At 45.0% G+C, this 144179-nt stretch overlaps 2 protein-coding genes across 2 annotated transcripts; both read right to left on the bottom strand.

Annotated features, from left to right (window-relative positions):
* Positions 1–59186: 59186 nt before the first annotated feature.
* Positions 59187–84812, bottom strand: LOC139322231 (maestro heat-like repeat family member 5). The gene is made up of 26 exons (XM_070951256.1): positions 84377–84812; positions 83501–83637; positions 82021–82116; positions 80860–80976; positions 79906–80028; positions 79223–79372; positions 78514–78633; positions 77874–77953; positions 77230–77365; positions 76776–76871; positions 75206–75310; positions 74556–74691; positions 69958–70076; positions 69474–69623; positions 69120–69274; positions 67379–67517; positions 65843–65994; positions 65345–65482; positions 64806–64920; positions 63729–63872; positions 62805–62981; positions 62117–62266; positions 61740–61865; positions 60479–60581; positions 59470–59535; positions 59187–59350 (listed from the first exon to the last, which is right to left on the bottom strand). The coding sequence occupies exons 1-26, from the start codon at positions 84777–84779 to the stop codon at positions 59187–59189; spliced, it is 3597 nt and encodes a 1198-aa protein (XP_070807357.1). The 5' UTR covers positions 84780–84812.
* A 12503-nt stretch (positions 84813–97315) lies between these two features.
* Positions 97316–106135, bottom strand: LOC139322423 (SLAM family member 5-like). Its single transcript, XM_070951522.1, has 5 exons — positions 106066–106135; positions 102004–102321; positions 100811–101074; positions 97590–97706; positions 97316–97428 (listed from the first exon to the last, which is right to left on the bottom strand). The coding sequence occupies exons 1-5, from the start codon at positions 106133–106135 to the stop codon at positions 97316–97318; spliced, it is 882 nt and encodes a 293-aa protein (XP_070807623.1).
* Between the last annotated feature and the right edge of the window lie 38044 nt (positions 106136–144179).

Raw genomic sequence — 144179 nt, 5'->3', positions numbered from 1 at the left:
TTCAGCTTGGTGTTATAGAACTCCGATGTAAGCCTTGTGGTGGAGCCCAAGCTATCACTATTAAATAGGCTATATAACAACCCCCAAATCTCACCAGCCGTGAGCCCATCTGGAATGCTGGGGTAAAATTTAGCATCCAGTGAGCTCAGTAGAGTGGTATAGGCTTTCCTGTGGTACCACTCTTCTTGAGGCCCCAAGGGAAAGGTGGGGGGTCTAAAACCATTTCTAGGGTTCCTTCTTTTAAGAGACATATCTCTTTATTCCATATGTTGAAGTTCTCACCCTCCAGATGTAATTTCTCAAAATTATTCGGGAGTGCAGAGGTAGACGAGTAAATAGGAGTAGAAAATACAGTAGTAATTTGCTGTCCGTGGTACCTTTGCTTGGGTTCCATTGAAGTAAATGGGAGAGGGATCCCTCTGCTGGTGAATATAGGTATTTTTCTCTGATTATTTTTCTCTTTTTCAGCTGGAGTGAACTGAGCATGCTCAGAGCTCATTCCAGCCCAAGAGCCGATGGGAGTGAACCTCTCTCTCGGTGCTTCAGGGCCAGGCCTGAGCCCAGGCCTGTGGAGCTCTGAAGATTCTTCTGGAAGCCCTCCCAGTACTGGAACACTTACCAGGGGGTGAAGGCTGCAGGATGGGGCCAGAAAAGCCCTGGAGGGGCCCACCGCTGGTCCTGAAGACTCCGGAGGAGGCAGCCATTGTCGGAGGTGGGAGGCTCGGCTGGAGGCCCCCTGAAGTCATCGAGGTGAGTCCTCCATTGCCTCGGTGGGGGTGTTGGGAAGGCTGGAGCCCCCAGGGGTTCTTCTGAGACTCTCTGGAGGTGCGGGTCACACTGGACTGGATGCCCCCCCTCGTTGGTCTCCTGGGGGTAGTGAGGGGGGCTGGCTACCCCTGACATCAAGGTTGTGTTGGTCGTGGTTTCCAGGGCCATGACCAGGGCTTGGATTGTGGCCCTGATGCCCGCTGCAGCAGGTGCAGCTGGGCAGACTTCGAGGCTTGCCTGTGGGGGGGCTGACCGTTTACATGCTGCTTCAGCTGGCTGCCATCAGTTGCTGGGCGTCGTGGCCTAGCTGAGGCCCACCAAGCCTCTCTGAAGTAGGTAGCCTAGGGGCCGCCATGTTGCTTCCAGTTGGCCCCGGAAGCTACAGCTTGCGATTTGGTGGGAATTTTCCCGCCAAAAGCTCCGGGGCCCCGGGGGCCTCCAGGGTGGCCGGCGCCATGTTAGGGAGCCTCCTGGGCACTGGGGAAGGACTTACCCAGTGTCCAGAGGCCCCCAGCGCTGGTGTCCCACATGGCTGGGTTCCTGGTGTCCCTTGGGTTGCTAGGAGTGTTCATAGCCTCTCTCTGCATTCCTTTGCATTTCTGCATTCATTCCAGTGAGCCGGTCTAAGCTGGGGGTGGCCCGGTCCCTGGCCACCTACCCGGTGTCCTGGCAGTCCATGGTGGACTGCTGGCCTTCCATGCTTTCCTCTGTGGCTTGCAATCGCAGGGAAGCATGCGAACGGGTCTCTGGCACTCTGCTCGCATCTCTGGGGGCATAGAGATCATCTGTACCCTCCTCTGGATCGAAGCTAGCATCTGGGACTGGATGCAAGGCTGCCATTCTTGATTGAAGACTTCTGGTCACAATCGGGGATCTCCTGCCATCCATCTCTTGGGGGTTCTTGCTGGAACCTCCAGGCATTTTGCTTCTGCTGGCTTGGAAGCATTGCCTCAAACCATCCTCTGCTACCACTTTGTGAGGGATCTCATGAGGGCGCTTCCAAGAAAAGGCAGCGTGCAAGGATGCAATCAAGCTGAATCTTTATGTAGAAGTAAAGTAGAGTAAAATGAGTTCCCTGGCATGGAGGCATCCATGCCTGGACTGAGTCCTGTAGGAAGTTAGAACAAGAGCCAAAGAGCAGCCCCTGTGCAGGGGTTCTTATAGGGGCTCCTGGCCCCTCCCTTACCAAGATGTGTGAGGGGGCTGGAGGGCCATGAATTCTCCCCAATGGGTGCCTCTTTGCTCCCATCTGGTGGCCTTTTAAGAAACTGCCATGGCTGGCACAAAACACCTAACACGAGACTTATTTGTCAGAAGTGTTTTGCCACCTCTTGGATCAATCCAGGGGCCCCCAGCCATTCCCACTCAGGAAATTCAGCTGGATGGAGCCAGGGAAGAAAGGAGGTCCCTGAGGGGCTGAGGTCCCCTGTGGAAATGGGGAAGCCCCATGACTGAAACAAAGGGTGGGTTTGAAAATAGGGAGTCGGGGCTGAGACAGAAAGATGGAGGAGAGGAAAACCAGGGTAGCAGCCCCCTCAAACACCCAGAGAGAATAGGGAAGGCTCCCTGAGGCCCCAGCATGATCTTTAGCTGTGGAAGCTCCCTCAGCTTCCCTCACAACGGTGTGGTGGGGAAAAGAACAGGGAATACTCCTGAATATTAAACAAAGAAACAAGCAGCAAAAGTGGGTTTTATTTGTGCTAGGGGGGAGGGCAGATGAGGCAGTTTCTGGGGCAATTGGGATGTGGGAAAGGAAAGAAGGGAGTGGCCACACAGAGTGACATGGACTAGCCCTGTGGCCACCTTTTGAGCCCTCCCCCCAATAGCCAAATTGGTAATCATCTTCAGTGAGTTGCCCACGGAAGCAAGCACCCTTGTCCCAAAGAACCCTCTTGACAGCCATCAAAGAAGACCACGGACATCTGAAGCGAAGGAACTGGGGAAGGTTCATTAGTCGCATCCATCAGTTGGGTTTGACATGGAGCTGGGATGTCTTGCAGGTGGTCATGGTCTCCTCTGGGAGGCTGGCAGGAATCGGACCAGCATCCTCCTTCCTCCAGCTACTAAGTAGAAAGCAAAGTAGAGGTTGAGCTTTAGTAGACAGGATGGACCAGAAGGTAGAGGTCTAGAAAGCAAAGCAAAGGGAAGGGAAGGGAAGGGAAGGGAAGGGAAGGGAAGGGAAGGGAAGGGAAGAAGGAAGGGGAGAGAGGGAGGAGGGAAAAGGAAAAGTTGGTTTTCACAGGAGGGCTTCTTTAAAATGGTACCTTTTCTGGATTTCACCACCAGAAGAAGCCCCAAACAGCCAAGAAGGAGAAGATTTCCCACTTTGCTAAGGCACAGCAGGGCCCAGAGAGGCAGCCTTGAAGGGTTCTTGGTCTGTCCTGAAAAAGAGTAACAGCCCCTGTTAATCCTTTCAGGGGGCCCCAGAGAATGGAGGTGCTTGTCTGCATTTGCAGCAGAAGAAGCACTAGGCCCAGGCAGATAAGCAGCCCCTGGAATGGGACATATCATTCTGGCTGGCTGGGATGTAGATTTTACTCCCCTTCCACGCCAAACCCTCCTTTATCAACAGGTCATCTTAATGTCTCTGGAACCATTCATCATAACAAGAGCCTTGGTGGCACAGGAGACTAAAGTAACACCAGCTGCCTGCAATTACTGCGAGTTCAAATCTCACCAGGCTCAAGGTTGACTCAGCCTTCCATCCTTTCGAGGTAGGTAAAATGAGGACCCAGATTGTGGGGGCAATAAGCTGACTTTGTATAAAAAAGAACACCGCTTTGGGGGGGGCGAAAGCCCTACTAAGCAGGTATACTACTACTTCTATACTACTAAGAGTCTCCAGAGAAGGGCGGCATCTAAATTGAACCAACAAATAAATAAATAAATAAATCTGTCCCCAAACTTCCATTTGGCTGCTCGCCCAGCCTTCCACTTGCTCCCCCAGATCACTGTGACTCCAGGGGGGACAGGTTGATCCTCTGCTTCTGCTGGGGCTCGCTGATTCTTCCGTCACTCTCTCCCTCTGGAGCACGGGCTCTTGCTCCAGCTTCTCAGCCCTCTGTTTGGGCCTTCGGCTTGGCTGCCACTGGGGTCTCTTGAGAGGAGTCTTCCCTTGGCTTCTCCCGCCCTTCCATTTCTTTGTTGGTTGCCAACATCTTGAAACTGCCAACCTCCTGGTGGGGTCCAAGTGGGCTGCTATTTGGAGAGCTGGTTTGATGTCAACTGTCCAGTGGCAGCGTGGAAGCTTTTTGGAACACTGACATCCACTTGGCAAAGCCAAAAAAAGAAATTCCCGCAACATTATTTTACCAATAATATAAAACTTTATGGAATAAACCACATTGGCACGGAAGAAGTGAAATCAGCTCTGGGCTTCCCATGCAAAAGCGAGCATAGGTCATCCCCCACTTTTCTCACCGGCCACCCACGGTCCATTACATCCACCAATAACTCCTGTGCATTTTGTTATGGGAACCAGGCAACCGCACTGGGACATCTGCTTGGGGTGGGAGCAGCGTCTCATGGGATGCCATTCCCCCTACCTTTGCATTCCATTCCACCCCCTCCCTTTTCTTTGTCAAGCTGCAAGCAAAGCAGACTATAGGTGGAAGTATAAGTCAGTCTTCACACGCACCCAGACTCCGTCAAGCAACCAGAGCAGGTGTTACCAGAGTGCACCAATCTGTACCCACAGTTACTTGTGCTGACTCCCAGTGGATCAGCTGAAGCTCTTGCACGGTCTTCAAAGGCTTGTCCCAACACAAGTTGGATCAGCATGTGTGACAGTGGCAGGAATTAGTGTGATTGTCACATGAGATGGATGTATGCTAAGCCCTCCTGGGCACAGCTGAACACAAGCCAAGAGTCCATAAGGACCCCTGAATGGCACAGAGGTTAGGGAAGTGTGACCCCATGGAAACAAGATCCCTGAATCTACTGTCACTCAGACTTGCTAGGACTGAGCGTGAGCCTGATCCTTCCCATCCAGACCTTGATAATCCTCTCCAGTTACATGTCACACAATGAGAGTTTGGAGTACTGCCTCAACCCCTTTGAGTCTCACATACATCCCTGAGATTTGGCACCCAGGTGTGTGTGTGTGTGTGTGTGTGTGTGTGTGTGTGTGTGTGTGTGTAAAAGAGTCCTCTCTATTCTTTACTACAATACATTTGCCAGGTCCATATACTGGAGGGACACTGCCATTCTGGAGGGAAGGGTGGGGCGCTAGGAGGGAAGTTCTGTGATGTGTCTTTTACCTTGCTCCTGGGAATGGGTGGGGGGAGGGATGAGCCTGGGACCATCTGTTTCATCTCAATTCCAGAGGAGCCAGACTGCTGTGCCTGAAACAACTTCTTACCACCTTCTCAGCTCGGAGTTCCCACAACATCTTCACATCTTGGGATTGGCTCCCACTGCACCAGACAATTGGGAGGGTTTTTGAAAAGTGACTTTTAACCTAATGTTTCTGCGTGGGGAGTTCAGATCCTGCAATTCTCCATGTTATCCCTCTCTACCTATATATATAAGGATGTATGTATGTATGTATGTATGTATGTATGTATGTATGTATGTATGTTCGTTCAAGCATAACTCTGGAATGCCTTGAGCAATTCCAACCAAACTTAGTACATAGATGACTTGCCCTCTGGAGACAAACACTGTGGGGGTAAGACACCCCTAAAGCCCCTCGGTGTGTGTGTGTGTGTGTGTGTGTGTGTGTGTGTGTGTGTGTGTTCTAGCATAACTCTCTGGAGACAAACACTGTTTGTTGAATGTGTGTGGCCCCTTTTCATTCCAATTCTCAGCTGCCTCTGTCCTGCTGCCAGCTCAACTGGAGATGTCCAGAAATCAAGGGGGGAATTTGGCTTGGAAGACCTTCCTGTGTCAGGCAGAGACTGACTCAGAGGCTCTGTCCAAACCCCTTTTTCCCATTGTCTCATTGAGTGCAGTTTGCAAAGCTGATACTAGCCAGGGGAAACATGTAGAATGGAGATCAGGGCAGACTCTGAATGGGGAATGGCCCCCTTTGAGAGGGGGGAGTGTGTGAACATGAAAGAGATCATATAAAAGGCTGTTTCTTCCCGGTCAGAAGACCCATGTGTGACTCTAAGATAATCACAACAATCAACACAGGAAAGGAGAAGAGGGGAAGCTTGGCCAGAAGACCCTCCAATCCCAGACTTGAACAGAGATCAATCAGTAATCTGAAGGGGAAATTTAAGAATTGCTGGAAGGAAGGGCAAAGGGGTAATTTGCAACTTCAAGATGCCCAGAGGGGACTTCTGCTGTGGTCAGGAAACACACATTTGGATCATGAGTGGTTAAATGTATAAAGCAATGGAAACAGTCCCACTCAGTGGTCAACCTGTGCCTAAGGAAGTGGACCAATCCACTAGGCTCCGGTCATAGGAGGAGGAGTGGTCGCAATGAGGCTCCTTTTGATTCAACAGTCTCTTTCATGGAGAGAAAAACTTACCAGCACAAACTTCCTTTAAGGTGACTGTCCTGGATGCTATGCTATCCTTGCTTTCTCCCTCGCAGGTGACTATTAGTTCAAGGTCTTGGGAGGTGAGCTCCATCACAGAACTCCCTAAGGTTTCATCCGTGGCATAGAAATCTGAGATCCATCTGAAGTTCACCTCGCCTTTCCAGGTCTCTTGAGAGCAAATCAGCTGCCAGGTTCCATTTCCAGCCCCCTTGGAAATGCAGGTCAGTCGTAACTCAGAGTCTGGCAACTTTCCTGAGCAGGAGATGGAGAGACACATCACATTGTGAGAGACCACAAAATCACAGTGAGGCCAGAGAGGAAGGAGAAGCAGCAACGGCATGAGTCAATCCATAGATTTGCTTAGATTAGAGCAAGGAAAATATGTCTCATCCATTTCTGTCACAAATAACAACATCACAACAATCCCCCCTCTCACATCATAATGACACATTATGGCCACCATGATACAGGAGGGCAGGCACCCCACCCCACCCTCTGCCTTCCAGCAAGCCCTCCTTACACCAAACCAGGGATTGAGGGCAAAATGATAACCTTCCAGGCTCAGGGACCCTCAGGGACCCCCTGACTCTTCCCCCAAAGTCTTTGAGGTTCCAACCAGTCCCACCAGATCCACAGACAGACTCCTAAACTGCCGTTCTGGAGATCCCAGTTTCAAAGCACACCAGCCACTCCCTGCTACCCCATCTGGGAACCCACATGGTCTGGCCAATGTATGTATTTGTTTATTGAATAGCCCAAAGGCCTTTTCAAACAAAACAGAAAAGAAAAAGGGAAAAAGATAAAACAGTTACAAAAATAACAATCTAAAAATATATGATATATGACATTAAAATTTTACAATATCAAATTTCAATAGCTAAATTGCCAAGACTAGATAACCCAAATAAGATAGCTCCTCTCTAACTCAGCTCATCTTTCTTGCAATCAATAAATTTTTTTTCGATATAACTGGCTCGTATTGCTGTCATCCTTTTAAGATAGCGAGTGATAGCTCTTACCAGGGGAGGAGAGTCAGCCCTCAACAGAAATGCTAATTTATACCTTATATTCCAGTGGGGAAATTTATTTATAATTGGGGACAGATATTGTTTTCTTACTTCCTCATACAGCCTACATTCGAATATTATATGCGCCGTGTCCTCCACGACGTTTACCCCACATATGCATGTTCTTTTGTCATACGGGATTTTCCAGTAACGGCCGAATCTAATGTTGGTATCTAGAAGTTCGAATCTAAATTTAACAAATAACTGTCTCTCCACTGATGGCATTTCTAGATGTAAATACTTTTCCAGAGTGAAAGTTGTTTTAACTGCTGTCAGCAGTTTAAGGGAATGATTAGTTGAAAGGGTTGCCATGTCCATTTGCCCATGTATATCTTTAATCCGTTGTTTAACTTGCTTCAGTGTGTCACACAACGGGAACCCTACGCCATATCGGTTCAATATTTCTGACAGCCGGGATAGCCAGGAATACCTTTGAGGATTTGAAATCTGCTGTTCCTCAAGGCAGATTTTGGGGAGTCTGCTGGCTTCCATCTGGGTCATTTTTAGCCAGTAGGCTACCGCCCTAGTGATTGTATAGGTGTACAGTGAGAAATGTCCCAATTCAGCTCTGACGGCTGTGTTTCTGCTCTGCTCGTTGCACAAGGAACAAATACTTTTTACACGCACCCTAACATTGGTTATGGGCCCAGAACGTTCTAGGGCTCTTTAATTTGTTTTTGCGGAAGTGAGAAGTGCAGGCAGTGGGTGTAGTAGTCAAGATGATGGCTTTTGAGCAAGGTACAAGTTATGCTACTATAACCCGGTTGGATGGTACAAACTATGTTACCTGGTCCACAAAATGCTGTCTACTTATGCGAAAAGAAGGACTGTGGGACATGGTTAATAATCCACCGGACATAACTGCATTGAATGCTGCTGATGAAGAAGACGCCAAAAAGATAGCGAAGTTTCACAGGGACAACGAGCGTGCTTTATGCATCATTGGCCTGACACTGGGAGATCAGCAACTTGTCCATTTCCGGGGCAAAGAGTCTGCTGCGAGGTGTTGGACAAAGCTAAAGAAGCTCTACGTTCGTGACTCTGTGGGTGTCCATACCTACCTGACATGGAAATTATTTCGCTTACATCTTCAGAAAGGAGGAGACATGATGGCTCACCTGGACTCCATGACAGGGCTTTTCCAGGAGCTACATGAGAAAGACCTTGTGTTTACTGAACTGCAACAAGTTTATATTATTCTTTCATCGTTGGATGACAGTTATGACTCTTTTGTTTCATCATTAGAAGTATTGTCTAGAGATGAACTAACATTGGCCAGTATAACTGGTAGGTTACTGGATGAGGCCAAACATAGGCAAGAACGAGACCAGTTAAGGATGCAACAGCAACCAAAAGTGGAAGCTGTATATGAGAATGTCAATATTGTTAAACGCTGTTATGCATGTGGGGCTAAGGGGCACATTGCAAAATATTGTAATAATAAGAAAGTGTCTGCTAGAAACTCTGCTAAACCCAGGAAAGGGTGTAATTTAGCAACCAGTTCATCTATTAATATAAGAGATGATTGGTGGGTGATTGATAGTGGTGCCTCTCAATCCATAACAAAAAACAGAAAACTGTTTCTAAATATGAAGAAAAGTACTAAAAAGGTCAAATTAGCTAATGGCTGGAATGTGACTGTAGCTGGGGAGGGACTTGTTCAATGTTCTATTAGTAAGCACCCTTTACCCATGCTTTATATCCCTAGTTTGAAATATAACCTTTTATCTGTAAAGTCATTACTACATTCTGGGTTTACAGTAACTTTTAAAAACAACAAATGTTTGCTGGAATGTGAAGGCACTGTAGTTACTGCAGAATTAGAAAACGACTTATTTGTCATTAGGGATAAGTCATTACTGTTAGTTCAGTCAAAAGCTAAATTTGGAAATGTAAAGCCGCATGATGAATGCGTACATTTACTACATAGAAGGCTTGGTCATCTGAATTTCAGGTTGTTGCATTCGACTGTGAAGCAGTCTAAAGGCATTAAGTTAAGGGCTTGCAGCAAATACCTGAACTGTAATACTTGTAACCAGCATAAAAGTAAAGTTACACCTGCAAACCGCTGCAATGGGTTTAAAACAACTAAACCTTTGGAGGTAGTCTTTTTAGACTTAATAGGGCCAAAGAAACCCAGTTTAGGGGGAGCATGCTATATTTTGAGTATAGTTGATCACTTTACTAGATATGGTTTTTGCTACCTTATGAAGTCCAAAAGTGATACGTTCCAATGTATCACAAACTGGCTTCATTTTGTAGAAAGGAAGCAGAGGTTTAAGGTGAAATGCATTGTTACTGACAATGGAACTGAGTTTACTAATCATCAGTTGGCTAAGTTTTTGGGATACAGCATAAACGTTCTGCCCCTTTTCGGCCGGAACATAATGCATATATAGAACGAAGAGGCCAGACCCTACAAGCTATGACTAGGACTATGCTAGCTGATGCTTGTTTACCTGATAAATTGTGGGGAGAAGCAATACTATGTGCCAATCATATTTTAAATAATGTGGTGCACTCCTCTACAGGAAAAATACCTTTTATTTTATGGCACGGGAGAAAGCCTGATTTAAGTTGTATATATACTTTTGGTGCACCAGCCTGGGTGCATATACCGGTTAGTCAGAGAAGGAAGGATCAACAGAGAGCAAAGAAAATGATTTTTGTTGGTTATGAGGCTAACCATAGGTCCTATAGGTTCTGGGAAAAAGGAACAACAAAAGTTTTGTGTAGCGCTAGTGCTAAATTCCTAGAACATGAAGGCTGGGACAGGTTAGAAAAAGCAGACTATGGTATTACAGATGTAGATGTTAAGATGGACCATATTCCTGATGATAGTTCATCTGAGATGGATGATAAACCATCTATTAAGGTTGAAGAACAGGAACAGGAATCAGGGTTAGGGGAGGATGAACCCAATATACCTGATGTTAGTCCTGTTATGCCTAGACGATCTTCCAGGGACCGGCATCCACCAGATCGCTATAAAGCCACAGTGGTTTGCCAAGTAGATATCGAACCATCCAGTTATCATGATATAAAATTATATCCAGAAAAGGAGCAAAAAGCCTGGCAAGAGGCAATGGATAGAGAAATTGATTCATTGAAGAGGCTTGGTGTCTATGAAGTTGTAAGAATACCACCAAATGAGAAACTTATAGGCTGTAGGTGGGTCTACAAGATAAAGAAAAGTGTAGATGGGGTAGTAACCCATAAAGCTCGGCTTGTTGCACAAGGGTTCTCACAGACAGATAGAGACTATGATGAGGTTTTTGCTCCAAGTTTATGAGCGAGCACTTTGAGAACGATGCTGGTTTGGGCAGCTAGAAATAAATGCTCTATTATTCATATAGATGTCGAGACAGCTTACTTGAACGCTCCGTTGAGGCATACAATATATATGAAGAAACCTCCTGGTTATGATACACAGGATAGCATTGAGTGTTGGAGGCTACAAAAAAGCCTATATGGTTTAAGGCAATCAGGTTACGAGTGGAACCAATGTATAGTGCAGGAATTACATAACATTGGGTTCTATGAGGGCGTAGCAGATAAATGTCTGTTTAAAAAAGAACAGGATGGATGTGTTTCATTCTTGTTACTCTTTACAGACGACATTGCCATAATTACCAGAACTGACGCTGAGGCTAGAGAGATTATCGGTCAGTTGCAAACAAAATTTAAACTTAGAAATCTAGGACATATACGGCATTATCTAGGACTGGATATCCTGAAAACATCTAGAGGATTTAAAATTTCACAATCTATTAAAATCTGCAAATTGTTGAAAAAATATGGGATGGAATTATGTAAACCTGCCAAGACTCCTATGACACAAGAATTCCAACAGGATAGTTTGCAGAGTCCACAGTTCAGTAAAGAACTGTATCAATCATTAATAGGCAGTTTGTCGTATTTGAGCAACTGGACACGGCCTGATATAGCTTTTAGTGTTAATCAACTAGCACAATATAGTTCAGAGCCTACTGATAGGCATTGGCAAGCTGCAAAACGTATTCTTAGATATCTTAAAAGAACGTTACATTTTGCTATGTATTTAGAACCAAATGCCAATATGGTGTTAAAGGCATATGCTGATGCCAGTTTTGCCAGAAAATCTACGTCTGGAATAGCAATCATGTTGGATAACTGCCTAATTGGATGGAGATCAATTCGCCAGAAACACATCAGTTTGTCTACCATGGAAGCGGAGTTTTCTTGTCTATCACTTACATGTACTGAACTGATTTATTATAAACAGTTGATGGAAGATATTGGATTCAAAATGGACTATCCTATTACGGTTTATGAAGATAACCAGGCAGCCATTACAATGGCAACGAATCTTGCTGTAAAGACAAGGACTAAATACACTGATATACGTTATCTGAATGTTCGGCAATGTGTTAAGGATAACATGATTACATTGGAATATTGCGCATCAGAGGACAATATTGCCGATAATTTTACCAAAGCGCAAGGTGCCATTAAACACACCAATTGTTGTGAAAGATTTGGATTAAGAATCTGAAATGTAACTGATACCACTGTACAATGTATGTTTGGATGTGTATTTTTGTTTCTGTATCTATTGTGTATATTGTCCTGCCCAATGGGGAGAATGTTAGGTTCAGCTTGTAGCTTACTCCTAACTTGTTGGTCAGGCAATATATCTGTTTCTTTAAGAAACAACTGAGCCACGTAATCTGGGTTTGCTGAACCCTGTAATTAGGCTACAGTGCATAAATAAGCAGTGCAGAGAAGCGTTCCTTGTTCCTGATTGATCCTGTTCCTGTTGCTTCCTGCGTCTTTCTGCTGATTGGTGTTAGACTGGATTGTTATATGGTACTATATACCGAGAGTTACTAAAGTCTGTTTGCTTTGGTAAGGGACGATACTTACTAGACTGATATTACTGTTTATGACCTTGGACTGTTTTACTTAAACCGAGACTGCTTATTATCTTGTATATAAAGTATTTTTCTCACACGAGCTGCACGTTTATCTCCTTCCCTGTGTGTTTCTGCTCTGCTCGTTGCACAAGCAACAAATACTTTTTACACGCACCCTAACAGAGTCAATGGGGAAGCTGGATTTGCTTAACGACGGTGTGTCTAATTTAACAAGTGCAGTGATTCAGTGGCCGGAAAGTTTGTAAAATGAGGCAAAACTCACATAACAAATATCTCACTTAGCCACAGAAATGTTTGGCTCCATTGTGGTCGTAAGTTGAGGACCACCTGGGTTACATATCAGGCCGTACTCGACTTGCAACCATTCATTTAGTGATGCTTTGAAGTGAAGACAGTAAAAACAGTGGGGATGACCATTTTGAAATATCCCCACGGTCAGAGGATCAAAACTCAAGATGCTTGGCAACTGGCATGTACCTATGAGGATTGAAGTCACCACATCCGGTTGCATGTATTGCGCGCAGCAGCCTAGGCACGTAAAAAGAAAACGTTGGTGGGGTTAACAGAGACGGCTAAATTGACTGAAAAAATGCGCAATTCATTGGTTTCCACTTGGAAGAGTCGCTTTGGGACTTTACGGGATGGTTCCAGGGATTGGGTCTGTCTAATAATAAGAAGGACTAGGGGTAGCCGTTCTTCCTTTTGTTTTTGTCTCCAGGTCTCACTGGAGGCTTTCAAGAAGAGATTAAAGAAGAGATTGGACAGCCACTGGTCTGAAATGGAATCAGGTCTCCTGCTTTAGCAGGGGGTTGGACTAGAAGACCTCTAAGGTCCCTTCCAACTCTATTACTTTATGTTCTAGGACTGTGCAAACAACCATCATCTTGGAAAAAAATCTAAGCAGCCTTGAATCCAGTTAATACTAGAATAGGAGGCCAGCTGGAAATATTTCCATACAAAAAACCACGGCTGTGGGTTTGCCTATACAAGAGAGAGGGATACAGGTCAGGTAGTCCTCAACTTCTAACAGTTCATTTAGTGACCATTCAAAGTTACAATGGCACTGAAAAAAGGAACTTACGACTGCTTTTCACACTTAGAAGCGTTGCCACATCAAGATCAAAATCTGGATGCTTGGCAAACCGACTCGTATTTATGACGCTTACAGTGTCTTGGGGGTCAAAGATCACTTTTTGCGATCTTCGGATGAGCAAAATCCGAACTAACTTAAGTGACTAACTTAACAACGGCAGCGATACCCTTAAGAAAGAGGGCCGGAACTGCCGGAAAAACTGTTGTGCATGGAACCTCTGCTGGTACTGAGAGAGCAAAAACCCAAGAAGAATCCCCCTTGTCAGTTTAGTCTAGTAGTTAAGGCAACAGGCAACAAACCAGGAGCTGGTGAGTTCTAGTCCCGCCTCAGGCATGAAAGCCAGCTGGGTGACTTTGGGAGTTCTAGTCCCTCCTTAGTCACGATGGCCAGCTGGGTGACTTTGGTGCAGTCCCTCTCTCTCTCAGGGCAACCCACCTCACAGGGCTGTTGTGAAGAAAAGAAGAAGTATTAGGGATGCCCACCGTCTTGAACTATTTATAAAAATAAGAAAGGCAGGACAAAATAAAGAAATAAACGGTTAGTATACTCTAATCTGGAAGAAAACAGGCCAGCTTGGCTCCTACTTACAACCACGTAGCAGATGTTGGAGTACATGCTATGAAGACTGGTGTACATTTCATAGTCAAACAAGTTGCTGGGAAAGCCCCCCCAGTTCATAAAGGACACGCAGGAGTCGAGGGTCTTCCTGGAGACCTGGCCGAGGGAGGAAAGAGGGAGATCCTGTCACCTAGTTGGGTCATGAACGGTCTTCAAGGAAACAACCAAGTTCAGGGAGCACCAAGGACCCCACAGCTTCAGGATTGTCTACAATGTCTTTGCATTCTCCAGAGTGTCCACGTGGTACAACCATGTTGCTCTGAGTGAAGATGGGGGTACAGAGTGGTCTCTGTGAAGGTAGCATGATAAGAGCAGGAGTTCAGGTTAGCTAGCCCTTCAACTCACCTCTTTTGTCCGATCATTTGATAGTTGTATGACTAGAGGAATAAGGCTGTTCAGGATGGCCATATTACTGTTCCGTAACTCCTTCAGTCCTTTCAGGAGCATGCCAAAAATGGTGATGGAGGTATTCCTCAGTTCGATGTCGTCCTACGAAGGAAGAGAGACAGGTTAGTCCCTCCAATAGCAGAATAGCCATGCAGAAGTTTCTTGAAGTTTGCAGGAGAACACACAAATTCAGAGCACAACTATTCCCAGTTCAATGTCCATGGAGATGGTCAATCATCCAGGTCATGGTTGCCCCAAAGATGGGGACCCCAACTCCAGTATGCTGGCTGGAGAGTTCTGGGAGTTGAAGTCCTCACCTCTTAAAGTTGCCAAGGTTGAGAAATCCTGATCTAGACCAGAGTTGTTCAATCTTAGCAGCTCCTTCTGGACTTTCTCCCATCTTTATGGGAGAAAGAGAGAGATAGAGGGAGAGGGAGAATGAAAGGGAGTGCAGGAGGGAGGGAGGGAGGGAAGGAGGGAGGAAGGAAGGAGAGAGAGAGAGAGAAAGAGAGAGAGAGAGAGGGAGGAAGGGAGTGAGGAGGGGGAGAAAGAGAGGGAGAGAGTGAGGGAAGAGGGGGAGAGAGGTGGAAAACCAGTTTGTTATGATTTGGTTGACTTACATCATGAAAATGTTTTAGAAGGAGTGGAATGAGGTTGACTGCCTTCACTGCATGGGTTTTTATATCAATGTTCCTGAGGAGGAAATGCAGGGTTCTTATAGCTTCCTTTGCCACAGTCTTCTGTTCGTGACAAGCGCAGTTGATGACCGGCATGAAAACTGGCCCTGAGATGTTCTTCTGGAGGAAGCAGGGAAAGAAACGAGCAATTAAACGGTCACTGGAGTTCTCTGAGTCTCACAGCGATCATGACAAACGCAAGAGAAGGCCACAGAGCATAGAAGAAGAGGGTTGAAAAGGAACTTGGAGGTCTTCTAGTCCAACCCCCTGCTCAAGCAGGAGACCCTAGACTCTGCTGGACAAATGGTTATCTAAACTCTTCTTGAAAAGCTCCAGTGATGGAGCACCCATAACTTCTGGAGGGAAGTCGTTCCAAGGATGAATTGTTCTCAGGGTCAGGAAATTTCTCCTTAGTTCCAGGTTGTTTCTCTCCTTCATTAGTTCCCATCCGCTGCTTCTCGTTCTGCTTTCAGGGGCTTTGGAGAATAAGTTGACCCCCTCTTCTTTGGGGCAGCCCTTCAAATACTGGAAGATTGCTCTCAGGTCCCCCCTGGTCCTTAACAGAATACCAGAGATGGAAGGGACCTGCTACTACCTTGGAAGCCACTCCCTTCCTGCCCCCCATCTCTTACCTCAAACGGGTGTTGGATGAGGTTCCCCAGTCCTCTAACGCTGAAAGTCTGTATCAGCGGATATGGCTGTGTCATCCATTCCTTCAGCACCTGGAGGATGTCTTGGATGACAAAGAATTGGCAAATTTCCGGGTGAAACAGCAGCTGAAGAAGAAGAGTGGAGATATGGAGCATTAGCCAAGCCAAGGAAGAGAACTTCCCTGAGAGCCTTGACTAAAGATGCCACTTTCAGCCATTACGGGGAGAGAAAAAGAAAATAAACACAGTCCTTGGTTAGTGACCGCTGAAAGTCACAACGGCATTGACAAAAGAGATACGTCCATTTTTCAGAATTATGACCATGGTAGCATCCTCATGGTCATGTGATCAAAATTTGGGTACTTGCCGGTCCATATTTGAGTTGAAGATGTGGCTCTTTCGTCAACTTAACTGATCCGTTATGGGTGTACATTGTTATAATTTTAAATTGTTTTAATTGGGTTGTTGATTTTAATTTATTGTAATTTGTATTGGATATTGTTTTTGTAAGCCGCCCTGAGTCCCTCGGGAGAATGGCGGCATATAAATATATATATATATGACGGTCGCAGTGTTTCGAGGTTACGTCATCCCTTTTGTGACTGTCTGATAGGTAGTGTAAATGATAGTTGCAAGAATACAAAAAATAATGCAAAAAGTAAAAGGAATTTGGGGTCATTGAGTTTTCCTTCCTCCCTTTCTCCCATCCTCCCTCCCTCAATCTCCTTCCTTCCTTCCTTCCTCCCTCCCTCCCTCCCTCCCTCCCTCCCTCCCTCCCTCCCTCCCACAACTTCTGGAGGGAAGCCATTCCACTGATTAACAGAATACCAGGAGACCTTGGAGGTCTTCTAGCCCAACCCCCTGGTGAAGCAGGAGACCCTCTACCATGTCAGACAAATGGCTGTCTGGTTTCTTCTTCAAGACCTCCAGTGATGGAGAACCCACAACTTCTAGTTTCTAACCATAAAGTTCTGTTGAACCCTGGGCAACTTTCCTTGAGCTCCAGAAGGTTGGGGTGCATCTCAAGGTCTCCTCACCTCCGAAAAGAAAACCATCCCAATGGTTTTGTGTCTTAAATCGGGGTGGTGCACGTAGGTCTCGGCCTGTCGGAACATGACCTTCAGCTCATGTTTCGAGTAGTTGAACAAGATCCTAAGAGAATAAATATGGAGAGATCAGACAAGATCTGCTGGTTAGGGAGAAGAAAATCACCAAGCTAGAGAAATCATGAGCTGAATGATCGATAAATGAATTACTCAATGAATTACTCCATTTAGAGAATTTCTCACCCTCCCTCTCTCCCTCTCCCCTTCCTCTCTCTCTCACCCTCCCTCTCTCTCTCTCACCCTCCCTCTCTCTCTCACCCTCCCTCTCTCTCTCTCACCCTCCCTCCCTCTTTCACCCTCCCTCTCTCTTTCTCCCTCTCCCTCTCCCATCCCTCCCCTCCCCTCTAATCTTTCCTCTCTCACACTTTTGCCTTCTGTGTGTCTCTCTCCCTCTTTCTCTCCCTCTCCCCTCTCCCTCTTCCCTTCCCTCTCTCTCCCCTTCCCCCTATCTCTCTGCCTCCTCTTCTTCCTCCTCTCCCTCTGCCTCCCCTCCCTCTCTCACCCACTGCCCCTCGTAGCCAAGCTCTTTTGACTTTTAATTTCTTACCGGACCAGGTGGAAAATGCCTTCAAACACACTTTCAGGACTCATCAGCATCGCCCAACATTGAACCATATCTAAGTCCTTGAACTCCTCCTGATAGCCGGTGCGCAAGATGAGGTGTTTGACGGCTTTGACTGCGTTGCTAAATGAAACAAAGGCAGAAGAGTTGGTGCCAATCATTCAGCTGATCCCCCTGCACTTCCGACCGTTACAGTATCCCTATGGTCATGTGGTCAGAATTCAGACTCTCGGCAACTGACCCATATTTATGACGGTCGCAGTGTCTCAGACTCACGCGATCCCCTTTTGGGACCTTCTGACAAGCAAAGTCAACGGGGAAGCCAGATTCACTTAACGACCATGGGACTTAACCAGTGCAATGATTCACTTAACCACTCTGGCAAGAAAGGTTGCAAAATGGGACAAAGTTCACTTAACGACTGTTTCCTGAGCTTTGCAGAAATGGAGAAAGGATCCAGATTGGGCCCAGGAGATTCCTTACCCCAGATGGTAGGTCTGTTCTGACCCGCTCTTGCCTGCTCCCAGCAGAAAATAGATGTGTGTCACGAGCGCCAGGAGCAGGCTGGAGAACTTATGCTGGACAATGGTTGCTGCCTCAGGAAGCGAGAGGAAGAAGGAGAGCGCATTGGTGGCCTAGAAACAGGAGGAGAGGAGAGTCAGCTCGGGCTCATCAGGTTACTTAGATTCATCCTCATCTATTTCTTCTTTTAACGACCCCCTAATCCCTTGCGGGGTGGAGTCTGGGCAACTGAATGGAGCTGAGGCTTTCCTGGCTGGATGCCCTTCTTGTCGCCAATGCAGAGTTTTGTTCGGCAGATACATTCTCATTGTGCCCAGAGAAAGAAAAAAATCCTCATGTCCATGAAACCTGAGCCAGGAAAGTCCATGTCTGAGACACGGAGCCAAAGGTTGCTAGAAGTGGGACTTCTGAAACTCCCATTCTACACCCCCTCCAGACTTTGAGAGGCCAGTGAGGTGTAGATACAGGACAAAAGGGAGACAACGAGTAGCGCAAGTGAGACAGAACTGGGGACAAAGAGATCGGTAACCTCACGTTTCTCTGTTTGTCTTCATTCCTAAGTGGGCTCTTGACTCTCCACCTCTTAGGGGTCCTTGGAGGGGCCCTGGGTGCTGTCTGAGCGTGTGTTTTTTGGTTGCAGATGTTTCATGACCCAGCTAGGTAACATCATCAGTGCTGGAAGAGTTAGGCTTAGAGGTAGGGTTAGACTGGTTGGGTCGGGAAACATCTGCAAGAAAACCACCAAGCTCAGTAAGCACCAAGGACCCCACAGTTCAAACCTGGACTACAAATCTATTGGTCTTAATTAATTAAATTTCTCCACCGGCCATCTGAGCAATCTGACACTGGGAAGTTTACAACAATGTAATAAAACAATATAACACATAATAAAAATACAGATTAAGAATATTTAAAATAAGATATGACACAAAGTACTCCGTTGGGTGTTTGCCTTTGTTGGTTCCTATCATGTATTTTCTTAAATCAAACTCTTTTTTAGTTATTTCTGTAAATCACTTCCGGTTTCTCTGCCTTCGGCGACGGCGGTGCCTTTCGGAGCTCCGCCAGCCCCGCCGCCCGTAGAGCCGCTTCGCTACTCAGAAGCGGCTTGAAAGCTTCAAAATCCCAAGGATTGAAGAAGTAGAGATCGCAGGGTACAGGTTGAGCCCCCCGTTGTCCCCCAGGGAATTGTTTCTGGGGTGAGAACGGGTGTGGCTCCCTCCCAACCTGCGGAAACTCCGGGCGACGTGGGACGATTTTGCTTTCGCAAAACAAGCCGGCTGCAGGAAACGTAATTTGAAAAGAATAAGCTTTAACAAACAGCGAACCTATCGGAACCCTCAAATTTGGAGACGCAAGTATCAGCACTTTGTTGATTTTCAAACTGAGACATTTGAGTGAGTGAAAGTGCTTTGAAAAAATCATGGCGCTTAGCCTTAAAGTTAACGAGCCAATGAGTGTGGATTGGTGAAGTTATTTTGTGTTACAAGTTTTCAAGTTGTTGCAAAGTTGCCTTGTTTGCTAGAGAAGCAAGTGAAAAATTTCTCCCTTTCTAATATTGGACTTTGTTTTACCTTAGCTTTTAATTGAACAAATCTGGGGGATTTTTTTAGAAGTCTTTGTGCTGGAGGGAAAGGAAAAGGAACTTCCCTTTTTAGAAAATCCAGACTACGTAGCAGGATGGCTTCAAAGAAGCAGGAAGGGAAGGCAGCAGGGGGGGGATCCCCCACACATAAACAAGAAACGCAACTTCCCTCTGCACAGCAGTTACAGACCCAGAAAAAAGAATTTGATGTGGGAGATTTAAAAGAATTTATTTCTAAAACTCTGGATGATAAATTTCTAAAATCTCAACAGGAGATAGATGATAAACTTCAAAAATCACATCAGGAATTCATGCAGGAAATTAATGAAGTTAAAGATATGGTGAAACAGAATCAAAATAAGGTGACCAAAAAAATATCAGAAGTGGCGTCTGGCCTTGCAGAATTTATTGGGAAAGTTGATTTTAAAGTTGAAGAATTTAAATCAGAAGTTAATGTTAAGATGAAAGACAATGATTATAAAATTGATGAAGTTGACAATAAAATGCAGAGAATTGAAGATGAGATTGTTATGATACAATTCCGGGCGATGGAATTCGCCATACGGCTTCGGGGAATTCGAGAGGAGGAGAGACAGGATTTGAGACAAGTTTGCTCTGAAGCCTTGGCCAAGTTTTTACAAGTTAATCCTGATCTGGTATCTCACAAAATAGATAAAATTTACAGAGTGAACTCTTGGGTGGCCAGACAAAGACAACTGCCCAGAGATGTGGTCATATATTTTACAGATAGAGAAATTAGAAATGATATCCTGCAAAAATCTTTTCATACTTCTGTACAAGTGGGGGGTTCACGACTTGAAATCTTTAAAGAATTACCTCCTAAAATGCTGAAAGCCAGAAAAGAATTTGGTTTTCTTGTTAAGGAATTGAAAAATTTACAGATACCCTTCCGGTGGGACGCATCAGCTGGGATAATTTTTAGATATAAGGGAGAAGGATATCGGTTGAATACCGTGGAGAAGGCACAACACTTTTACACTACTATTCTTAAGGAAAGAACACCATCTCCACGTACATCCACAGTTTTGGAGATTAAAGAGAGTGAAGAGAGGCAATTGAAAGAACAGTCTAAGCAGGAATTAGAAGTAGTGCAAGGTGCAGAAGGAGGTTTTCTGAGTGAGCCCTTGTTTGACTCTTCTCCAATTTTGGACTTGATTCAGTTGACTGAAGTTAAAGATCAACGTATAACTAGAGCTCAATCTAAGTTACTTAAACAAAAGCAACAACAACAACAGGAAAGACAAGACAAGAAGGCAGTTAAGAGTACCGTACAAGAGAGTGGAGCTATGGGAGGAGCGAGATCGAAGCTCTCGGATGAACTTCAAACATTTTGCTCTGTGCTCCAGAAAGAGGCTGATGACCTTTAAGTGTTTATCTTGGAATGTCAATGGGTTGAATTCAGCACAGAAAAGGAAGAAACTATTTACATATTTGAAACAATTTAATAATGATATAATATGTTTACAAGAAACGCATATCACAACTCAAGATCAAAAATATTTGATAAACTCAAAACTAGGAGCGCATTTTATATCTTCAACTTCGCAGAAAAAGAATGGTGTGGTTATTTATGTAAATAAAAAGTTAACAGCGAAAGTTATAGAAGCAGATCAAGATGGTAGGTTTGTAGCAATTGAATTGTTTACAGCAAATGGCCAAATCCTTTTGATTGGAATTTATGCTCCCAGTCAACAACAGGACTATTTTTATAAGATGTTACATACTAAAATATTGCAATGGGACTATAGATCTATTTTAATTATGGGAGACTGGAACGGAGTAATTGATTCTAAACTAGATAAAAAGAGTTTGGCAAAGTCTAGAATTAGACTACCACAGACTTTTTTTGATATGAAAGAAGATATGGAACTAAAAGATGTTTGGAGAATACATAACCCAAATGAATTGGATTACACTTTCTTTTCTGATAGACATAGATCCTTTTCTAGGATTGATTTTATCCTGTTGTCAAATGATCTACTTGTTAAGACAAAAAGAACAAAGATTTTTCCAAGAACTTTGACTGACCATAGCCCTGTATGGATAGAAATTGAGATGGATAAGGTTGAGAGACGTTCTTGGAGATTAAATGAGAACTTGTTTAGATATGAAAAAAATACAATAGAACTTAAAAAGCATTTGAAAGAATTTTTTGAAATAAATTTGAATAAAGGTACCCCAATTGAAATTGTTTGGGACGCAAGTAAAGTTTATATGAGAGGGGTACTTATCTACATGAACTCTAAACATAGACTGTTCCGACAAAAGAAAAGATCTGAGTTGGAAATGGAAATAAAGAATAAAGAACAGTTACTTATTAAAAACCCAACAGATGAAAGAATACGAAGTGCTATAAAACTTTTGAAAGACCAATTTCAAATGCTTATGGCGGAACAAGTTGCAACAAACCTACAATATGCGAAGCATAATACATTTTGCAACGCTAACAAACCGGGCAGATGGTTGGCTTACACATTGAGGAAAAAACAAAGTATATGGACTATTGATAGTATTGATATTGGAGGGAAAGAAATTTTTCAACAAAAATTAATTAAAGAAGCTTTTGTGGACTATTATACTAAACTATATGCCAAAGAGGAGGTGCAGAATGGACTTATAGAAAAATATTTAAATGATAAGAGAGTTACAAAAATTACTGATCAACAAAAGGAAAGAATGAATTATCCTATAACAGAGGAGGAGATAACAGCAGCAATTAAACAGTTAAAAACAGCCAAAGCTCCTGGCACGGATGGTTTGACCGCAGTGTATTACAAAACTTTACAAGCCGAAATGGTGGGACAACTTAGAGATTTATTTTGCAATATTCAACAAGGGGGTAAAATACCCCCATCATGGACAACTGCTTATATATCTTTGATACCAAAAGAACAAGTTGGTCCTAAAAAACCAGAGAATTATAGACCAATATCTCTTTTGAATACAGACTATAAAATCTATGCGAAGGTATTAGCCAACAGGTTGATGCCAGTAATCCAAAAGGTGATTCATGAGGATCAAGCGGGATTTATTGAGGGCAGATATATGAAGGACAATGTAAGGCAAGTAATAGATTTATTGGAATATCTTGATAAGAATAAACAGATTCCTGCAGTGCTGGTTTTTTTGGATGCAGAGAAGGCCTTTGATAGAGTGGATTGGAATTTTCTACTAAAGACTTTAAAAAAGATGGACTTTGGGGACCAATTTATACAGGCGATCTCAGCAATTTATCAAGAGCAAAAAGCACAGATTATTATTAATGGAAGTCTGACGACAGAGTTTAAAATTGAAAAAGGAACAAGACAGGGATGTCCGTTGTCCCCACTTTTATTTATTTTAACATTGGAAGTCTTGCTAAATACAATACGGGACTCTAAAATTTTGAAAGGCATAATGATAAGGCAAGAGGATTATAGAATAAAGGCATTTGCAGATGATCTGGTTGTTACCCTATTACAACCAATGGAATCAATAATCCTGATGAAGGACATTATACAAGACTATGGTAGAGTTTCAGGTTTTAGATTGAATTCAAAAAAGACTAAAATGATAGTTAAAAATATGACACAAGATCGTAAACATGAGCTTGAAAGGAGGGCAGGTTTTGAAATTGTACCTAAGGTAAAATATCTTGGAGTTCAGGTTGCAGAATTAAATATGAAATTGTTTCAAAATAACTATGAGGTGTTGTGGCGAGAGGTTCAGAAAGACATGGAGACTTGGAAAAAGCTGCAACTGTCTTTACTTGGAAGAATAGCAGCAGTTAAGATGAACATTTTGCCAAGATTTCTGTTTTTGTTTCAAATGATTCCGGTGCTTAAAAGTGATAAACAACTGAAAGTTTGGCAGTCTGGTGTGAATAAGTTTGTCTGGAACGAGAAGAAGCCGAGAGTGAAATTGAAAATTATGCAAGATGTTCCAGAAAGAGGAGGCCTTAAACTCCCAAACCTACAGTTATATTATGATGCAGCAGCTTTAACTTTAACAAGTGATTGGTTTGGAAGTAAAAAGACTGGAATATTGAATGCAGAAAGTTTTGATCTTGAATTTGGATGGCACGCTTATTTATTTTATGACGACAAAGTAGATAAAGTATTTAAAAGTCATATACTTAGAGACTCTTTGATGAGAGTTTGGAAGAAGCACCGACTCAAATGGGATTATAAAATACCGTTATGGCTGGATCTTGGTCATACTTTGTGGAATACAAATATAATGTCACTCGGGGGGTTTTTATATAAAGAGGTTCTTTTCACAGATGCGGGCAGATGGCAGCTGAAGACATTACAGACACTGTTGGATGAAGGGGTTAATTTAACTTGGTTACAATATAATCAATTACAACTGAGATGGAAAGAGGACCAAAAAACTGGCATTATGTTGCATGAGGAAGAATTGGTTAGACATATAAGAGAGAAAGGTCCAATGCATATTAAAAGGCTTTATAATGTTTTGTTAGAAAGAGATTCAGAAACGGAATTAGTTAAAGATTGTATGATTAAGTGGGCACAGAATTTTGAAGAACCAGTGATGCTGGAAACTTGGGAAAAAATTTGGGTTCAGAATGTTAAATTTACACAGTCGCAAAACCTGAGAGAAAATTTCTATAAAATGTTTTATAGATGGCATTTAGATCCTAAAAAGTTGTCATGTATGTACCCTAATGTTCAGCCAAAATGCTGGAGATGTGAATGTCTAGACGCTACGTATTATCATGTTTGGTGGACCTGTAGGAAAGTTAAGGCTTTTTGGATAAAAATTTGGTGGGTCATGCAGAATGTTTTGAGGAAAAAAATTCAATTTTCTCCACAGTTGTTTTTATTGGGTATAGTTAAGGGTTTTACACGGGGTGAAATAAAACTGATATTGTATATGATAACAGCAGCAAGATTGTTGATAGGTAAATATTGGAAGAATGAAGCTTTGCCTACTATCGAGGAATGGACTTTGAAGATGGCTAGTTTTGCAGAGATGGCGAAGATTTCAGCATATTTAAAAGACTGTTCACAAGAGACTTATGAATGGGAATGGAAAAGGTGGATAGAATATGTTCAGAACAAATACCAAACTAGAAAGTATCAAATAGCTTTTATTTGAAAATAATGTATTAGAAATATCTTAATGTAAAGAGACAAAGAGGAAAAATTATACAGGGGGAGGGATGGGTTCAAGCTTATATATCAGTGTTATTAGTTATGAGTACATAATAGGGAAGTCTGGGGGGGGAGGGTTAAGGAGGGTTAGGGAGGATGGGAAGTTTGGGGAGGGAGGTGGGGGGGGGGGTGAAAAAAGGGGTGAAAATGTAATTGTAAAACTTTTGCAATAAATAAAATAAAAAAAAAAGAAATAACGTAAGAAATGAATAAAGGAATCAATTGAATTATGAATGATTGGATGAGTAAAGGAATGAATAAATGAAGGAATGTATGAATAAACGAATAAATCAATGAACGGATACATGAATGAATGGATTAATGAAAAGATGAACCGATGGATGGATGGGTGGATAGATGATAGAGCTGGCTGGCTGGCTGGATGGATGAATGGGTGGATGGATGGATGAATATCAAAGCTGTTCTGGTGAGGAAGCCCACAGATGCCTCTACTTTCAATGGGGCATTTTTGGGGGAAGGGGGGCTTACATCAAATTTTGCTCTGATTTCAGCCCCCACCAGTTTGCCCTCTGCCTCCCTCCAGCCAGGGCGTGCCTGCTCCTGATGAGGAGACCCCCGAGGGTGACTCTTCTGCTCAGCCCCTTCCCCCTTTCCTCAGGCCTGGCCCACCTGCAGATCTAAGGAAAGGAGAGCCACCGGTTGAGGGCTTACCGCAATGGGCATGATGCATCTCCTCCCAATAGCTTCGGTGCTGGGGCCTTGGTCATCAAGCCTTTTGAGGAGGGGCTTCATGATCTTCAGGTTAGCATAGGGGTCTGCAGCCAGCGCCCTCCACAGCTCCCTAGCACTTCTGTGCAGGTGGAAAAATGGATTGGGGAAAAAAATCAGATTCTTTCCCCATTTTCAAAGAGACGGCCATTCCAGATAGATTAACCCCCACAACGGAAGAAAGGGTTAGAGAACCGATGGCCAAATCAACTGCTTTAAGGCGTGGAAAAAAATATAGCTACAGGCAGTCCTCGACTTACGGCCACAATTGAGTCCTAAGCAAGACAGTTATGAAGCGAGTTTTGCCTCATGTTGCGATTTTTTTTTCTTGCCAACGTGGTTAAGTGAATTGCCGCAGCAGTTAAGTTAGCAACCCGGTTGTTAAGTGAATCCATCTTCTCCATTGACTTTGTTTGGCAGAAGGTCACAAAAGGGATCACATGACCCTGGGACACTGCGACCGTCATAAATTGGAGTCAGTGGCCAAGTGTCCAGATTTTGATCCCGTGAGCATGGGGATGCTGCAACGGTCGTAAGTGTGAAAGACAATCACAAGTCACTCTTTTTCAGTGCCGGTTAAACTTTGAATGGTCACTAAATGAATTGTTGTAAGTCAAGGACTACCTGTATCCCCTTTTCTAGGTTAACACAATAGATGGGACTGTAAATGGAGGGGAAATATAGGGCTACATAAGAGACAAATTACATAAATGAAGGAATGAAGGAATGAACCAACAAACGAATGAACAAAGGAATGAATGAATCAAACCGGATTTAACCCAGACTACCTTGGTCTGATGTGCAAATGAAGCATTAGGTTGTGAATTGATTGTGTGCTGCCTGGGGAATTCTGGGCATTGAAATCCACATGGCTTAAAGTTGCCACTGGGTTAAGCTTTTAACTAGCCAAATTTAACCGATCCTTTTCTTTAGGTAAACCATTGATATAAGTGCCTGTCTTTCAACCGATTGTGGACGGCTCCCAATTAAAAATTAGAAGACACGTAAAATGGGGTTGAAACTATAAAATTAACAAATAATGTATTGCAATTATAAACCCTCTTTAGCTCTTTCCTTAACAATGCCCACTCAACCCGTAACTTGGTTAACCCGTTTTCTGGCTTCCTGCAATACATGCAGCCATCCAATGACTAAAAGGTGGCTTTGCAAAACACGCTAAGACCCAATCCATGTGCCAAGACTCACAAGCCCAGGCTGGCTGATGGCAGATGCCTAGCCTAACTCTGTGGTCGGCAAACTGCAGCTCGCGAGCCACATGCGGCTCTTTGGCCCCTTGAGTGTGGCTCTTCCACAAAATACCACCTGCGGGCGCGCACGCACAGTGTGATTGAAACTTCGTGGCCCATGCGCAGAAGTCGGTTTTCGGCCTATTCTGAAGAAGTGGCGTTAGAAGAAGTGGGGGTGTCTTGCGGGCGAGAGACGGGAGACGGGAGACGCGGCGCAGGTGGGCCATGGGATACGCAGCGTGGGAGAGGCGCACGCGATTCATGCACGAGTTGAGTGAGCCAGTCAGTCAGCAATCTCCTTGTGCTTTGGTTAGTGCTAGTCGCATCCGCAAATCACGCGCGGGTGACAAAAGTAACTACTCGGAGCATAAAGTTACCTGTATTTTTCCAACCAGCTGCAAATCCTACAGGTATTTTTGTCATCAATTTAAGAATTGTAATTATTTTGTGTTGGTGGCTTTATTATTATAAAATGAAACATTTTTTTAGGTGCCCTGTTTGACATGGCTACAAAGAAGAAGCAAAGAAAAACGGAAGACGAAAACCAGGAATTTAAAGTTGAATGGACCGAGACTTTCGCGTTTGTTCAAAACTTAAATGGCCTTCCGACCTGTCTTATTTGTCAGGAAAAATTGGTGCATAACAAGAAATCAAATTTGGAGAGACACTTTAAAACTAAACACGTGTCATTTAGTAGTAAATATCCTGTCGGTGATGCAAGGAAGAAAGCAGTTGAGGAACTTCAGAAGAGTCAAGAAAAATCAAGTTCTGTATTTAATTACTGGATTCAATCTTCCAACAATGTTAATATTGCAAGTTTTGTGGTTAGTCAAAAGATTGCTAAGAGAGGAAAACCATATACAGACGGCGAATACATAAAAAGTTGTTTTATAAATGCATCCGAAGAGCTATTTCGGGATTTTAAGAACAAAGCCGATATTCTAAAAAAAATTAAAGAGTTACCATTGTCTGCTAAAACAGTGAAAGACAGAACAGTCAAAATGTCTTCGAATATAACCAACCAGCAAGTCGAAGATCTTAAATTGGTTTCAGCTTTATCAATAGCAGTTGACGAGTCTTGTGACATAAATGATACAGCGCAAGTTTCACTTTTTGTACGATTTATTTCATCTACAGGTCCTAAAGAAGAAATTTTAGGATTATTGCCACTCAAAGGTCAAACACGTGGAGAGGACATGGCAATGCTGTAATTGAGTACATTGAAAAACATCATATTCCACTCAATAAAATTGTCTTAATTTCAACAGACGGGGCGAAAAGTATGACCGGCGTAAGAAACGGGTTTGTTGCTATTTTGAAAGAAAAAATTAATCACGAGGTACTTACTTACCATTGCATCATTCATCAAGAAGCGCTTTGTGCTCAGACATTTCCAGAAGAAATTTGCAAAGTTATGGAATTGGTGATTAAGATTATCAACTCCATTATAACTAAACCTCTTAATCATCGCCAATTTAAAGGATTTTTAGTTGAAATGGAGAGCGAGTACGCCGATCTTCTGCTGCATAACAAGGTACGTTGGTTATCAAGAGGAAACGTTTTGAAACGTTTCGCTTCCTTATTAACAGAAATTAAAGCATTTCTCCATGAGAAGGGGATTCGCTATCCAGAACTAACGAACGATCAGTGGATCCAAAAATTTTATTTCATGGTAGACATTACATCTCATCTAAATCAGCTTAATCGTAAACTACAGGGGAAAGGAAACACCATTTTTTCGATGTTAGAAGAAGTTATTTCATTCGAAAACCAATGATCTCTTTTTGCTCAAGATTTTGAAAGAGAAACTTTGATTCACTTTCCAAGCCTGTTGAAACATCGCCAAGAAAATAATTCTGACATTGACATTTGCTATTTCAAAACAACACTTTTAAATATGAGGGAAGCTTTTCTCAACAGGTTTCAGGAATTCAGAAACAGCAAAGCGACGTTAGCCTTTGTTAAAAAGCCTCTTAATGCTACTGTAACAGAATTAAATTTTTCTCCCTTTAATATTGACATTGGCAACTTTGAAATGCAATTGCTGGATTTCAAAAACAAAGAATTGTGGAGCTCGAAATTTGAACGTCTTTGTGCTGATACAGAAATATTGGAGAAAAATAAATGTGAACTTAGTTCACAGCACAAGTGGTCTGCTTTGAAAGACCCGGAGAAGGAAGATATGATGATTTTTAACACCTGGAATAGTATTCCTGACTCATATCATCAACTGAAAAAAATAGCGTTTGCTGTTTTTTCCTTATTCGGGTCTACATAGTTATGCGAACAATCATTTTCAAGCATGAACCTTATCAAGAGTAAATTGAGAAGTTGTCTTATTGATGAGAACCTGGAATCGTGCCTAAATTTAAAAACAGCATACAAACCTGACTTACTCAAACTTTCCAAGGAGATGCAAGGCCATTGTTCACATTAGTGTTTGTCAGTCATTGTCATGATTTAATTTTATGGATATTGTCAATTGTAAGAAATTTAATTTTATCAATAAATAATATCGTTATTAAGTATGAGATCAAGTTTGATTCAACGTACCTATAGTTTAACTAAGACTTAAAACTTTAAGTAAAGTTTATTAAGTTAATTTTAGGGAACGTTGTGGAGTGAAAGAAGATGTAGTGTCGAGGAGATGGTTTGGACATATAAAGAGGATGAACGAAAGGAGATAGACGAAAGAAGTATACAGGACGAGTGTGAATGGGAGAGATGGAAGGGGTCGACCTCAGCGAACGTACCTCCATCAGATTGAGGATGTTCTTAGCAAAGGCCAGTTTAGGAGTACCCTAATTAAGTTAATAACAATGTACCTACCTATCTAGTTTAAGTTTAACCAATTTGGCTCTCCAAAGAAATTTCAATCGTTGTACTGTTGATATTTGGCTCTGTTGACTAATGAGTTTGCTGACCACTGGCCTAACGGATCCACTTAACGTGAGAAACTCAGTCTTCAAATGACCCCTGGCCCTGAGAGGTGCCAATACCAACGGCCAATTCCAGGCATCTCTGCCCAGGCAAACGACCGGGGTCTTGGTCACGCCACAAGCTGTGCCACCCCAGTGCTCTCCTGGGCAGTGCGCATCCCTGGGCTCCTGGCAGCCCTTGGAGTCCAACTTTCTCACCCATTTTGCTCATGATGAGGTGATGGAGGTGGTAGGCGGCCTCTGCGGACGTCTGGCCAACTTCTTTGCTGGTGTCGCCAACGTGCAGGCCCAGCAAAGCCACCAGCTGTCCCAGCAAAGAAAAGTCACCTGTGGTCTAATGAAAGGAAGCAAAAAGGAGGGGAAAGATGAGAAGGGGGGCTCATGAAGGTTTCAGTCAGCTGAAATCAGAGCATAGGAAGCATAGCACCATAGAATCCTAGAATCCTACCTTTTAGAATTCTACAATCACAGAATCTTAGAAACATAAAATCTTAGAATTTTAGAATTATCCAATATTTGAATCTTAGAAGACTAGAATCATAGTCATAGATTCATAAAATCAGGGAATCCTAGAATCTTTGAATAATAGAATAATAGAATCATAGAATCATAGAATCTTTGAATTTCTAAATCATACAATCTCTGAATCTTAGAATCTTTGAATCACAGAATCATAGAACCTTAGAATCCCAGAACCTCAATTGCTGGAAGGGACTGTGGAGGTTTTCTCCTCCAACCCCTTCATCAAGCGGGACTCCTTCTATCCTCCTGGTCACATCCCAAAGATGCTTTTTCCAAAAGGCAGCAGGACTTTCTTCTTTTTCTTCCTTTCTTTGAAAACATCTCACTTCGCATCCCAAACGGTGACTTACGTCGAAATTGACGTTTTCAGAAACGAACTTCAGGAGGTGTCTGATGCTCTTGATGGCCCTCTCTCTCTCGTGTCCCTTGGGAGATTCAATCCAGGGATTAATGTGCTGCCAGGAAAAACAAAGGAGGAGGAGGAAAGGAAGAATTTGTGATTCACAGTTGGAAGAGCCACAGAAGTTGCCAGGACTGGGGAGAAAATCTAAGGAACTCAACAAATTTGAGACATTGGTCAATTGAGGTCTATTTTAGACTGAAAACTAGAGTAGCAATTGAAGATTTCTGGAATACAACTAGTCTTACAACAGTTCATTTAGAGCCGTGGTGGCACAGTGGTTAGAACGCAGTATTGCAGGCTAATTCTGCCAACTGCCAGAAGTTCAGCAGTTCCATCCTGATCGGCTCCAGGTTGACTCGGCTTTCCGTCCTTACCAGGTCGGTAAAATGAGGACCCAGATAGGAGAAGAACCTGGGTCCTCATTTAGAGAGGGCTGTAAACCACGGTGAAGCGGTATGTAAGTCTAAGTGCTATTAGTATTTAGTCACTGTTCAAACTTACAATGGCACTGAAAAAGGGACTTACGACCATTCTTCACACTTATGACCATTGCAGCATCCCTATGGTCACGTGATCAAAATTTGAACACTTGGCCAATGACTCATCTTTATGATGGTTGCAGCATCCCAGCTCGGTCACTAAATGAATGGCTGTATGTCGAGGACTTCCTGTATAAGTAGTCCTTGACTTACGACCAGAATTTGAGGTGCTTACCAAGGTGGATGTTAGGTGAGTTGTGACTGACTTTATGACCTTTTTTTGCCAGGGTTGAACGAATCCCTGTGGTCCTTAAGTGAATAATGCAGTCATTAGCCGAATCTCGCTTTCCCCGTAGACTTTGGCTTGTCGGAAGCCAGTTGGGCAGTTCGCCAATGGTGTTCAGGTGACACCCCCCCCCCCCCAGGATGCTGCAACCATCACAAATACAGGTAGTCCTCGACTTATGACCACAATGAGTCCAAAATTTCTGTTGCTAAAATGAATCCCATCGGCATCGACATAATCTGCATCGGTCAATTGCAGAAGGCAGCTTTACTCGGAAAAGCTGCGAGGCTCTATGACAGGGGTGTCAAACTCGATTTCATGGAGGGCCGAATCAAGGTTGTGTTTGACCTCGAGGGGGGCGTGGCCGAGGTGGGAGTGGCCAGCTCAACGTCTCTCGTGTCAGGGGCACCTGTGGGCTTCCCTGAGACCCTCCCTCACTCTTATTATAATCTCCTCCCTCCCTTCCTCCCTTCCTCCTTGCCGTGGGACAAGAGAGACACGAATATCAGAGAAATAGTGGAATAGAATCATTAGTGAAAAGATGCCAGAGGAGGGACAAAACAAATGTAAATGACAAAAATGACCATCATTTTTTAACTATTGAAATGAGTTAAATTGAATGGTTGAATTGTCCCATGGGACGAGTTGTCCATCCAACAGCCACATTTGCTATCCCGGGTCCTTGGGAGGGACTCGACAGCTGGACAGAATCGCCAAATCCAGCCTAAACATCTGGCTGACCAACCCCGAGAAAGAATCACTCTTTACCGTCAAGACATCCTGCAGGGAATCCAAATTGGGAGCCTCGGACAGCAAGGCGGTGAGCATGGTGTTGCAGGTGGTCACCATCTGGTCATAAAAATCCTAGAAGGAGAAAAAGAATATCTAAAGGAAGAAGTGGTGTAAAGGAAGAAAGAGGAAGAAATCCAGGGCTGGGGAACTTATGGCCCTTTTAGGACGACTGGTGGACTGCAACTCCCAACAATCCTCAGCCAGCCACGGACTTCTGGGAGTTGAAGTCCACCCTTCTGCAATCAACGGAGCGGCCCGTCTTGCAGGGCTGGTTTTTCTTCCAGAGTTGGAGGAAATGCTTTCTCGGCTGAACACAAGGAACAAAAGGACATTGGGCTCGATGGATGGATCCAGAGTTTTGGAGGAGATTTTGAATCATGCTTATTTCCAGGTGGATCTCAGATGGCTTGGCTCCATCTGGACTGCTCACCTGAGTTTGAGCTGGTTGTCCTGGGCTGTTCACATTCAGTTTTGTCACCAGGTAAGCCGGCAAGGAAAACACCTTCTGGATGCTTTTTCTTACCACTTTAGACCTCATCTCGGAGTTCAAGGGGGGCTTCATACGGCTGATGAAAGACAAGAAAAGAGGAGGAGGGTGAGAAGATCATAGACTCATTAGGCTAAAAGGGACCTCGGAGGTCTTCTACTCCAACCCTTGCTTGATGGTCCTTAAACCATCCCAGTCATATGGTTGTCCACTCTTTTCTTGAAAACCTCGAGGGATGGAGCACCCCCAACTTCTGGAGGCAAACTGTTCCACTGATGGATTGTTCTCGGTGTCAGGAAATTTCTCCTGGATCTCTCTTTGATAAGCTTCCATACATCGCTTTTCATCATGCTCTCAGCTACTTTGGAGAGGAAGTTGACCCCCTCCTCTCTGTGAGAGCCCCTCAAATATCAGAACTCCCCTCATCATCCTGGTTGCTCTTCCCTGCACTCTTTCTAGAGTCTCAACATCTTTTTTATATTGTGGTGACCAAAACAGGATGCAGGATTTCTCTCTCTCTCCCTCCCTCCTTCCTCTGTCTCTCTCTCTGTCTCTCTCTCTCTCTCTCGGCAGGTACATACCTCATGCAGGTGATGGTGATGATCGCTTGATGGAGATTTTCGATGGACAAGGGTTTCGCGGGCTCATCTTCAATGACTTCCTGAAAAGAGAAGGAAACCCATCTAAGAAAGAACCTGAGATATGGCCACCATCCAGCTGGCCCTCTTCCCAGCCGTACGCTTTTTCTGGTTGACACAGGAAGTCCCCAGTTTACAACTGGTCACTTAGCCACCAATTAAAGTTTTGAGGGATCTCTTCAGGACTACTTATGACCCAGATGCCAAGTTCCGAGAGGCGCCCCTTCCTCAGCGATCCTGTGACCCCATTTCGGTCACTTGGCCACCAGCTTGCATTGATGGCAGTTTGCAGCGTCCCGTGACCATGATTTAAGTCAGGGGTGGGTAACTGTGGCCTCTTGATGACCTATATAAAATTGGGAAGCCAGATTCCCTTAACAGCCTTGCGATTAACTGAACGAAAAGGATTCGGCTAACAACGGTGGCAAGACAGGTCGTACAATGGGCAGAATTCCCTTAACAAATGTCCCACTTAGCAACAAAACCTTTCAGGCTCAATTGATTGGCATTCAATTCGGTTCAAATTCACTTCCAAAAAGAAAGACGCCCAGGAGCACCTGCCTCCCTCCCTCTCCCCACTTACAACGATGTTTGTGACCAGTTCCTGTTTCTGGGGCAAATCGAGGTCTTGCCTCCTGCTGTTGGCAACAGCTTTGGTGATCATGATGATGGACCTCATGAAGGCTTTCTTCAGCCCTTCGTCCTGGAAAACCCCAGTGGGAATGAAAAGAAACCAGAAGGAAGAGGATGTATTTATTTATTGAAACCTTTACGTAGCCGATTGTCTTTGGTTGAACTCTGGGGGCCCCCAATCAAAGCATCCCTGGACACTCTCGGTTCTAGTCCCACTTTAGGATGAAAGGCAGCTGAGAGACTTTGGGCCAATCACCAGGAGATGGTGAGTTCTAGTCCTCCTTAGGGAAAAAGGCCAACTGTCTTTGGGCCAATCACCAGGAGACTGTGAGTTCAAGTCCCGCCCTAGGCACGAGAGCCAGCTAGGTGAGTTGGGGCCAGTCTCAATCCAAACACGTCACAGAGTTGTTGTGTGGAAAGGAAGAAAGAGTGTAATGCACGAGCGCTGCCTTGAGGATAATAAATGCAACAAGACCATAGATTCTCCTCCTCCTCCTCCTCCTCCTCCTCCTCCTCCTCGTCCTCCTCCTCCTCCTCCTCCTCCTCCTCCTCCTCCTCCTCCTCTCTGCAAACCCCAGGCCCTTCTAGCACTGATGAAATTACCTAGCTGGCTAATGAAATGTCTGCAACAAAACAACCAAGCACAGAGAGCACCAAGGACCCCACAGTCCTCCTCCTCCTCCTCCTCCTCCTCCTCCTCCTCCTCCTCCTCCTCCTCTCCCACAACATGCTAGTTGGGTCATGAAATGTCTTTAAGAAATCAAACAAGCTAAGGACTCCGGATTATAATTGTTCTTGTGATTAAACTCAGCATTAAGAGAAGTAGAGGGTGGAAACCTGCCTACCTTTTTCATGCTGGAATACTGATAGAGTATTTCTGAGACAATGTTGTCCAGGAAAGGCATCATGTCCTCTACCTGCGCTCCCAGGACTGCCTGGCCATAGCAGAGTATTAATGTGGTCCGAATCCATCTCTCGGAGAGAGTCTGTGAGTCCTGTCAGTCCAAACACGAGGGGGTCAAACTCTTTCCCAAAGCACCAGAAGACAAGACAAGAAGCAATGGATGGAAACTGATGGAGCTTCTTAGTCATCCAGGTCACGGTTGCCCCAAAGGGGCTTTTTCCAAAGGCAACTGGACTTTGTTTTTCCTTGAAGAGGTTTCACTTCTCATCCCAGAAGCTTCTTCAGGTCTGACTTTGGTCAAAAGAGAAGAAGCTTTTTGGATGAGAAGCGAAATGTCTTCAGGAAAAAACCAAGCCCAGGCCTTTGGAAAAAGCACCTTTGGGTCTACTCGAGGTGTTTGTTGGGGCAGCTCCTAATCTTCTCTAGCCTTATAAAATAGTTCTCCAGGAGATGGAGATGGAGAATTTCAGCACCACCTACATCTACGAGATCTATGACCAATCTGAGGAGACCTGACAGCCTGGAGCCTAAGTCCTTCTAAGCACATTGGACTTTCCTTCCCAGAATCCCCCAGCCTCCTTCTGTACTGAGTTTCAGACCTTGCAACCCCATCCCTGGTCTTACCTCAATGGGGGCTTCTACTGCAAACGGTCCTCTTGTCTGCCTGAACTGGCCAGCCTCCTCCAGGGCCACCAGAATCTCAGGCAGGTGGCAAAAGGATGCCATTCGAATGGATTCCGAGATTCCCTAGGCAAAGCGATGTTTGTGAATTAGGACATTTATTGATTTATTGGTTCGATTTATATGCCGCCCTTCTCCGGAGACTCAGGGTGGCTTACAATGCGTTAAGCAATAGCCTTCATACTTTTGTATAGACCTGCTTAGTAGGGCTTTCGCCCCCCCCCCCCCCCCAGCGGTGTTCTTTTTTATACAAAGTCAGCTTATTGCCCCCACAATCCGGGTCCCCATTTTACCTACCTCGGAAGGATGGAAGGTTGAGTCAACCTTGAGCCTGGTGAGATTTGAACTCACAGTAATTGCCGGCAGCTGGCAGCTAAGTGCTACTTAACAGCACTTTAGTCCGCTGCACCACCAAGGCTCTTATTTGCACCTAACCCTTTGTCTTTACCTTCCGCTTATTCCTCCCCTTCTCCACCTCCTGCTCCTCCTCCTCTCTGCAAACCCCAGGCCCTTCTAGCACTGATGAAATTACCTAGCTGGGTAATGAAATGTCTGCAACAAAACAACCAAGCACAGAGAGCACCAAGGACCCCACAGTCCTCCTCCTCCTCCTCCTCCTCTCTGTAACCCCCATTCTCTTCTAGCACTGATGATGTTACCTAGCTGGGTAATAAAACATCTACAGGAAAACAACCAAGTTAAGAGAGCACCAAGGACCCCACAATTCTCCTCCTCCTCCTCCTCCTCCCTTCACCTCTATTCTGCAAAACCTGTTCTCTTCTGGCACTAATGAGGTGACCTAGTTGGGTCACTAAACGTCTGCAAGAAAACATCCAAGCTCAGAGAGCCCCAAGGACCCCACAAAGATGGAGGTCTCAGCCCCCGCAGGCATCCCACTGCCACTCACCTCTCGGTCTGTTTCTTCCTGGAGTGAAAAACTTAGAAGGCTTTGGAGCTGTTCCGTCACCAGGTGCTTCTGTGTTGAGTTTCGCAGTTTAACGCCATAATATTTGTAGAGGCTAATCTGAAGGTGGGAAAAAGAGTCCGTGAGTCCTAGGGAGCTCCACCAAACGGCCAGGAAAAGGAAATATAGGAGAAATTATGATCAAAAAAGGACTCCGTGTGGTCAAGCACACGGAAACTGGTCCTGGGTGACCTGATCGGGGAGATGGGCAGCATACGAATCTAATAAGTCAATAATTGCCATTTTGACTTTCTTCTTCTTCTTGAAAAGCTACTTTAACCCCCCTTCCCCCATCCCCATAGGTGCCCTTTGCTGATTCTCTGTTTGGCCGTCCTGAGATCCTTAATGGTTTCTGTGGAGATCTGGCAGCTTCATCTTTTTACATGCATTAGCTCTCCGTGGTGGATTGGGACAACTTGCCATGGCCCTCTTGGCTTGGCCAACTAACCATGGCCAACTAGCCATGGCCTACTTGCCGTGGCCAACTCACCAGGGAACAAGAGTTACACTAATAGCAGGGTTCCAATACCTCCAGGGTTGCCAAAAAGAGGAGGGGGTCAGCCTATTCTCCAAAGCACCCGAAGGCAAGACAAGAAACAATGGATGGAAACTTATCAAGGAGAGAACCAATCTAGAACCAAGGAGAAACTTCCAAACAGTGAGAACAATTAACCAGTGGAACAGTTTGCCTCCAGAAGTTGTGGGTGTTGCATCACTGGAAGCTTTTAAGAAGAGATTGTACAACCATTTGCCTGAAATGGGAAAGGGTTTCCTCCTTCAGTAGGGGGTTGGACTAGAAGACCTCCAAGGCCCCCTTCCAAGTCTGTAGTTCTATTAATCATTGTCTGTCTAATATTGAGGAAATGGTGGAACAGAAGCGTCAAAGAAAGGAGGCCTCAAAGGAGGGACAAATGAAACATAAATGACAAATGTTAAAATGATTTTTAACATTATTGGAGAGAACGGAATGGTTGAATTAACCCGCGGTGAGTCTGCTGTGGCTCGTGGGCAGCCACGGTGAGTTGGCCATGGCAAGCTGTCCTCTTCTGATGTTGCATCTAAGATAACTGCGGCCCTAAAAGTGTAAAACCTCCGCATATTTACCTTGTCTTTAGACAAGACCTGGGACGTGCTTTGCTTCTGGTCGATGGGCGGCAATGCGCTTGTTTTCCTCCTGGGCAGTTTGTGGTCTGAAGGAATCTGCTTTGCCAACAACAACAAGAACAACAAAAAAGAAGTTGTGAGAAAGTGAAGGAGCAGAGGAAGGAACAGCTTTCTGTGTGTTTCCAAGGAGAGGATTGGTTTCCTTTCTGCGTCTGGATGCATATTATAAGTAACTTGACTTTTCTAGCTGGGACAGACACGAAGCACGTAACAAGGACCATCCGGATTGTATCAGCTGGAGCTGAGGCAGCTTTTGAGATGAACGGTTGGAAAATCTCTGCCACAAATTTTGAGAACTTGATTTATCACCATTTATTGTTGTGGCCTTCCAGCAGCCGAATCAGAGGAGGAGGAGGAGGAGGAGGCGTGGGAGTCAGGGCCAGCATCAAGGCAACCTGAGAGCTCCGAGGGGGAAGAGGGAATGGGGCTGGCAGAGAGAGAGACAGAGGAGGAGCCTGGGCCATCCGTCAGCCCTCAGATGGTGAGTCAACAGACCACAGGTCTGGAGGTGGATGAGGAAGAGGAGGAACATCTGGGTCCAGTGCCTGACGCGCGGATACACAGAAGGCAGAGGAGAGGAGAGCAGTGGAAATCTATGGGCCGGTCCTTGGGACAGACGAGCCACCACTGCTAGCGAAGCCCCTCCCTAGCTCTGGGGATAAAAGGCAGGGGGCGGAGATGAATAGATGTGGCAGACAATGATTCTTCTCCCTGCCGGATGGACTTGTTAGCCTGCGGTGAGAGAGAAACTTTTTGTCGGGGCTGCTGGCTCTCCTCATAAAGGAATCTTTGAGTTCACTTCAGAGGGTTTGTCGTGTTTGGGTCAGAACATTTATTTACTGACTGTTCGAAGTTATAACGGGTAGTTTACAACTGAAAAAAAAGGACTGTTTCTCACACTCAGGACCATTTCGCATTTCCGTGGCATGCAGAGAGCTTCCGGTCCCTGTTGTTGCTGCCCAGCATTTAGTGCCAGACAGTGCAACAGGGCGGATGGTTGTCTTGTAGGTCTTAGATTTAAGATGGGTGGCCATTCGTCTGTCCAGTAACACACTGGTGAGTTCTCGCCAACGTATCCAGGCTGCATTCTCCTTTGCTCTCACCTCGCCATTGATGTCACCATTGACATTGGAGGTGGGATCCCAGATACCAAAAAATGTCCACCTTCTTTAGGTTTTCTCCATTGATTTGAAGCATTCCAGGGGTGGTGACAGTCCCTAAGTACCCAGTCTTGATGTTGAGGTGAATCCAAAATGGTTGAGGCGATCATTCCATGGTCGTTCCATGATCCTTCCAGCAAGGACCCCATAGTTCAGCAAATTCTCCATAACTACATTTGTCTACTTTTGGGATAAATGATCTCCACCGAGGCAGCCCTGGCTTCTGGACCCTCTCCACGATGGACCTCAGGGCCCACCGTGACACAAACCCAGCTGCTTACCTGGAAAGGACGAAGATGGTCCAAGATGGTCTCTAATATTTCTCTCTCGTCCATCAGATCCAAGATTTCTTTGACGGGTCTGCCTTTCAATGGCTTCCTGCTCTCCCATAAGTTTCTGAAGCACTCGTCAGAGAGTTCTGAGAAGAAGAGACAGACAGAGATTGATGGGCAATTCGACAGGACAAGCCTTCTCAAAGCAGAGAGAGACAAGGAGTGCGTAGTGGATCACCAGGCTGAGCCTGAGGGAGGGGTCAAATATGTCAAAAGTCTCAAGGCCCTGATCTTCCTGTCCTTAGACAACCATCTTATATATGGAATTGGAATTTTTTATTGCTTTGAAATTTCATGATGTTGTAATCTTATAATTTAGATCTAGCCTTTGAAAAAGGCTAAGAGGGAGGGGTCTTTCCTCACCTCTGAGGGTAAGATGTTCCCTAATACAGTGGCAGCGGTAGAGAAGACCCTCTTCCTAGACCCCACAGTCGAAACTCTTTGACTGATGGAGTCTGCACCATAACGTCCCTACCTGATGAAGGATGATTGCAGGATTTGGATTTGGGTAGTCTAGGAAAAGGAAGGAAGGGTGTACTAGTGACATGAGAGCAGTCTTCCAGTATTTGAGGGGCTGGCACACAGAGGAGGGGGTCAATTTATTTTCCAAAGCACTAGAAGGTAGGAAGAGAAACTTATTGCTTAATGCAATTGGTCTCTGGAGAAGGAAGACCTCTAAGGTCCCTTCTGGCTCTGTCCTGATGGATTGATTGATGGATGGATGGATTGATTGATTGTGTGTGGTGGGCTGATGTGATAGGACAAGGCTGGTTCCATAGGTAGCCCAGCCCTGTAGCATCTATACCTGGATAGGAAGGCAGGACAGCGTCTGGAGAGCGTTTTCTCCCCGGAGCCCTTTCCCTCTCGGGCCTCCTTGGCAAGGGAGGGGGCTCTTTCAGGCCAGGCTTCATCTCCCCCTGAGAAGCCTTCAGAGGGGTCCTGGCAATTGTCCTGTGCACCAAGTCAGGGAGCAGCAGTGCTGGAGGCTGCACCTTCTTCCTCATGTCCACTGGAGCTGGGGAACCCTTTACAAGAAGGGGCAAGACCTGCGTGGTTCTTTCAGTGGCCGAAGAAGTGGATGGGTGGGAACCAGAGAAGTGGGCTTCCTGATTGTTCCACTGCCATGGGTCATTACTGCTGATTTGTGGATGGGACTCCTTGCTGTCCTCCTTCTTCAAGAAGGGCAACTTTTTTAGCATGTGGTCCATTCTCTCGTGAAGAGGGAGTTCTTGAACTGGAGGGAGATCCTGTCAATAAAGGAGAAGTTTTGTAACTCCAGGTTGAAAGGAGGGGTCCTTGGTGCTCCTATCTATCTATCTATCTATCTATCTATCTATCTATCTATCTATCTATCATCTATCTAGTTGTCTATCTATCTATCTCTATTTATCACATGTTCTTCCTGGGTCAACAAGCTCAGACTGCCCAAGGAGCTGCTGATCTACACAGGAATTTGGGAGTCTCTCCTTTGTACCCCTACAACTGTCTGGTTTGACAGGGGATTGGATTAGGAGACCTCCAAGGTTCCTTCCAACTGTCTAATTCTATTCTATTCTATTCTATTCTATTCTATTCTATTCTATTCTATTCTATTCTATTCTATTCTATTCTATTCTATTCTTATGGAGTCCTTGTCTTATAACAGTTCTTTTACTGATGGTTCAAATTACAACAGCACTGAACAAATTATTTTTCACACTTATGACCATTCTGGCATCTCTACGGTCATATGATCAGAATTCAGACCTTTGGCAAGTGACTCACATTTATGACAAGTCACGTGATCCCCTTTTACGACCTTCTGGCAAGCAAAGTCAAGGGGGAAACTCGATTCACTTAACAACCATGTAACTAATGTAATGTTGGGCTCAGTTGTGGTTGCAAATCGAGGACTACTTGTATATATGATTTTTTGGGGGGTCCAGTTTCTGCACTGCCCATCATCGCTGGGGTGTTGTGGTAGTTTTGGTAAATCTCTCCAACGATATAAAAGCTGCAGTTGAAAACAAAGTTTTTGTGAAAAAACCAAAGAGTTTTTTTTAAAAAAAAAAAAACCGTAAAAGGGACAATTGCAGAGTCGAAAGGAGAGGAAGCTCCTTCGGCCCACCAACCCCTCCATGGCTTGCAGGGCCCCCTTGGGCCCCCAGACAGCTGGCAGAGTTGAGTCTTCATGCTTTTGGGGAAGGTCAGGAGGTTGGGGGCTGCCTCGTCTCTGGGGCTGGGCTACCTAGACGTACAGCCACAATTCAGCTCAAGAGGCTTGGCAACTAGCATGTACTTATGACGGTTGCAGTGTCCCGAGGTCTGACTTTCTGAACAGCAAAGACGATGAGGAAGCCAGATTCAGTTCCCAACCATGTGACTAACTTGGATAGGATAGGATAGGATAGGATAGGATAGGATAGGATAGGATAGGATAGGATAGGATAGGATAGGGTAGGGTAGGGTAGGGTAGGATAGGGTAGGAAAGAACAGAACAGAACAGAACAGAACAGAACAGAACAGAATAGAATGAGCTGGAAGGGATCTTGGAGGTCTTCTAGTCCAGTCCCCTGCTCAAGCAGGAGAACCTATAGATTTCAGATAAGTGGCTATCTAGTTTCCACTCTAGGGATTCACTTAACAACGGTGGCAAGAAAGGTTGTAAAATGGGGCAAAACTCACTTAACGACCGTCTCGCTTAGTAACCTCAATTTTGGCCTAGATTGTGATGGCAAGTCAAGGGTTGCCTGTGTTTCCGTTTTCTTGCAGACCATCCAGAATCTCTTCCTTTGTGAGATGGACAATCCTTTCACTTAGATGAAGAAAGAAAGAAAGTTTGTTTTGAAGGGGGCGATTTTGGTGATTCAATGCAGCTTCTGGTTTCAGAGCTGAGTTTGCTTCAGTTGCTTTAAACACCGGCAGCTCTTTAAATTTCGAGTTTCTTGGCCTCTTCAGCTTTGAACAACCTTCATGGCATCAGATCTCCCTACCGTCAGTTTTGCACCTAACCATTCCTTCTTTCTCACGGGGTTACACAGCACATCAAGGTGTCTGCTCTTTCTCCAGAGATTTGAGCTGCCATTCACTTGCCGTACATTTCTGGATTGGACACAAATAGTTTCTTTACTGGAAGAGACTATAGACATGAAGTAAACGCTAATAAGTCAAACAACAATATGAGCGCATGTTACGTTCAGGGTCCCAGCGTCTGTGAGAAATATACCCTATTAATAATGTCTTTGTGTATTTTGAATGCCTTCACTGAACATAATTTCTGCTGTTTCCACGAGTCACGGCTATTGTCTTAATCAGTTAAACTTTGAACTGAGTAGAATTCTCCAATTATTTCAGAATAAGAGAGTTGGAAGCGTCCCTTCCAGTCAATTGGAGGGCTGATTTACCACCAGCTTATCAGGTACTTAGGAGCCGAGGGCTTGGCAACAGCCAATTGCCGGCCATCATCACACCACTCAATAGGCAGGCACCACATCAAAATGAAGCGTAGAATTGCCCATATTCCGGTAGAGAGAAGTTACTGAAGATGGATTCCAGCACAGGTCCAAAAACTCAGAAGACGGAACCAGATCAGACCTTGCAACATTATCCTGGGACTCCCAAAGGGTTTTTTTCCAGAGGCAACCGGACTTCTGATTTTCCTTTGAAGACATTTCGCTTCTTATCCAAGAAGCTTCTTCAGCTCTCTTGGATGAGAAGCAAAACGCCTTCCAAGAAAAACCGAGAGTGTCCAGTTGCCTCTTGAAAAGGCACCTTTGGGACAACCGTGACTTGGATGACTGAGAGTCTCCATAGACATTATCCTGGGACGCATAGATTTGCCTTCATTCAATCAACATTAACCTTTCACTTCCTTCTCTTCGTCTTTCCTTAGCACCGACAGAGAAGGAATTAGGGAGAAATTGAAGGCACGCTTCCTATTATGTCTCCTAAACTGATGTCGGAATTCTCCTAGGAGGCACTCCCAACATTCCTCTTCCGAGCAGTTTTTCTGAAATATAATTTGGTTTCCAAGTAGTCTCTTTTTCAGCAGATGGCAGCACCCATCTGCCTTTTTCTGGCCTTCTAAAATCACAGCCTGGTCAGGAAGTCTTCAGGGGCTGAGAGACCGACAACCAGGAAGTAGGGAAAGAGGTCAATTTTAAAAAAGAAAGAAAGAAATCTGGAAGGAGGCAAAGAAAAACCAATCATGCTGAGAAACTGACCAGGACATGTTCAGAAAGTCCAAACAAGGTATGCCGTATATATCGGGAAATTCCAAAATTGCAAAATCAAATTCTGGTTAGTATTTTTTTACAGAACTTGGCTGAGGGAAGACTCGTAAGATTATGCCACCATCTGCTGGAAGAATTTGGAAAGACTTGGCAGAAAGTGGAGAACGAAAAGAAAGGAAACGGAAAGTGGAGAACGAAAAGTAAGGAAACGGAAAGTGGAGAAGGAAAAGAAAGGAAAGCCTTGGGGTAGTCCTCGACTTACAACAGTTCATTTAGTGACCATTCAAAGTTACAACGGCACGGAAAAAAGTGACTTACGACCGTTTTCCACAGCATTTCCCACGGTCACGCGATCCAGATCTAGACACTTGGCCACTGATTCACATTTACGATGGTCGCAGTGTCCCTGGGTCATGCTATCAACTTTCGTCACTTTCTGATAAGCCGAGTCTGTTAGGTTCAGCTTGTAGCTTACTCTTAACTTGTTGGTCAGGCAATATATCTGTTTCTTTAAGAAACAACTGAGCCACATAATCAGGGTTTGCTGAACCCTGTAATTAGGCTACAGTGCATAAATAAGCAGCGCAGAGAAGCGTTCCTTGTTCCTGATTGATCCTGTTCCTGTTGCTTCCTGCGTCTTTCTGCTGATTGGTGTTAGACTGGATTGTTATATGGTACTATATACCGAGAGTTACTAAAGTCTGTTTGCTTTGGTAAGGGACGATACTTACTGGACTGATATTACTGTTTATGACCTTGGACTGTTTTACTTACACCGAGACTGTTTATTATCTTGTATATAAAGTATTTTTCTCACACGAGCTGCACGTTTATCTCCTTCCCTGTGTGTTTCTGCTCTGCTCGTTGCACAAGGAACAAATACTTTTTACACGCACCCTAACATTGGTTATGGGCCCAGAACGTTCTAGGGCTCTTTAATTTGTTTTTGCGGAAGTGAGAAGTGCAGGCAGTGGGTGTAGTAGTCAAGATGATGGCTTTTGAGCAAGGTACAAGTTATGCTACTATAACCCGGTTGGATGGTACAAACTATGTTACCTGGTCCACAAAATGCTGTCTACTTATGCGAAAAGAAGGACTGTGGGACATGGTTAATAATCCACCGGACATAACTGCATTGAATGCTGCTGACGAAGAAGACGCCAAAAAGATAGCGAAGTTTCACAGGGACAACGAGCGTGCTTTATGCATCATTGGCCTGACACTGGGAGACCAGCAACTTGTCCATTTCCGGGGCGAAGAGTTTGCTGCGAGGTGTTGGACAAAGCTAAAGAAGCTCTACGTTCGTGACTCTGTGGGTGTCCATATCTACCTGACATGGAAATTATTTCGCTTACATCTTCAGAAAGGAGGAGACATGATGGCTCACCTGGACTCCATGACAGGGCTTTTCCAGGAGCTACATGAGAAAGACCTTGTGTTTACTGAACTGCAACAAGTTTATATTATTCTTTCATCGTTGGATGACAGTTATGACTCTTTTGTTTCATCATTAGAAGTATTGTCTAGAGATGAACTAACATTGGCCAGTATAACTGGTAGGTTACTGGATGAGGCCAAACGTAGGCAAGAACAAGACCAGTTAAGGATGCAACAGCAACCAAAAGTGGAAGCTGTATATGAGAATGTCAATATTGTTAAACGCTGTTATGCATGTGGGGCTAAGGGGCACATTGCAAAATATTGTAATAATAAGAAAGTGTCTGCTAGAAACTCTGCTAAACCCAGGAAAGGGTGTAATTTAGCAACCAGTTCATCTATTAATATAAGAGATGATTGGTGGGTGATTGATAGTGGTGCCTCTCAATCCATAACAAAAAACAGAAAACTGTTTCTAAATATGAAGAAAAGTACTAAAAAGGTCAAATTAGCTAATGGCTGGAATGTGACTGTAGCTGGGGAGGGACTTGTTCAATGTTCTATTAGTAAGCACCCTTTACCCATGCTTTATATCCCTAGTTTGAAATATAACCTTTTATCTATAAAGTCATTACTACATTCTGGGTTTACAGTAACTTTTAAAAACAACAAATGTTTGCTGGAATGTGAAGGCACTGTAGTTACTGCAGAATTAGAAAACGACTTATTTGTCATTAGGGATAAGTCATTACTGTTAGTTCAGTCAAAAGCTAAATTTGGAAATGTAAAGCCGCATGATGAATGCGTACATTTACTACATAGAAGGCTTGGTCATCTGAATTTCAGGTTGTTGCATTTGACTGTGAAGCAGTCTAAAGGCATTAAGTTAAGGGCTTGCAGCAAATACCTGAACTGTAATACTTGTAACCAGCATAAAAGTAAAGTTACACCTGCAAACCGCTGCAATGGGTTTAAAACAACTAAACCTTTGGAGGTAGTCTTTTTAGACTTAATAGGGCCAAAGAAACCTAGTTTAGGGGGAGCATGCTATATTTTGAGTATAGTTGATCACTTTACTAGATATGGTTTTTGCTACCTTATGAAGTCCAAAAGTGATACGTTCCAATGTATCACAAACTGGCTTCATTTTGTAGAAAGGAAGCAGAGGTTTAAGGTGAAATGCATTGTTACTGACAATGGAACTGAGTTTACTAATCATCAGTTGGCTAAGTTTTTGGGATACAGCATAAACGTTCTGCCCCTTTTCGGCCGGAACATAATGCATATATAGAACGAAGAGGCCAGACCCTACAAGCTATGACTAGGACTATGCTAGCTGATGCTTGTTTACCTGATAAATTGTGGGGAGAAGCAATACTATGTGCCAATCATATTTTAAATAATGTGGTGCACTCCTCTACAGGAAAAATACCTTTTATTTTATGGCACGGGAGAAAGCCTGATTTAAGTTATATACATACTTTTGGTGCACCAGCCTGGGTGCATATACCGGTTAGTCAGAGAAGGAAGGATCAACAGAGAGCAAAGAAAATGATTTTTGTTGGTTATGAGGCTAACCATAGGTCCTATAGGTTCTGGGAAAAAGGAACAACAAAAGTTTTGTGTAGCGCTAGTGCTAAATTCCTAGAACATGAAGGCTGGGACAGGTTAGAAAAAGCAGACTATGGTATTACAGATGTAGATGTTAAGATGGACCATATTCCTGATGATAGTTCATCTGAGATGGATGATAAACCATCTATTAAGGTTGAAGAACAGGAACAGGAATCAGGGTTAGGGGAGGATGAACCCAATATACCTGATATTAGTCCTGTTATGCCTAGACGATCTTCCAGGGACCGGCATCCACCAGATCGCTATAAAGCCACAGTGGTTTGCCAAGTAGATATCGAACCATCCAGTTATCATGATATAAAATTATATCCAGAAAAGGAGCAAAAAGCCTGGCAAGAGGCAATGGATAGAGAAATTGATTCATTGAAGAGGCTTGGTGTCTATGAAGTTGTAAGAATACCACCAAATGAGAAACTTATAGGCTGTAGGTGGGTCTACAAGATAAAGAAAAGTGTAGATGGGGTAGTAACCCATAAAGCTCGGCTTGTTGCACAAGGGTTCTCACAGACAGATAGAGACTATGATGAGGTTTTTGCTCCAAGTTTACGAGCGAGCACTTTGAGAACGATGCTGGTTTGGGCAGCTAGAAATAAATGCTCTATTACTCATATAGATGTCGAGACAGCTTACTTGAACGCTCCGTTGAGGCATACAATATATATGAAGAAACCTCCTGGTTATGATACACAGGATAGCATTGAGTGTTGGAGGCTACAAAAAAGCCTATATGGTTTAAGGCAATCAGGTTACGAGTGGAACCAATGTATAGTGCAGGAATTACATAACATTGGGTTCTATGAGGGCGTAGCAGATAAATGTCTGTTTAAAAAAGAACAGGATGGATGTGTTTCATTCTTGTTACTCTTTACAGACGACATTGCCATAATTACCAGAACCGACGCTGAGGCTAGAGAGATTATCGGTCAGTTGCAAACAAAATTTAAACTTAGAAATCTAGGACATATACGGCATTATCTAGGACTGGATATCCTGAAAACATTTAGAGGATTTAAAATTTCACAATCTATTAAAATCTGCAAATTGTTGAAAAAATATGGGATGGAATTATGTAAACCTGCCAAGACTCCTATGACACAAGAATTCCAACAGGATAGTTTGCAGAGTCCACAGTTCAGTAAAGAACTGCATCAATCATTAATAGGCAGTTTGTCGTATTTGAGCAACTGGACACGGCCTGATATAGCTTTTAGTGTTAATCAACTAGCACAATATAGTTCAGAGCCTACTGATAGGCATTGGCAAGCTGCAAAACGTATTCTTAGATATCTTAAAAGAACGTTACATTTTGCTATGTATTTAGAACCAAATGCCAATATGGTGTTAAAGGCATATGCTGATGCCAGTTTTGCCAGAAAATCTACGTCTGGAATAGCAATCATGTTGGATAACTGCCTAATTGGATGGAGATCAATTCGCCAGAAACACATCAGTTTGTCTACCATGGAAGCGGAGTTTTCTTGTCTATCACTTACATGTACTGAACTGATTTATTATAAACAGTTGATATTGGATTCAAAATGGACTATCCTATTACGGTTTATGAAGATAACCAGGCAGCCATTACAATGGCAACGAATCTTGCTGTAAAGACAAGGACTAAATACACTGATATACGTTATCTGAATGTTCGGCAATGTGTTAAGGATAACATGATTACATTGGAATATTGCACATCAGAGGACAATATTGCCGATAATTTTACCAAAGCGCAAGGTGCCATTAAACACACCAATTGTTGTGAAAGATTTGGATTAAGAATCTGAAATGTAACTGATACCACTGTACAATGTATGTTTGGATGTGTATTTTTGTTTCTGTATCTATTGTGTATATTGTCCTGCCCAATGGGGAGAATGTTAGGTTCAGCTTGTAGCTTACTCCTAACTTGTTGGTCAGGCAATATATCTGTTTCTTTAAGAAACAACTGAGCCACGTAATCAGGGTTTGCTGAACCCTGTAATTAGGCTACAGTGCATAAATAAGCAGCGCAGAGAAGCGTTCCTTGTTCCTGATTGATCCTGTTCCTGTTGCTTTCTGCGTCTTTCTGCTGATTGGTGTTAGACTGGATTGTTATATGGTACTATATACCGAGAGTTACTAAAGTCTGTTTGCTTTGGTAAGGGATGATACTTACTGGACTGATATTACCGTTTATGACCTTGGACTGTTTTACTTACACCGAGACTGCTTATTATCTTGTATATAAAGTATTTTTCTCACACGAGCTGCACGTTTATCTCGTTCCCTGTGTGTTTCTGCTCTGCTCGTTGCACAAGGAACAAATACTTTTTACACGCACCCTAACAGAGTCAATGGGGAAGCTGGATTCGCTTAACGACGGTGTGTCTAATTTAACAAGTGCAGTGATTCAGTGGCCGGAAAGGTCGTAAAATGAGGCAAAACTCTCATAACAAATATCTCACTTAGCCACAGAAATGTTTGGCTCCATTGTGGTCGTAACTTGAGGACCACCTGGGTTACATATCAGGCCGTACTCGACTTGCAACCATTCATTTAATGATGCTTTAAAGTGAAGACAGTAAAAACAGTGGGGATGACCATTTTGAAATATCCCCACGGTCAGAGGATCAAAACTCAAGATGCTTGGCAACTGGCATGTACCTATGAGGATTGAAGTCACCACATCCGGTTGCATGTATTGCGCGCAGCAGCCTGGGCACGTAAAAAGAAAACGTTGGTGGGGTTAACAGAGACGGCTAAATCGACTGATTCAGGGAAAAAACGCGCAATTCATTGGTTTCCACTTGGAAGAGTCGCTTTGGGACTTTACGGGATGGTTCCAGGGATTGTGTCTGTCTAATAATAAGAAGGACTAGGGGTAGCCGATCTTCCTATGTTTTTGTCTCCATGTCTCACTGGAGGCTTTCAAGAAGAGATTAACGAAGAGATTGGACAGCCACTGGTCTGAAATGGAATCGGGTCTCCTGCTTTAGCAGGGGGTTGGACTAGAAGACCTCTAAGGTCCCTTCCAACTCTATTACTTTATGTTCTAGGACTGTGCAAACAACCATCATCTTGGAAAAAAATCTAAGCAGCCTTGAATCCAGTTAATACTAGAATGGGAGGCCAGCTGGAAATATTTCCAGACAAAAAAACACGGCTGTGGGTTTGCCTATACAAGAGAGAGGGATACAGGTCACGTAGTCCTCAACTTCTAACAGTTCATTTAGTGGCCATTCAAAGTTACAATGGCACTGAAAAAAGGAACTTACGACTGCTTTTCACACTTAGAAGCGTTGCCACATCAAGATCAAAATCTGGATGCTTGGCAAACCGACTCGTATTTATGACGCTTACAGTGTCTTGGGGGTCAAAGATCACTTTTTGCGATCTTCGGATGAGCAAAATCCGAACTAACTTAAGTGACTAACTTAACAACGGCAGCCATACCCTTAAGAAAGAGGGCCGGAACTGCCGGAAAAACTGTTGTGCATGGAACCTCTGCTGGTACTGAGAGAGCAAAAACCCAAGAAGAATCCCCCTTGTCAGTTTAGTCTAGTAGTTAAGGCAACAGGCAACAAACCAGGAGCTGGTGAGTTCTAGTCCCGCCTCAGGCATGAAAGCCAGCTGGGTGACTTTGGGAGTTCTAGTCCCTCCTTAGTCATGATGGCCAGCTGGGTGACTTTGGTGCAGTCCCTCTCTCTCTCAGGACAACCCACCTCAGAGGGTTGTTGTGAAGAAAAGAAGAAGTATTAGGGATGCCCACCGTCTTGAACTATTTATAAAAATAAGAAAGGCAGGGCAAAATAAAGAAATAAACGGTTAGTATACTCTAATCTGGAAGAAAACAGGCCAGCTTGGCTCCTACTTACAACCACGTAGCAGATGTTGGAGTACATGCTATGGAGACTGGTGTACATTTCATAGTCAAACAAGTTGCTGGGAAAGCCCCCCCAGTTCATAAAGGACACGCAGGAGTCGAGGGTCTTCCTGGAGACCTGGCCGAGGGAGGAAAGAGGGAGATCCTGTCACCTAGTTGGGTCATGAAAGGTCTTCAAGGAAACAACCAAGTTCAGGGAGCACCAAGGACTCCACAACTTCAGGATTGTCTACAATGTCTTTGCATTCTCCAGAGTGTCCATGTGGTACAACCACGTTGCTCTGAGTGAAGATGGGGGTACAGAGTGGTCTCTGTGAAGGTAGCATGATCAGAGCAGGAGCTCAGGTTAGCCAGCCCTTCAACTCACCTCTTTTGTCCGATCATTTGACAGTTGTATGACTAGAGGAATAAGGCTGGTCAGGATGTTTTCGGCCATATTACTGTTCCGTAACTCCTTCAGTCCTTTCAGGAGCATGCCAAAAATGGTGATGGAGGTATTCCTCAGTTCGATGTCGTCCTACGAAGGAAGAGAGACAGGTTAGTCCCTCCAATAGCAGAATAGCCATGCAGAAGTTTCTTGAAGTTTGCAGGAGAACACACAAGTTCAGAGCACACCTATTCCCAGTTCAATGTCCATGGAGATGGTCAATCATCCAGGTCATGGTTGCCCCAAAGATGGGGAGCCCAACTCCAGTATGCTGGCTGGAGAGTTCTGGGAGTTGAAGTCCTCACCTCTTAAAGTTGCCAAGGTTGAGAAATCCTGATCTAGACCAAAGTTGTTCAATCTCAGCAGTTCCTTCTGGACTTCTCAGGCCAGCAGAGTTGACGTCCACACATCTTAAAGTGTCTGAGATCAAGCAACACCAATCTAGATGACCAATCTAGGGCATTTTGCTAGATAGGCTGTGTGGTGGTTTAGATTTTCTAGGCGGACACCTGGTTTGGTGAAGCTGAAGAGAGGAGCAACCTTCCTTCTCTTCCACCTCCTCTGGCACTTCTCCAGCTCTCTAGAAGGGCTCAAGGATCATCTGCAAGCTTACACACTGTTTCAGATCTTTCTAAGCATTTTTGATAAAATCAGAATTCTGCAGATGGTACCCAGGCCATCCTTATGGGAGAAAGAGAGAGGGGGGGGGGAGAAGAGAGAGAAATAGAGAGAGGGAGGGAGAGAGAGAGGGAGGGAGGAGGGGAGAGAGAGAGAGAGAGAGAGAGAAGGTGTGTGTGAGAGAGAGGTGAGAGAGAGAGGAGAGGGAGGGGAGAGGGAGAGAAAGAAGGAGGTAGGGAGACACAGAAGGCGAAAGTGAGGGAGAGGAAAGGTTAGAGGGGAAGAAAGGGAGGGAAGGGAAGAGTGAAAAAGAGAGAGGGAAGGTGAGAGAGAGTGGGAGGTGAGAGGGAGGTTGAGAAATTCTCTAAATGGAGTAATTCATTGAGTAATTGAATTCACATCATGATTTCTCTAGCTTGTTTTTTTCTCCCTAACCAGCAGATCTCGTCTGAGCTCTCCATATTTGCTCTTTTGGGAATTTAGTCAGCTTCTCTAAACTGGAGCTGAAGGTGATGTTCAAAGAGGCCAACACCTACCTGCCCCGTCCCGATCTAAGAGAGAAGACCATCGGGAAGGTTTTCTTCTCGGGAGTGAGGAGACCTTGGGATGCACCCCAATATTCTGGACAGCCATTTGCCTGAGGTTGTAGAGCAGGGGTCCTCCAACGTTTTAAACAGGGGGCCGATTCATTTTTTTTGTCTTTCTCCTTCCTAAGCCCCCGTTTAAATTGTTTTTAAAGACTTTTAATTTAAAGGAGTTCTTTACAAGCCCAGAGCTGCTTTTCAAGGCTACACCGGCGAGATCACCCCTCAGCTGACCTCAGCTGGCCTTACAGCTGGCTCGCTGGGAGATAAGGCAGTTAGGGGTGGGGCAAGGGGCGGGGCTTAATCACACCACTCCGCGAGCCGTATTCTTTGCCCGTGGGCCATAGTTTGAGAGTGCCTGTTGTAGAGGGTCTACTGCTTGAGCAGGGGGTCTCCAAGGTCTTCTGCTAGTCTGTTAATCGGTGGAAGGGCTTCCCTCCAGAAGTTGTTGGTGGGGAAGGTGGGATGAAGGGAAAAGAAGGGAGGGAGGGAGGAAGGAAGGAAGGAAGGAAGACTCAATGACCACAATTTCCTTTTACTCTTTGCATTATAGGCAGTTTTGTATTCTTACAACTATCATTTACATTACCTTTTGCCATACTGTAGTCCTCGACATATGACTGTCATAGAACCTCCAGTGGTCACTAAGTGATTTCAGCAGTCCTTAAGCCAATGCCGTGGTCAAATACTTAGGATAAACCAGATCTTTCAGTGATTTCCGTCTAAAAGTTGTCCTCGATATACGACCACAACTGAGCCCCAAATTTCTGTTGCTAAGCGAAAGTTCTTAAGCAAGTTTTGCCTCATTGTTTGACCTTCCTTGCCACAGTTGTTAAGTGAATCGCTGCAGTGCAGTTCTTACGGTGGTCAATCGGATGAATTAGTGAATCTGGTTTCCCCATTGACTTGGCCTATCAGACGGTCACAAAAGGGATCACGTAACCTCGAAACACTGCGACCGTCATAAATATGGACCGGCAAGTACCCAAATTTTGATCACATGACCATGAGGATGCTACAATGGTCTGAAAGTCTGAAAAATGGGCATGTCCCTTTTGTCAGTGCCGTTGTGACTTTCAGTGGTCACTAACCGAGGACTGTGTTTATTTTCTTTTTCTCTCCCCGTAATGGCTGAAAGTGGCATCTTTAGTCGAGGCTCTCAGGGCAGTTCCCGTCCTTGGCTTGGCTAATGCTCCATATCTCCACTCTTCTCCCTCAGCTGCTGTATCACCCGGAGGTTGGAGACTTCTTTATGACGCCAGACATTCTCGAGGTTCTCCTGGAATAGATGATTAAGCCGTATCCTCTTATCCAGATCTTTAGCGTGAGAGGACTGGGATATGTTCTTCAGCACCCCTTCGAGGTAAGAGATGGGGGGCAGGAAGGGAGTGGCTTCCAAGGTAGTAGCAGGTATGGCCTCACTCTCTGGGAAGTCTTCAAGGCTGGGAAGGGCAGAAGAAGGAGAAGAAGACAATCATCAGGAACAGGATGGACTCAGCTAGAGTGGTGTCTCTTCTACAAAGATGGGTGCACCCCTGGAAGATCTGAAGGATCAAGCAGATCTCAAAGCAGAACAAGAGGAAACAGATGGGAACTGATGAAGGAGAGAAACAACCTGGAACTAAGGAGAAATTTCCTGACTGTGAGAACAATTCATCCTTGGAACGACTTGCCTCCAGAAGTTGTGGCTGCTCCATCACTGGAGCTTTCCAAGAAGTGACCAGGCAGCCATTTGTGCAGCATAGTCTAGGGTCTTCTGCTTGAGCAGGGGGTTGGACTGGAAGACCTCCAAGTTCCTTTTCAACCCTCTTCTTCTATGCTCTGTGGGCTTCTCTTGTGTTTGTCATGATCGCTGCGAGACTCAGAGAACTCCAGTGACCGTGTTTAATTGCTCGTTCCTTTCCCTGCTTCCTCCAGAAGAACATCTCAGGGCCAGTTTTCATGCCGGTCATCAACTGCGCTTGTCACCCAGAGAAGAGTGTAGCGAAGGAAACTCTCCAGACCCTCCATTTCCTCCTTAGGCACCTTGCTGCGGACATCCATGCATTGAGGCGGTCCATCTAATTCCTCTCCTGTTGAAATATTTTCCTGACGAAAGTCAACCAAATCACGACAAACTGGTTTCCCCTCCTCTTTTTTAATTATTTCTGTAAGAAATAAGAAATGAATGAAGGAATCAATAAATACATGAGTGAATGGATGAATAAAGGAACGAATAAACAAAGGAATAGATGGATAAATGAATAAATAAATGAATGGATTAATGAATAGATGAACCGATGGATGGATGAATGACTGGATGGATAGATGGAAGGATGGAAGGATGGATGGATGAATATCAAAGCTGTTCTGGCGAGGAAGCCCACAGATGCCTCTACTTTCAGTGGTGCATTTTGGGGGGTGGGGGCTTATGCCAAATTTTGCTCCAATTTTTTTTTTTTAATTAAATTTCTATACCGCCCTTCTCCCGAAGGACTCAGAGCGGTGAACAGCCACAAGATAAAACACATAAATACAAAAAATTTAAAATGAATTAAAAACGAATTAAATAATTTCAGCCCCCACCAGTTTGCCCACTGCCTCCCACCAACCAGGGCATGCCTGCTCTCGATGAGGAGACCCCCCGAGGCTGACTCTTCTGCTCAGCCCCTTCCCCCTTCCCTCAGGCCTGGCCCACCTCTAGATTTAAGGAAAGCAGAGCCGCGGGCTGAGGGCTTACTGCAATGGGCATGGTAGACTTGCTGTTTCTTCTCCCGATGGCTTTGGTGCTGGGGTCTTGATCCTGAAGCCTTTTGAGGAGGGGCTTCGTGATCTTCAGGTTAGCATAGGGGTCTGCGGCCAGCGCCTTCCATAACTCTCTGGTGCTTCTGTGCAGGTGGAAAAATGGATTGGGGGAAAAATCAGATTCTTTCCCCATTTTCGAAGAGACGGCCAATCCAGATAGATTAAATCCCCCCCACCAACGGAAGAAAGGATTAGAAAACAGATGGCCAAATGAACCGTTTTAATACAAACAGGGTGTGTCTAACTGATGAGGACTTATAAGTCCAAAATAGATCTATCTTAGTCTCCTTAGTCTCCCAATGGGCAGCAGAGTGTTTGCTGGCTGCCAGAAAAAAAAAAGCCTAAAACTAGTGGATTGTGATTTCACTGAATTAGGGTTCCATAAAAATCTTGGTTTATGTAGGAAGAACCTGGCTAAAGAGAAATATACATAAAGCCTATGAAAAGGAAAGGAAAAAAACAAAACAAATACTGTACCTTTACAGGGAGGATACATGGGATGAGGGTGTGGCTAACTGATGAGGACTTATAAGTCCGAGATAGATCTATCATAGTCTCCTTAGTCTCCCAATGGGCAGCAGAGTGTTTGCTGGCTGCCAGAAAAAAAAAAGCGTAGAAACTAGTGGATTGTGATTTCACTGAATTAGGGTTCCATAAAAATCTTGGTTTATGTAGGAAGAACCTGGCTAAAGAGAAATATACATAAAGCCTATGAAAAGGAAAGGAAAAAAACAAAACAAATACTGTACCTTTACAGGGAGGATACATGGGATGAGGGTGTGTCTAACTGATGAGGACTTATAAGTCCGAGATAGATCTATCATAGTCTCCTTAGTCTCCCAATGGGCAGCAGAGTGTTTGCTGGCTGCCAGAAAAAAAAAGCCCAGCATCAGACGCTTGGCCACTGCTTCAGATTTATGACCGTTGCTGTGTCCCAAAGTCAAGCGATCACAGTTTGCGACCTTCTGACAAGGAAAGTCAGTGGGGAAACCAGATTCACTTAACAACCATGTTTCTAACTTGAGAGCTGCAGTGATTCACTTAACAGATGTGACAAGAAAAGTCCTAAAATATCTTTAAAAGGTCATTCCCATATCCTCTTCCCCCTCCCTCTCCCCTCCTTCCCTCCTTCCCTTCTTCCCTCCATCCCAACCTCCCTTCCTTCCCTCCTTCCCTCCTTCCCTTTCCCTCCCTCCCTCCCTTAATTCCTCCTTCCTTCCTTCCTTCCTTCCTTCCTTCCTTCCTTCCTTCCTTCCTTCCTCAACAACTGTTTCTAACCCAACAACTGCAGTGGTTCACTTAACAACCATGGCAAGAAAGTTCGTAAAATGGGGGGGAAATCCACTTAACAACTGTCTTGCTTCAGAACAGCAATGTTGGGCTCACTTGTGTCGTAAGTCGAGGACCGCCCATATATTCCTCTGGGTTGGTATCTCCCTGTGAAGGAGCAAGGGTTGCCAACTGATCTGATTGCAGGAAGCTTACGTTGCTCCTGGGCCTTTGCTGCTTTTTCTCTGCAGCAATGAAAGCCTTCCGAAGCACGGAAACCCTGGTCCACTCCCGAAGTTTGCTTTTCAAGGAAGCCCAGGCAGGTAAAACGTTGGCCATTTCCCTGCCACATCTGCTGAGGAGTTGGCAAGCCACACCACACCCTCCGTGGCTGAGAGTTCAGTGGGCCGTCCCTCACGGAGGGCCTCTGTGCCACCGGAAGTGCCAGGGACCCCAAAACTGGTCAAGGGAGGGGAGGTTTCCAGGAGCAGCGTGTCTCCAAAATTAACCCAAAGGTGCTTTTCCCAGAATGACCCAGTTGGAAGTTGGAGCAGTGGTGAAATTCAAAAATTTTCCCTACCGGTTCTGTGGGCGTGGCTTGGTGGGCAGTTGACCGGGTGGGCGTGGCTTGGTGGTTATGTGACTGGGTGGGCGTGGCTGTACAATTGACTCACACACAATGCAAAAGCTGCTTGACTTCACACAAAATGGCCCCTGCAACAAACAGGAACCTCACAGAATCACAGAGAGCTCAAAAAGAAATTATTACACTTTGCACAAAAATAACACAAAAGCTGCACAACTGACTCACACGCAATGCAAAAGCGGCTGAACTTCACACAAAATGGCCCCTGCAACAAGCAGGAACCTCATAGACAATCAGGCACAGCTGATTTCTCACAGCTGATTGGTAGTAAAAAAATGCTTAAAAAAAAGTTTTAAAAAAGCTCCGATATTGCCTGGTTCAGCTGATTGTCGTACTTTTTAAAGCATTTTTAAACTATCGGTTTGGGCAAAAGGTAGCAATTATTACTATCGGTTCGGGCTCACCTGCCCAAACTGGTAGCATTTCACCCCTGCCTTGGAGGCCTTCTACTCCAAACCACTTCTTTTTTTTTATTAAAAATTTTTTTTTAATTTTACACATATTTTCTCTTCCCTCCTCCCCCCTCCTGCCCAACCCTCCCACCCCCACCCCCCCGACTTCCCAGAGCAAATACAGGCTATAGCATTTAACAAACATATAAAAAAACATAAGCTAACTATCTATAGATTTATCTCCCTTTTACACTTTAACTCCCCTTGTTCATATCTGAATATAACTATTTAAACCAATTATTATTTGAAAATAATGAATCCAACTTCATTCTTGTCCGTTCTTCAATAATATGCAAGTCTTCTTTCTTCCAACATTGCACAATCAGCACCCAATTACAATTAACCATCACATCTCCAACCCTTACATATATGAACCCATTGACAAAATATTTTAACCAATCTTAAATAAACTATATTGTAAAAACCTTATTTGTACTTTTTACCCCATAAACTCATATTAATTCTTCCTGGGAACATGCCTTACTTAATAACTTTGCATAAACTTATTCATCTTATTCTCTACAAATACACTGCTTATAATCAAATAACATCTTCACTATTTGATATCTATTAAAAATATTGTAAAAGACCTTCCCTCAACCCTTGCACCACTTATATTTTCCTTATACCCCACAAGTTTATATTTATTCTTCAACAAAACATTCTTTATAAGCTTATATAAATTTTCAGCAAAGCATTCCTTAAAATTAACTTTAGTGTTAATATACTTCAGGACAAAAGTGAAAGTTTGGTCAGTAGCCCATAACAATTCAAACGTAAGATTACTTAATATAACTTTTCAAAACAAATCATGTCCCTAAATAAAAGTCTAGTCATTCATTTTCACTACTACTATCCTCCCCAGGCAAAAAGATTGTAATTTTTCCATCTCGATTTTTTCCTGACTTTTTTGCGAACCTTCTTCTTCAGTCTTATTCCTCCATCTCATCATGTTGAGAAACTGACCGGGACATGTTCAGAAAGTTCAAACAAGGTATGCCGTATATATCGGGAAATTCCAACATTCCAAAATCAAATTCTGATTATTATTTTTTTACAGAACTTGGCTGAGGAAAGACTCGTAAGATTATGCCACCATCTGCTGGAAGAATTTGGAAAGACTTGGCAGAAAGTGGAGAACGAAAAGAAAGGAAACGGAAAGTGGAGAACGAAAAGAAAGGAAAGCCTTGGGGTAAGGTAGTCCTCGACTTACAACAGTTCATTTAGTGACCATTCAAAGTTACAACGGCACAGAAAAAGTGACTTAGGGCTGTTTTCCACAGCATTTCCCAGGGTCACACAATCCAGATCCAGACACTAGGCCACTGATTCACATTTACGACTGTTGCAGTGTCCCAGGGTGACGTGATCCCCTTTTGCGACCGTCTGACCAGCAAAGCCAATTCACTTAACAACCTTGTTGCTGATTTAACAACTGCAGAGATTCACCTAACAATGGTGCAAGAATGGTTCGTAAAATGGGACAAAACTCACTTAAAAATGTCTCACTTAGCAACAGAAACTTTGGGCTCAATTGTGGTCGTACGTTGAGGACCAACCATGTTTCAACGGTCATCAGTGTGAAAAAGGGACGTAAAACACTTTCTTCAGTGCTATTGTAGCTTCGAACGGACACTAAATGACCAGTTATAAGTTGAGAACTACCTGTCCTGATATTTCTATGCCTTTTTGGTCTGCCTTTCTCCATTTTGGGGCATCTACCATAATTAGACGCTATTCTTTTCTAAAGAAAAGAAGAATTAGGGGCGACATGATAGCAGTTTCCCAGTATTTGAGGGGCTACCCCAAAGAAGACGGGGTCCAATTATTCTCCAAAGCACCAGAAGGCAGGAGAAGAAACCACGGAAACTCATCAAGGAGAGAAGCAACCTGGAATTAAGGAGAAACTTCTTAACAAAGAAGACAATTAACCAGTGGAACAGCCTGCCACCAGAAGTTGTGGGTGCTTCCCACTTTGGAAGAGCTTTATAGCTCCCGCTGGCTTTAGAAAGTTCAAAGCATCCTTAAGGATCCATTTCATCCTGGGCCCCCCTCTTTTTGAACTATTACCATCTGGCAGACGGTACAGGACAATAAAAACAAGGACAAATAGGCTGAAAAACAGCTTCTATCCCAGAGCAGTAACTATACAATTCTACGTACAGTGCAATATTAATACAATACCAGGGTTTTTTAATTCAATTGCATACAATGTGAAGGAAGTGTGTTTTTGTTTTATTTTTATAGGGTTTTTAAAAAGTATAATATACAGTGAGGATGGCACTTAATTTCATTCTATGAGGTGCCATGACAATAATGAAAACTATGAAACTATGAAACTATTATTGCTTGGTATCGGAGATCCTCCTGATGACTTTGGAGGGGAGTTGACTACTAACAAGACCCGGCTTGATCAGATGGCCACACTGCCGAAAGATTTCTTGCATTGAGTCAGCTGCAGCCTGAGCCACTGAGGCTTCGGAATCGCCTTGCAGATCCTGGAGACCTGAAACGAATCCAAAAAACAAAGGATTTCCGGGATCAACCCTGAGAACCAGCCCTGATCAGCGAAAGAGCTTCTGGAGAAAAACTCCTTGTTTCAAGCGAGGGAACTTTGAAACTCACCCAGGAAAACTTCTTTCATTTGTTTTGAAGTCACCACTTCCGGTTGCATGTATTGCGCGCAGCAGCCTGGGCACGTAAAAAGAAAACGTTGGTGGGGTTAACAGAGACGGCTAAATCGACTGATTCAGGAAAAAAACGCGCAATTCACTGGTTTCCACTTGGAAGAGTCGCTTTGGGACTTTACGGGATGGTTCCAGGGATTGGGTCTGTCTAATAATAAGAAGGACTAGGGGTAGCCGATCTTCCTATGTTTTTGTCTCCAGGTCTCACTGGAGGCTTTCAAGAAGAGATTAACGAAGAGATTGGACAGCCACTGGTCTGAAATGGAATCGGGTCTCCTGCTTTAGCAGGGGGTTGGACTAGAAGACCTCTAAGGTCCCTTCCAACTCTATTACTTTATGTTCTAGGACTGTGCAAACAACCATCATCTTGGAAAAAAATCTAAGCAGCCTTGAATCCAGTTAATACTAGAATGGGAGGCCAGCTGGAAATATTTCCAGAGAAAAAAACACGGCTGTGGGTTTGCCTATACAAGAGAGAGGGATACAGGTCAGGTAGTCCTCAACTTCTAACAGTTCATTTAGTGACCATTCAAAGTTACAATGGCACTGAAAAAAGTGACTTACGACTGCTTTTCACACTTAGAAGTGTTGCCACATCAAGATCAAAATCCGGATGCTTGGCAAACCGACTCGTATTTATGACGCTTACAGTGTCTTGGGGGTCAAAGATCACTTCGGATGAGCCAAATCCGGGAGGAAGCCAGATTCACTTAACAACCATGTGACTAACTTAACAACGGCAGCGATACCCTTAAGAAAGAGGGCAGGAACTGCCTGAGAAACTGTTGCGCGATCGTAGCAGTTCCGGAGAAGCCACCCGGTATAAGAGCAGCTTCCAGTCTGATTAAGCGACATGGCTTAATTCGGCATAGATTCTTTTGGTGATAAGGCCGCCCGCCTGTCTTGGGTTTTCCTGCCCTCCTTCCAGAGTTGGCATTGGTGATTACCAATTAAGAGGGCAGCTGCCTCGCGATGGGAAGAGTTCCGGCTCCTCAGGAATCCCAGCATCTGATCCAACATCGCAGGAAGGTTTTGCTTGCATTTATTCATCTGGGGAAAACAAGGCAACAAACAAGCCAATGAACTAGAGAGCTTCCTTTTTTAAATTTTTTTTTTTAACCAAGGGGCTGCTTTCTTGGTCAAAGCCAGCTGGGTGACTTTGGGAGTTCTAGTCCCTCCTTAGTCATGATGGCCAGCTGGGTGACTTTGGTGCAGTCCCTCTCTCTCAGGGCAACCCACCTCACAGGGCTGAAGTATAGAGCTTCCTTTTTTAATTTTTTTTTTTTTTTTACCAAGGGGCTGCTTTCTTGGTTAGGTTTCTAGTCCTCGTGTCCTCAACAACTTACTGTACTGTACTAAACTGTGACATTATTATACTATGCTATACTTTACTATACTAATTGATATTTATGTTATTAGAGACAGTTTTATCCAAATTAAAAGCATAAAGGAAAATAAAGAAAAATAGCAGATAGTGAAAAAAGAAAATAGAAAAAGAAAAGGGAAAGAAAAATGATAAGGAAATGGCTTCTAAACTTATAAATGCATTAATATTTTGCCCCCCCCACGTCCTAATTTCCTTTTCCCACAAACTGCCATTTCCAAGCCTCAAACCCACAAACCAGCAAGGTTTCTAGTCCTCATGGTTGCATGGAACCTCTGCTGTTCCCGAGAGAGCAAAAACCCAAGAAGAATCCCTGTAGTCAGTTGAGTCTAGTGCTTAACGCCTCAGGCAAGAAACCAGGAACCGGTGAGTTCTAGTCCCGCCTTCATCATGATAGTGAGCTGGGTGACTTTGAGAGTTCTAGTCCCGCCTTTGGCATGAAAGCTGGATGGGTGATTTTGGCTAATTACCAGGAGACGGTGAGTTCTAGTCCCCCCTTGGGCAAGCAAGCGGACTGGGTGACTTTGGGCCAATGAGCAGGGAATGGTGAGTTTTGGTCCTGCCTTAGGCATGAAAGCCAGCTGGGTGACTTTGGGAGTTCTAGTCCCTCCTTAGTCACGATGGCCAGCTGGGTGACTTTGGTGCAGTCCCTCTCTCTCAGGGCAACCCACCTCACAGGGTTGTTGTGAAGAAAAGAAGAAGTATTAGGGATGCCCACCATCTTGAACTATTTATAAAAATAAGAAAGGCAGGGCAAAATAAAGAAATAAACGGTTAGTATACTCTAATCTGGAAGAAAACAGGCCAGCTTGGCTCCTACTTACAACCACGTAGCAGATGTTGGAGTACATGCTATGGAGACTGGTGTACATTTCATAGTCAAACAAGTTGCTGGGAAAGCCCCCCCAGTTCATAAAGGACACGCAGGAGTCGAGGGTCTTCCTGGAGACCTGGCCGAGGGAGGAAAGAGGGAGATCCTGTCACCTAGTTGGGTCATGAAACAAGTCTTCAAGGAAACAACCAAGTTCAGGGAGCACCAAGGACCCCACAACTTCAGGATTGTCCAGAATCTCTTTGCATTCTCCAGAGTGTCCACGTGGTACAACCACGTTGCTCTGAGTGAAGATGGGGGTACAGAGTGGTCTCTGTGAAGGTAGCATGATCAGAGCAGGAGCTCAGGTTAGCCAGCCCTTCAACTCACCTCTTTCGTCCGATCATTTGACAGTTGTATGAATAGGGGAATAAGGCTGTTCAGGATGTTTTCGGCCATATTACTGTTCCGTATCTCCTTCAGTCCTTTCAGGAGCATGCCAAAAATGGTGATGGAGGTATTCCTCAGTTCGATGTCGTCCTACGAAGGAAGAGAGACAGGTTAGTCCCTCCAATAGCAGAATAGCCATGCAGAAGTTTCTTGAAGTTTGCAGGAGAACACACAAGTTCAGAGCACACCTATTCCCAGTTCAATGTCCATGGAGATGGTCAATCATCCAGGTCATGGTTGCCCCAAAGATGGGGAGCCCAACTCCAGTATGCTGGCTGGAGAGTTCTGGGAGTTGAAGTCCTCACCTCTTAAAGTTGCCAAGGTTGAGAAATCCTGATCTAGACCAGAGTTGTTCAATCTTAGCAGCTCCTTCTGGACTTTCTCCCATCTTTATGGGAGAAAGAGAGAGATAGAGGGAGAGGGAGAATGAAAGGGAGTGCAGGAGGGAGGGAGGGAAGGAGGGAGGGAGGAGGGAGAGAGAGAGAGAGAAAGAGAGAGAGAGAGAGAGGGAGGAAGGGAGTGACGAGGGGGAGAAAGAGAGGGAGAGAGGGAGGGAAGAGGGGGAGAGAGGGAGGAAGGAAGGGAGGGAGTGGTGGAAAACCAGTTTGTTATGATTTGGTTGACTTACATCATGAAAATGTTTTAGAAGGAGCGGAATGAGGTTGACTGCCTTCACCGCATGGGTTTTGATATCGAGGTTCCTGAGGAGGAAATGCAGGGTCCTTATAGCTTCTTTTGCCAAGGTCTTCTCTTCGTGACAAGCGCAGTTTAGCACTGGCATCAAGAGGGGTTCCAAGATGTTCTTCTGGAGGAAGCAGGGAAAGAAACGAGCAATTAAACATGGTCACTGGAGTTCTCTGAGTCTCACAGCGATCATGACAAACGCAAGAGAAGGCCACAGAGCATAGAAGAAGAGGGTTGAAAAGGAACTTGGAGGTCTTCTAGTCCAACCCCCTGCTCAAGCAGGAGACCCTAGACTCTGCTGGACAAATGGTTATCTAAACTCTTCTTGAAAAGCTCCAGTGATGGAGCACCCATAACTTCTGGAGGGAAGTCGTTCCAAGGATGAATTGTTCTCAGGGTCAGGAAATTTCTCCTTAGTTCCAGGTTGATTCTCTCCTTCATTAGTTCCCATCTGCTGCTTCTCGTTCTCCTTTCAGGGGTTTGGATAATAGGTTGACCCCCTCTTCTTTGGGGCAGCCCTTCAAATATTGGAAGACTGCTCTCAGGTCTCCCCTGGTCCTTAACAGAATCACAAAGATGGAAGGGATCTTGGAGATCTTCTAGTCCAACTCCCGGCTCAAGCCAGAACCCCTATACCATTTCAGACAAATGTCCTCCAAGAGGATCTGGCCTCTACTTGCACCTTCAGATCTTCCAGGGTTGCAGCCATCTTTGGAGAAGAGACACCACTCTAGCTGTCCTCTTTCTGCTGGTTGCCTTCTTCTTCTCCTTCTTCTATCCTTCCCAGCCTTGTAGACTTCCCAGAGAGCGAGGTCACACACCTGCTACTACCTTGGAAGCCACTCCCTTCCTGCCCCCCATCTCTTACCTCAAACGGGTGTTGGATGAGGTTCCCCAGTCCTCTAACGCTGAAAGTCTGTATCAGCGGATATGGCTGTGTCATCCATTCCTTCAGCACCTTGAGGATGTCTTGGATGACAAAGAATTGGCAAATTTCCGGGTGAAACAGCAGCTGAAGAAAAAGAGTGGAGATATGGAGCATTAGCCAAGCCAAGGAAGGGAACTTCCCTGAGAGCCTCTACTAAAGATGCCACTTTCAGCCATTATGGGGAGAGAAAAAGAAAATAAACACAGTCCTCGGTTAGTAACCGCTGAAAGTCACAACGGCATTGACAAAAGAGATACGTCTATTTTTCAGAATTATGACCATGGTAGCATCCTCATGGTCATGTGATCAAAATTTGGGTACTTGCCGGTCCATATTTGAGTTGAAGATGTGGCTCTTTCGTCAACTTAACTGATCCGTTATGGGTGTACATTGTTATAATTTTAAATTGTTTTAATTGGGTTGTTGATTTTAATTTATTGTGATTTGTATTGGATATTGTTTTTGTAAGCCGCCCTGAGTCCCTCGGGAGAATGGCAGCATATAAATATATATATATAGATGACGGTCGCAGTGTTTCGAGGTTACGTCATCCCTTTTGTGACTGTCTGATAGGTAGTGTAAATGATAGTTGCAAGAATACAAAAAATAATGCAGAAAGTAAAAGGAATTTGGGGTCATTGAGTCTTCCTTCCTCCCTTTCTCCCATCCTCCCTCCCTCAATCTCCTTCCTTCCTTCCTTCCTTCCTTCCTTCCTTCCTTCCTTCCTTCCTCCCTCCCTCCCTCCCTCCCTCCCTCCCTCCCTCCCACAACTTCTGGAGGGAAGCCATTCCACTGATTAACAGAATACCAGGAGACCTTGGAGGTCTTCTAGCCCAACCCCCTGGTGAAGCAGGAGACCCTCTACCATGTCAGACAAATGGCTGTCTGGTTTCTTCTTCAAGACCTCCAGTGATGGAGAACCCACAACTTCTAGTTTCTAACCATAAAGTTCTGTTGAACCCTGGGCAACTTTCCTTGAGCTCCAGAAGGTTGGGGTGCATCTCAAGGTCTCCTCACCTCCGAAAAGAAAACCATCCCAATGGTTTTGTGTCTTAAATCGGGGTGGCGCACGTAGGTCTCGGCCTGTCGGAACATGACCTTCAGCTCATGTTTTGAGTAGTTGAACAAGATCCTAAGAGAATAAATATGGAGAGATCAGACAAGATTTGCTGGTTAGGGAGAAGAAAATCACCAAGCTAGAGAAATCATGAGCTGAATGATCGATAAATGAATTACTCAATGAATTACTCCATTTAGAGAATTTCTCACCCTCCCTCTCTCCCTCTCCCCTTCCTCTCTCTCTCACCCTCCCTCTCTCTTTCTCCCTCTCCCTCTCCCCTCCCTCTCCTCCCCTCTAATCTTTCCTCTCTCACACTTTTGCCTTCTGTGTGTCTCTCTCCCTCTTTCTCTCCCTCTTTCTCTCCCTCTCCCCTTCCCTCTCTCTCCCCTTCCCCCTATCTCTCTGCCTCCTCTTCTTCCTCCTCTCCCTCTGCCTCCCCTCCCTCTCTCACCCACTGCCCCTCGTAGCCAAGCTCTTTTGACTTTTAATTTCTTACCGGACCAGGTGGAAAATGCCTTCAAACACACTTTCAGGACTCATCAGCATCGCCCAACATTGAACCATATCTAAGTCCTTGAACTCCTCCTGATAGCCGGTGCGCAAGATGAGGTGTTTGACGGCTTTGACTGCGTTGCTAAATGAAACAAAGGCAGAAGAGTTGGTGCCAATCATTCAGCTGATCCCCCTGCACTTCCAACCGTTACAGTAGCCCTATGGTCATGTGGTCAGAATTCAGACTCTCGGCAACTGACCCATATTTATGACGGTCGCAGTGTCTCAGAGTCACGCGATCCCCTTTTGGGACCTTCTGACAAGCAAAGTCAACGGGGAAGCCAGATTCACTTAACGACCATGGGACTTAACCAGTGCAATGATTCACTTAACCACTCTGGCAAGAAAGGTTGCAAAATGGGACAAAGTTCACTTAACGACTGTTTCCTGAGCTTTGCAGAAATGGAGAAAGGATCCAGATTGGGCCCAGGAGATTCCTTACCCCAGATGGTAGGTCAGTTCTGACCCACCCTTGCCTGCTCCCAGCAGAAAATAGATGTGCGTCACGAGCGCCAGGAGCAGGCTGGAGAACTTATGCTGGACAATGGTTGCTGCCTCAGGAAGCGAGAGGAGGAAGGAGAGCGCATTGGTGGCCTAGAAACAGGAGGAGAGGAGAGTCAGCTCGGGCTCATCAGGTTACTTAGATTCATCATCATCATCTATTTCTTCTTTTAACGACCCCCTAATCCCTTGCGGGGTGGAGTCTGGGCAACTGAATGGAGCTGAGGCTTTCCTGGCTGGATGCCCTTCTTGTCGCCAATGCAGAGTTTTGTTCGGCAGATACATTCTCATTGTACCCAGAGAAAGAAAAAAATCCTCATGTCCATGAAACCTGGGCCAGGAATGTCCATGTCTGAGACACAGAGCCAAAGGTTGCTAGAAGTGGGACTGCTGAAACTCCCATTCTACACCCCCTCCAGACTTTGAGAGGCCAGTGGGGTGTAGATACAGGACAAAAGGGAGACAACGAGTAGCGCAAGTGAGACAGAACTGGGGACAAAGAGATCGGTAACCTCACGTTTCTCTGTTTGTCTTCATTCCTAAGTGGGCTCTTGACTCTCCACCTCTTAGGGGTCCTTGGAGGGGCCCTGGGTGCTGTCTGAGCATGTGTTTTTTGGTTGCAGATGTTTCATGACCCAGCTAGGTAACATCATCAGTGCTGGAAGAGTTAGGCTTAGAGGTAGGGTTAGACTGGTTGGGTCGGGAAACATCTGCAAGAAAACCACCAAGCTCAGTAAGCACCAAGGACCCCACAGTTCAAACCTGGACTACAAATCTATTGGTCTTAATTAATTAAATTTCTCCACCGGCCATCTGAGCAATCTGACACTGGGAAGTTTACAACAATGTAATAAAACAATATAACACATAATAAAAATACAGATTAAGAATATTTAAAATAAGATATGACACAAAGTACTCCGTTGGGTGTTTGCCTTTGTTGGTTCCTATCATGTATTTTCTTAAATCAAACTCTTTTTTAGTTATTTCTGTAAGAAATAACGTAAGAAATGAATAAAGGAATCAATTGAATTATGAATGATTGGATGAGTAAAGGAATGAATAAATGAAGGAATGTATGAATAAACGAATAAATCAATGAACGGATACATGAATGAATGGATTAATGAAAAGATGAACCGATGGATGGATGGGTGGATAGATGATAGAGCTGGCTGGCTGGCTGGATGGATGAATGGGTGGATGGATGGATGAATATCAAAGCTGTTCTGGTGAGGAAGCCCACAGATGCCTCTACTTTCAATGGGGCATTTTGGGGGGAAGGGGGGCTTACATCAAATTTTGCTCCGATTTCAGCCCCCACCAGTTTGCCCTCTGCCTCCCTCCAGCCAGGGCGTGCCTGCTCCTGATGAGGAGACCCCCGAGGGTGACTCTTCTGCTCAGCCCCTTCCCCCTTTCCTCAGGCCTGGCCCACCTGCAGATCTATGGAAAGGAGAGCCACCGGTTGAGGGCTTACCGCAATGGGCATGATGCATCTCCTCCCAATAGCTTCGGTGCTGGGGCCTTGGTCATCAAGCCTTTTGAGGAGGGGCTTCATGATCTTCAGGTTAGCATAGGGGTCTGCAGCCAGCGCCCTCCACAGCTCCCTAGCACTTCTGTGCAGGTGGAAAAATGGATTGGGGAAAAAAATCAGATTCTTTCCCCATTTTCAAAGAGACGGCCATTCCAGATAGATTAACCCCCACAACGGAAGAAAGGGTTAGAGAACCGATGGCCAAATCAACTGCTTTAAGGCGTGGACAAAAATATAGCTACAGGTAGTTCTCGACTTGCAACCGTTTGTCTAGTAGCCATTCAAAGGAGGGCCTCTGCGCCACCGGAAGTGCCAGAGAACCCAGAACTGGTCAAGGGAGGGGATGTTTCTAGGAGCAGTGTGTCTACAGAATTAACCCAAAGGTGCTTTTCACAGAATGACCGAGTTGGAAGGGACCTTGGAGCAGTGGTGAAATTCAAAAATGTTCCCAACCGGTTCTGTGGGCGTTGGTTGGTGGGCATGTGACCGGGTGGCCGTTTCTTGGTGGTCATATGACCAGGCGGCCGTGGCTTGGTGGTTATGTGTCCGGGTGGGCGTGGCTGCACAACTGATTCACACACAATGCAGAACCTCACTGAATCACAGAGAGCTCAAAAGCAAACGATCACACTTTACACAAAAGTAACACAAAAGCTACACAACTGACTCACATACAATGCAGAAGCAGCTGGACTTTACACAAAATGGCCCCTGCAACAAACAGGAACCTCACAGACAATCAGGCACAGCTGATTTTCTCACAGCTGACTGGTAGTAAAAAAAATGCTGAAATTAGAAATTACAAAAAGGTTCCGACATTGCCCGGCACAGCTGATTGTCGTATTTTTTAAAGCGTTTTTTTTACTACCAGTTCGGGCAAACAGTAGCAATTATTCCTATCGGTTCGGGCGAACCAGACCAAACCAGAGGATTTCACCCCTGCCTTGGAGGTCTTGTACTCCAAACCGCTTCTCAGGCAGGAAATCTTATCCCATTTCAGACAAATGGCTGTCCAATCTCTTCTTGAAAACCTCCAGTGATGGTGCACCCACAACTTCTGGAGGCAAGTTGTTCCACTGGTTAATTGTTTGCGCTGCTAGGAAAGTTCTGCACATTGTAGGTTGCTTCTCTCTTTGATTCGTCTCCATCCTTTGCTTCTTGCCTGCCCTCAGGTGGTTTGGAAAATAGGTTGACCCCCTCCTCTTTGTGGCAGCCCCTCAGATATCAGAACATTGCTATCCTGTCCCCCCTCAATCCTTCCTTTCATTGAACTAGAGAGACCCAATTCCTGCAACTCTTCTTCATATGTTTTAGGCTCCGGTTCACTAATCATCTTCGTTGCTCTTCTCTGCACTCTTTCAGAGTCTCTGCATTGTTTCTACAGTTGGCGACCAAGAAAGTTAAAAAACCAAGGAGGTCCAGCTGCCTTTTGGAAAAGCACCTTTGGGACAATCATGACCTGGATGGTGGAGACAACCAGCCTAGGAAGCTCTCAGAATTCAGATCGACTGCACAGCCAACCAGCGACTGCACTGGCCCTCAACCAACCCAATGCAACCTCCCCCCCAATCAGCACATGACCTGCCCACCCCAAGCTACAGATATTCACCCCTATCGCAAATGGTTGAGAATCTCTGTAGAGTACAAGAAAACAGGAGGCACATCTCCTTGAGGTTCTTCTTACCCATCGCACGCCACCGAGCACTCGAGGAGAATATCCACGACTTTGTTCACCCGTTTGGACGCCAGGTGACACACTGCCTTTAGCATTTGTTGTTTGGTGGCAGGGTCCAAGATCTTCGGGAGACGTCGGTAGATCTCCTTGAGGATCATGGGCAGCTATGGCAAAAGAGAAATCCAAGGGATGACCAACTTTCTCAACAGCCCTAAGATTACCTGGTGGTCTCCATCCAACCCTAGCCTTCTTAAATCCAGCCGAAGTGTTGTCACCAAGTCAACAAGGTCTCACCCATTCTCATCTTTCTTTTCTACAAAATCTCCTCTATCCCTTTTGCTCCAAACCCTGCCATTTTCTTACCTCCTCCATTTCCATCCCACATTCTTCCAAGAACGAATTGAGCAGGAGTCCCGCAGTGTGTGAAATGTTTTTGTCCAGGTGTGTCAGAGCTGCCAAGGCTTTTAAGATCAGGTCGTTTATTTGTGACGGGCTCAGATGCTCGCCAAAGGCCTATCGGAAAGAAGAAAAGGAGACCATGAAGAGATGCATCAGGGTTTTGACAAGCCAGAGACTTTGACCCGTATCTGGGGACAGCACCCCATGTAGAGAGGCAGGCCGTATTCCATGACATCCACCACGTGATATTAGGATGTGGGTGAAAGAAGCCAACATGGCAGCCGAGATTGCCTGCTCCTAGACATTGTGGGGATGGATATCCACCCTCTGGCCTTTGGAGCCTGCCGTCCCCACTGTGATATTGACTTTTTTGAGTATCTCCAGGTCAAGAGGAGGAGAGAAAGGAAGGTCAATAAGAAGCCAGGCAAAATGCTGAACGAAAACGTACCGTAGCCATTTTGGAGACGTTATTATAAAATATTGTTGGGCCCGAAAAGGAGAAGTCTTCCCTCAGCCAACTGACGACCTTCCCCTTCTTGTTTCTAGGTTTCTCATCCATTTCTTTGGCTTTGGAGGGAGGAAAACAAGAGAAGGTCAGATTTTGGCATTCGGAACTTCTGAAGATCCTTCGTCTGACGGCCGGTTTAGTCGTTCCAACAGAAGAGAAGCTCTGTAGCTCAGGGCTGACCTGAGGGGTCCCTGGTGCTCTCTGGGCTCGGTGGTTTTCTCGTTACCTAGTTGGGTCATGAAACCTTCACAAGAAAACAACAAAGCTCAGAGACACCAGTCCTCCTCCTCCCCCCTCGCTCCCTCTTTCTCTGCCCCCCCTTTCTCTTATCTCACTGATCAGGAACGAAACAGGTACAATGACCTCTTTAGTGGTCCAATTACAGGCAGTCCTCGACTTACGGCCACCATTGAGTCCTAAGCAAGACAGTTATGAAGCGAGTTTTGCCTCATGTTGCGATTTTTTTTCTTGCCAACGTGGTTAAGTGAATTGCCGCAGCAGTTAAGTTAGCAACCCGGTTGTTAAGTGAATCCGTCTTCCCCATTGACTTTGTTTGGCAGAAGGTCACAAAAGGGATCACATGACCCTGGGACACTGCGACCGTCATAAATCGGAGTCAATGGCCAAGTGTCCAGATTTTGATCCCGTGAGCATGGGGATGCTGCAACGGTCGTAAGTGTGAAAGACAATCACAAGTCACTTTTTTTCAGTGCCGGTTAAACTTTGAATGGTCACTAAATGAATTGTTGTAAGTCAAGGACTACCTGTAACCCCTTTTCTAGGTTAACACAATAGATGGGACTGTAAATGGAGGGGAAATATAGGGCTACATAAGAGACAAATTACATAAATGAAGGAATGAAGGAATGAACCAACAAACGAATGAACAAAGGAATGAATGAATCAAACCGGATTTAATCCAGACTACCTTGGTCTGATGTGCAAATGAAGCATTAGGTTGTGAATTGATTGTGTGCTGCCTGGGGAATTCTGGGCATTGAAATCCACATGGCTTAAAGTTGCCACTGGGTTAAGCTTTTAACTAGCCAAATTTAACCGATCCTTTTCTTTAGGTAAACCATTGATATAAGTGCCTGTCTTTCAACCGATTGTGGACGGCTCCCAATTAAAAATTAGAAGACACGTAAAATGGGGTTGAAACTATAAAATTAACAAATAATGTATTGCAATTATAAACCCTCTTTAGCTCTTTCCTTAACAATGCCCACTCAACCTGTAACTTGGTTAACCCGTTTTCTGGCTTCCTGCAATACATGCAGCCATCCAATGACTAAAAGGTGGCTTTGCAAAACACGCTAAGACCCAATCCATGTGCCAAGACTCACAAGCCCAGGCTGGCTGATGGCAGATGCCTAGCCTAACTCTGTGGTCGGCAAACTGCAGCTCGCGAGCCACATGCGGCTCTTTGGCCCCTTGAGTGTGGCTCTTCCACAAAATACCACCTGCGGGCGCGCACACACAGTGTGATTGAAACTTCGTGGCCCATGCGCAGAAGTCGGTTTTCGGCCTGGGCGAGTCTATTCTGAAGAAGTGGCGTTAGAAGAAGTGGGGGTGTCTTGCGGGCGAGAAACGGGAGATGGGAGACGCGGCGCAGGTGGGCCATGGGATACGCAGCGTGGGAGAGGCGCACGCGATTCATGCACGAGTTGAGTGAGCCAGTCAGTCAGCAATCTCCTTGTGCAGTGGTTAGTGCTAGTCGCATCCGCAAATCACGCACGGGTGACAAAAGTAACTACTCGGAGCATAAAGTTACCTGTATTTTTCCAACCAGCTGCAAATCCTACAGGTATTTTTGTCATCAATTTAAGAATTGTAATTATTTTGTGTTGGTGGCTTTATTATTATAAAATGAAACATTTTTTTAGGTGCCCTGTTTGACATGGCTACAAAGAAGAAGCAAAGAAAAACGGAAGACGAAAACCAGGAATTTAAAGTTGAATGGACCGAGACTTTCGCGTTTGTTCAAAACTTAAATGGCCTTCCGACCTGTCTTATTTGTCAGGAAAAATTGGTGCATAACAAGAAATCAAATTTGGAGAGACACTTTAAAACTAAACACGTGTCATTTAGTAGTAAATATCCTGTCGGTGATGCAAGGAAGAAAGCAGTTGAGGAACTTCAGAAGAGTCAAGAAAAATCAAGTTCTGTATTTAATTACTGGATTCAATCTTCCAACAATGTTAATATTGCAAGTTTTGTGGTTAGTCAAAAGATTGCTAAGAGAGGAAAACCATATACAGATGGCGAATACATAAAAAGTTGTTTTATAAATGCATCCGAAGAGCTATTTCGGGATTTTAAGAACAAAGCCGATATTCTAAAAAAAATTAAAGAGTTACCATTGTCTGCTAAAACAGTGAAAGACAGAACAGTCAAAATGTCTTCGAATATAACCAACCAGCAAGTCGAAGATCTTAAATTGGTTTCAGCTTTATCAATAGCAGTTGACGAGTCTTGTGACATAAATGATACAGCGCAAGTTTCACTTTTTGTACGATTTATTTCATCTACAGGTCCTAAAGAAGAAATTTTAGGATTATTGCCACTCAAAGGTCAAACACGTGGAGAGGACATGGCAATGCTGTAATTGAGTACATTGAAAAATATCATATTCCACTCAATAAAATTGTCTTAATTTCAACAGACGGGGCGAAAAGTATGACCGGCGTAAGAAACGGGTTTGTTGCTATTTTGAAAGAAAAAATTAATCACGAGGTACTTACTTACCATTGCATCATTCATCAAGTAGCGCTTTGTGCTCAGACATTTCCAGAAGAAATTTGCAAAGTTATGGAATTGGTGATTAAGATTATCAACTCCATTATAACTAAACCTCTTAATCATCGCCAATTTAAAGGATTTTTAGTTGAAATGGAGAGCGAGTACGCCGATCTTCTGCTGCATAACAAGGTACGTTGGTTATCAAGAGGAAACGTTTTGAAACGTTTCGCTTCCTTATTAACAGAAATTAAAGCATTTCTCCATGAGAAGGGGATTCGCTATCCAGAACTAACGAACGATCAGTGGATCCAAAAATTTTATTTCATGGTAGACATTACATCTCATCTAAATCAGCTTAATCGTAAACTACAGGGGAAAGGAAACACCATTTTTTCGATGTTAGAAGAAGTTATTTCATTCGAAAACCAATGATCTCTTTTTGCTCAAGATTTTGAAAGAGAAACTTTGATTCACTTTCCAAGCCTGTTGAAACATCGCCAAGAAAATAATTCTGACATTGACATTTGCTATTTCAAAACAACACTTTTAAATATGAGGGAAGCTTTTCTCAACAGGTTTCAGGAATTCAGAAACAGCAAAGCGACGTTAGCCTTTGTTAAAAAGCCTCTTAATGCTACTGTAACAGAATTAAATTTTTCTCCCTTTAATATTGACATTGGCAACTTTGAAATGCAATTGCTGGATTTCAAAAACAAAGAATTGTGGAGCACGAAATTTGAAGGTCTTTGTGCTGATACAGAAATATTGGAGAAAAATAAATGTGAACTTAGTTCACAGCACAAGTGGTCTGCTTTGAAAGACCCGGAGAAGGAAGATATGATGATTTTTAACACCTGGAATAGTATTCCTGACTCATATCATCAACTGAAAAAAATAGCGTTTGCTGTTTTTTCCTTATTCGGGTCTACATAGTTATGCGAACAATCATTTTCAAGCATGAACCTTATCAAGAGTAAATTGAGAAGTTGTCTTATTGATGAGAACCTGGAATCGTGCCTAAAATTAAAAACAACATACAAACCTGACTTACTCAAACTTTCCAAGGAGATGCAAGGCCATTGTTCACATTAGTGTTTGTCAGTCATTGTCATGATTTAATTTTATGGATATTGTAAGGTCAATTGTAAGAAATTTAATTTTATCAATAAATAATATCGTTATTAAGTATGAGATCAAGTTTTATTCAACGTACCTATAGTTTAACTAAGACTTAAAACTTTAAGTAAAGTTTATTAAGTTAATTTTAGGGAACGTTGTGGAGTGAAAGAAGATGTAGTGTCGAGGTGATGGTTTGGACATATAAAGAGGATGAACGAAAGGAGATAGACAAAAGAAGTATAAAGGACGAGTGTGGATGGGAGAGATGGAAGGGGTCGACCTCAGCGAACGTACCTCCATCAGATTGAGGACGTTCTTAGCAAAGGCCAGTTTAGGAGTACCCTAATTAAGTTAATAACAATGTACCTACCTATCTAGTTTAAGTTTAACCAATTTGGCTCTCCAAAGAAATTTCAATCGTTGTACTGTTGATATTTGGCTCTGTTGACGAATGAGTTTGCCGACCACTGGCCTAACGGATCCACTTAACGTGAGAAACTCAGTCTTCAAATGACCCCTGGCCTTGAGAGGTGCCAATACCAACGGCCAATTCCAGGCATCTCTGCCCAGGCAAACGACCGGGGTCTTGGTCACGCCACAAGCTGTGCCACCCAGTGCTCTCATGGGCAGTGCGCATCCCTGGGCTCCTGGCAGCCCTTGGAGTCCAACTTTCTCACCCATTTTGCTCATGATGAGGTGGTGGAGGTGGTAGGCGGCCTCTGCGGATGTCTGGCCAACTTCTTTGCTGGTGTCGCCAACGTGCAGGCCCAGCAAAGCCACCAGCTGTCCCAGCAAAGAAAAGTCACCTGTGGTCTAATGAAAGGAAGCAAAAAGGAGGGGAAAGATGAGAAGGGGGGCTCATGAAGGTTTCAGCCAGCTGAAATCAGAGCATAGGAAGCATAGCACCATAGAATCCTAGAATCCTACCTTTTAGAATTCTAGAATCACAGAATTTTAGAAACATAAAATCTTAGAATTTTAGAATTATCCAATATTTGAATCTTAGAAGACTAGAATCATAGTCATAGATTCATAAAATCAGGGAATCCTAGAATCTTTGAATAATAGAATCTTAGAATCATAGAATCTTTGAATTTCTAAATCATACAATCTTTGAATCTCTGAATCTTAGAATCTTTGAATCCCAGAACCTCAATTGCTGGAAGGGACTGTGGAGGTTTTCTCCTCCAACCCCTTCATCAAGCGGGACTCCTTGTATCCTCCTGGTCACATCCCAAAGATGCTTTTTCCAAAAGGCAGCAGGACTTTCTTCTTTTTCTTCCTTTCTTTGAAAACATCTCACTTCGCATCCCAAACGGTGACTTACGTCGAAATTGACGTTTTCAGAAACGAACTTCAGGAGGTGTCTGATGCTCTTGATGGCCCTCTCTCTCTCGTGTCCCTTGGGAGATTCAATCCAGGGATTAATGTGCTGCCCGGAAAAACAAAGGAGGAGGAGGAAAGGAAGAATTTGTGATTCACAGTTGAAAGAGCCACAGAAGTTGCCAGGACTGGGGAGAAAATCTAAGGAACTCAACAAATTTGAAACATTGGTCAATTGAGGTCTATTTTAGACTGAAAACTAGAGTAGCAATTGAAGATTTCTGGAATACAACTAGTCTTACAACAGTTCATTTAGAGCCGTGGTGGCACAGTGGTTAGAACGCAGTATTGCAGGCTAATTCTGCCAACTGCCAGAAGTTCAGCAGTTCCATCCTGATCGGCTCCAGGTTGACTCAGCTTTCCATCCTTACCAGGTCGGTAAAATGAGGACCCAGATAGGAGAAGATTTAGAGAGGGCTGTAAACCACGGTGAAGCGGTATGTAAGTCTAAGTGCTATTAGTATTTAGTCACTATTCAAAGTTACAATGGCACTGAAAAAGGGACTTACGACCATTCTTCACACTTATGACCATTGCAGCATCCCTATGGTCACGTGATCAAAATTTGAAGACTTGGCCAATGACTCATCTTTATGACGGTTGCAGCATCCCAGCTCGGTCCCTAAATGAATGGCTGTATGTCGAGGACTTCCTGTATAAGTAGTCCTTGACTTACGACCAGAATTTGGGGTGCTTACCAAGGTGGATGTTAGGCGAGTTGTGACTGGCTTTATGACCTTTTTTTGCCAGGGTTGAACGAATCCCTGTGGTCCTTAAGTGAATAATGCAGTCATTAGCCGAATCTCGCTTTCCCCGTAGACTTTGGCTTGTCGGAAGCCAGTTGGGCAGTTCGCCAATGGTGTTCAGGTGACACCCCCCCCCAGGATGCTGCAACCATCACAAATACAGGTAGTCCTCGACTTATGACCACAATGAGTCCAAAATTTCTGTTGCTAAAATGAATCCCATCGGCATCGACATAATCTGCATCGGTCAATTGCAGAAGGCAGCTTTACTTGGAACAGCTGCGAGACTCTATGACAGGGGTGTCAAACTCGATTTCATGGAGAGCCGAATCAAGGTTGTGTTTGACCTCGAGGGGGGCGTGGCCGAGGTGGGAGTGGCCAGCTCAACGTCTCTCGTGTCAGGGGCACCTGTGGACTTCCCTGAGACCCTCCCTCACTCTTATTATAATCTCCTCCCTCCCTTCCTCCCTTCCTCCTTGCCGTGGGACAAGAGAGACACGAATATCAGAGAAATAGTGGAATAGAATCATTAGTGAAAAGATGCCAGAGGAGGGACAAAACAAATGTAAATGACAAAAATGACCATCATTTTTTAACTATTGAAATGAGTTAAATTGAATGGTTGAATTGTCCCATGGGACGAATTGTCCATCCAACAGCCACATTTGCCTATCCCGGGTCCTTGGGAGGGACTCGACAGCTGGACAGAATCGCCAAATCCAGCCTAAACATCTGGCTGACCAACCCCGAGAAAGAATCACTCTTTACCGTCAAGACATCCTGCAGGGAATCCAAATTGGGAGCCTCGGACAGCAAGGCGGTGAGCATGGTGTTGCAGGTGGTCACCATCTGGTCATAAAAATCCTAGAAGGAGAAAAAGAATATCTAAAGGAAGAAGTGGTGTAAAGGAAGAAAGAGGAAGAAATCCAGGGCTGGGGAACTTATGGCCCTTTTAGGACGACTGGTGGACTGCAACTCCCAACAATCCTGAGCCAGCCACAGACTTCTGGGAGTTGAAGTCCACCCTTCTGCAATCAACGGAGCGGCCCGTCTTGCAGGGCTGGTTTTTCTTCCAGAGTTGGAGGAAATGCTTTCTCGGCTGAACACGAGGAACAAAAGGACATTGGGCTCGATGGATGGATCCAGAGTTTTGGAGGAGATTTTGAATCATGCTTATTTCCAGGTGGATCTCAGGTGGCTTGGCTCCATCTGGACTGCTCACCTGAGTTTGAGCTGGTTGTCCTGGGCTGTTCACGTTCAGTTTTGTCACCAGGTAAGCCGGCAAGGAAAACACCTTCTGGATGCTTTTTCTCACCACTTTAGACCTCATCTCGGAGTTCAAGGAGGGCTTCATACGGCTGATGAAAGACGAGAAAAGAGGAGGAGGGTGAGAAGATCATAGACTCATTAGGCTAAAAGGGACCTCGGAGGTCTTCTACTCCAACCCTTGCTTGATGGTCCTTAAACCATCCCAGTCATATGGTTGTCCACTCTTTTCTTGAAAACCTCGAGGGATGGAGCACCCCCAACTTCTGGAGGCAAACTGTTCCACTGATGGATTGTTCTCGGTGTCAGGAAATTTCTCCTGGATCTCTCTTTGATAAGCTTCCATACATCGCTTCTCATCATGCTCTCAGCTACTTTGGAGAGGAAGGTGACCCCCTCCTCTCTGTGAGAGCCCCTCAAATATCAGAAGTCCCCTCATCATCCTGGTTGCTCTTCCCTGCACTCTTTCTAGAGTCTCAACATCTTTTTTATATTGTGGTGACCAAAACAGGATGCAGGATTTCTCTCTCTCTCCCTCCCTCCTTCCTCTGTCTCTCTCTCTGTCTCTCTCTCTCTCTCTCTCTCTCGGCAGGTACATACCTCATGCAGGTGATGGTGATGATCGCTTGATGGAGATTTTCGATGGACAAGGGTTTCGTGGGCTCATCTTCAATGACTTCCTGAAAAGAGAAGGAAACCCATCTAAGAAAGAACCTGAGATATGGCCACCATCCAGCTGGCCCTCTTCCCAGCCCTACGCTTTTTCTGGTTGACACAGGAAGTCCCCAGCTTACAACTGGTCACTTAGCCACCATTTAAAGTTTTGAGGGATCTCTTCAGGACTACTTATGACCCAGATGCCAAGTTCCGAGAGGCGCCCCTTCCTCAGCGATCCTGTGACCCCATTTCAGTCACTTGGCCACCAGCTTGCATTGATGGCAGTTTGCAGTGTCCTGTGACCATGATTTAAGTCAGGGGTGGGTAACTGTGGCCTCTTGATGACCTATATAAAATTGGGAAGCCAGATTCCCTTAACAGCCGTGCGATTAACTGAACGAAAATGATTCGGCTAACAACGGTGGCAAGACAGGTCGTACAATGGGCAGAATTCCCTTAACAAATGTCCCACTTAGCAACAAAACCTTTCAGGCTCAATTGATTGGCATTCAATTCGGTTCAAATTCACTTCCAAAAAGAAAGACGCCCAGGAGCACCTGCCTCCCTCCCTCTCCCCACTTACAACAATGTTTGTGACCAGTTCCTGTTTCTGGGGCAAATCGAGGTCTTGCCTCCTGCTGTTGGCAACAGCTTTGGTGATCATGATGATGGACCTCATGAAGGCTTTCTTCAGCCCTTCGTCCTGGAAAACCCCAGTGGGAATGAAAAGAAACCAGAAGGAAGAGGATGTATTTATTTATTGAAACCTTTACGTAGCCGATTGTCTTTGGTTGAACTCTGGGGGCCCCCAATCAAAGCATCACTGGACACTCTGGGTTCTAGTCCCACTTTAGGATGAAAGGCAGCTGAGAGACTTTGGGCCAATCACCAGGAGATGGTGAGTTCTAGTCCTCCTTAGGGAAAAAGGCCAACTGTCTTTGGGCCAATCACCAGGAGACTGTGAGTTCAAGTCCCGCCCTAGGCACGAGAGCCAGCTAGGTGAGTTGGGGCCAGTCTCAATCCAAAACACGTCACAGAGTTGTTGTGTGGAAAGGAAGAAAGAGTGTAATGCACGAGCGCTGCCTTGAGGATAATAAATGCAACAAGACCATAGATTCTCCTCCTCCTCCTCCTCCTTCTCCTCCTCCTCCTCCTCCTCCTCCTCTCCCACAACATGCTAGTTGGGTCATGAAATGTCTTTAAGAAATCAAACAAGCTAAGGACTCCAGATTATAATTGTTCTTGTGATTAAACTCAGCATTAAGAGAAGTAGAGGGTGGAAACCTGCCTACCTTTTTCATGCTGGAATACTGATAGAGTATTTCTGAGACAATGTTGTCCAGGAAAGGCATCATGTCCTCTACTTGCGCTCCCAGGACTGCCTGGCCATAGCAGAGTATTAATGTGGTCCGAATCCATCTCTCGGAGAGAGTCTGTGAGTCCTGTCAGTCCAAAGACGAGGGGGTCAAACTCTTTCCCAAAGCACCAGAAGACAAGACAAGAAGCAATGGATGGAAACTGATGGAGCTTCTTAGTCATCCAGGTCACGGTTGCCCCAAAGGGGCTTTTTCCAAAGGCAACTGGACTTTGTTTTTCCTTGAAGAGGTTTCGCTTCTCATCCCAGAAGCTTCTTCAGGTCTGACTTTGGTCAAAAGAGAAGAAGCTTTTTGGATGAGAAGCGAAATGTCTTCAGGAAAAAACCAAGCCCAGGCCTTTGGAAAAAGCACCTTTGGGTCTACTCGAGGTGTTTGTTGGGGCAGCTCCTAATCTTCTCTAGCCTTATAAAATAGTTCTCCAGGAGATGGAGATGGAGAATTTCAGCACCACCTACATCTACGAGATCTATGACCAATCTGAGGAGACCTGACAGCCTGGAGCCTAAGTCCTTCTAAGCACATTGGACTTTCCTTCCCAGAATCCCCCAGCCTCCTTCTGTACTGAGTTTCAGACCTTGCAACCCCATCCCTGGTCTTACCTCAATGGGGGCTTCTACTGCAAGCGGTCCTCTTGTCTGCCTGAACTGGCCAGCCTCCTCCAGGGCCACCAGAATCTCAGGCAGGTGGCAAAAGGATGCCATTCGAATGGATTCCGAGATTCCCTAGGCAAAGTGATGTTTGTGAATTAGGACATTTATTGATTTATTGGTTCGATTTATATGCCGCCCTTCTCCGGAGACTCAGGGTGGCTTACAATGCGTTAAGCAATAGCCTTCATACTTTTGTATAGACCTGCTTAGTAGGGCTTTCGCCCCCCCCAAGCGGTGTTCTTTTTTATACAAAGTCAGCTTATTGCCCCCACAATCCGGGTCCCCATTTTACCTACCTCGGAAGGATGGAAGGTTGAGTCAACCTTGAGCCTGGTGAGATTTGAACTCACAGTAATTGCCGGCAGCTGGCAGCTAAGTGCTACTTAACAGCACTTTAGTCCGCTGCACCACCAAGGCTCTTATTTGCACCTAACCCTTTGTCTTTACCTTCCGCTTTCTCCTCCCCTTCTCCACCTCCTGCTCCTCCTCCTCTCTGCAAACCCCAGGCCCTTCTAGCACTGATGAAATTACCTAGCTGGGTAATGAAATGTCTGCAACAAAACAACCAAGCACAGAGAGCACCAAGGACCCCACAGTCCTCCTCCTCCTCCTCCTCTCTGTAACCCCCATTCTCTTCTAGCACTGATGATGTTACCTAGCTGGGTCATAAAACATCTACAGGAAAACAACCAAGTTAAGAGAGCACCAAGGACCCCACAATTCTCCTCCTCCTCCTCCTCCTCCCTTCACCTCTATTCTGCAAAACCTGTTCTCTTCTGGCACTGATGAGGTGACCTAGTTGGGTCACTAAACGTCTGCAAGAAAACATCCAAGCTCAGAGAGCCCCAAGGACCCCACAAAGATGGAGGTCTCAGCCCCCGCAGGCATCCCACTGCCACTCACCTCTCGGTCTATTTCTTCCTGGAGTGAAAAACTTAGAAGGCTTTGGAGCTGTTCCGTCACCAGGTCCTTCTGTGTTGAGTTTCGCAGTTTAACGCCATAATATTTGTAGAGGCTAATCTGAAGGTGGGAAAAAGAGTCCGTGAGTCCTAGGGAGCTCCACCAAACGGCCAGGAAAAGGAAATATAGGAGAAATTATGATCAAAAAAGGACTCCGTGTGGTCAAGCACACGGAAACTGGTCCTGGGTGACCTGATCGGGGAGATGGGCAGCATACGAATCTAATAAGTCAATAATTGCCATTTTGACTTTCTTCTTCTTCTTGAAAAGCTACTTTAACCCCCCTTCCCCCATCCCCATAGGTGCCCTTTGCTGATTCTCTGTTTGGCCGTCCTGAGATCCTTTATGGTTTCTGTGGAGATCTGGCAGCTTCATCTTTTTACATGCATTAGCTCTCCGTGGTGGATTGGGACAACTTGCCATGGCCCTCTTGGCTTGGCCAACTAACCATGGCCAACTAGCCATGGCCTACTTGCCGTGGCCAACTCACCAGGGAACAAGAGTTACACTAATAGCAGGGTTCCAATACCTCCAGGGTTGCCAAAAAGAGGAGGGGGTCAGCCTATTCTCCAAAGCACCCGAAGGCAAGACAAGAAACAATGGATGGAAACTTATCAAGGAGAGAACCAATCTAGAACCAAGGAGAAACTTCCAAACAGTGAGAACAATTAACCAGTGGAACAGTTTGCCTCCAGAAGTTGTGGGTGTTGCATCACTGGAAGCTTTTAAGAAGAGATTGTACAACCATTTGCCTGAAATGGGAAAGGGTTTCCTCCTTCAGTAGGGGGTTGGACTAGAAGACCTCCAAGGCCCCCTTCCAAGTCTGTAGTTCTATTAATCATTGTCTGTCTAATATTGAGGAAATGGTGGAACAGAAGCGTCAAAGAAAGGAGGCCTCAAAGGAGGGACAAATGAAACATAAATGACAAATGTTAAAATGATTTTTAACATTATTGGAGAGAACGGAATGGTTGAATTAACCCGCGGTGAGTCTGCTGTGGCTCGTGGGCAGCCACGGTGAGTTGGCCATGGCAAGCTGTCCTCTTCTGATGTTGCATCTAAGATAACTGCGGCCCTAAAAGTGTAAAACCTCCGCATATTTACCTTGTCTTTAGACAAGACCTGGGACGTGCTTTGCTTCTGGTCGATGGGCGGCAATGCGCTTGTTTTCCTCCTGGGCAGTTTGTGGTCTGAAGGAATCTGCTTTGCCAACAACAACAAGAACAACAAAAAAGAAGTTGTGAGAAAGTGAAGGAGCAGAGGAAGGAACAGCTTTCTGTGTGTTTCCAAGGGGAGGATTGGTTGCCCTTCTGTGTCTGGATGCATATTATAAGTAACTTGACTTTTCTAGCTGGGACAGACACGAAGCACGTAACAAGGACTATCCGGATTGTATCAGCTGGAGCTGAGGCAGGTTTTGAGATGAACGGTTGGAAAATCTCTGCCACAAATTGTGAGAACTTGATTTATCACCATTTATTGTTGTGGCCCTCCAGCAGCCGAATCAGAGGAGGAGGAGGAGGAGGAGGAGGCGTGGGAGTCAGGGCCAGCATCAAGGCAACCTGAGAGCTCCGAGGGGGAAGAGGGAATGGGGCTGGCAGAGAGAGAGAGACAGAGGAGGAGCCTGGGCCATCCGTCAGCCCTCAGATGGTGAGTCAACAGACTGCAGGTCTGGAGGTGGATGAGGAAGAGGAGGAGCAGCTGGGTCCAGTGCCTGACGTGCAGATACACAGAAGGCAGAGGAGAGGAGAGCAGTGGAAATCTATGGGCCGGTCCTTGGGACAGACGAGCCACCATGGCTAGCGAAGCAGGGGGCGGAGATGAATAGATGTGGCAGACAACGATTCTTCTCCCTGCCGGATGGACTTGTTAGCCTGCGGTGAGAGAGAAACTTTTTGTCGGGGCTGCTGGCTCTCCTCATAAAGGAATCTTTGAGTTCACTTCAGAGGGTTTGTCGTGTTTGGGTCAGAACATTTATTTACTGACTGTTCGAAGTTATAACGGGTAGTTTACAACTGAAAAAAAAGGACTGTTTCTCACACTCAGGACCATTTCGCATTTCCGTGGCATGCAGAGAGCTTCCGGTCCCTGTTGTTGCTGCCCAGCATTCAGTGCCAGACAGTGCAACAGGGCGGATGGTTGTCTTGTAGGTCTTAGATTTAAGATGGGTGGCCATTCGTCTGTCCAGTAACACACTGGTGAGTTCTCGCCAACGTATCCAGGCTGCATTCTCCTTTGCTCTCACCTCGCCATTGATGTCACCATTGACATTGGAGGTGGGATCCCAGATACCAAAAAATGTCCACCTTCTTTAGGTTTTCTCCATTGATTTGAAGCATTCCAGGGGTGGTGACAGTCCCTAAGTACCCAGTCTTGATGTTGAGGTGGAGTCCAAAATGGTTGAGGCGATCATTCCATGGTCGTTCCATGATCCTTCCAGCAAGGACCCCATAGTTCAGCAAATTCTCCATAACTACATTTGTCTACTTTTGGGATAAATGATCTCCACCGAGGCAGCCCTGGCTTCTGGACCCTCTCCACGATGGACCTCAGGGCCCACCGCGACACAAACCCAGCTGCTTACCTGGAAAGGACGAAGATGGTCCAAGATGGTCTCTAATATTTCTCTCTCGTCCATCAGATCCAAGATTTCTTTGACGGGTCTGCCTTTCAATGGCTTCCTGCTCTCCCATAAGTTTCTGAAGCACTCGTCCGAGAGTTCTGAGAAGAAGAGACAGACAGAGATTGATGGGCAATTCGACAGGACAAGCCTTCTCAAAGCAGAGAGAGACAAGGAGTGCGTAGTGGATCACCAGGCTGAGCCTGAGGGAGGGGTCAAATATGTCAAAAGTCTCGAGGCCCTGATCTTCCTGTCCTTAGACAACCATCTTATATATGGAATTGGAATTTTTTATTGCTTTGAAATTTCATGATGTTGTAATCTTATAATTTAAATCTAGCCTTTGAAAAAGGCTAAGAGGGAGGGGTCTTTCCTCACCTCTGAGGGTAAGATGTTCCCTAATACAGTGGCAACGGTAGAGAAGACCCTCTTCCTAGACCCCACAGTCGAAACTCTTTGACTGATGGAGTCTGCACCATAACGTCCCTACCTGATGAAGGATGATTGCAGGATTTGGATTTGGGTAGTCTAGGAAAAGGAAGGAAGGGTGTACTAGTGACATGAGAGCAGTCTTCCAGTATTTGAGGGGCTGGCACACAGAGGAGGGGGTCAACTTATTTTCCAAAGCACTAGAAGGTAGGAAGAGAAACTTATTGCTTAATGCAATTGGTCTCTGGAGAAGGAAGATCTCTAAGGTCCCTTCTGGCTCTGTCCTGATGGATTGATTGATGGATGGATGGATGGATGGATGGATGGATGGATGGATGGATTGTGTGGGGTGGGCTGATGTGATAGGACAAGGCTGGTTCCATAGGTAGCCCAGCCCTGTAGCGTCTATACCTGGATACGAAGGCAGGAGGGCGACTGGAGAGCGTTTTCTCCCCGGAGCCCTTTCCCTCTCGGGCCTCCTTGGCAAGGGAGGGGGCTCCTTCAGGCCAGCCTTGATCTCCCCCTGAGGAGCCCTCGGAGGGGTCCTGGCAGTTGTCCTGCGCAGTAAATCGGGCAGCACCAGTGCTGGAGGCTGCACCTTGTTCCTCATGTCTACTGGAGCTGGCGAACCCTTTACAAGAAGGGGCAAGACCTGCGTGGTTCTTTGAGTGGCCGAAGAAGTGGATGGGTGGGAGCCAGAGAAGTCAGCTTCCTGACTCTTCCACTGCCGTGGGTCATTATTCGTAATTTGTGGATGGGACTCCTTGCTGTCCTCCTTCTTCAAGAAGGGCAACTTTTTTAGCATGTGGTCCATCCTCTCGTGAAGAGGGAGTTCTTGAACTGGATGGAGATCCTGTCAATAAAGGAGAAGTTTTGTAACTCCAGATTGAAAGGAGGGGTCCTTGGTGCTCCTATCTATCTATCTATCTATCTATCTATCTATCTATCTATCATCTATCTATCTATCTATCTATCTATCTATCTATCATCTATCTATCTATCTATCTATCTATCTATCTATCTATCATCTATCTATCTATCTATCTATCTATCTATCTATCATCTATCATCTATCATCTATCTATCTATCTATCTATCTATCTATCATCTATCTATCTATCTATCTATCTATCTATCTATCATCTATCTATCTATCTATCTATCTATCTATCATCTATCATCTATCATCTATCTATCTATCTATCTATCTATCTATCATCTATCTATCTATCTATCATCTATCATCTATCTATCTATCATCTATCTATCTATCATCTATCATCTATCATTTATCATCTATCATCTATCATCTATCTATCTATCTATCTATCTATCTATCTATCTATCTATCTATCTAGTTGTCTATCTATCTATCTCTATTTATCACATGTTCTTCCTGGGTCAACAAGCTCAGGCTGCCCAAGGAGCTGCTGATGTACAGAGGAATTTGGGAGTCTCTCCTTTGTACCTCTACAACTGTCTGGTTTGGCACAGCAACCAAACTAAAAGTCCCCTAAAGAGAGAAGACGGCAAGGAAATTACAGGCAGCAGAGAGAAAGCAGAGTTGCTTAACTCGTTCTTTGCATCGGTCTTCATGCAAAAAGAAACTATAGCCCAACCTACCAACAACGTAACTGTGAAAGACAGACTAGAAATAAAAGTTGAAAGGCTTCAGCGAGGTATTTGACAAAGTAGAACACTCCCCTCCGCTCTGCTCTGTTCTACTCTGCTCAACACAACTCAACTGAACTCAACTATCCCCTACTCTCCTCAACTCTCCACAGCTCCCCTCTCATCCCTTCTGCCTTTATATCTCTGCCCCAGGGGCTGTGACATCACCGCATTATGTTCTCATGGGGGACAGCTGGTGTCATGACCCAAGGGGCCTCTTACTCCCCAAGATAATAGGGATGGGATATGGAGGGTCCCCTGGATAACCCCCTTGATAACATTAGCGACATTATGGGGAGCAAAGCTAGGGGTCACTATGGAATGACCCACTGTGATGGTGTCCCTCAACGTGCTAGATCTCAAAAGAACCTAACCAAGATTAAGGCTGATCAACTTTGTTCTTTGATTGGCTAAGTCTGCCACTGAGCATAGGACTAAAACATTCCAAATTAGTAAGGGAGTAAGGCAAGGTTGCCCCCTATCCCCATTATTGTTTATTTGGGCCTTAGAAGTTCTTTTACGGAAAATTAGAATTAATGAGGAAATAAAAGGACTGAAGATCAGGAAGGAAATTTATAAGACGCAAGCATTTGCAGACGATGTAGCCTTAATCCTTGAAGACCCCATAGAATCAGGACCAAAAGTGCTAGAGGAATTAAGTAAATATGGAGAGGTGGCAGGCTTCACATTGAACAAAACCAAAACCAAAGTATTGATTAAGAATACAACTGAGAGACAGAAAAACAAGTATTAGGACTACAGGTTGCCAAAAAAATTAAATACCTAGGAATTTGGATTATATCAAGATGTTCGACCTTAAAAGACGACAATTATACTCCCCTAATTAGGAAGATGAAACAAGACCTTGACAGATGGAAGAAATAAGATGATCACTTTTGGGCAAGATAGCCACAATTAAGATGAATATTCTCCCCAGAATACTATTTTTATTACAAAACATACCGGTAAATTTAGAGAAAAAGTTTTTTTTAGAATTAGACAAAATCATCAGAGAATTTATATGGGAGGGGAAAAAACCGAGGTTTTCTATTAAAATTTTAAGGGGCAAAAGAGATATAGGTGGATTTGGACTCCCCAATTGGGAAATATATTACAGGGCAGCTAAGCTAGTCTGGATAAGAGATTGGATCACCCTGGAAAATGAGAGGATTCTTACCCTAGAAGGCCACGATTTGCAAAAAGGGTGGCATGCCCACATTTGGGATGTAGAGAAGAAAAGGAAGACATATTTCCATAGACATAAAATTAGAGACTCATTGATACAAACATGGACCCCGATTAGGCAAAGATATTACAAAAAAATTCCAAGTTGGCTCTCAACGATGGAGGCCCTGATCCACCCCAATAGATGGAGGATGGAGAAAATGGGCAGATACAAAGATATCTTAGACAAAGGAGGGAATCTTAAATCAAATGATACTTTACGAGAGCAAGGAATAACTTTAGATTGGTGGACCTATTCACCAATAAAATCTAGATATCAGAAAGACAAAGAACAATACGGTTTAGAACTTGGATCAAATGGATTGGATAAAGTCCTGATGGGAACAAATAAAAAGATTCTGGCCAAACTATACAACTATTTATTAGGTGATGACAAGTCCGAAGATATCACAAAGAATCAAATAAATGCATGGGAGAAAAATATAGGGCGTGATATAAATTTTGGGGAATGGGAGGAGGCATGGAATAGGAATCTTAAATTGACTACAGCTGCGACATACAAGGAAAACCATTATAAAATGCTACATAGATGGTATTTAGCCCCGGCCAGACTAGCAAAGATATACCCTAATATACATCCTAATTGTTGGCAATGTGGCCACGGTCAAGGCACCTTCTTTCACATGTGGTGGACATGCCCGGAAGCGAAAGGATATTGGAACAAGATCAGGAGATGGTTATATGAAATAATTGGCGAAGATATTGAATTAACACCAGAGATATTTCTCCTGGGAATAGTAAAAAAGCCATATGGAAAGGAAAAGATACATGTAATGATCCACATAATTAGAGCCGCCAGATTGGCATACGCACAGTACTGGAAAGAGAAAACCCAACCACCAGAAGAGCTCACAATTAGGAAAATATTGGAGTGAGCAGAGATGACTAAATTAACTCATGAATTAAACGATGATGAGAAGTCAGTTTATTATATTGTGTGGGAAAGGTGGTACAAGTGGATGCATGATAAAATGAAAGAAAGACCTAAAGGTGTGTTAAATAACGGTAAAAAGTGATTTGAAATATCACCAAGTATTATTTATGTATATAGTTAAAACACTGCACATCTGATACTAACTGAAAATGTCAGTACACTTATGTTTTTTTTCTTTTTTGTAAAAAATCTCAATAAAGTTTCTCAAAAAAAACACAAAAAACATTAGCGACATTATGGGGAGCAAAACTAGGGGTCACTATGGAATGACTCAGTGTGATGGTGTCCCTCAACGTGCTAGATCTCAAAAGAACCTAACCAAGATTAAGGCTGATCAACTTTGTTCTTTGATTGGCTAAGTCTGCTACCGAGCTTAGTTTTTTAATTTTTCTTATTATGAGATATGAGATATATGAGATATGATATACTGATGTAGGGTTTCCTGCATGGGCAGGGGTTGGATTAGGAGACCTCCAAGGTTCCTTCCAACTCTCTAATTCTATTCTATTCTATTCTATTCTATTCTATTCTATTCTATTCTATTCTATTCTATTCTATTCTATTCTATTCTATTCTTATGGAGTCCTTGGCTTACAACCATTCTTTTAGTGCTGGTTCAAATTACAACAGCACTGAACAAAGTATTTTTCACACTTATGACCATTCTGGCATCTCCACGGTCATATGATCAGAATTTGGACCTTTGGCAAGTGACTCACATTTATGACAGTCGCCGTGTCCCAGGAGTCACGTGATCCCCTTTTGCGGCCTTCTGACAAGCAAAGCCAAGGGGGAAACCTGATTCACTTAACAACCATGTTACTAATTTAGGAATTGCAGTGATTCACTTAACAACTGGCAACAAAAATGTTGGGCTCAGTTGTGGTCGTAAATCGAGGACTACTTGTATATATGATTTTTTGGGGGCTCCAGTTTCTGCACTGCCCATCATCACTGAAGTGTTGTAGTAGTTTTGGTAAAACTCTCCAACGATACAAAAGCTGCAGTTGAAAACAAAGTCTTTTTAAAAAAAAGCCAAACAGGTTTGTTTTTTTAAAAAAGGCAAAAGGGACAATTGCAGAGTTGAAAGGAGAGGAAGCTCTTTCTTCCCCAACCCCCCCCCATGGCTTGCAGGGCCCCCTTGGGCCCCCAGACAGCTGGCAGAGTTGAGTCTTCATGCTCTTGGGGAAGGTCAGGAGGTTGGGGGCTGCCTCGTCTTTGGGGCTGGGCTACCTAGACGTACAGCCACAATTCAGCTCAAGAGGCTTGGCAACTGGCATGTACTTATGACAGTTGCAATGTCCCGAGGTCCCATGACCCCTTTTCTGACTTTCTGACCAGCAAAGATGATGGGGATGTGAGGGATCTCACAAAGATCGATGGTTCGTTGAGGCCACTTCCAAGAAAAGGCAGCACGCAAGGATGCAATCACGTTGAATCTTTATGTAGAAGTAAAGTAGAGTAAAATGAGTTCCCTGGCATGGAGGCATCCATGCCTGGACTGAGTCCTGTAGGAAGTTAGAACAAGAGCCAAAGAGCAGCCCCTGTGCAGGGGTTCTTATAGGGGCCCCTGGCCTCTCCCTTACCAAAGTGTGAGGGGGCCGGAGGGCCATTAACTCTCCCCAATGGGGCTGCAGGGGCCGGAGCCCTTTGGCCCAGCAGTGGGATCAAAGGTGCCTCTTTGCTCCCATCTGGTGGCCTTTTAAGAAACTGCCATGGCTGGCACAAAACACCTAACAATTCCCCTTCTTGCCAGCCAATGACAGGTGCCAGTGAGTATGAGTGAGGGGGTGAGCAGGTGTCATAGACATGCAGATGCATCGTTTACAGGAGCAAACACAAACGCTTACACAGAAGGTTGTGTCGGTCAATGGGCACAGGTTTTGTGAACAGATCAGCTAACTGGTCGGTTGTATTACAATGTTTGATGTGTACAAACCCCATTCTGGCAAGCTACCTGACATTCTTGTAGCGGATGTCTATGTGGCGTGACCTAGAGCCCACCGTGTACGCCTCCGAGATTCCAATTGCGGCCGTGTTATCTTCCTGAATTTGGATGGGCAGAGTAGGAGGTGCCCAGATGCTCGTTACCAGAGCATTGAACCAAATCAAGTCATTTGTTGTGTCCGATAGGCTGGCATATTCTGCCTCGGCCGTGGAGCAAGAATCAATTTTTTGCTGCCTAACATGCCAAAGGATAGGACAGCCATTTAGCAGTATGAGGAAACCAGAGGTGCTCCGTCTACTCTTGGTGTCACCAGCCCAGTCTACGTCCGAGTAAGCGGAGAGCTGGGCCGGCTTCCCCTTCTCTGGTTCCAGCATAAAGAGGGCATTGGCCGTGCCCCTGAGGTACCTAAGTACCCTCTTGACAGCATTCCAGTGGAATTCCTTTGGGTTTTCCACATGCCTGGACAATAGATTTACAGCTAAAGCTATGTCAGGCCTGCTCCAATTGCTAATGTATAGCAAGGAGCCAATCACAGATCTATATAATTTATTATCTGTGAACTCAGGGCTGTCCTTGTCATTATGGCCATAGTAGTCACTTTGCATGGGGCTATGCGTTGAGTTAGACTCCGCCATTTTGCATTTGGCCAACAACTCCTCAATTTTTTTTTGGGGGGGGATAATGCAAATCCCTTTTTAGTGGCCAAGATATGTACGCCCAGGTACCTATCAACCCGCCCCAAGGACTTCAGGGTAAACTTTTCACCCAGGGCCTTGGCAAATTCGTCACACCTTTCCTTGCCAGGCCCTACATATAGGAGGTCGTCCATGTAGACCAAAACCCATTCTGTATCACCTTTGGTGTCACGTGTGAAAACGCACTCATCTGCATGAGATGCCCTGAAGCCAATTTGCTCTAAACCCTTTTTAAGGCAATCGTACCAGAGTTTCCCCGACTGCTTGAGGCCATATAGTCCCTTTTGGAGCAACCAAGTCTTTCCCCCCTCCTGCTGGTAACCAGGAGGGGCCCTCACGTAGATCTGCCGGTCCAAGTTGGCGTGGAGGTAGGACGTCTGGATGTCGAATTGGTAGACTTTCTTCCCCACAGCAGCTGCAGTTACGAGGGCGGCCTTGACACTTTCTGCCCGGACAGTCGGAGAATAGGTTTCTATGTAGTCCTCCATGTAGCGTTGGGCGAACCCCTGTGCTACCAAGCAGGCCTTGTACAGGTAGTGGCCACTGGCAAGTGGTTGGCCTTGAAAACCCACCTTGTGCCAATGACCTTCTTCTCTTTTGGTGGTTGCCTGGGGGTGAAGATCTTGAGCTTTCTCAGGCTCTCCATCTCCTGTTCCATCGCGAGCTGCCACTTCTCCTGTTCTTCGATGGGCAGCTCCGGGATGTCAGAGAAAGTCTTTGGGATGACCACGACGCTGTTGACAGACACAATGTGACCAATGTCAATTCTCTTCGGTGGGACCCCCTTGTTGGACCTCTTTGACCTTCTGACCTCCTGTCAGTCACCACCCTTTTCTTCTGCAGGTTTCTCGCCGACTGCTGTTCACGACCAGGATGTGGAGGCCCTCGGTCCCAGGTGTTGGGCATCATGGGCCTCTAAAGCATTGCTGGACCTGACCTCTTCATCCTGTTCCTTGATCTCGTTGGTGGCAGGGTTATCTCGGGCGGTGTCGTGGTTGGTGCGGCCTTACTGTGCCGGTTGATGTATGGGCCCAGATCATTTGAGTGGATCTGGGTCCAATTGGAGTCTTCTTCGAAGGAGGCAGATTGGGAGGTCACAGTCCTGCCCCCTTCTCCCAGGAATTGGTAGGCCTTGGAGCCAAGGGCATAGCCCAAGAACCTCAGTCTCTGGGAGACGGATCTCCCCTTCTTCCACAGCTGCTTGGGGATGTGCACCCAAGCGTAGGAGCCAAATACACGCAAATGCCCCAAACATGGCTTCCTACCGTGGACCAGAAAGTATGGGGTCTGGTTCACAACGCTGCTCCAGGTGTGGTTCAGGGTGTAATTGGCCTAGTGTAGTGTACTGCTTCCGCCCAGTATGATTCTGCAACCCCAGCATCTGCAATCAGACTACGCACCATAGTCTGCAGGACACCATTTCATTTTTCAACCACACCATTCTGCGCAGGAGTAAAAGGCACTGTATGAAAATGGTGTATGCCCTTATGCTTTACCCAGTCCTGGAACTTTCAGGACATAAACTCGGCCCCATGGTCGCTCTGCAGCTGTGCGATCTTGGTCTTGTACTGAGTTTCCACGTAGTTGTACAGTGATTTTATGGCATCAAAGGCTTCAGACTTTTCTGTGAGGGTATACACATGGCCGTACCTCGAGAAGTCGTCGACAGCAGTGAGGAAATACTGCCTTTTCCCTAGGGATGATGTAAATGGCCCAACCAAATCAACATGTACTAATTGATATGGGTATTGGATTTTACGTAGTCACACCTTAGGTATTGGGGCTGCCTTCCTCTTTGCCCTCTTACAGATGGTAAGCGGCTTTTGATACCATCGACCATGGTATCATGTTGCACCGGTTGGCGGGGTTGGGGGTGGGGGGCACCGTTCTGCGGTGGTTCTCCTCCTACCTCTCTGACCGGTCGCAATCTGTGTTGACAGGGGGGCAGCGGTCGACCCCGAGGCACCTTGTTTGTGGGGTGCCACAAGGGTCGGTCCTCTCGCCCCTTCTGTTCAACATTTATGTAAAGCCGCTGGGTGAGATCATCCGTGGCTTCGGGGTGGAGTTCCATCAGTACGCTGATGACACCCAGCTGTACATCTCCACCCCAGGCCACCCCAACGATGCCCTTGAAGTGATGTCCCAGTGCCTGGAGGCCGTGCGGGCCTGGATGGGGAGAAACAGGCTCCGACTCAACCCCTCCAAGACCGAGTGGCTGTGGCTTCCGGCGTCCCGATATAGCCAGCTGACGCCATCGCTGGCTATTGGGGGCGAATCACTCGCCCCCACGGAGAGGGCTCGTAACTTGGGCGTCCTCCTGGATGCACGGCTGTCGTTAGAAGATCATTTGACGGCCGTGGCCAGGGGAGCTTTTTATCAGGTCCGCCTGATACGCCAGTTGCGCCCCTTTCTAGATCGGGACTCCCTACGCACAGTCACTCAGGCACTCGTCACTTCCCGCCTGGACTACTGCAACGCTCTCTACATGGGGCTCCCCCTGGGGTGCACCCGGAGGCTCCAGCTGGTCCAGAACGCGGCCGCGCGGGGGATTATGGGGGCGACGAGGCGCTCCCACATAACACCTCTCCTGCGCGAGCTGCACTGGCTCCCAGTGGTCTTCCGGGTGCGCTTCAAGGTGTTGGTGACCACCTTTAAAGCGCTCCATGGCTTAGGGCCGGGGTATTTACGAGACCGCCTTCTGCCACCAATAGCCTCCCACCGGCCAGTACGCTCGCACAGAGTGGGCCTCCTCAGGGTGCCGTCCGCCAGACAATGTCGGCTGACGACCCCCAGGGGGAGAGCCTTCTCTGTGGCGGCGCCCACCCTCTGGAACAACCTCCCCCCAGAGATACGTACAATAACAGACCTCCGGATTTTTCGTCGGGCCCTGAAAACCCATTTATTTCAATTAGCAGGGCTGGCCTGAGTTAATTTTAAATTGATTTTAAATTGGGTTATTTTAATTTTCGGCCAATAATATTTAATTATTTTAAATTGTTTTTAAATTTTGTATGTATCGTTTTTACTTTGGCTGTTCACCGCCCTGAGTCCTATTCTGGAGAAGGGCGGTATAGAAATTTAAATAAATAAATAAATAAATAAAATAATGGTGCAGTCCAGAAATACCTCACAATTCTGGAGGTGAATCCCCTCAGCAAATTCCCCCATCTTTTTGATCACTGGGAAGCTGGCATGGCCTAACCTCCGATGTAAGAGGTGGGCACATTTGGTATGAAGTGGCTTCCCCACTGACACCCCCTTGGCTCCGGTTGTCTTGGGAGGTGCTGACACCTTAGGCCCTTCTTTGGGCTTACCTGCCTTAGGTGCCTGCTGAGGCTCGGGTTTCTTGCCCGCATTGGCCTTGGAAGGCCGTGGGGCTGGCTGAGGCGGTATGGGCACAACTGCTTCAGCCTTGCGCCCCTTTGACAGCCTGGGGGCTGGCTGTGGGGCCTCTCTCTCTCTCTGCGCACAGGACCCTTCTGGAGTGGCACCCTGTGAGCTGTCTCCTGTAGCTGGGTACTTGGGGGAGAAATATGGCAAACCATTTATAATGGTAACACTCCCTATGACCTTTTTGTCTCCAGTGACATGACCTCCCCCTTTGCAAAACAATACCTCCACCCTGCCATCATCACATAACCTGGCCTAAATCTTCCCCCTTTTAAATGTGGAAATTTTAAATTTGTTTAATTATAGGGTTATGGGTAAGGCGTTTTAAATTAGGGAGCCATTTTGGATTTAATTTTGAGTCCTTTGGGAGAGGGGGCGGTTTAAAAATTTAATAAATAAATAAATAAATAAATAAATAAAACTTGGTTATACTCAGTAGGTTATTGGCGATAGAGGGAGCATGCAACACACCTTCAACATTGCCCAGCCCTGGTAAAGAGACAGTGCCTTCCCCAACAACCAAAGCATTGTTACCATTAGCAACCTTGATGGAAGAGTTAATTCTCCTTAACCTCTTAAAGCCTTGCTTCATGTTAGCAATGTAAGATGAAGCCCCAGCGTCCAGTAACCAGAGGCAAATAGGGCCATCAGCCCTTGTGGCGGGGGTTAGGTAAGTAGTACACACAAAATTGCCCTTAGCACCACCTTTGCCCCTGCCAGGCCCCCTTCTCTGCCCCCTTCCCCTTCCTTGATTGAAACCATGCTTAGGTCCTTGCTGGTAATGGGGGCAGTCCTTCTTCAGATGCTCCTCAGAGCCACAGATGAAACACTTGGGTAGAGCGTTAACCTGCTCTGAACTCTGGTGCCTCCTATTGATGCACTGAGTTGCGGCCCTGGTGTATTCTCCTGCATCTTTACACCTCCTGTCTTCCTCATTGAACCTCCCTGTGAGGTAGGACAGAGTCATGGCTTTCTTCCTGGTTCCCTCTAGTGAGACAATAAAATTGCCCCAACTTTTGTCCAGGGATGCCAGAATAACAGCAATCATGTTGGCCTCAGTCATGGGGTAGTCCCTGAGCACCAGTTCTGCCCTGAGTGCCTTCAACTTTCCCAGGTGTTCAACCATGCTAGCTCCAGATTTCAGCTTGGTGTTATAGAACTCCGATGTAAGCCTTGTGGTGGAGCCCAAGCTATCACTATTAAATAGGCTATATAACAACCCCCAAATCTCACCAGCCGTGAGCCCATCTGGAATGCTGGGGTAAAATTTAGCATCCAGTGAGCTCAGTAGAGTGGTATAGGCTTTCCTGTTGTACCACTCTTCTTGAGGCCCCAAGGGAAAGGTGGGGGGTATAAAACCATTTCTAGGGTTCCTTCTTTTAAGAGACATATCTCTTTATTCCATATGTTGAAGTTCTCACCCTCCAGATGTAATTTCTCAAAATTATTCGGGAGTGCAGAGGTAGACGAGTAAATAGGAGTAGAAAATACAGTAGTATTTTGCTGTCCGTGGTACCTTTGCTTGGGTTCCATTGAAGTAAATGGGAGAGGGATCCCTCTGCTGGTGAATATAGGTATTTTTCTCTGATTATTTTTCTCTTTTTCAGCTGGAGTGAACTGAGCATGCTCAGAGCTCATTCCAGCCCAAGAGCCGACGGGAGTGAACCTCTCTCTCGGTGCTTCAGGGCCAGGCCTGAGCCCAGGCCTGTGGAGCTCTGAAGATTCTTCTGGAAGCCCTCCCAGTACTGGAACACTTACCAGGGGGTGAAGGCTGCAGGATGGGGCCAGAAAAGCCCCTGGAGGGGCCCACCGCTGGTCCTGAAGACTCCGGAGGAGGCAGCCATCGTCGGAGGTGGGAGGCTCGGCTGGAGGCCCCCTGAAGTCATCGAGGTGAGTCCTCCATTGCCTCGGTGGGGGTGTTGGGAAGGCTGGAGCCCCCAGGGGTTCTTCTGAGACTCTCTGGAGGTGCGGGTCACACTGGACTGGATGCCCCCCCTCATTGGTCTCCTGGGGGTAGTGAGGGGGGCTGGCTACCCCTGACATCAAGGTTGTGTTGGTCGTGGTTTCCAGGGCCATGACCAGGGCTTGGATTGTGGCCCTGATGCCCGCTGCAGCAGGTGCAGCTGGGCAGACTTCGAGGCTTGCCTGTGGGGGGGCTGACCGTTTACATGCTGCTTCAGCTGGCTGCCATCGGTTGCTGGGCGTCGTGGCCTAGCTGAGGCCCACCAAGCCTCTCTGAAGTAGGTAGCCTAGGGGCCGCCATGTTGCTTCCAGTTGGCCCCGGAAGCTACAGCTTGCGATTTGGTGGGAATTTTCCCGCCAAAAGCTCCGGGACCCCGGGGGCCCCCAGGGTGGCCGGCACCATGTTAGGGAGCCTCCTGGGCACTGGGGAAGGACTTACCCAGTGTCCAGAGGCCCCCAGCGCTGGAACATGGCTGGGTTCCTGGTGTCCCTTGGGTTGCTAGGAGTGTTCAAAGCCTCTCTCTGCATTCCTCACCAGTGAGCCGGTCTAAGCTGGGGGTGGCCCGGTCCCTGGCCACCTACCCGGTGTCCTGGCAGTCCATGGTGGACTGCTGGCCTTCCATGCTTTCCTCTGTGGCTTGCAATCGCAGGGAAGCATGCGAACGGGTCTCTGGCGCTCTGCTCGGATCTCTGGGGGCATAGAGATCATCTGTACCCTCCTCTGGATCGAAGCTAGCGTCTGGGACTGGATGCAAGGCTGCCATTCTTGATTGAAGACTTCTGGTCACAATCGGGGATCTCCTGCCATCCATCTCTTGGGGGTTCTTGCTGGAACCTCCAGGCATCTTGCTTCTGCTGGTTTGGAAGCATTGCCTCAAACCATCCTCTGCTACCACTTTGTGAGGGATCTCATGAAGATCAATGGTTCGTTGAGGGTGCTTCCAAGAAAAGGCAGCGTGCAAGGATGCAATCAAGTTGAATCTTTATGTAGAAGTAAAGTAGAGTAAAATGACTGAAACAAAGGGTGGGTTTGAAAATAGGGAGTCGGGGCTGAGACGGAAAGATGGAGGGGAGGAAAACCAGGGTAGCAGCCCCCTCAAACACCCAGAGAGAATAGGGAAGGCTCTCTGAGGCCCCAGCATGATCTTTAGCTGTGGAAGCTCCCTCAGCTTCCCTCACAACAGTGTGGTGGAGAAAAGAACAGGGAATACTCCTGAATATTATACAAAGAATCAAGCAGCAAAAGTGGGTTTTATTTGTGATGGGGGGGGAGGGCAGATGAGGCAGTTTCTGGGGCAATTGGGATGTGGGAAAGGAAAGAAGGGAGTGGCCACACAGAGTGACATGGACTAGCCCTGTGGCCACCTTTTGAGCCCTCCCCCCAATAGCCAAACTGGTAATCATCTTCAGTGAGTAGAAGCAAGCACCCTTGTCCCAAAGAACCCTCTTGAAAGCCATCAAAGAAGACCACGGACATCTGAAGCGAAGGAACTGGGGAAGGTTCATCAGTCGCATCCATCAGTTGGGTTTGACATGGAGCTGGGATGTCTTGCAGGTGGTCGTGGTCTCCTCTGGGAGGCTGGCAGGAATCGGACCAGCATCCTCCTTCCTCCAGCTGCTAAGTAGAAAGCAAAGTAGAGGTTGAGCTTTAGTAGACAGGATGGACCAGAAGGTAGAGGTCTAGAAAGCAAAGGGAAGGGAAGGGAAGAAGGAAGGGGAGAGAGGGAGGAGGGAAAAGGAAAAGTTGGTTTTCACAGGAGGGCTTCCTTAAAATGGTACCTTTTCTGGATTTCACCACCAGAAGAAGCCCCAAACAGCCAAGAAGGAGAAGATTTCCCACTTTGCTAAGGCACAGCAGGGCCCAGAGAGGCAGCCTTGAAAGGTTCTTGGTCTGTCCTGAAAAAGAGTAACAGCCCCTGTTAATCCTTTCAGGAGGCCCCAGAGAATGGAGGTGCTTGTCTGCATTTGCAGCAGAAGAAGCACTAGGCCCAGGCAGATAAGCAGCCCCTGGAATGGGACATATCATTCTGGCTGGCTGGGATGTAGATTTTACTCCCCTTCCACGCCAAACCCTCCTTTATCAACAGGTCATCTTAATGTCTCTGGAACCATTCATCATAACAAGAGCCTTGGTGGCACAGCAGACTAAAGTGCTGTTAAGTAACACCAGCTGCCTGCAATTACTGCGAGTTCAAATCTCACCAGGCTCAAGGTTGACTCAGCCTTCCATCCTTTCGAGGTAGTTAAAATGAGGACCCGGATTGTGGGGGCAATAAGCTGACTTTGTATAAAAAAGAACACTGCTTTGGGGGGGGGGCAAAAGCCCTACTAAGCAGGTATATACAAAAGTATGAAGGCTATTGCTTAACGCATTGTAAGCCGCCCTGAGTCTCCAGAGAAGGGCGGCATCTAAATCGAACCAACAAATAAATAAATAAATAAATCTGTCTCCAAACTTCCATTTGGCTGCTCGCCCAGCCTTCCACTTGCTCCCCCAGATCACTGTGACTCCAGGGGGGACAGGTTGATCCTCTGCTTCTGCTGGGGCTCGCTGATTCTTCCGTCACTCTCTCCCTCTGGAGCACGGGCTCTTGCTCCAGCTTCTCAGCCCTCTGTTTGGGCCTTCGGCTTGGCTGCCACTGGGGTCTCTTGAGAGGAGTCTTCCCTTGGCTTCTCCCGCCCTTCCATTTCTTTGTTGGTGCCAAAATCTTGAAACTGCCAACCTCCTGGTGGGGTCCAAGTGGGCTGCTATTTGGAGAGCTGGTTTGATGTCAACTGTCCAGTGGCAGCGTGGAAGCTTTCTGGAACACTGACATCCACTTGGCAAAGCCAAAAAAAGAAATTCCCGCAACATTATTTTACCAAGAATATAAAACTTTATGGAATAAACCACATTGGCACGGAAGAAGTGAAATCAGCTCTGGGCTTCCCATGCAAAAGCGAGCATAGGTCATCCCCCACTTTTCCCACCGGCCACTCACGGTCCATTACATCCACCAATAACTCCTGTGCATTTTGTTATGGGAACCAGGCAACCGCACTGGGACATCTGCTTGGGGTGGGAGCAGCATCTCATGGGATGCCATTCCCCCTACCTTTGCATTCCATTCCACCCCCTCCCTTTTCTTTGTCAAGCTGCAAGCAAAGCAGACTATAGGTGGAAGTATAAGTCAGTCTTGACACGCACCCAGACTCCGTCAAGCAACCAGAGCAGGTGTTACCAGGGTGCACCAATCTGTACCCACAGTTACTTGTGCTGACCCCCAGTGGATCAGCTGAAGCTCTTGCACGGTCTTCAAAGGCTTGTCCCAACACAAGTTGGATCAGCATGTGTGACAGTGGCAGGAATTAGTGTGATTGTCACATGAGATGGATGTATGCTAAGCCCTCCTGGGCACAGCTCAACACAAGCCAAGAGTCCATAAGGACCCCTGAATGGCACAGAGGTTAGGGAAGTGTGACCCCATGGAAACAAGATCCCTGAATCTACTGTCTCTCAGACTTGCTAGGACTGAGCCTGAGCCTGATCCTTCCCATCCAGACCTTGATAATCCTCTCCAGTTACATGTCACACAATGAGAGTTTGGAGTACTGCCTCAACCCCTTTGAGTCTCACATACATCCCTGAGATTTGGCACCCAGATGTGTGTGTGTGTGTGTGTGTGTGTGTGTGTGTGTGTGTGTGTGTGTAAAAGAGTCCTCTCTATTCTTTACTACAATACATTTGTCCATATACTGGAGGGACACTGCCATTCTGGAGGGAAGGGTGGGGCGCTTGGAGGGAAGTTCTGTGATGTGTCTTTTACCTTGCTCCTGGGAATGGGTGGGGGGAGGGATGAGCCTGGGACCATCTGTTTCATCTCAATTCCAGAGGAGCCAGACTGCTGTGCCTGAAACAACTTCTTACCACCTTCTCAGCTCGGAGTTCCCACAACATCTTCACATCTTGGGATTGGCTCCCACTGCACCTGACAATTGGGAGGGTTTTTGAAAAGTGACTTTTAACCTAATGTTTCTGTGTGGGGAGTTCAGATCCTGCAATTCTCCATGTTATCCCTCTCTACCTATATATATAAGGATGTATGTATGTATGTATGTATGTATGTATGTATGTATGTATGTATGTTCAAGCATAACTCTGGAATGCCTTGAGCAATTCCAACCAAACTTAGTACATAGATGACTTGCCCTCTGGAGACAAACACTGTGGGAGTAAGACACCCTTAAAGCCCCTCGGTGTGTGTGTGTGTGTGTGTGTTCTAGCATAACTCTCTGGAGACAAACACTGTTTGTTGAATGTGTGTGGCCCCTTTTCATCCCAATTCTCAGCTGCCTCTGTCCTGCTGCCAGCTCAACTGGAGATGTCCAGAAATCAAGGGGGGAATTTGGCTTGGAAGACCTTCCTGTGTCAGGCAGAGACTGACCCAGAGGCTCTGTCCAAACCCCTTTTTCCCATTGTCTCATTGAGTGCAGTTTGCAAAGCTGATACTAGCCAGGGGAAACATGTAGAATGGAGATCAGGGCAGACTCTGAATGGGGAATGGCCCCCTTTGAGAGGGGGGAGTGTGTGAACATGAAAGAGATCATATAAAAGGCTGTTCCTTCCCGGTCAGAAGACCCATGTGTGAATCTAAGATAATCACAACAATCAACACAGGAAAGGAGAAGAGGGGAAGCTTGGCCAGAAGACCCTCCAATCCCAGACATGAACAGAGATCAATCAGTAATCTGAAGGGGAAATTTAAGAATTGCTGGAAGGAAGGGCAAAGGGGTAATTTGCAACTTCAAGATGCCCAGAGGGGACTTCTGCTGTGGTCAGGAAACACAAATTTGGATCATGAGTGGTTAAATGTATAAAGCAATGGAAACAGTCCCACTCAGTGGTCAACCTGTGCCTAAGGAAGTGGACCAATCCACTAGGCTCCGGTCATAGGAGGAGAAGTGGTCACAATGAGGCTCCTTTTGATTCAAAAGTCTCTTTCATGGAGAGAAAAACTTACCAGCACAAACTTCCTTTAAGGTGACTGTCCTGGATGCTATGCTATCCTTGCTTTCTCCCTCGCAGGTGACTATTAGTTCAAGGTCTTGGGAGGTGAGCTCCATCACAGAACTCCCTAAGGTTTCATCCGTGGCATAGAAATCTGAGATCCATCTGAAGTTCACCTCACCTTTCCAGGTCTCTTGAGAGCAAATCAGCTGCCAGGTTCCATTTCCAGCCCCCTTGGAAATGCAGGTCAGTCGTAACTCAGAGTCTGGCAACTTTCCTGAGCAGGAGATGGAGAGACACATCACATTGTGAGAGACCACAAAATCACAGTGAGGCCAGAGAGGAAGGGGAAGCAGCAACGGCATAAGTCAATCCATAGATTTGCTTAGATTAGAGCAAGGAAAATACGTCTCATCCATTTCTGTCACAAGTAACAACATCACAACAATCCCCCCTCTCACATCATAATGACACATTATGGCCACCATGATACAGGAGGGCAGGCACCCCACACCCCACCCTCTGCCTTCCAGCAAGCCCTCCTTACACCAAACCAGGGATTGAGGGCACGAGGATAACCTTCCAGGCTCAGGGACCCTCAGGGACCCCCTGACTCTTCCCCCAAAGTCTTTGAGGTTCCAACCAGTCCCACCAGATCCACAGACAGACTCCAAAACTGCCTCTCTGGAGATCCCAGTTTCAAAGCACACCAGCCACTCCCTGCTACCCCGTCTGGGAACCCACATGGTCTGGCCAATGCAGCCTATGCCCCTGTGGGAGGGAAGCCTGGAGGGAGCTGTGACGGATCCCCATGGTCCCACTTCCAGAGGGAAGAGCATGCAGGACACGGCTTGAACTCCATTTCTGACCCATCGTAGAAATACAAGTCCTCAGCTGAACCAAATCTCCTGGTGTGGAAGATGGTGGGCAGGGTGGGACAGGGAGCAAAATGGTAGATTTGTGGAGGGGCGGGGGTGGAATATAAGCAAGGCTCGGCCTGATCAAAACACCTTGAACTAATTTGCATTGCAAAAAATGGACAAAGAGCTATCCAAAAATCAGCTCTGGGCTCCCTCCAAAAAGTTCATCTCTGCAGAAACTGGATACCTAAAGATCACCCCTCAAAAGAAAAGCCCCCCACCCTTCCACATCAGCCTGGGCAAAGGAGGGAGGCCAAGAATTTGCTGCCATGGCTAGGATACTTACTACGCACCCGCAGGTCAAAGGACTCCTTTGCAGTTGTGTTTTGTAAAACAATGTCTGCCGTGTATGTGCCAGCATCCTCTTTCTTTAGATTCATGAGAACTAGTTTTTGGCAGTCCTTAGAGACCCACAATCGTTTTTTATAGGCTGCGTGGGAGCGCTGGAGACGACATGGTTCCCGAAAGTCCACCACAGCAATATTTATGGAGTTTTTGCCGATACCTTTACTCCAGTAAATATTTTGATAGGGTGGAGGTTTCATCAATCGGAAAGTGACAGAGTACCCCAGATCACTATACAGTTCTTCTCTTCCACAAACTCCTGCAGGGCCACAGAAAACGTTCAAAGTTGGACCACGTGACTTTCCAAGAATCTCATTTCTGACCCTCAGACTCCCAGAAAACCTTTGTGAAGAAAGACTAAATGGCTCCAGGATAGAGGACTGTTGATGCATTGCCCCCCATCTTCACTCATATCTTTAATAAATCGCTAGAGATGTGTTGTGCTCTTTCTTGCTTCAAATGCTCTACTATCATCCCAGTACCGAAGAAACCCTCCATCAAGGAACTGAATGACTTCAGACCAGTTGCTCTGACATCCATAATTATGAAAACGTTTGAAAGGCTCGTGCTGGCCCACTTGAAGACCATCAGAGATCTTCTGTTAGACCGCTTGCAATTTGCCTATCGAGCAAATCCTACAACATCTTGAATCTCCAAAGACCTATGCAAGGGTCCTCTTTGTAGACTTCAGCTCAGCATTCAGCACCACCATTCCAGATATTCTTCTAATTAAACTGATTCAGCTAGGTGTGTCTGACCTTGTAAGTGGATCACAAGCTTTCTATCAGACAGGAAGCAGCAGGTGAAGCTAAATCACATCAACAATCACCTGTACAATTAGCACAGGAATTGAACTCCTGACAGTGTTAACAGAGTTAGCCTGCAATACTGGTTTGAAAGCAGTATTGCAGGCTAACTCTGTTAACCACCACCATGGCTTGGTGGATCCCACACTTCAGTCCTGACTTATGAATATTCTCTATATCTCTGTACAATTATTGAAATACTCATTGCCTGTCTTTATAAATCAGCAGGATTTTGCTTTGAAAAACAGTGACAGAAGTATTGTTTCATTCACTGCAACAAAAAATTACATCAACAGAAAATTATAGCAGAGATTGATATTTTTATTTACATGCTCTGGATTTGCATTATTACTACAGCTTGGTCTGACATTGGGTTTTTAGTCCTATTAATTGAGGGTGTACTGTATCCCCACCCCCACCCCCACCTCCAAATAAGAGACATTGTTTATAAAATGACAAAAAATGAACCCATGTTTTATAAAGGCAAAGAAATAATTACGCTAAAGCAAGTACCTAAGAGAATAAGAGAACTAAGAAAAGAATATTGGTTCCTAGCCACATTATTAAATAAACGGCATATACCATTTAGATGGATAATACCGGAAGGAATGGTGGTGTCGTGGCAAGGGAAAAAAATAAAAGTGGATTCACAGCACACAGCACAGAACCTGCATGACCAAATGATGGGCATAGAAGGAGCAAATAGTAACAGGGAGGAACCGGAACGGAGGACTAAAAGGACACAAAAACAGGAAGAGCGAGAAAAACTACTAGAGGAAAGAGATAAAGAGGAAGAAGGGGAACCTCAAGAGGAAGAAGGAGTGAAAACAAGAGCTAAGAGAAAGGACAGGAAGTAATAGGAAATATCGCATAGTAGAACCACAAAGGAATGGAACAAAATTTAAAAATCTTATCATTAAATGTAAATGCTCTCAATTCTCCGGCTAAACAACATCAAATTTTTAGAAAAGTGATAAAACAAAAAATGGATATTGTGTGCCTTCAAGAGGTACACATAAGAAAACAAGATGAAAAATACTTATTACGTAAAAAAATAGGGGAATCATTTGTAACACTAGCGGAAGAAAAGAAAAGAGGAATAGTGGTGTACATTAGAGAAGGAATAGAGTGTAAATTGAGATATGCAGATTCAGTAGGAAGAATATTGATGATATGAGTAAAATTTAAATATAAAAGTATGTTATTGGTGGTTATCTATGCGCCGAACAGTGGACAATTAGAATTTTACCAAAAAAAGTACATCAAAAGATAATAGAAGAAAAAATAGGGAATATATGTTTGATCGGCGATTTCAACGCAATTGTAGATGTAAAAAGGATTATAGCAGTGATCAGAGTAATAAAAAAAAGAAAAATGTACTGCCTAGAACTTTTATGGATTTAGTACAAGAAGTGAATTTAATAGATGGTTGCAGATTTTATAATTCCGAGGTAAAGAAATTCACATATTATTCTAACCCCCATAAGTCCTGGTCCAGAATAGACATGGTTTGGGTAACCAAGACACTTATGCAAGAAATAGAAACAGTAGAAATAATGGCAAATAACTGGGCAGATCATAACCCTGTAATGTTGATATGGAAAGGACAACCAAGGAAAAAGAGTAGATGGACGTTGAGCCCACAGATACTGAAGGAAAAGGGATATATAGAGCAAATGAAAAAGGAATTAGAATGATTTTTTAGAGATAATACAAAAGATCACACCTCTCTTCAGAACCTGTGGGACACAATGAAAGCATATGCAAGAGCATTAACTATAGCTTACAATGCAAAAGGGAAAAAGAATATAGGAAAAAGGAAGAGATCCAAAATTGGGAAGAAAAATTACAAGACAAACCAGGAGATGAGCAAATTAAAGGTAAATTGATAGCAGCTAAACATAAATTGAATATATTGGAACAGGAAAATTATGCAAAGACATTGAAATTTATGAAACAGAATCATTTTGAAGGCTTTTGTTTACGGGACTGGGAGGTTTTCCAAAATTGTTCCAAAGACATGACAAGAAGCAAGGAAGAAATTGACATCAGGAAATATATTTAAATTGAATGAGCCACTGGAGTCTCCTTTGTTGGTGTTTAATTGAAGAGAATCAATTTTGTTAATCTGAGAAGTGTCATTACTCATTCAAGTAACTTCATCAGTCAAAATAAAAAAAAATAGTTAGGCAGAGAGAATCGTTGGAATGTACCAAAATTTTATATCTCCACAGACCTCACTATAAAGCCAAATTCATTTGTCCCAGTTCTCATGTCAGTCAATCATCCCAAAAGAGGAGAAGCCCACCAACACTGACGTAACTACTCTTCTCTGTATCCTCCCTCCCTCCCTTGACTATTTTCTTGCTCTGCTCTGCTTGATATTCCCTAGTTTGGTCATAAAATGTCTGCAAAAAACCCCACCAAACTCAGAGCACCAAGAACCCCACAGCTGCCCTTCCTCTTACTCCTCCTTTTCCTCCGTTCCACAAACCCCACTTCCTTCCAGCACTGATGATGTTACTTAGTTGGGTCATAAAATATCTGCAAGAAAATTACCAAACTCAGAGCACCAGGTTCAGCTCTCACTTATGAATATTCTCTATATCCCCTTTGTGTAATTATTAATAAATTTATCACCTGTCCTTATAAATCAGCAGATTTATAAATCAGTTTGAAAAACAGTGAAAGAAATATCATTTCATCACAAGAAATTGAATCAACAGAAAATTATACTGGAGTTTGACATTTTTATTTACATGCTATGGAGTTGCATTATTATTAGAGTTTGGTCTGAAATTGGGTCTTTAGCCCTGTTGATTTTTAGGCTGTACTATTGAGTAACATATGAAATCCACCTGTAACATATAATTGTCTTTATATGACTCAGGTTTTGTAAAGAAAAACAGGAAATTACAGAGTTTGTAGGTAATTTTCAATCTTAGCTGCCTTTTTTTTTTTTTTTTTAAGTTCTTCTCTAATTCAGCTCTTTTGGGTGGAAAGCAAAATTCCTCCAGAGTTTTATATCTATTCCAGTAAAGATCCTGACTGGACTCAAGGAAGCAAACTATGTTTTGAGCCCCAATTTCAGTCCTGGTTTGAAATTCCTTCTAAAATTTCTTCTGAAATTCCTTCTAAAGCTAGAAATACAATTCAGTATTCTATAAATTCTATAAAGCTAGAGAAACACAACTTACCAGATCTTAAGATAATGACTGATAACCACAAGCTGATAATGCTTTTGGATGACATGTCAGCAACTTGCATTTCAAGAAGAAGTATAGTGAGGCAAAGTCTAATTTCTGCAAAATATAAATAGTCTGGTTAATTTGCATAATATTCTAATGAAGGTCAAAGCGCTACAGCCTCTCTTTGACACTTTCATGGTGGTAGTATCGAGGACTGCCTCTTCGGTGGAAGAGAAATTGCAACTGCAAAATTGTGTAAAAGAACTCTTGCAACAGTTTATTGATTGAGTGATTTTAACAACTGATAAACAGTTGGAAGGGACCTTGTAGGTCATCTAGTCCAACCCCACACCCAAGCAGGAGACCCTATACCATTTCTGACAAATGGCAGTCCAGTCTCTTCTTGAAAGCCTCCAGTGATGAAGCTCCCACAACTTCTGTTCCATGGGTTGAATGTTCTCACGGTCAGAAAATTTCTCCTTTTTTCTATGTTGAATCTCTCCTTGTTCAGTTTCCATCCATTATTCCTTGTCTGGCCTTCGGGTGCTTTGGGAAATAGCTTGACCCCCTTCCTCCTCTCTGTGGCAGCCCCTCAAATATTGGAAGATGCTATCATGTCTAGCCTGGTCCTTCACTTCACTAGACTAGCCAGGCCCAGTTCCTGCAACCGTTCATCATATATTTTAGCCTCCAGTCCCCAAATCATCCTGGTTGCTCTTCTCTGCACTTTTTAAAGAATCTCAATATCCTTTACAGATTAACAGAGTTAGAAGGAACCTTGTAGGTCATCTAGTCCAACCCCCACCCAAGCAGGAGACTTTACACAGTTTCTGACAGGTGGCAGTCCAGTCTCTTCTTAAAAGCTTCCAGTGATGAAGCTTGCACAACTTCCGAAGGCAACTTCTGTTCCATGGGTTGATTGTTCATCTCAGCAACTCAGCAATGGTGGCAAGAAAAGTGGTAAAATGAAGCAAAATTCACTTAACAACTCTCGTTTAGCAACAAAAATTTGGGGCATAATTATGGTTGTAAGTTGAGGACTACCTGTATATATTTCGAATAGTACAGCAGGTAGCATGAATGGGAAACACAGTCTCCTTCTCCCTACAAGATTGCAATTCATGAAGGGTCTTGCTTATTAAATAGATTAATGTTTCACATCTATCAATAAACATGTTATTGATGTTATTGTATTAGACTACTAAACATTAATGTTATATGTTCCCATCAAAGATTTCTCCCAGGTTTGTCATATCAATATGCAATTATCTCATAGTATCTTGAATTCCGTCTGGATTGGAATATCAGTAACTTTGGAGAAAAATATAATTTTTATTTCTCTAATTATGCTGAATTAATGAAAACTTCAAAGTGGCTGGTAGTAAATCAATAACAGTGACTGCAGCATTTCAGCCATTAAATGCCTCCTAAGGACAGAAACCTAGATTTTCCATCATTGTCCCTTTAACAACCAAATCAAAATTGCCTTATTCCCCAGTAACTACTGACACTGATTGATTTTATAGTTTATGAGCTATATTTATTATAGCTGTTTTAGTACAGTGTTCATTTTATAATCATTATGTGAATATATATTTATAATTTTACTTTAAGCTACATTGTGAACATCCAAAACTTCTCAAATAATACAAAAAGTACCACTGCAAAACTAATTGCATTAAGTTATTCTGTAAAAAGTAAGATATACTTTGTATTATTGCAATAATACTTTAATAGCATGTGTGATTGCTAACTTGGAATAATTCACACCAACTTTTTATATCAACAGGAAATATTAAACATTTGTATTGTACAGGTAGTCCTTGTTTAGAGATCACAATTGGGACTGCAACTCACTAAGTGATGTAGGCACTAACTGGAAATTCAGTGATTGTGACAATAGTTATGATTTTGATTCAGCTTTCTCTCCGTCCTCCTCCCGCAATAAACTGCATGTGTGTACACAACCTATACCCCCACCCTCTCGTGAAGGACATGCTAGCTCACCTAGCCAAAGGAAAAGTCTTTACCAAATTAGATCTCAGGGAAGCATATTACCGAGTACGCATCAGGGAGGGAGATGAATGGAAAAAAGCATTCAACTGCCCCCTCGGGAGCTTCCAATTCAAAGTGATGCCTTACGGACTGCAGGGGGGCCCAGCGGTGTTCATGCAGTTAATATAACGAGGTGCTACACAAGCACCTCTATACAGGGGTCCTATACAAATGATAGCCTCATCTACACCGAGACCATGAATAGTCTTGGTGTAGACTATTACCCCTAGACCCGTGATGGTGAACCTATGGCACGCATGCCACAGGTGGCACGCGGAGCCATATTAGTGGGCACGCCAACTCAGCTCTGGGGTGCATGCGTGCACCAGCCAGCTGATTTTCGGGCCTTCTGGGCCCACCAGAAGTAGGGAAACAAGCTGTTTCCTGCCTCTGGAAGGCCTGGGGGGGTGGGGAAGGCCCGTTTTTCTTTCTTACCTGGCTCCAGATCCTCTCTATTTATCTGGGAAGGGCAAAAACAGCCTTTCCCACCCCCTTGGAGGCCCTACAGAGGCTGAAAGGGCCCATTTCCAACTCCCGGTGGGACAGGAAATGACGTTTTTTCCTGTCCCCAGCCTCCAGAGACTCCTAGAGAGGCTCCTACAGACTCCTAGAGAGGCTCCTACAGACTCCTAGAGAGGTTCTGGAGGCTGGGGACAGCAAAAAATGTCACTTCCTGTCCCACCGGGAGTTGGGAAATGGGCCCTTTCAGCCTCCGTAGGGCCTCCAAGGGAGTGGGAAAGGCTTTTTTCGCCGTTCCCAGATACACAGAGAGGATCTGGAACCAGGTAAGAAAGAAAAACTGGCCTACCAGGCCATCATGTGCCAGGAGCGGGGGGGGAGGGGATTGCACACGCATGCGCATGGGCACGTGCGACCCTCCCCTGCCCCCCCCCTCCTGGCATGCGATGGCAAAAAGGTTAGCCATCACTGCCCTAGACACATACCCCTAGTCCGTCAGGTACTGGAAAAACTTCTGGCAGCCAACTGGTATGTCAAGCTGTCAAAATGCAAATTTCACCATGCATGGCTAGACTACCTGGGCAACTGAGTGTCAAATGAGGGCATAGAGATGGACCCAGCCAAAGTACAAGCCATCCTAGGCTGGCAATCCCCTCGCACCCACAAACAGCTACAAAGCTTCCTAGGGTTTGCAAATTTCTACAGGCAATTCATCCCCTCCTCCACGAAGATTGACAAACCCATGATGGGCCTCCTTAAGACAGGGGGCCAAGCAGGAGTGAAATGCCCCCAGTTCGAACTGGCTTGGGCGAGTAGATAGCGATGGCGGTGGGCAGTTCGGAGAACCGGTAGCAAAAATCCCTGCCCCCGCCCCCCATGCCCAGCTGACCCACGCGATCATCAAAGGCTTTTTTTCTTTTAAATGCCTCTGACGATCCAAGCTCTGACGATTCCAGCTGAGTTGCCTGCTAATCAAGCAACTCAGCTTGGATCATCAGAGCCATTTAAAATGGCTCTGATGATCCAAGCTCTGACGATCCCAGCTGAGTTGCCTGATTGGCAGAGGGTCTCTGACGATCAAGCACCTCAGCTGGGATCATCAGAGCCTTTTGAAAGCATTTTTTACATGGTTTACATGTAAAAAATGGTTTTAAAAGTAAAAAAAATTGGCCACGCCCACCCAGTCACATTACCCCCCCCACCAAGCCACGCCCACAGAACTGGTAGTAACAAATTTTAGATTTCACCACTGGGGCCAAGGGATGAAACCCCTACAGTGGGACCTTACCTGCCAAAATTGGGGGTGTTTTAATTGTCGTGGGCCAATACTATTTAATTCGTTTGAAACTATTTTTAAATTTTGTATTCTAGGTATTTTTATCTTCGGTTGTTCACTGCCCTGAGTCCTTCGGGAAAAGGGCGGTATATAAATTTGAACAATAAATAAATAAAATAAATAAATAAAAGGCTTATGAAACACTGAAAGAAAACTGTTTGCAAAGGAACCGGTCAGAATCCTGACCCCGACCAACCCTTCATTATCCAAGCAGACGCCAGCAACGTGGTGCTTCTCCAAAGAAATAGCCAAGGAAACCTACAGTCCTGTGCCTACACCTCCTGCAAGCTCACGGACACAGAGAGGTGATGGGCTGCACAGGAAAAAGTGAGATGGGCACTGCCAACCTGGCGCCACCTGCTGGAAGGCAGGCAGAAACATACTATTTTTTTAAAAGCATTAAAAAAAAGCCCACTTACATACCCAATTGAAGGCACAAGGCAGGCAGGCAGATTCAGTTGCTCACTGGTGAGATGGATGCAGATGCAGCCGTGGGATTGCAGGTGAAGCAAGGCAGGCGGGCCTGCAACCAGCTGCTCGGGATTTGGTTTGAGAGTGAACTGGGTAAGCAAGCTGAAGGCTGGCGGGAAAGTTGGTTAGCTAGGACCTCCTGGAATGGAGCTGGGGCGGCTTAGCCAGCCAGGCGAGCCCAGGGATGGGGATGGGCAGCACGCTAGGCCGCAGTAATGCTGAAGTGAACTTTACAAAGCCATGTCACCTCCAAATTCCTCACCGTGACTTTGCGAATAGTCTGAATGTCTCCAAGGACTGCAGGGAATTACATTTCAGCCGTGTAGGGAAAGAGAATGCTGGCAGATATACTGCACATATTGTTTATTTATTTGTTCAACTTGTATGCTGCCTTTCTCCGAAGACTCAAGGCAGCTTACAATGCATTTAAAAACCATATATAAAACATTAAAAGTTAAACCATTAAAACAATTAAAACCCGGAACTTCCGGTGGCACCACAGGCGCTGACAGACGCTCCTTTCAGACCGTCAGCCCCGCGATTTCATTAAAACCGCCAATATAGCACAAATCAGCTGTCTGGCAGCTTGGAAACCTTCCCCTCGGGAGAAGAGAGGAAGGCGAGCAGCTGGACAAAGGTAGTGCTCCCCAAAAGCCCTAGGAGTAATTCTGGGGCTTGGAGGGTGAGAGCTCCCTGGTAGTTCGACTGAGCTCCGAATCTGAGGCTTTTCTGCTTTAAGCAGAACAAGACGCCGCAACCACCCCTGCAATCAACATTGATTCAAAATAAGCTTAAAGCAGGCAGAACAAAAACAGGAGTCCTAGCAACTGCAAGTACTGAACTTTAACTCTGTGTCTATACTTCTTCCTTCTAAGACTTTTAAAACGAAAGCAAAAATGGCGCCTGAACTGTAACTGGGCGTGAAAGTGAAAGTGATAGTGAAAATGATAGTTAACATCATTAGCGCTTCTGAGGCTGTTTAAGATTACTGGGTTCTACAACAAAGAAAGAAAGATTTAAAGTGGAAAGACTACAGTTTGGACTTTAAATAAACTATAATACTTAAAAAAGATTTTAAAATATTTGGACTTATTGATTTGGTTGCTGTAGGAAGTATAAATTGAAAGCTAAAAATGGTTTCTAAGCAAATAAAATCTGGCTTTAAAAGTGCTGGAGGATCGCCAGCACAACCATCAAAACTACAATCTTTGTCTACTTTAAACCCACAAATATTGACTTTAGAAGTTCTACAGGAATCTCTGCAGGACGCTTTGAAGCAACAAACTTCTTTTTTAGAGGGGAAAATTAAGGGAGTGTCTGAAGAAATGGTTGAAATTAAAGAAGTTATACAAATACAGAATAAAGAAATAAGAGAAGACATAGTAATGGCATTTCAGGGTCTGGCAAAACACATTGAATTGTTGGATGAAAGAGTAGAAGAAATTCAATCAGTTGAATTTGGAAAATAAAATGGATGAAGTTCAGACCAAGGTGGATAGGGCAGACGATGAAGTGGTGATGTTACAGTATAGAGCGATGGAATTTGCCCTGAGAGTAAGAGGTTTGAGAGAACACAATCGAGAGAATTTGAGAGAGATCTTTGCAGAGGCTTTTGCAAAGATAACTGGGGAGCAACAAGCAGATCTCTCATTGCAAATTGATAAAATATATCGTGTTAATTCCTGGTTTGCCAGACAGAATCAATTGCCAAGAGACATTGTGATTTACTTTACAACGAGGAGGACCCGGAATGAAATTTTACAAGTTTTCTATAAAAATAAACTTCAAATTGCAGGACAAGAGGTTTTAGTGCTGAAAGAAATTCCCCCAAAAATGTTGAGAAGCAGAAAGGAGTTTGCTTTCTTGGTGGATGAACTTAGAAATTGACAGATTCAGTTTAGATGGGATGTTCCAGCTGGACTGGTGGTGAATTATATGGGAGGTATCGCCTTAACACAATTTGGAAGGCAAGAGATTTTTATACTAATGTATTAAAGGCTGGATGCCAACCATCTCAGGAAATGAGGAGAAGAAAAGAAGAGCTGGCGATACAGGGACAGAAGGAAAGTAAACAGCCACAAGCTGCAGGAGAGACCTCGCTTATTGAAGAAGATTTATTGCAACTGTTCAACCTTTGGAAGTAGCAGAAAAAAGAGAAGAACCACAAGAACAAAGGCAAACCTGTGCAGCAGCAAAGCGAAAAGAACAAGATTTAAAGTTACAGTAAACTCAAATGAAAGCTCAAGAAGCTACAAAAACAGAAGCAGTGGGGGGGGGCAAGGCCGAAGAGAAAGGTGCAGGAGGATCTTCATCTGGCCCTTTTAAAGCTTCAAGGTGCCAAGAATGGCAACTAAATTTTTGACTTGGAATGTCAATGGTTTAAATTCACCACAAAAGAGAAAGAAAATATTTCATTATCTGAAACAGTTTAAAAATGATGTAATTTGTCTGCAAGAAACACATATTAGAGTGACAGATCAAAAATACTTGATAAATTCAAGATTGCCCCAGAGAAGAAAAATGGTATAGTTATATACCTAAGGACAGATTTAACAGCCAAATTAATTGAGGCAGATACTCAAGGAAGATATATTGCAATTGAACTTTTAATAGAGGGGAAGAAAACACTTTTAATTGGAGTATATGCTCCCAATCAACAGCAAGAAAAATTCTACAAGTTTTTGCATACCAAAATAATACAATGGGATTATAAATCGTGTATATTAATGGGTGATTGGAATGGAGTACTGGACACTTAAAAGGACAAAAAAGGATTACTTCAAAATATCCAAAAACATGTAAGACTGCCCAAATCATTTTTTTTATTTTTTTTTTATTTTTATTTTTTTTTGATATGATGGATGATATGCAGTTGAGAGATATTTGGCGAGAACAAAATCCAGAAGAAAAGGATTTTACTTTTTTTTCTGACAGACATCAATCCCTTTCCAGGATTGATTTCATATTAATTACTAACGATTTCTTTTCTAGGGTAAAGAAGACGAAGATATGTTCAAGAATTTTATCTGATCATAGTCCGGTGTGGATGGAATTAGAGCAGGAAAAGGGACCTAGAAGGTCTTGGAGGTTAAATGAAAATTTGTTTAGATATAAGGAAAATGTGAAAGAATGTAAAAAACAAATGAAAGAATTTTTTGTTATGAATATGAACAAAGGTACACCTATGGAAATCGTCTGGGATGCAAGTAAAGCATATATGAGAGGAACCTTAATACATATTAGGGCAATACATCAGAGACAAACAGCACAAATAATAATTAATGGTGGTTTAACAGAAACTTTTAAAATTGAAAAAAGAACAAGACAAGGATGCCCTTTATCACCATTATTGTTTATTTTAACTTTGGAACTCTTATTGAATAAAATACGAGGGTCAAATAAAATAAAGGGAATTAAAATTAGACATCATGATTATAGATTAAGAGTATTTGCGGATGACTTGGTTGTTACTTTAACCCAACCAGTAGAATCAGTTATAGGTTTAATGGACATAATTACCCAATATGGTCAAATGTCTGGATTTAAAATAAATAAACAAAAAACAAAGATAATAGCTAAAAATATGACGGTAAAGCAAAAAGAAGAACTAGAAAGACTAACAGGATTTGAAATAGTAAAAAAGGTTAAATATTTAGGGGTATATATTACAGCCTCATGTGTAAAATTATATAAAAATAATTATGAATTGCTATGGCAAAAAAAAAGAAAGAAAGAGATGGAGAATTGGGGGAAATTACAATTATCTCTGTTGGGGAGAATAGCAGCAATAAAAATGAATGTTTTACCTAGGTTTTTATTTTTGTTTCAAATGATACCAATACTCAAGAAAGATGAACATTTGAGGGAATGGCAGAAGGGTATTAATAATTTTGTTTGGGCAGGAAAAAGACTGAGAATAAAGTTAAAAATAATGCAAGATATACATGAAAGAGGAGGTCTTAAAATGCCTAATCTAAGATTATACTATGAAGCAGCTGTCCTAACAATAATTAGTGACTGGATTAATTCAACAGAAGAAAGAATATTGAATATTGAAGGATATGATTTGTTATATGGCTGGCATGCTTACTTATTATATGACAAAAAGGTGGATAAGACCTTTAAAAGCCATATACTAAGGAATGCCTTGTTACGAGTTTGGAAGAAGTATCAATATAAGTTAAATTATAAGATACCTATATGGGCAATACCCAGACATGTGATAGAGAATATAAGTGTAGAACAAAAGCAAGAGGTGATTACCTATAAAGAGCTTCTTAAAATGGAAGGGGGTATATTGCAGTTAAAATCTATAAAGGCATTAAAAGAAGAAAAAATAATTCAAACTTGGTTTCAGTATGGACAGTTGCAAGCTAGATGGAAAGAAGACCAGAGAATTGGTATCGTGCAGAAGGAGGAAAATTTGGTAAAACAAATTAGAGATCAAGGTCAAATGCATATAAAAAGATGATATAATATATTGATAGAAATAGACTCAGAAACGGAATTAGTTAAGGATTGCATGATAAAATGGGCACAAAACATTCAGGAACCAATAATGATGGAAACTTGGGAAAAAATATGGGTTAGAAATGTAAAATTTATGCAAGCACAAAATTTAAGAGAAAATTTTTATATAATGTTTTACAGATGGCATTTAGATCCTAAAAAGTTGGCTTGTATGTATCCGAATTTGCAATCTAAGTGTTGGAGATGTGATTGTGATTATCATATATGGTGGACTTGTAAAAAAGTTAAAGCATTTTGGATTAAAATATGGTGGATTATCCAAAATATTCTTAAAAAGAAGATAAAGTTTACCCCACAATTGTTTTTCTTGGGTATAATTGTACGGTTATAGAGACTAAATTGATTTTAAATTTAATAACTGCAGCTAGACTTTTGGTGGCGCAATACTGGAAGAAGGAAGAATTGCCTACTATTGAAGAGTGGACATTAAAAGTGGCAAATTTGGCAGAAATGGCGAAAATTTCAGCATATTTGAAAGATCACTCACAAGAAAAATATATATTGGAATGGAGAAGATGGATTGATTATATTCAAAACAAATATCGGACTAAAAAGTATCAAATAGCTTATGAATGAATAGAAAAGTTAAGAGTATGTATATTTAGTTATGTAAAAGGTGAGTTAAAGTGTCGAGGGGGGGATAGGAATCTATAGTTAGTTAGCTTAGCTTAGCATATGACTGTTAATTGTTTTACCCTGTATTTTGTTCTGGGAAGTCCGGGGGGGAGGGAGGGGAAGGAACGGGGGGAGGGGAAATATTTGAAAAAAAAAATTATTGTTTGTAAAACTTTTCAATTAAAAAAAAACAATTAAAACCCATTCACACCATTCATGGCCAGATCTTGCCAAATCGCAACAAAAATGTGGTGGAAGAGTCCTTTGACGTGAGTGTTTCTAGTAGGTATCCCAATCATATCAGGAAGTTCCTGGCCTCCTTCCTTTGCCCAGGATGATGTTGTTAGGCTTGCCAAAAGTAGGTCGTTAGGAAAGAAAGACTCTCGACTCCATTTGGTTGAAGTGATAGGTTTTTAAAAGAGGAATTAGTGGTTGCAGCAAAAGCAGGCTAGAACTAAAGCTCCTGGTCAAAAATTTGCAAATTTCTCCCCTTCTCACCATCCCATCCACCCACCCCGACTGGTTCGTCTTCAACCAATGGTGTGCCGAGGAGGTGTTTTGGGAACCGCTCAGATGTTTGGTGCCTCTTGGTGGAGTTTGCATTCTTTTCTCAGGCTTTGTGGACTTGAAGACTGGAACAGGCTGGTTCTCACACCTGTGGTTTCTTTGAAGCCTGTTACACGCCCTCCCTGTAGGCCAACTCTACCCTGTCCGTGACAATTGCCTCCATCCTTGGTAGTACAAGGGTTTAAGAGCCTTGGTAGTACAAGGGTTTAAGGCACCCTGTTATTAAGCTGCTTAAGACCAGCTGCCTGCAATTACTGCAGGGTTCGAATCTCGCCAAGGCTCAAGGTTGACTCAGCCTTCCATCCTTTCTAAGGTAGGTGAAATGAGGACCCAGTTTGTGGGGGCAATAAGCTGACTTTGTATAAATATACAAAAGGATGAAGGCTATTGCTGAGCACATTGTAAGCCGCCCTGAGTCTTCGGAGAAGGGCGGCATATAAATCAAAATTAAAATAAAATAAAATTAAAAATAAAATAAAATCCTCTCCCCTAACAATTGGTGGCAGGACGCCAGTGAAGTGCCAAGTTGAAGATTGCAGTTCTGACATTCTGCCCCCTTTTTCAGAGATGTTAGTCCTGCAAAAACGCTTAAAACGTTTTTCTTTCATCAAGCTGGCCTGGCCTAAATCTTCTCCCCTTTTAAATATAAATTTTAAATACAAATTTTAATCTGTTTAAATTATGGGGTATTTTAAATTCAGCCAAATTATTTAATTCGTTTTTAATCTATCTTAAATTTTTGTATCTCTGTGTTTTATCTTCTGGCTGTTCACCGCCCTGAGTCCTTCGGGAGAAGGGCGGTATAGAAATTTAATAAAATAAATCAATAAGGAAACACAAATGGGAGGGGAGATAAAGACAAATACGAATGCAGAGTTAACTGATGTTCAATGAGGTTTCAGGGCTTTGAAGACTGGCATAGGCTGGTTCACACACATCTGGTTTCTGTCAAACCTATCACACCAGCCCCTTTAAGATCGTCTCTGCCCTCTATATAAGTGGTTCCCAATCTTTCTGGCTTGGTGGACTGGTGGCAGGGGGGAAAGAGGGGATGGTTTCACACGTGCATGCACCCTTTCCACAAATGCAGCTTTGTGTATGTGCATGCTTTCCCACCACTTGTGCAACCCAGTTCCCAATGGGCTACAGTCCATCTCTGGGCCATTGACTGGGGGTTTGGGGACCCCTGTTTTAGATCTTCAAAATCTGTTTCTGCAAGCTTAGGGAGGGGAAAGCACTTTTTAGGGGGAAGTTTGTGGACATAGGCTGTGCTTTTTTGTCTCCCCCAGTGTACCAGTTTTATACTGTTTTGTGTATATTATTGTCTTTTAATCATGTGAAGCTCTCCAGAGTCATTTGGAGTTGGATGATTTAGAAACTTGACAAATAAAATATATGTGACATATATATGCTTGGTTAGTGTTAAGTTGGGCGAATGAAGAGGCAGAAGCAAAGTCTTCAGTAACAACAGCTCTTTAATTCACAGTGTGAATCCAGCAAATGATACAGTAGAACAGTTCCCTTTATATACGATTCAGCCTAGGGAGTTAGCCAATCATCACGTTTATTTTTCCCACCAAAACTTCCCACCAAAACTATATACATTACACCCCTCCCTTCCCAGAGAACATTTAGGCTCGATATTTACATTTTTACATACAAAATCACGCAGGTGACTAGGACATTCCCTACGCCTAGTTGACCTGCGCAGTTCAGTCTGAGGCATGGCGTCGAGCTGTTTCTCCCAGCTCCGTCAATGGAACCTCCTGGATTACTTTGGGGGCATTGGTTTCTTCGGGTGTGACTGGCGTTTCGCTAGGGCGGCGCTGGACACTGAAGTCCTCAGATAAGTCTTCCGACCTTCTCGGGCTTGAGCTAGCTGTCATGGGAAAGGGTTGGTAGTTAGGGATTGGAATTTCTGATTGGGGTTCTGGTTCTGGGGCTAACCTTTTCCAGAGTTGATCAATGTGCCTTCACCAGATTCTCCCATCTCCCATGTCCACTGTGTATGACTTGGGACTGGTTATATCAGAAATAGTCCCAGCTAACCATAGGGGCCAGTTTGCATAATTCCTGGCAAACACTGGTGTCCCTAACTGGAATTCCCTTAGCTTTCTATTGGCTCCCTTGAACCCATCCAGGGAATAGTTGGGGTGTAACCGGTCCACCTAAGTTTTCTGCCCATTAGAAGTTCGGCCGGGCTGTGCCCTATGGCAGTACATGGTGTGGCATGTTGGGCAGCCAGAAACTTGTCTACTCTGGCCTGCCAGTCCCCAGCGTCTAACCGTGAGAGTGCCTCCTTGGCCGTTCTCCTGAACCTCTCAACCAGTCCGTTACTGGCTGGATGAAAAGGTGCAGAAACTACATGCCTGATCCCCAATTTAGCCAGGTACCCCTCGAACAGGGTAGCAGTAAACTGGGGGCTGTTGTCTGATATGAGGGCATCAGGTAGCCCATGAGTGGTGAAGAGTTTTTGAAGCACTTTGATTACTACTTCGGAGGTCATGGATTGCATTAAAATGATTTCGAGCTATTTGGAATAGGTGTCGACAATGACCAGAAATGTTTGGCCGTGAAAGGGGCCTGCGAAATTGATATGGATTCTAGACTAGGGGCCTTCGGGTCATTCCCATTCCCTCACTGGTGCTGTGGGGGAATCTGGCCTGCATTCTTGGCAGGGTTGACACTTCCCCACCCACTCGATAATGTCGTTGTCCATTTGTGGCCACCAGACATAACTTCTGGCTAGCCCTTTCATTCTCACAATTCCAGGGTCCCCATCATGTAAGATATGCAAGACCTTTCCCCTTAATCGTAAGGGTACAACGACACCATCACCCCACAATAGACAACCCCCTTGCATCGACAATTCGTTTCGCTTGGGTACAAACGACTTAAATTCCCTGCCTTCAGTCCTCGCCGGCCACCCCCTCGTGACCCAGCTCATGACAGTCTTCAGTACATGGTCTTTAACTGAGGCTCTCGCCACTTCGGCAGAAGTGAGTGGCCCTGAGTCCAAAGCGTCAATTAGTAGAACGCGTACTCCAGAGGTTGGATCTTCTAGGATGTCCAGTAGCAGGTATCGGCTGAGGGCATCGGCATGCCCTGAACTCAGTCTGGGTCGGTGTACAAGGCGGTTTTTCCCGCCAAAACTATATACATTACACCTAGCAATAGCACTTAGACTTATATACCGCTTCATAGTGCTTTTACAGCCCTCTCTAAGCGGTTTTACAGAGTCAGCCACTTGTCCCCAACAATCTGGGTCCTCATTTTACCTACCTCAGAAGGATGGAAGGCTGAGTCAACCTGAGATTTGAATTGCCAAACTGCAGCTAGCAATCAGCACTCTAGCCACTGCACCACCTCGCCTCCCTTATAGTACATTGTTTAAATACGTAGATATTCCTAGTAAATTTGATTTCTGTCAGAATAGTATAAATATCAGCATAGATCGGCAGTCCCCAACTTTTCCAGCTTTGTGGACTGGTGGTGGCGGGGTGGGGCGGGAGGCCCATGGCTCTGCATAAGCAGCAGGTGTGCCCAGTACTGGGCCATGATCTGGGGGTTGGGGACCCTGCTCTATATGCCAATTGATATTCCCCCTCCCCTAATAATTGGTGGCAGGATGCCAGTGAGGTGCCAAGCTGAAGATGGCAGCTCTGACAGATGTGGAGAGATGGGAGCCTTTTCCGTGGCCTTTTCTGTGGTCGGGGCCTTTGGGTGTCCAGTTTCTGAAGAGATGCAGCTTCTGAGTACAGCCCAGAGCAAATGCTCCCTCCTTTTGAATTTCTGATGCTCTCTGCACATCAATGTTGGGTCCATTTTTGTCCATTTCAGCAATGCAAACTGGTTCAATTTGTCTACTCCTGCTTAACTTTGCCGCCCCCACCCCCAAATGCCCCCGTTTTCCTCCCTGTTCCACCCTGCCCATCATCTTCCATATCAGGAGCTTTGACACACTTGAGGACTTGCATTTCTATGTAGGGTTAGAAGCAGAGATCAAGCTATGTCCTCTGTACTCTTCCCCATGCATGGGCCTCAGACTGGCTCCCTCCAGGCTTCCATCTCCTTGGCTCACAGACTGGACTGGGCCAGGCGAAAAGGGGGTTCCTGGATGGGGTGGCAGGAATAGAGATATGGGTTTGCTATGAGGCTGGAGATATGGGTTTGCTATGAGGCTGGAATCTCCAGAGAAGCACCTCAGTATCTTCTCTGTGGATCTGATGGATCTAACAGGACACAAAACACTTTGGGGAAGAGTTAAAGGGTCCTTGAGGGGGTGAGCCTGGAGGGTCATCGTTTTTCCCTCATTCCGTGGGTAAAGAGGGCTTTGTGGAAAGTAGAGGATGGTGGGAGGCTGCCCTCCTCCACTATGGTGGGTCTCTCCCTTCACAATGAGTGTCACACATGAGAGGAGGGGTCAATGTGGGATTGCTATTTGTGGCCAAAATGGGTGACACATATTTTCACTGCTCCAATCTAAGCAAAACCATTCATTGAGCCTCAGCCGTTGCTGCTTCTCCTTCCTCTTTGATTATTTTTGTGATTTTGTGGTCTTTCGCAATTGGTGTCTCTCCATCTCCTGCTAAGGAATTTTGCTGGTGTCTCATCTGAAAGTCACCTGCACTTATGATGACAGTGGACATGGAGCTTGGCAGCTGCATTGCTCAACAGGGATCTGGGAAGACGGGGTGAAATTCAGCTGGAGATCCGAGGTCAATAGCACTTATCCCACTCCTGGGGCTTCGACCATCAAGTTCATCTCCCGAAATGTTGATCTCAGTGCCACCTGCATTGCAGAAAATCTGCTTGGCATGGCATATAGGACGGTTTCCTTAAAGCAAGTTTGTGGTAGTAAGTATTTTCTTTGCTTGGGACTGAAACTAAAGCTGACATGAAGATGGGTGAGAAAAAGGGGAGAAGATAGAAAGTAAGGTAGAAATTCCCAGTGTTATACATACTCATTTAATCTGTTATTGTTACTGCTGCAGCGCTTGTGAAGCTGCTTAAGCTCTCTAGTTTCAGAGAGATCTTGCTCTCTGAAATGATCACTAGATCATGCTCTCAAATTGATGGGGTCTGAGCAGGCCAGGTCTGCCAGATCTGATGAGATGGAGAGACATTTGATGATACAATTGGCAGAAAAGATATGAATGTGCTCTACAACCCAGAACCACTGATAACATTCTTAGAATCTTTTTTATCTCATGTTGATAAAAAAAAAACAGTAGAATTTCATGTTGATCTTTAGATCTTTAGTTCCCAGGAGGACTTCCTGTCACATAATAATGAATAAATAGTGGCTGAATCTAGACACCAAATCAACACCCATGGAATAAAACCCATCAGTAAAGCATTTTTCCCTGGGCATGTCTTGTCTCTGGGTTGGAAGGAGCACCACACAGAACATTTAATTAAAATCTAGGTATCTGAGAGAAAATGTGGAAGAAAAATGACCAAATGGCCAATAAAACCTGGAAAAGAATTCTGGCCATCTGATCATTAATTTGGGAGAAATCAGCCAACCTCCCTCATTAATATATGAATATTATACATACAAATTTAATTGTTATTGTAGCAGCACTCGTGAAGCTGCTTCAGCTCTCTGAAGTGGGCAGTTCAGTTGCATTTGATGAGTACTTACACATTTCATTTTAAAACCTTAGAAATCTGTCGATGGTCTGATTGCACAAATCTCCTTCCCTGCTTTTGATACTATTTCTCTTGTATTAACTGCAATTCTTTAATGTGTTGTAGTAATGAATAGAGAAGGAACTTTTTACCCTCTCTGTAAATCTATGTGCCAAATAACAGGAAGATATTTGAGCCTCAGGAAGGTTGACAAATGCTTCAAAGTCTCCAGATGTGTCTTATAACTCCAGTTGAAGTTATAACTCCATCTGAAGATGATGATCAGGGCCTGGGTGGGAAGGACCAGAGTCAGACTCAGACCTAGCAAGGCTGAGTGATAGTGGATTCCAGACTCTTTTTTCCAGGCTCCTCACAACTGGGGTTCTCCGTGGGGGTCACACTTCCCTAGATGGGGACTGGCTGGGAGTTTGGGCCTTTTGTGAGAAAGTGCATGTCGGGATTGGTTTTGCAGTCCCATGCCATCGATTTGAACATGATCTTGTCTTTAGTGTGCAAAATCACTTGGACTTTGTTTGATTGGCCCAGTTGGACAATTGTTCACCATTTCCATCAGTGGAACAGTATTTCCAATTAATGTTTATTGCTTAGAGCATTGTAAGCCGCCCTGAGTCTCCGGAGAAGGGCGGCGTATAAATCAATTTTTTTAAAAAAAATGTGATGGCTATTGAAATCGCCTTCACATCAGTAGGGTGTTGGGTGTGGCTGTGGCCATTCTGTTAGAGGAGGTTTATAGATGTTCATTATTGTTAGGTCACCCAGGAAGCCCCCCCTGGCCCTTGCACAACATCTGCCCAACAACTTCAACGTCAGTTCCCAATGAAAAACCGAAGGGGTCACTGAACGTCCAGTTACAGGAAGAGATATTTATACTCCACAGAAAAGGTGTCAGGCTTTGAACTACCATGTCAGCAACAGACAATCCTGCAAAGGATTCGCACCAGAAAAAGTTCAGGGAAGAGCAACTAGGATGATTAAAAGGCCTGGAGACTAAAACATACAAAGAACGGCTGCAGGAATTGGGTTTGGCTAGTCTAGAGAAAAGAAGAATTAGGGGTGACATGATAGCAGTCTTCCAGTATTTGAGGGGCTGCCCCAAAGAAGAGGAGGGGGTCCAATTATTCTCCAAAGCACCAGAAGGCAGGACAAGAAACAATGGATGGAAACTAATCAAAGAGAGATTCAACCTGGAATTAAGGAGAAACTTCCTAACAGTGAGGACAATTAACCAGTGGAACAGCTTGCCACCAGAAGTTGTGGATGCTCCATCACTGGAGGTTTTCAAGAAGAGACTAGAGCAACACTCAGAGCCATTTGGACCCATTTCCCACAGAAAAGAAAACACCGGGAGCCACAAAACCTGGGTAGGTGTGGCCAACTCGATGTCACTCACTCCCACCCAGTCACATGACCCCCCCCCCCCACACACCATGCCTACCCAAGTTTTGTTGCTTTCTTTTCTGTGGGAAACAGGTATCTCTCTCTCTCCCTCTCTCTCTCTCTCTTTCTCTCTCTCTCTTTCTCTTTGTCTCTCCCATTCTCTCTCTCTTTCTTTCTCTCTTTCTCTCTTTCTCCCTCTCTCTCTTTCTTTCTCTCTTTCTTTCTCTCTCTCTCTCTCTTTGTCCCTCCCACTCTCTTTCTTTCTTTCTTTCTTTCTTTCTTTCTTTCTTTCTTTCTTTCTCTCTTTCTCCCTCTCTCTCTCTTTCTTTCTCTCTCTCTTTGTCCCTCCCACGCTCTCGCTCTCTCTCTTTCTCTCTCTCTCTCTCTTTGTCTCTCCCATTCTCTCTCTCTTTCTTTCTTTCTCTCTCTCTTTCTCTCTCTCTTTCTCTTTGTCTCTCCCACTCTCTCTCTCTCTTTCTTTCTCTCTTTCTCCCTCTCTCTCTTTTTCTTTCTCTCTCTCTTTGTCCCACTCTTTCTTTCTTTCTTTCTTTCTTTCTTTCTTTCTTTCTTTCTTTCTTTCTTTCTTTCTCTCTTTCTCCCTCTCTCTCTCTTTCTTTCTCTCTCTCTTTGTCCCTCCCATGCTCTCTCTCTCTTTTTTTTCTCTCTCTCTCTTTGTCTCTCCCATTCTCTCTCTCTCTCTTTCTTTCTCTCTCTCTTTCTCCCTCTCTCTCTTTCTTTCTCTCTTTCTTTCTCTCTCTCTCTCTTTGTCCCTCCCACTCTCTCTTTCTTTCTTTCTTTCTCTCTTTCTCCCACGCTCTCTCTCTTTCTCTCTCTCTCTCTCTCTTTTTGTCTCTCCCATTCTCTCTCTCTTTCTTTCTTTTTCTCTTTCTCTCCCCTATGTGTGTGTGTGTGTTTTTTGTTTTGTTTTGTTTGGTGTTTTGTTTTGTTTTTGGCTGATGCTGGTCTTTCTTCTTCTTTGGCTGCTTTTTACCATATGATTTAAATCAAGAGTCATTTCAGGTTCTCAGATAAATGAAGCTCTTTGGGGCCCCTGCTGTGGCTCCCTGTCGGCTGAACCCACCACTGGCTGGCCCCGCCACCCTCCCCTCCCCTCCCCGTCACTCCTCGCCTGGCCTGAGAAGGTAAGGGTGACGGCGGGGGATGGAGACTCACTCCATATTCCAGAGCGGGCGCTTCTTCTGGCCCTTGTTGGTGCATGAACCTCGGTCACTTGGGGAGATGCGCAACTTACTGTCAGGGTTACTGTCAGTGTCAGTGAGACACTCACTAGGCTGGCTGCAGCCGACATTGCTCCACATTGTAATGGGCTCCAGGAGGAGAGGAGTGGGCGCTGTCTCCCCCATTGTGAAGGACGCTAAATTTAACTGTGCTGCGCAAGGGGCTGCAAGAGCAGTAGGCAGGCTATGGAGGTGGTGACAGCAGCAGTGTCAGCCGCAGCCAGGCTGGGCCAGTGTAAGTTGCGTGTCTCCCTGAGCAACCGAGGTGCGTGCAGCACCAACAAGGGCAGGAGTGGATGGATAATTTGCAAAACACGTGGCCGGTGGTTAGATTAGCCTTACAGGAAGCTAGAGAAGCTTTTAAAATTCAAGCTGACAAGAAAAGGATGGAACCCAAACCTTTTCATATTGGAGACAGAGTACACTTATCTACAAAATTCCTGAAATCATTACAACCATCAAAGAAACTAGGGCCAAAGTTCATTGGACCTTTCCCCATCACTAGAATCATCAATCCAGGAGCAGTTGAGCTACTCCTTCCAAAGACACTCAGGCAAGTCCGCCCAGTATTCCCTATCAGTTTACTCAAGTGAAAAAGTAATCACATCCCTCAGACCACCTGCATCTACACCACCTGTTCCCATCATGATTGAAGGTGAAAACACTTTGAAATCAAGGAAATCCTTGACTCTAGGATCCACAGAGGGGAAAAAAAATACTTAGTCACTTGGAAACATTTACCATCAGCACACAATGAATGGGTCGCTAAACACCACGTTAGGGCTCCAATCTTACTGAGAAAATTTCACTCCCAATACCCTAACAAACCTTGTTAATGTACTATCGTGAAATTTTGTGTATATTTGTTTTTTTTTACAGGTGGACCCTTTCGTTTTCTAAGGAGGGTAGCATGTCAGATCCCAAAAAGTGATACTGCCATTCAATTGGAGGATGGGGGAGACTTGGATTCTATTTAATAGCATTGCCTGTGTCAACAGATATTTTACAACCTATATCCTGGCGCCAAAGAGCCCTGAGATCCTCTTAACGTGGAGGAATGTTTATGATAGCCATGTGGGTTGTTTCACTTTAAAGGATAATGGAGTGAATGTGTGGTTGTTCAGGTTCTCAGGGAAACTAGTAAAAAAACATCTTCACACTTGTGTATTGGCTAAAATCTGCATTCTGACTTAAAGGGAGGGGTCTTTACTGCTTTAATCCTACTTGTCTTGCCTAAGGGTATTCAGCTCGTGCTTTATCTGGATGGCTGTCACTTCTGCTTAATAAAAGGTCTCTTTTGAACAACCACGTTTCAAGAGTTTTTACTTTCTTAAGTTGGAAGGAGAGGCAATCCTTACACTGCCTCTCTGTTGGCCCAAACTTCAGGATGACCAAGGCAAGCTGGCTGTTTTATCACTACTATTCTATGTTCTGTGTTCTAGATCCTTATCAATCTGAAGTTAATGATGAGTGAGCTGCGTGATGCAGGTACCCCAAATGCCAAAGTTATCTTCTGGTGAATTAATTGGGCTCTAGAAGGTCATCGTTCCCCTCTGCTCAGTTCTGGTTGGCGTGGTACGGCTTGCCTGCCTAAGCTGCCTTCCCACATGGTGCCTGCCCTGCGCCCCAACTGAGCTGCCTCCTCCTGCCTACAGGTAAGTCACGCTAGCCCCCCCAGAGCATGCTGCGCCACCCCCACCACCCTCACCGGGCTCGCGGCCTTACCTTCCCTGCCCCTTAGAGCAGTCCCCCCCCCCACGCCCTGTTTTGGCTCCCAGGGGCTGCAGGGAGGCTTGCTAAGGCCAAAATGGGGTGTGTGGGGTGCTTAGGAAGACTCCCTGCAGCCCCCTGGAAGCAAAAATGGGCTGTGGGGGGGGGGGGGGGCTTCAAGGGTAGAAAGAAACAAAGAAATCCTCACTGTTTAGGGAGATCCTCAGGTGCACTGAGCTTGAGTTGAGAGCTTATTGTAAGTCCTGCAATAAATAAAATTCATTTATTTTGAGATCGCATCGAAGTCTGACAGACGGACAAGACTCACAACTTTCCAAGCCAAACTGGCAAACCTCCAGCCCTCCAGCTCCCTACCAATGTTTCTCATTGGCTATCTTCCAAGTCACTCCACTGACTTCTTGTCTCGTCATTTCCCCTTCATTTCCACGACGACCCAGCTTCAAAGGGATTTAGCAGGCAAAAGTTCAGGGCTTATCTCTCTCCTCTTTATGCCAGTGGTGAGACACTGACACAGTGGAGTGACTTGGAAGATAGCCAATGAGAAGCAGATAATTGGGGATCGGAAAGGGAGGGATTGGGGGGCAAAAGGTCAGTCTTGTCCGCATCGAGTTATGATCCGGTTGCTGTGCTCAAATAAAGAGAAGATTTCCTTAAAGATTGGCAGTTTGGAAATTCATTTATTTTGAGATAGCATCAAAGTCTAACACTCCTTTTCTTCCTTCCTTAGCACTGCATTGGAGGAGGGGGCTTTTTCCCAGAAGACACCCCCCGTCAATGTGGTGATTTTGCCACCTTTGACTGGGACGGCTATGGGACTCACCGCGGATGGAGCACTTCGAACATCATCTTGGAGGCCACCGTGCTGATCTTCTACCGCTGAGTCAGAGGCCGAATCAGAATCCGGAGATGGAGGCGCCTGTCCTGGAGCAGAAAAAATAACGATTAAAACACACAATCTGACAACAGATTTGCAACAAAAATAAAAGCAGCACATTAAAGTTTGGCCTCTGTTTTGCCTTTCTTTTTTCAAAGTAATCCTTGCCCTTAATGTTTACAAACATAAAGGTAAGGAAACAAGAAAAAGCAAGAAAAATATAAAAAGAAGAAAAAATGCAAAACGTAGAAATCAAGGGAATGGAGATAAGAGAGGAAAGATATAAACTACAAGCATTTGTAGACGATTTGGTGTTTATTGTAGAAGAACCACTAGAGACAATTCCAAAATTGTTAAAAGAGAGAGAGGAGTTTGGAGAGGTAGTAGGACTGAAAATAAATAGAGGGAAAAACTAAAGTTATAGTTACACAAAAACAAAAAGAAAATCTGGCAGAAAAAGTGGCTTTTCAAATGGTCAAGAAAGTTAAATATTTGGGAATATACTTAACAGCAAGGTGTGCAATGCTAAAAGAAGACAATTATATAAATCTACTTAAGCAAATAAAATTAGTTTTAGAAAAATGGAAAATCAATGTTAGGAAGGATTGCTACGATAAAAATGAATGTCCTACCAAAACTGCTCTTCCTGTTCCAAACATTAAAAATTGAAAAGAAATTCTTTAATGATCTGAACAAATTGATGCTGAAATTTATTTGACAAGGGGAAAAAATGAGCATAAAATTGAATATTACCAAGCATGTTCTTTTAACGTGGGTAAAAGAATGGATAACCCTTAGACACAAGAGACTGTTATACTTAGAAGGTCTTTCTCTTTCTGAAATAATCCTTGACATTAAAGTTTACAAATGCAAAAGTAAGGAAACAATACAAAGCAGGAAAAATATAAAAAGAAAAAAATGCAGAGACAAAGAAAAACAATAATAAGGAAAATAGAAAAGAGATAGATAAAGAAAGGATAGAGTCAAAATCACCAGAAGTGATAGTGCCGCTGTCTTAAAAATTTCTATAATAACACAATTCAAAAACTAATATCAAAACGGCAAAAGAAACAAAGAATGTATTTTATCCTTTCTACCATCTATGAAGTCAGCCAGCTCTTGTCTGATTAACATTTTTATTAAATGAGCTGCATCAGAAAGTCAGAAAAAGCAAGAAATACATATTTTCTTTTATGGGTTTTTCTCCCTTCACTCCTTTTCCTCTTTAGTCCTTTTTTTTAAAAAAACATTTTTCTTAGTTTGCGTTATTTGCTCTCTTTGTATTTTTAAAGTTCAATAAAAATATTACCATTTAAAAATAGGAAAGTCAGAAAAATATTTCTGATGACTAGCAGGAAAAAAAACCCTGCCTTCGTGGTGGGCTGGGCTGGATGCTTATTTATAAAAATAATGAAGGTGGGATATAAATAAAAAGATAAATAAATTAGGCATTCCAGCTTATAAAGATCAGTCCTAAATTTGCAAAGAGCCCAGATTAATTTTTTCTAGAGTTCAAGTCAGAATGCCAGGGTGACGTACTAAGAATCGCCACACAGAGGCAGTGTTTATCCATAAAACTATGGTCATATCCCACAGAACAGATTTCTCATTCTGATAGTCAAGAGCATTTGCTTAGTGTGTCATCAGCAACTATAGCGTTTTAGGGAGAAAACGCCATTCATTCTGAGATCCAGGAAAAAAGGACCCTCCTGGACCCTCCAGCCCCCACCTAGCTCAGCCCCCGGTGGAGTTGCCCAACCGTTTCAGGGATGTGCCATTGACTCACCTCTGGGCTGAATCACCTTGGATTGACATGCCGTGAATGGGTCAGGAAAGTGGCTCATGGGAGGACACAACACCCAACCACACACGTCACACGAGGTAAGTTGGTAAGCAAGGAAAGAACAGAAAGTTGGAGGTTTTCACAGCTAGAGAAGGAACTCTTGGGATGAAGACTCCTCCCTTGGGCAGTGGGGTGGACTAGAAGACCTCTAAGGTCCTCCCAGTCCTACAATTCTGTGACTTTATGAGCTTGGGTAGAGGGGTGGACTAGAAGACCTCCAAGGTCCCTTCCACAAAGCATGTGGTCTGGGCAGCTGACCCCATGGAGTTGAGAGTGGGGGGGGGGGTGTTATACCTTTTCTTGGGCTTTATACTTTATACACGAAAGACACCTTCACGATTTTGGAGAAATTGTCAGGTATAAATGCCCTACCCGTGCCTAGGATCAGCTATAGCTCAGTAGTGCAAGGGTTAACCCAGACATCCACCTGGTCAGCTCCTCCCATAGACCCCTCCTTACCTGAATCCCCGCCCACAGGTATAAAAGGTGGGCACACTCCTCCATGTTGTCCAGATCCTGATGTAACTAGTGATGATGTGCAGAACCTGTAAATAAAAGAGAGATATTTAACCCGATGACTCAAGTCTCTTCATTGGGCCTGATCCATCAATCCTCGTAACAAAATGGTAGCAGAGGATGGTTGGTAAGGCCCAGCGACACCAAACCACAAGACGAGGACCCATACCTACCTACGGAATGGCGACACCTCCGAAGCAACGGGAAGGCAACCCATCGGACTCGCCAGGGAAGGTAGGAACCCCAACCGCCCCCAAAACCACCGCGATGGAAGAAAAGGGGGAGATCGAGAAAGGGAAAAGGACTCACCACAACGACCAAGAAGAAGAAAAGCTGCGACTCGACGTCCTGCAGCTGTTGAAGGAGCGAGCCAGCGACAAGAACCTCCTTGCCGACCTGCGGAGCTTCATAATCGACCGCGAGGTGGCAAGGAGCGAAGGAGACTCGGACTCCGAACTCGAGGAACTGGACTCAGTGAGTGGATCGCCCAAAAGGGCACTCCCAATGGCCACCGAGCCCCGAAGCCCCGCTCAAAATTTGAAACGGCGGCCATCTTTGTCCACGTGGTCGGACAAGATGGCCGACCCCCAACCAATCGGCAGCCAGAATTCAAAATGGCCGGCGCGCGAAAAATGCCGGACCATGAGCCATGAAGAAAGTGACTGGGGAGAGGGGACAGAATCCGACTCAGACCCCTGGTACACCCCCAGCGAGCAGCAAGTAGATAGGGCCATGAAGACCCTTGCCGCCGCCTTCGGCCCAGGCCTCAAAATTACAAAAGAGAAACCGGAGAGGCCAAAACAGAAGGGGAGGCGAGGAGAGGGGCAACGAAGCACCCACCCGAGAGCCACCGACGCCCGTGTCAGCTCACCAGCCCACCTACGCACCCCAGGGACACCGCGCCTCCGATCGCCCAGGCCGCACACCCCAGATCGCATGGACTGGGGCAGCTACTTACAGCCGTCGCCGGAGCCTCAGCGCCGCCAGGATCTTCATCTCGGAGAAGCAGCTGCTGGACGACGCCTTCTGGAGCACACCTGGACCCCCAAGACCGAAGCCGAGGCCTACCCGACCGATAGAGGCCTCTACACCGGAGCCGCGATGAATAGGTCCTTCCACGGCGACGGCGGAGCTGAAATGGACTTCGCGCATGCGCTCTTCCGCCTAGAAGAAGAAAAAAGAAAAAAATTACAAAGCGGGACTTTTAAACTACCGGCAAGCGTTCCCATGCCTTACTGCTGCTATAGGCACATAAGGAACCATGGACAGCAGCCAGCAGTAAGTAACTTTACTAATAGTGCTGGGAACTTACCAATCGACTTTCCCAAGCTGAGAATGGATGGGGGCAATATCCTAGAATGGTCACAGCAGCTCCAGGTGGTGTTCCTAAAAGAAAACATGTCTCATTTTATTAATGACCCCCCAGAGAGACCATGGACTTTAGAGCTGGATTGCATGCACCATAGGGCATTCTATCTTTTAATTGCCAGCATATCCCCCACAATTTACCACTGTATTGGCCATAACCTCACAGTATCAGAAATTATAGGGAAAATGTTTGGGTTATTTTATAGTGAGAGTGTGTCCACCACCACACAAATTTCCAAAGACTTCTTTTCTTGCAGACTTAAGCCAGGGACCCCCATGAGTGAGCACCTAGTGTCCTTAAGCGGTACCAGAGCAGAGCTACACCTTAGGGGAGAAGTTATTTCCGACCAGATCATGAAGAGCGTGATAATTAACTCTTTAGATCACTCATGGAATAACTTCTTAACACACTTAGACACCGTTAGTCTAGGAATGCTATCCATGGAGAAGCTATCCAACAAGCTAATCGCGGAAGATAATCTGAGAAGGAGCCGCCCCGGCCCTCCCAGAGAACATAAGAGTGAGAAGAGAGTAGTCTTCCAAGAGAAACAACACAACACGCCAGAGTGCTACATCTGTGGGTCGAGGGGACACATCAAAAGGGACTGCCCCAAGAACTATAGGGAGAGGGGCAGGCCAGAGCATAGGTACAGACAAACGGAAAGGCACACATCTGAAGAAAGGTATAGGCGCAGGGACTCACCCAATCCCAGGGACAGGAGGGGGAACAGAGATAGCTCGCGCGACAGCAGGACAGGATCCTTATACGGGATAGGGGAGCACACACACACCACACACCAAGACAAAGGCACCAGCTCATGGCTCCTAGACTCGGAAGCCTCCAACCACACCACCTACAATCAGAAACTACTCTCATCATTTAAGAGGGAGGACTTTTCGATCAAAGTTGCGGACCAAAACCAGGTTAGAGTGACGGGCAAGGGGACAGTTACATTGCCAGGCGTACGGAAAATAGAGGGGGTACTGCTAGTCCCGGAGATACCCCACAACATCCTAGCCACAGTAAAGCTTAGCAAGGAATCAGGGGTTGAGGTGACTTTTACCAAAGGTAATGTCAAAGTTAGCAAGGAAGGGGAAGATATAGGGAGAGTAACCGTCAACCAAGGGTTACCTTATATAACTTTCTATGAGAATGATACCCACAGCGTGTACACCAGTTCAGAGAACACAGAGGACACTGACCAGGGCAGGACTGAGGGGGAACAGGTAGACGGGAGAGAGATAGATAACGATGGTAACACGGCGCAAGGAACACAACACAACAGACACACCCAAAGGGGTCCCTCAATAGGCAAACCCATACATGACGACTGTGCTCACCTGCTACACCGGAAGCTAGGGCACGCCAGTTTTCCCGTGGTCCAGAAAATGGCCAATTGTACCGAGGGTATCAAAATAAAAAACTGTGAAAACTACCTCGAGTGCTCGGTGTGCAAATGTTCTAAATTAAAGGTAAAACCCAGACCCAAGAAGTCGTTACATGCCGCCAAACAAATATTCAACTTAGTACACATGGACCTGGTAGGGCCCCTAAGGCCATCCGTAAATTATAAGAAAAGGTACTTCCTCACTATAGTGGATGACTATAGCCGATATGGCTTCGTCTATACCTTAAGAAAAAAGGATGAGGCCTTCCAAAAATTCAAGGAGTTTTACAAAAGAGTAGAAACCCAAAACAACACCCGGATCAAACAAATCATGACCGACAGAGGATCTGAGTTTCTATCTAAGGACTTCTCCCATTGGCTCAGGTCCAAAGGCGTGATTCACTTTACGTCATCCCCGTTTTCTGCCTTTCAGAATGGGGTCGCAGAACGACGGAACTCCACGCTCCAAACAATGGTCAGGTGCACCTTAGAGGACGCGGGCATTGGCCAACACTTCTGGTCTGAAGCCCTGGTCTACTCCAACTACACACTTAACAGAACATGGTCCAGTGTGATAGACAAAACACCATACGAACTCATGTATAACAAGAAGCCCCAGATAGCACACTTACACGTATTCGGCGTGACTGCTGATGTACACATACCCAAGCAGTTGCGCAAGAAAGGGGATAAGGTATCCAGAAGACTGAGGTTTATGGGATACGAGCCAGGAACCAAGGGCTTCAGGTTTGTGGACAGCAATAATAGATTCGTGGTATCTAGAACAGCGGCATTCCATGAGCAAACCAACTGGTCCAGAATACACTTAAACGAGGTACCCACCAAGCGAGAGGATAGTCCAATCGAGCAAGATCAAAACAAAAGCGAGACAGTGGATAGACAGGAAGGGAGCAGGCCCAAGCCCAACCTCCAAGGCATCAAGGTTGAGGGATGGAAAGAGAATCACCCCAAGATAAGTGTCGACTCACTGACACAAAGAGAGGCCAGATACCTGCATGACACTGAGCAGACAGTAGTCAGACCGGTCAGGTCAACCAGAAACCAACTGCCAAGAAGGCTAAATGATTACGTGATGCATGTGCACACGAATCACGTTACACCAAACTCCTATGAAGAGGTACTGAGACTACCCCAGGGGGAGAGGGCAAAGTGGGAGTTAGCCATGGCCAAAGAACTGGACAGCCTGAGGAAGCTAGAGGTCTACACCCCAACCAAAGTCCCAGAGGGCAAGAACACAATAGGCACCCGATGGATCTTCAAGGTCAAGAACTTAGAGGGTGGCCAAAGCCTATACAAAGCAAGATTAGTTGCCCAGGGGTTTGCTCAAAGGTTTCCGGAGGACTACACAGACACCTATTCGCCCACCGTAAGAACAGAGAGCGTCAAAAGCGCCTTGGTCATCGCATCCCTGCTAGGGCTGGAGGTGCACCAGTTCGACGTGCAGACCGCCTACTTGCACGCCAACCTAGACAAAGAAATATACATCAGAGCGCCCCACAGCAAAGAAACCAACAGAGGGGACACCTGGTTACTTCACAAGAGCCTGTACGGGTTAAAGCAATCAGGCAAACGCTGGTACGAATGCCTGATAGAGGCCCTGAAGTCTATGGGATTCACGGCGACCATAGCTGACAACTGCTTCTTCACCAGGAAAGAGGGGGACTCGCCAGAATACATCCTAGTTTACGTGGATGACATACTATATATCAGCAAGCACGAAGGGAACCGCGACACCTTCGCCAGCAGACTGAGTGAGCATTTCACCCTAAAATACCTTGGAAGGATAAACCGCTACCTGGGGGTACAAGTCAACCAAACACCAAAAGGTTTCCAACTGTCACAGAAAGAGAAAATAGAAGAGTTACTCCATAAGTGCAACATGGCAGACGCCAAGGGGTGTGATTCACCCATGCAGACGGACTTCCTAAAAAACATGCATGATGAATCACCCGGATTTGAAGACAACACGCTGTACAGGTCAGTCATAGGCTCCCTCCTGTATATCGCTAACTGGACAAGACCGGACATTGCTCTATCTGTTAATTTACTGTCCAGGCACGTGAGCAAACCCACCACATACCACTGGGACGCAGTGAAAAGGGTGCTAAGATACCTGAAACAAAGTGCCAATGCATGCTTAACCCTAGAGCCTGAAAAATCCGACGAACCCATCCTCTCCTGCTACGCTGATGCTGACTGGGCTGGAGATGCCAAAGGCCGGAAAAGCACGTCTGGGTACATATTCTACTTAAATAACAGTCCGGTGCATTGGTACACAGGTAAACAAATCTTGGTGGCAACCTCGACCACTGAAGCTGAGTACATATGCCTCTCCAAAGCCGCCAACAATCTCATCTGGTTCGACGACCTACTCGCCAGCGTGTGGAGAGAACCAGCTTACCCAATAAATATCTACGAGGATAACAAGGCCGCCATAGAAATATCCATGTCCGACGCTGTAGGGCAAAGGTCAAGGCACATAGACATAAAGTATAAACACGTGAGACAGCTCTCCAGAATCGGTTTCATAAAGGCCATACACTGCGATACAGAAGAACAGACCACAGACATACTCACAAAACCTCTACAGGGCAAATAACACTCACACTTAGTTTCCAAGCTCAACATTCGCCTCAAGGTACCAAACAGTCAGTCAGGCTTACAGACACAGGTCAGGCATTTAGAGGGGGATTTGTCAGGTATAAATGCCCTACCCGTGCCTAGGATCAGCTATAGCTCAGTAGTGCAAGAGTTAACCCAGACATCCACCTGGTCAGCTCCTCCCATAGACCCCTCCTTACCTGAATCCCCGCCCACAGGTATAAAAGGTGGGCACACTCCTCCATGTTGTCCAGATCCTGATGTAACTAGTGATGATGTGCAGAACCTGTAAATAAAAGAGAGATATTTAACCCGATGACTCAAGTCTCTTCATTGGGCCTGATCCATCAATCCTCGTAACAGAAATAACCAGGAGATGGTGAGTATTTGTAGAACTTTATACAGGAAAAGGGACGCGGTGGCTTTGTGGCTAAGAGGCTGAGCTTGTCGATCGAAAGGTTGGCAGTTCGCCGGTTCGAATCCCTAGTGCCGCGTAACGGGGTGAGCTCCCGTGACTTGTCCCAGCTTCTGCCAACTGAGCAGTTCGAAAGCAGGTAAAAAATGCAAGTAGAAAAATAGGGACCACCTTTGGTGGGAAGGGAACAGCGCTCCGTGCGCCTTTGGCATTGAGTCATGCCGGCCACATGACCACGGAGACATCTTCGGACAGAGCTGGCTCTTCGGCTTTGAAATGGAGATGAGCACCGCCCCTTAGAGTCGGGAACAAGTAGCGAGGGGATTCGCTACTTCTTCACTATTTTGGAGAAATAAGCAGGAGATGGTGCTTTCCAGTATGCATAACAGGCAACTGGAGACTTTGGGCCCATAAGGATCAGTTTGTAACTTGTAGTCCTGCAGTCCGAATGACAGGCGTGTTTATGATTTTCAACCGATAAGGACTTGATGGTGATTTCTACTCCTTCAATTCACGTGGTAACCGACTGATTGACTTTGGGCCAATATCCAAGGGACAGTAACTACTATTCCTGCAATAGGTTTTGTGAGTTCTACTCCGGCAATTCGCAGGACAGCTGGCTGAGTGACTTTTTCCCCATCCCCAGGCCAGGAAAGGGTGGGTTCTTCCCTGCAATACGCAGGACAGGCAGTTGAGGAGATCATCAGTTGAGTTTTGGCCAATCGCCAGCAGGGAAGGATTGCCATTCTTGCAATAATGCATGGTGGGTTCCTCTCCTGCAATTTACACAGCAATTGGCTGAGCGACTTTGTGCCAATCAAAAGGAGAAGGTGAGTTCTAGTCTTACAATTCTCACAACAGCCGGCTTAGGGACTTAGGACCAATAGCCAAGAAACAGTGTCTCCTCTTCCTGCAATAGGCATGGTGAGTTCTACTCCTGGAATACTCATAAGAGATGGCTGTGTCACCCTGGGCCAATCTCCAGGAGACTGTGAGTTCTAGACCTCCAATAGGCACCAAAGCCTCCCTCCCTCCTTCCCTCTTTCCTTCCTTCCTTCCTTCCTCCCTCCCTCCCTCCCTCCTTGTTCCTTCCTTCCTTCCTTCCTTCCTCCCTCCCCCTTCCCTCTTTCCTTCCTTCCTCCCTCCCTGTTTCTTCCTTCCTCCCTCCCTCCCTCCTTGTTTCTTCCTTCCTTCCTTCCTTCCTTCCTTCCTTCCTCCCTCCCTCCCTCCCTCCCTCCCTGTTTCTTCCTTCCTCCCTCCCTCCTTGTCTCTTCCTTCCTTTCTTCCTTCCTCCCTCCCTCCCTCCCTGTTTCTTCCTTCCTTCCTTCCTCCCTTCCTTCCTTCCTCCCTTCTTGTTTCTTCCTTCCTTCCTCCCTCCCTGTTTCTTCCTTCCTTCCTTCCTTTCTTTCCTTCCTTCCTTCCTCCCTCCCTCCTTGTTTCTTCCTCTCTCTCCTTTCTTCCTCCCCTTGAAGAAGGCCATCTCAGTGACCTTAGGCCAACCATTCTTTCTCAGCCCTAGAAAGGAGGCAATGACAAACCACTTCCGGAAACCTTGCCTGGACATATTCAGTCAGTCTTCAAGAATTGGACCCGACTGAATGGAAGGAAAAAAGAGCAACGGATGACGAAGATGGAAGGGACCCTCCTCAGCGCATCACGTCCTGGCTGAGACCAGGGTGAGGCTGGGCAGAGACCCCCTTGGCCCCCAAGCAGACCAACGACCCCCATCGCACAATCCGAAGTCAGCAGCTGAAGTGGGATCCAAGCCCTTTCACCGGGCGATTGCCGAATGAGCCACAACCACTTGATGCTGCCCCATATCAACTGACGAGTATAAATTCCCCACAACCCATGAATAGGAACCGTACTAATCCGGGCATTCTGGCTGGGAATTCTGGGATTGGAAGTCCCCACATCTCAAAGTCACCAAGTTGGAGATTTGAAACTCCAAATGTCTCTGGGGAGGTGGGTTTCCCCAACAGAATAAGCAAAATAAAAAAGGAAGAAACAGACCATGGGCGGATCAGGAGACCCACTGAACATACGGCTACCCATGAGGGCATCTCTGCCACCCTTCCCCGACTCCTGGCACCACACCGTTTCCCAATGACCTGACCGGCGCACAGAAGAAATCTACCTGGACTCGTCTCGATTGGATTCATAATTTATTGTTAATAAATGTGCCAAGACAAATCATGATACTCAGTGACTCCTGAGCCCCCTTCATTCCAGCTGCCAGCCGCCCACTGGGCACACTTCAAAGTTTCACGGTGCCCCTTTCTCTACTTGAACTTCCTCTTGCGTCCTCTGCCCCACGCCTGGTCCGGCTGCTCGCTGTCGGCAATTTCATAGACGGTGATGCGCAGTTTGTCCGCGCTCCACTTCTTCAGATTCGGGGGGTCCCTCTCCTTCCCTGCCTTGCCCCCCAGGGTGCCCTGCCTGTTGCGCACCTCACTCAGGAAATGCTCCAGTTCCTGCTCCATGCAGGCCAGCTGGTGGGAATACGCCTGGAGGGTGGGGTTGGTGCCTGGAGGTTTGGATCCGAATTCGGACTGGGCAGGGACGAGGACCTGAGATTGGTAGCCGCACGATTGGTCCCCGTCTTCTTCTGGACAGGACGTCTGGACCTCCTGCAGCAAAGAAGAAGAATGAGGGGAGATCTGTTTTAATTAATTAGTAAAAAAACAGCTGTAATTTCTCAATTAATTCATGACCGCACATGCTTTCTTCATTAATTAACCACTCATCATTACGTCATTCATCAATGACCAGTTGGAGTTACTTCATTAATGACCACTCATAATATCTTCACTAATTAATGACCAGTTGGAGTTTGTTCATTAATTAACGACCATTCCTATTTTTTATTAACTAATGACCAGTTGCAGGCACAGAAGAAGGCACAGAAGAGGCTGTACTTCCTGAGAATGCTCAGGAAGGATAAATCTATCTCAGCATCTACTTCTGTCTGACTATCGCAGCACCATTGAGAGTGTCCTGACATATGGCATACTTGTATGGTACGGGAGCAGCTCTGTAGCGGACAAAAACGCTCTACAGAGAATCATTAAAACTGCCCAGAATATCATCAGACTCCAGCTATCAGCCCTGGATGACATCTTCAAATCTCGCTGTTTGAGAAAGTTGCATAACATTCTCAGAGACTCTTCCCATCCTGCTTACAATCTTTTTGGACTGTTGCCTTCTGGCAGAAGATACAGGACAATTAAAACTCGGACAACGCGTCTTCTGAATAGTTTTTATCCCAGAGCTATAATTGCACTCAACCATGAACTAAAGGGCCATCATCAGTGAGCTGTTGGAGAGCATGACTTGGTCTGTTGTGTGGATGTTTGGGTGGTTTAGGGGTGGGGAATTTGTGTGTGTGGGGGGGTGTTTGAGGATTGTTATGTGTGTTACACCCTGGTCTTTGGGTGTTAAGTGAATTTCGTTGTATGGGTATACTGTGTATACACGTACAATGACAATAAGAAAGAAAGAAACGGGGAGAAACGGGCTCAGGCTCAACCCATCCAAGACCGAGTGGCTGTGGTTTCCGACGTCCCGATATAGTCAGCTGGTGCCATCGCTGGCTATTGGGGGCGAATCATTGGCCCCCACGGAAAGGGCTCGTAACTTGGGCGTCCTCCTGGACTCACGGCTGTCTTTAGAAGAGCAGTTGACGGCCGTGACCGGGAGGATTTTTCATCAGGTTCGCCTGATTCACCAGTTGCGTCCCTTTCTAGATCGGGACTCGTTACGCACAGTCACTCATGCCCTCGTCACCTCTCGTCTGGACTATTGTAATGCTCTCTACATGGGGCTCCCCTTGAGGTGCACCCGGAGGCTCCAACTGGCGCAGAGTGCGGCCGCGCGGGTGGTTATGGGAGCAACATGGAGCTCCCATGTAACACCTCTCCTGCGCGAGCTGCACTGGCTCCCGGTGGTCTTCCGGGTGCGCTTCAAGGTTCTGGTTACCACCTTTAAAGCGCTCCATGGCTTGGGACCTGGTTACTTACGGGACCGCCTACTACCATTATCAGCCTCCCACCGACCAGTACACTCCCACAGAGAGGGGCTCCTCCAGGTGCCGTCGGCCAAACAATGTCGGCTGTCGGCCCCTAGGGGGAGAGCCTTCTCTGTGGGGGCACCGACGATCTGGAATGAGCTCCCCCCAGAGATACGGAGGATTCCGGATCTGCACACCTTCCGCCGCGAGTTGAAGACGCTTTTATTTCATCAAGCTGGCCTCGCCTAAATCTTCTCCCTTTTAAGTGTAAATTCTAAATTTTAATGGATTTTAAAATATGGGTATTTTTAAATTATGGGTATTAATTCAGCCAAATTTATTTAATCTATTTTATTCGATTTTAAATTTTGTATATTTATGTGTTTTATTTCATGGCTGTGCACCGCCCTGAGTCCTTCGGGAGTAGGGCGGTATAGAAATTCAATAAATAAATAAATAAAATAATAAATAAAGTTATTATTATTATTATTATTATTATTATTATTATTATTATTATTATTATTATTATTATTATTATTATTATTATTATTATTATTTAAGACAGTATACATAGCAAATGAGATGACCATGCTGGATTTCGTATCCCAAATCACTAGTCAAACACTTTGACACTTATGATTATGTGTGATTATGATTATGATTATGACTATGATTGTTTCTTAATTGATTAATTAATGATCTGACCAGTCATAGTTTTGCCATTAATTTGTGACCACATAATTAGTTCATTAATTAATCAATGACCAGTTGTAGTTTCTTCATTCATCAATGGCTACTCAATTTCTTAATTAATTAAAGACCAGTTGTTCCTTTATTGATATATTAATGACCATAGTTTCATTAATTAATTAATGACCAATCATGGATTCTTGGTCAATTAATAAACACTTGTAATTTTTTAACCACGTTATTGATCTATCGTATGCTCTTCCTGCTTGCTTTTGTTCCAGAACCGACTACAAACTTCCACAAAAATGTGTTTGCACCACGTGAAGAGACCCTCAAGTAAGCCCACCCCTCCCTGAGCTTACAATGAACCACTTTTACTTATTAATCAATTACATTTTTATGGCACCCATCCCATTCATACGGTGACCCTGGGTGGACTACCGTAGAATAAAAAGGTAAAGAAAAAAAACAACCGATGATACAAAGACAGCTAAATGAAGGAGGTTGAAGGGAAGGCCATTTATCTGAGCCTGCTGCATGGAGAAAGCCTCCTTCCCTGACTTGGCTTGGTGGTGGGTTGTGCAAACCATTGATGTCATCTCGCAGAATCATAGAGCTCTAGGGCTGGAAGGGACCTATCCAGCCCTCTGCTCAAGGCAGGAGATCCTATACCAGTGACGGCTAACCTTTTTGCCGTCGCGTGCCAAAAGCGGGGGGAGCGTGGGGGGTTGCGGGTGCGGGTGCCCACATCCATAATTCAATGCGCCCCGCCCTCCCGCACATGCGCACGTGACCCCCCCACACACACTTCCTCCTGCTTTTGGCACGTGATGGCCCGGTGGGCCCGGTAGGCCCGTTTTTTCCCCCTTTCCAGGCTGCAGAGGCTTTCTATGAGCCTGGGGAGGGCAAAAACAGCCTTCCCCATTCCCCCCGGAGGCCGGAAACAGCCAGTTTCCTGACTTCCGGTGGGACCGGAAGGCCTGAAAGTCAGTTGGCCGGTGCGCACATGCGCTCTGGAGCTGAGCTAGGGCAACACTCGCGTGCCCACCAATATGGCTCCGCGTGCCACCTCTGGCACCCGTGCCATAGGTTCGCCATCACGGTCCTATACCATTCCAGACAAATGGTTGTCCAGAAAAACCTCCAGATTTGGAGCAATCCAGAACTTCAGAAGGAAAGCTCATCCCTCTCCCTCCCTCCCTCCTTCCCTCCCTATTTATCTATCATGTACCATCTTTCTTTCTTTTTCTTTCTTTTCTTTCTTTCTTTCTCTCTCTTTCTCTCTCTATCTACTGATCAATCATCTACAATCTTTCTTTCTCGCTCTCTTTTTATCTCTCTATATCTATCTATCTTGTACCATCTTTCTTTTTCTTTCTTTCTTTTCTTTATCTTTCTTTTCTTTCTTTCTTTTTCTTTCTTTCTTTCTTTCTCTCTTTATCTATATCTATCCTTCTATCTATCTATCTATCTATCTATCTATCTATCTATCTATCTGTCATCTACCGATCTACTGATCAATCATCCTTCCTTCCTTCCTTCCTTCCTTCCTTCCTTTCCTTCCTTCCTTCCTTCCTTCCTTCCTTCCTTCCTTCCTTCCTTCTTTTTTCTTTCTTTTCTTTCTTTTTATCTATCTACCTACCTACCTATCTATCTATCATCTATTTATCTATCATCTATCTTTCTTATAGAATCATAGAATCATTGGGCTGGAGGGGACCTTGGAGGTCTTCTAATCCAGCCCCCTGCTCAAGCAGGAGACCTTATACTATCCTGGTCAAATGGTTGTCCAATCTCTTCTTAAAAACCCACAACTTCTGGATGGAAGCTGTTCCACTGAGTAATTGCTCTCCCTGTCAAGAAACTTCTCCTTAGTTCTAGGTTGCTTCTCTCCTTGATGATCTTCCACCCATTGCCCTCAGCTCCTCCAGAGAATAGCTCCACCTTGTCTTCTCTGTGGCAGGCAGCCCCTCGAGTACTCTCCGTCCTCCAGCGGTGGGGTCCCCAGAGCCTTACCTCCCAGCGTTTCTCTATTCCCTCGTCCAGCTCCTGCGTGCACTGGTTTCTCCTGAGGCACAAGCAGCGGATGGCGTAGAAGACGAATAGCCAAATGGCGCCGATGCTGCTGAGCAGAGCCAGGGTGGACAGCCAGGGCCCGCCACTCTCGACACTGCTGTGCCGAAATCGCAGCTGCTGCTCACAAGGGCCATTTGTGCCCTGGCTCTCCCCGTTGGAGAAGGGCCCATCCAGCAATGACCAGGCAATGACCAGGAACCAAGAGTCTCTCCGGACATCCATGGCCACTGCTGGGCTCCCACTGAAACATTCCGGAAGCTCCTGGGTGGGGAAAGGCTCCCATTATGAGTTGGCTGCCCCGACGTTCTCCGTGGGCAACCAAGAGCGAGAGGTTCCAAGCCAGTGCCTTTGAATTAAATGGTGAGTTTCAACACCCCCCTTAGCCCCAAGCCAGGATGCTGCCTATCGGGGTATTTTAAAACACTTTTTAAAAAAAAAAAATTAAGGATTTCCCAAGCTTTCTCGATAGCTGCTTTTCAGGACTCCAAATGCAACCCAGGAGCCGAGCATTGAAAATCAAAGGGGGTGTTGAAACTCACAATTGAATTCCAAGGCCCATCCACCCTGCCTTCTTTTGGCCCACTCTGTTCCCAGCCTTGTTTGGGTCCTCCACGCAGGGTCTCTCTTCCCCCACTTATTTTCCTATTTCTGCAAACCCTGGAGAGTTCACCTAAGTCCTGTAAAGGAGATGGTGGGAGGACTGTACTTTTAAACGTGCAAGGTTGAATGTCAGTCTCTCCAGGTAGACCAGACAGGAAACACGAGCGGATGACCTCATTGTAAGGCTACATGAATTGGAGTTTTAGAAGTTTGAAAGTACAAAGCTCCCGCTGCCCCCTTTATACTGGGATAACTCTGTGTATCTAATGTTTTATGATGAATGTATTTTACAATGACTGTATTAATGGTATCACAATTGCTGTGTGTACATTGAGAGCTTGTGCACCAGAAACGAATTCCTTGTGTGTCCATTAAAGAATTCTATTCTATTCTATTCCATTCCATTCCATTCCATTCCATTCCATTCCATTCCATTCTTCTCTTCTCTTCTTTATTCTTCTCTTCTCTTCTCTTCTCTTCTCTTCTCTTCTCTTCTCTTCTCTTCTCTTCTCTTCTCTTCTTCCCTTCCCTCTTTTCTTCTCTATTCTATTCTATTCCATTCCATTCTTCTCTTTATTCTCTTCTTCTCTTCTTCTGTTCTTTCCCTTCCCTCCTCTTCCCCTTCCCTCCTCTTCCCTCCTTTTCTCTTCTCTTCTTCTGTTCCCTTCCGTTCCCTCCTCTTCCTCTTCCTCGTCTCTTCTCTTTCCTATTCTATTATTCTATTCTATTCTATTCTATTCTATTCTATTCTATTCTATTCTATTCCATTCCATTCTTCTCTTCATTCTTTTCTTTTTGTTTCTTCTCTTGTCTTCTCTTCTTCCCTTCTCTTCTTTCCACTCTTCTCTTCTCTTCCCTATTCTATTCTATTCGATTTGATTCTACTGTACTCTACTCCATTCCATTCCATTCTTCTCTTCTCTTTATTCTTTTCTTCTCTTCTTCCCTTCCCTTCTTTCCACTCTTCTCTTCTCTTCTCTTCTCTTCTCTTCTCTTCTCTTCTCTTCTCTTCTCTTCTCTTCTCTTCTCTATTCTATTCTATTCTATTCTATTCTATTCTACTCTACTCCATTCCATTCCATTCCATTCTTTTCTTCTCTTCTTCCCTTCCCTTCTTTCCACTCTTCTCTTCTCTTCTCTTCTCTTCTCTTCTCTTCTCTTCTCTTCTCTTCTCTTCTCTTCTCTTCTCTCCTCTCCTCTCCTCTTCTCTATTCTATTCTATTCTATTCTACTCTACTCCATTCCATTCTTCTCTTCTCTTTATTCTTCTCTTCTCTCTTTTCCACTTCTCTTCCTCTGTTCCCTTGCTTCCTCTTTTCCTTCCCTTCCCTTCCCTATTCTATTCTATTCTATTCTATTCTATTCTATTCTATTCTATTCTATTCTATTCTATTCTCAGAGATGGTTACTTCTGAGCCTCTTTCTCCTCCCATTATGCAGCTCTCAGCTGAGCTGTCCCATCTGTGGGAAACAGAGCCTATTGTCTTTACAAGAACTGTAAGAAGACATGCTAGCCTGTGAAGAAAATACATTGCATATATTTTTAATCTCGTGAGCTAGGCTGAGGCTTGAGAATTGTATGTAGGAAGATACATACTGTTTCTGCTAGGCTAGAAACAGGCCTTTACCAGAATTTGCTGACGTGATAGTTACTCTAGAGACAACAACCCCTAGGCACTAGGACCATA

Source organism: Pituophis catenifer, unplaced genomic scaffold, assembly GCF_029215685.1.
Source record: "Pituophis catenifer annectens isolate HBS135680 unplaced genomic scaffold, rPitCat1.0.hap2 SCAF_10, whole genome shotgun sequence".
Classification (NCBI taxonomy): Eukaryota; Metazoa; Chordata; class Lepidosauria; order Squamata; family Colubridae; genus Pituophis; species Pituophis catenifer.
The sequence above is the reverse complement of the archived record's forward strand: the minus strand, read 5'-3'. Positions and strand labels throughout refer to the sequence as shown.

What these genes read in the sequence shown, in the direction of transcription:
- LOC139322231 (XM_070951256.1), bottom strand. Translation starts at nt 84,779, where the DNA reads ATGGACCACATGCTAAAAAAGTTGCCCTTCTTGAAGAAGGAGGACAGC. An exon ending in CCCTGCAGGATGTCTTGACG is followed by an intron (nt 75,311 to 76,775) that starts GTAAAGAGTGAT and finishes TTTTCCGGGCAG; the next exon opens with CACATTAATCCCTGGATTGA. An exon ending in TCATCCAACACCCGTTTGAG is followed by an intron (nt 62,982 to 63,728) that starts GTAAGAGATGGG and finishes TGCTTCCTCCAG; the next exon opens with AAGAACATCTTGGAACCCCT.
- LOC139322423 (XM_070951522.1), bottom strand. Translation starts at nt 106,135, where the DNA reads ATGCAAGTTGCTGACATGTCATCCAAAAGCATTATCAGCTTGTGGTTA. An exon ending in AGTCATTATCTTAAGATCTG is followed by an intron (nt 102,322 to 106,065) that starts GTAAGTTGTGTT and finishes GTGGCCCTGCAG; the next exon opens with GAGTTTGTGGAAGAGAAGAA. An exon ending in GGTGGTGAAATCCAGAAAAG is followed by an intron (nt 97,429 to 97,589) that starts GTACCATTTTAA and finishes CTTTCTACTTAG; the next exon opens with CAGCTGGAGGAAGGAGGATG.